General features: G+C 35.1%; 1 protein-coding gene across 2 annotated transcripts; it reads right to left on the bottom strand.

Moving 5' to 3' along the window:
- Positions 1-57981: 57981 nt before the first annotated feature.
- Positions 57982-131552, bottom strand: LOC149539963 (ATP-dependent zinc metalloprotease FTSH 3, mitochondrial-like). 2 transcript variants are annotated; one of them, XM_089801182.1, is made up of 9 exons: positions 131248-131552; positions 120629-120706; positions 120012-120264; positions 119449-119520; positions 91133-91266; positions 63193-63678; positions 60608-61375; positions 59254-59481; positions 57982-59087 (listed from the first exon to the last, which is right to left on the bottom strand). In XM_089801182.1, exons 2-9 carry the CDS (start codon positions 120695-120697, stop codon positions 58620-58622), a joined length of 2478 nt encoding a protein of 825 aa, XP_089657308.1. In that variant the 5' UTR covers positions 120698-120706; positions 131248-131552; the 3' UTR covers positions 57982-58619. The 2 variants fall into 2 exon arrangements, with proteins under 2 accessions (XP_089657308.1, XP_089657309.1); XM_089801183.1 differs by having other exon boundaries at positions 63193-63675.
- Between the last annotated feature and the right edge of the window lie 12627 nt (positions 131553-144179).

The following is a 144179-nucleotide window of genomic DNA, read 5'->3' as shown; positions in this document are numbered from 1 at the left end:
TGTCCCAAAATGGCCAGATTCATGTAAATGTATTTGATGGCAAAGAAAATAGAAGAATATGTGGCCCCTGAAGATGTAACAGAACCTACTATTGGGACCTCTTCCATAAACTTTCTAGAATATTAATCTAATGGTGAGAAAGTTGAAGATATTAAAATTCATTCTTGCAATTCGAGTACACCAAATTAGAGACAAAGATTAGAAGAGAAGTGGGGAAAAGAAGCAAAGGATAACACCTCTGACTGCTAAGTGAATTCTATCTCATAAGCATACTCCAAAAGAGCCTTCACAAGAAAGAGAAATAGATAAAGTTAAATCCTCTCCCATTGTTGAAGACTCTTTTGATTTTATTGATCATTATAAGAAGACCAAAGTACAAATTTCTCATTTGGACTACCTAAAAACTAACCCACATCAGTTAGAAAGGTTGATTCAATGCTTTGTTAAAGGAAAAGGTTCACCTAGGATTACTATCAACCACAAGTCAGGAATTTCTCTAGAAGAAGAAAATAATTTGAAAGGGCTCATGACTGAGAAAGAATCATTTGTTCCAGCTTCTATGTTAGAGAAACCTGATCCATTCTATGTTTCCCTCTATATAGTTGTATTCAAGTTAAGAAATTATATCATTGATTCTTGTGCATCTGATAATGTTATGCCTTTGAAGGTGGCCCATTCCCTAGGACTCTCTCTAAACAAACCATTACAAAAGGTGTATTCTATGGAGGTGAAACAAGTTTTGCTAAATGGCCAGTTAAAAGACGCACAAGTAGCTCTTGCAGCACATGTAGAAAAGAAGTTCAAATTGAATATCATGGTCATTGATATCCCAACCAATTATGGGATGTTATGAAGAAGAAGTTTTTGCAAAGATCTTGATAGTGAAATCAAGATGGACATATCTCATGCCCTCATCCCGATTGGAGATAAAAAGGTTAAACTCAATCCTGAACCCAAAGCTAGATATACAATCTTGAAATTGGATGATCCAAGGGAAAAAATATTATATGTTAATACTAGACATGGAACATATATTATGAAATCCATTGAAGAAGATGTAAGTGAGTCTCTTATGTCTAATATAACCAATGAATTATGGTCAATAGAGTTTGATGGAAGTTCTTCATCTAGTTCAAGTGTCAGGATAGTGTTGATGTCGCTGAAAGGAGAGAAGTTCCCAAAAGCTTAAAAGTTTGTTTGTGAAACCACTAATAATACCATAGAATATGAAGCTCTTCTACTCAGCCTCGAATATGCAAGAGAAAAAGGGATCAAACAACTCAAGGTATTAGGAGATGCATAACTAGTTGTCGACTAGGTTCAGAGGCAATATCAAACAAAGAATGCAAGACTGAAGGCATATAGAAATAGAGTGTGGGATGAGATTGAGCATTTTGATGTTTTTTTCTTTATCTACTATTCCTCATGAACAGAATTCCAAAGCATATTTTCTTGCAATCTCTACCTATCTCCTTATTCCTCATCCTAAGTTCAACAGACATATCTACACGGTAGAGATGATTCATAGACCCACTGTGTCAAATAATGATTAACACTAGAAAATATTTGATGGTGATGGGAAAATTATTGCATTTCTTGTGGGGCATCCTCCATTTTCAAATTTGAATTTTTAAGGATCGCATAATCATAATGGAACACTAGGAGATAACCCTAAGATTACTCAATTGCAAGGTAATGTTATTCTGAGAGGATTAGTCACCCTTGAGAGTCTTTTTAATAAAGAAGATAATAGGAAAGAGAAAATTGAAGATACTAAATCTTCTAATTCTTTGGGTTATGAGAAGGTAAATATTGGTTTTGAAGAAATTCCAAAGATGGTCCTAATAGGGAAAGATATGTCATCAGAAGAGAAGAAGAATTCATAAATTTGTTGAAGGCTTACCAAGATGTTTTTTCTTGGGCTTATGAATATTTGAAGGAGTTCGTGAATGGAAAATCTAAACATCAGATTCCTTTAAAACCTAGTTCAACTCCCTTCTGGAAAAAACATAGGCAATTCAATCTAAAGGTCACTAATGCTATATTCAAAGAAGTTGATAAAAATACTTAAAGTGAAGATTATCTACCCTATCCACCATTCAACATGGGTAGCCAATATCATCCCAGTTAGGAGGAAGAATGGTGAGATAAGAATATGTGTCAATTTCTAAAATTTGAAACAGGCGTCACTTAAGGATAATTATGGGCTCCCTTTCATGGGTCATATTTTGTAATTGGTATCTAGTTCTAAGCTCATGTCAATGTTAGATGGTTTCTCTAGTTACAAAACATAAAACATCTTTTACCACTCCATGGGGTACATTTTCCTACAATTATATGCCTTTTGGATTGATAAATGTCGGAGCCACTTTTTAATGGATAATAGATTAGTCATTTGTTGATCTCAAGAATAAGATCATTATCATGTACCTTGATGATCTTACATTGTTTTCTAAACATAGAAGAGATCATGTGCATCATTTCGAATCTTATTTGCATCAATGTCAAACCCATGGCATCTCGTTGAATCCTAAAAAGTTTGTATTTGGAGTGACAGAAGGAAAACTACTTGGACACATAGTTTCCAAACAGGGTATTTTGATAGACCCTAAGAGGGTGAAAGCTATCCAATAGTTATCACTCCCCATGAGTAAACTAGGGGTTGAGTCTTTCTTTGGGTGGATAAACTTCATAAGGAGGTTTGTACAAAACTTCTTAGAAATTAAAAAGTCAATTGTGGATATGATGAAAGGGAATACAAATTTTAAATGCACAAAGGAAGGTAAGGCTTCTTTTGAACAAATTAAGGATACAATTGCTAATGCCCCTACTCTTTCGTAACTAGATTTTTCTAAAAAAAATCATTTGTATTACTATGCATCTAAGAAAACTTAATCTGTTATACCTACCCAACCTCACAAAGACAATTCTAAGGCCCTAATAGCATTCATGAGTATCCCTCTTAAGAAACATGAATTAAAATATTCTTTGATCAAGAAGAATGCATATGCTCTAGTCAAAGCAATGAAACAATTTAGGTTTTACATCTTAAACTCTCATTCCAAGGTATTTGTTCCTGATTCGACAGTGAAGACTCTCCTAATGCAACAGGAGATTGGTGTGAACAAAAGGGCCTCTTGGATAGCTAAAGTACAAGAATATAATCTTGATATCAAATCTACAAAGCTTGTTAGAGGAAAAGGTTTGTATAAAGCTATCACAAAAGGATCTTCTAGAGATGAAGAAGAGACAAAGAAAGAAATACCATTAGTTTTATTCACTGGTAATGTTGATGACTAGTTTTCCAATATTGCCTATTTTCTAACATATGGAGAATGCCCATCTCATTTATAACCCAAAGAAAAGAGGACCTTAAAACTAAAATCTATGAAGTACATTATCCAAGGTGACACTTTGTACAAGAAAGGAATAGACAGCACTTTCTTGAGATGTGTAGACTTTGAACAAAGAAAGGAGTTGCTTCAATTATTTCATAATGAAGCATGTGGAGCTCATTACTCGACATCATTAACAGCCTATAAAATTTTGAGAAACTATTTTTATTGGCCCAGAATGTTTAAAGATATAGAAAAATGGGTCAAGAGATGTGAATCTTGTCAATATTTCAAAGGAAGAGTCTAATTAGCAGCACTACCCTTGAAACTAGTAGTGATCAAAGAACCCTTTCGACAGTGGGGTTTGGACATTATTGGTCATATCCATCCTTCATCTATTCTTGGACATACTCACATTTTAATGGCAATCGATTATTTCACCAAGTGGTTAGAGGTCGTTCCAATCAGGCAAACAACTTCAGAAGTAGTGTGTAGTTTCAAGCAAAATATCTTGGTTAGGTTTGGTGTTCCTAACAAAATTGTTACTGATAATGCTAAAAACTTATCCTCTTAGGAGATATCGGCCTTTTTCTATCAATATGGAATAATTCTCTCTCACTCCTCAAATTATTTTTCACAAGGAAATGGTCAAATGGAATCGAGGAATAAAAATATTATGTCCATTGTGCAGAAATCGATAGATGTTAATTAGAGGTCTTGGTACAAACACTTGCATGATGCACTTTGGGCAGATCGTACTACTAAGAAGAGAGCAATAGGGCTATCTCCCATTGAAATCTTATATGGTACTAAAGCAACTTTCCCCCTTCCTCTAGAATTATCTACTTTGAAGTTACAAAGTGCTATTGAAAACCATGAATTCAAAGATGCTCTTCAAAAAAAAATATTATATTTGACCAAATTGGAAGAGGAAAGAGAAGTAGTTGTAGATAGGATATGGGAAGATCAGTCTCAAGTTAAAAAGTTGTTTGATAAGAAAGCTAAACAGAGGGTCTTATAGGAAGGTGATCTTGTCTTACTTTGGGACAAGTGTAGAGAGCCAAAAGTTCTACATGGAAAGTTTGACTCATTATGGAGGCCCATTCTAGATTAAAGAGGATGTGGAAAAAATTCCTTCATCTTATCATATCTTAGTGGTACTTAGTTGCCCTTGCCTTACAATGGGCAACATTTGAAGCATTATCATTAGTACGGTGTGTAGTTTGTGGCCTTGTACATATCTTAGTTAGGAGTTTTTATTGTGCCTTCCTTTCTTTTCTATTTGGTCGTGTTCCCAATTTTGTTGTGGTTAGTCCCTTTTCCCTAGATTTATCTCCTTTTGGGGTGACTCTATAGCCCTTTTGATAAAGCACTGCTATTTCTTGACTCTAGGTTCATTCAACGTCCTTGCACAGTTCTTATCCCCAGATAGAGCCAATTGTTACCTGGATATTTTTTTATGAGAGAGTTAATTAAGTTAATTTTGGGAAGATGGAGAGAGAGAGACTATTTTCTTCTATTCAAATATTTTCTCTCTCCCTATACTTTAACTTCTAGAGGGAAGTGTTAGAAATGCTTTAGAATAACTGAGAGTGGGGGTGAATCAGTTATTCAAGGTCCAAATGTCCTACTCAAACTTATTCACTAAGTGTAGTGAGCCCACTCAACCATTCATTCATCCAAGCTTTAACTTTTCTATTAAGAAAGTTATTGTAAATCAACATGCAAGCATAACACATAAAAGATCAACACATAATAGAGTGATTTATGTGGAAACCTAATTTGGAATAAATCACTAGTAACATGCTACTCAATTCTCACTCTTCTGAAGTGATTCCCTATGAAAGGCCTTCCTTGTTAAAGGCTTACAACACACTATTAAATGGGATCTTTTTAGAGGATTTAACCACCCTGTTAGAAGTGGGTCTGGTTAGAGGACTTTAAAACATTCACTTGGAATGCCACCCTGTTGAAGGATTTACAAATGGCTATTAAACCAACCTAAGTCCATAGGATTTTCATGTCTAATGCAATTGCTAGAGTGTATTAGAAATTCTTTGACCTAATTACAAAGTTCACTTGTAGATCTCATATCACTCTTCAGCTCTTCACATTGCCTAGCCTTCAATCTCTGCAACTCTTGACAGCTTGCCCTCCTTTCAAGCTTTATCTCCTTGATTCTCCATGCTCAATGTACCAGTGCAATCATCTCCTCTTGACCATCATTGAAGTAGAGTTTCTGTGCTATGTTCTTCCTCCTCCTAGATGTCTTCTCCTTGACACCCTTCTAAGCACCTTACAATTTGGCACTCTAGCAACAGCATTTGCTTCTTGGTTTGTGACTCCTTAAATAGAAGTCTTGGAGTTCCTTTCTCATTTTATTCTTTCATCCTTTAATTTCAATTTGTATGGATTAGCTAGGATTCATTTTATCTAACCTATATTTTGTTTCCTCTAGAAACTTCTTGAATAATCCTTTGAATTTGCCCAAAAATGGTTTACACAGAATTCTATGCCACCGGCTCATCATCCTTATCCTCTAACTAGTTCACAAAATTTAAGAAAACAACTTTGTCAGCTCATATTTGGTGAATCTTTGTCATTTAAAATAATACAGCAACTCAGCACTATTGAAATACTAGTGCTCAGCACATACTATGTTACTCGACATCAACTATGTTTTTACTAATGCTCAACACCTAAAGTTCACTCGGCACCAACTAAGATTTTCTAATTCTCGGTACCTATTACTTTTCTTGGCACTTAAACTTCACTTGGTACCTGAAGCTCACTCGACACACACTAGAATTTCCTATTGCTTGACACCTACTGAGAATTTGCTTGGCTTCAACTAGCTTGCTCAGCACCTACTGATGAACTTAGTTTAAGCTTTGCAATCAACCTTGTTATAACTTATACTTCCAATGTTTCTAAGTGTGACCAAACTTTGTATGTTTAAGTATGTTATCAATACATCATTTAACCATTGTCTTAACTGGTCCTTACACTTCATTACAACATCATAACTCAACATTTTCCTTAGGTGCTCTTGTTACATCTTGTTGATTAAACCCTCTTCATCAATCACCTACGTGATAGTACTTGGATCTTATAAGAAAATTTCATTTGTACAAGTAGCAGGTTTGACATCAATGACAAAATAATGATTTGAAACATTATTTTAAGAACAATCTCCCTTTTTCAATCAATCTTCTTCATCAATGATCTTTTCAATCAGATTTCCAACAATATCCCTCTTTGGCATTGATGGAAAACCAAACTAATCAACCATCAAACTAAACTATTCAACCAAATGCTAACTAGATCAGAACAGTAAGTCAAATGCCAAAAATAAAATTGTGTTACCATTAGTTTTCAAATCTCCCTCTTTTGATCTACTATCTTGATTGCTTCATTTCTATTTCCCCCTCTTAGCTATTGTATCCTTTCTTATCTTCTACTATTCTTTCTCTATTCTAATCAGCTTCTTCATCTTCTCCCTCAACTATTGATCATTTCTATTATTTCTCCCTCTTTGTTCATTCTTTATCTTCTCAATCTTCTCAATAGATGTTGATCAGTTTATTTGACATTTCTCCCTCTTTGACAACAATGCCAAAGACATATTATTTCAGCATCTTGTCATGCAAATATAGCTTTTATAAGTTCTTTCAATTTCTCCCTCTATCACCTTGCTTGTGACTTATTTTGGACTTTTAGTACTTCAATAACTTTAGGCATGAATCCTAAAGTAAACATCCTCTACATCAATGTGTAATATCTCAACAATCAGCTCATTTGATGCAAGGGGGTCTTGCCTTTTCTTAAGTAGCCTTAGCTAGGAGTATCAACCCTAACTTACCTCTAAGATACTCAAAAGCATCTTTAGGTAGTGATTTTTTGAAGATTTCATCAATCTATTCCTTTGAGCTTACATATTCTATCTTTACTTGTTTGTCTTCCACCAATTCTCTTACATAGTGATACTTGATTGCAATATGCTTGGTTTTGGCATGCATTACAAGATTTTTTGATATGTTGATAGCACTTGTATTGTCACAATAAAGTATCACAAGCTCATTTACCTCTTTCTTCATACCTTGCAACAAATATTTGATCCATACAATATTGGTGCAATTTATAGTAGTTGCAACATATTAAGCTTCTGCAATAGACTATGAGGTACAACTTTTCTTTTTACTGGTCCATGTAATCAATCTTTTTCCCAAGAAAAGTGCTCCTCCACTTATGCTCTTTCTATCATCAATGTTACCTCCCCAATCTGCATCAGTGTAGGCTCTTAGCTCAAATTTTTCACTTCTCTTGTAATACAAACCATAGTCATTAGTTCCTTTTAGGTACCTCAGTATTCTCTTTACTACCATCAGATGATTTTCTCTTGGATCTAAAAAAATTCATGTCACTATTCCAATAGCTAATGCAATGTCTAGTCTACTACGTACAACATACTTTAGCTTTCCAATTATTGATCTATACATTGTCTAATTCACTTCAACTGACTCAACATTCTTCGATAACTTATGTCTTGTTGCCATTGGTGTTCTAACTAGTTTTGAGTCTTCCAATCCAAATGTTTTGAGTATCTCCTTGATGTATTTTGATTGGGTCACAAATATACCATGCTTCAATTGATGTACTTGTAATCCAAAAAATAACTTAAATTCTTCAAACATTGACATTTCAAACTCATGCTTCATTTAATCAAAAAAATATTTTCATAGAGCATCTTTCCCTCCAAATATTATATCATCAACAAAGATTTTTGATATCAAAATATCTTTACTTTTTTCAGCTTTGATGTATAAGTTGTTGTTTTCATTTGTTCTCTCAAATCCTATCTTCACAAGATATTTGTACAATCTCTCATACCATGCTCTAAGTGCTTGTTTCAAACCATAAAGTGCCTTGTGTAGTTTACAAACCATATTCTTGTTCTTGTCATCAACAAATCCCTTGGGTTGTTCTATGTAGACTTCCTTTTCCAATGTACCATTTGGAAAGGCAAACTTGGCATCCATTTGGTAGACTTTGAAACCTTTGTATGCAACATATGCAAGTAGTTTTCTTACTCCTTCCATTCTTGCAACAAGGGCAAATATTTCCCCATAATCCATTCCTTCTTCTTGTGTGTAGCCTTTGAAAACTAATATAGCTTTGTTTCTTGTTATCTCACCATTCTCATCAAGTTTGTTTCTAAACACCCATTTGGTACAATTACATTCTTATTCGTTGGTCAAAGAACTAGGGTCTAGGTTATGTTCTTATCAATCTGATCTATCTCTTCTTCCGTAGCTTTATACTAGTCATCATCTTGTAGTGCATCTTTTACTATCTTGGGCTCAACCTTGCTTAGCAAACATGATTCATTTCTTAGTCTATTCCTTGTCATTGGTCTAGCATCCTTGTCACCAATGATTTGATCTACAGGGTGATGTCTTCTCACATACTTGGCTAATCTCTTTCATGTATACTATTTACATAATCAGAATGTGCATTTCCTATATTATAAAACTCAACTTCTAAATGCAGCTTGACATTCACTAGCTATGAGTCGACTAATACTGAGATTTGTTGTTGATTCCCAACCTGATTTGCAGCATTGCCTTCAATAGTCATTCCTTCATAGAAGTATACAAAGGATCTATAATCCTCTGATTGTTTGTACTCATTAACTTGAACTTTTGCAAGCTCATCAAAATTTACATTTGCACTCTCCACAATCTTGTTAGTGTTAGTATTCAAACACTTATATGCCTTACTTCTAGTGGAGTATCCAAGGAATATGCCTTTATCACTTTCTGCATCAAACTTTTCATTTCTAGTATCTTTAAGAATGTAACATTTACAACCAAATACTTTGAAGTGTTTTACATTAGGTGACTGACCATACCATAGTTCAAAAGGTGTTGCATTTTTACCTTTCTTGACTTGTACTTTATTCAACGTGTAGATTGTAGTGCTTACAGCTTCTCTCCAGTACTTTAGAGCAACATTTTTCTCCATCATCAAGGTTCTAGCATAGTCTATCACTAATCTATTCCTTCTTTTAGCAATATCATTCTGAGGTGGAGTTCTTGGTGCTGATGTTTGCCTTTTGATACCTTTATCATTGCAGAATACCTCAAATTCTTTTGATGTAAACTCACCTCCTCTATCTAATCTTAGGCACTTTAGACTCTTTCTTGTCTCCTTCTCAACTCTAGCCAAGTACCACTTGAACATTTGAAATGCATCAATTTTTTTCTTTAAAAACATAGCAGTCATCATCCTAGAATAGTCATCCACAAATAGCATTATGTATTTGTCTCCTAGCTAGCTTTGCACTTCTATTGGCCCACATAAGTTTGTATGGACTAGCTCTAGTACTTCTTTAGAAGTATATGTTTTTCTTTTGAAACAAGACTTAGTCATCTTCCCAAGTTGACATTGTTTGCACATTGTAATTTCAGGTTTCTTCAGTTTAGGAAACCCTCTGACTTTCTTCTTTTTGTTGATGCTAATCAGATTGTCAAAGTTAACATGACACAACCTTTTATGCCACAAGAATACATCATCAAATCTAACAACAAGACAAGTTGCATCTTCCATATCTAGATAAAAAAGATTACTCCTAGTTTTTTCACCTTTTCCTATCAAATTTCCATTAGTGTCATAGATCTTGGCAGTTTTGTTTTCAAATTCTACTTTGCAATCTACATTGCCTAACTGTTATACACTCAATAGATTGTTGTTCAATCCTTTAACATAGTATGCATTATCACATGAAATTTTCTCTATGATTTTAATAGAGCCTTTTTCTTTGATTTTAAATGGAGCATCATTTCCAAATCTAACACTATTTCCATCATATTGAGTAAAGGTAATAAACTTACTTTTGTCTCCTATCATGTGATGTGAGCAGCCACTATCTATGATCCACTTGTCATTCTTGTTTACATAGGTTACCAATGCTATTGCTTCATCTTCATCTTTATATGACTCATCCTTCATGGCCGCATAGACTACTTCATCATCATTCTCATCAAAATCTTCTTCAAAATGTAGCATCTTTTTTCTTTATCCTTGTAGTCTCTGCTATCATCTTCTCTCTTGTTCTTGTACTTGTTCCCTTCTTTGTAATTCTTCTTCTATGTACATCTTGCAGCAATATGACCTACTTCATTGCAATTAAAACAAATGATAGGGATCTTACCTTTGAATTTACCTTTACCTCTATGGAATCTCCTAGCCAGTAGTGCTTCCAATTGTTCCACATCTTCCTCATTTGTGTTGTTATCACTGGATGCATGTTTTCCATTTCTTCTCTTCTTACTTGATGTCTCCTCCTCAGTGTCTTTTATTTTTGTCTTGGCCTTGAAAGTAGATTCAAGGTTCTCAGGTCTATAGTTATCAAAGTTGGACAATTCAAATGTAGTAAGTCTTCCCACAATTTCTTCAAAGGTTAGTGTGTTTCCTTGTACACACCTTAGCTCTTGTATGAATAAAACTCTAATAGCATGGATAGGGAGTAGAGTTCTCAAGTATTTTCTATTGACTGTCTCTTCTTCCAATTGACCACCTAGACTTCTTATTGCACTTACCACTTCTTTCATTCTAGCAGCATATTGAGTAGCATTTTCACCTTCTTCTTGTATACACTAATCTAATGTGCTAGAAATACTAATCTAATGAAAGCATTTACACATTAAACTAACATAACATATAAGAGAGACAAAGAGAAGACAAACTCAAATGAGAATGTGAGCCATGGATAGGCTCTCTCAATGAGATTTGTTCTCTTGTTTTTGAGATGTCTCTATGTGTAGATTGGGGATGTATGCTCAAATGCTCAAAGTTGCTTCAATGGTGGAGATGGGTAATGGCAAATTGGTAGCTTTGTGAGCTCTCAATTTGGCATTATAAGGGTAAGATTGATGGCTTTGGTTCTCAAAAGGGCATTATAACTTTAGCTCTAAGATTGTTGATTGAAATGGCTTGGGATGGGATTCAATTTATAGGCTAAGGGTTAGAGGGATGGAGGGCTTAGATGCAAGGATGGATGAAGGCTTAAGGAGGGCTAGGATGCACTCAAAGGAGAGCACATGGATTGTGCTTGTTTAGCACCAATGGGAAGGTGACACTTGTCACAAGGAGGATGAGTGTGAGAGGGTAGGGTAAAGGGTTGGTTAAAGGCATGATGAGTGGGGTTGAGTATGTAAGAGAGATGTAAGAGGAATGAGTGTGGAAGAGGGAAGAGTGTGGAAGATGGATGTAAGAGTCATGAGTGGGCTTGTAAGAGTCTTTTATGGTTTGTAAGAGCACTCATGACTTGGTGGTTGGGATTTTTGAGGGGAGACTTTGGTTTAGATTAGGAAAGTCTTAAACTTGTTTAAGGAATGTGACAACATTAGGGGGTGGATTAGGCTTGGGCTTAGGATTAGATTAGCGATGTTAGAGATGTGCAAGTGGATGGCATTAATGAGGGTGGGTGAGTTAGTGGCTAAGCTAGTTTAGTATGGGTGGATGGGGTGCATTAGGCTAAATGGAGGATTAGGGATAGGTTAGGGGTTTTTGAATTTGAGGATTTTATTTATCAAATAGATTTATTTAATAAATGGGGATTTTTGGAATTAGATAGAAGAATAGGATTTAATTGATAAATAATAGGTTATTTGATTTATCAATTAGGACTATAGATGATTAATTAAATGAAATCAACTAGGGATGGCAAAGGATTAATTAAATAAGAATTTAATTAATGATGCCTTTAGAGATGGCTAAATTAGATTACCAAAGCAGTGTAATCAAATTTAGGTGTCTACACTTCCATTTTCATGTCATCAAACTTTCCTCTGAGGCTTTCTCTCTTTGTACTTTGAATATTTTGATCTCCTTCATAGATATTTGTTAGGCCTTTCCACATTTTGACTGTAGTGTCACAATCTTTGATGTCATCATATTCAGCATAGCTGAGTGTAGAGGCAATCTCTAGCATTGCCTAATTGTGCTCCTTTCTTTTGCTCAAATCATTTGTAGTAAGAGGTCCAACTAGGTTTACATGTTTTCTTCCAATTGAGGTTTGTGCATGGTTACCTATTGATCCAAGGTGTAGTTTCATCAAACTCTCCATGCAGCAAAGTTGTCTTTGTTGAGCTTGGGAACTTCTCTCTTGGACATCTTGATCTTCCCACTTCTAGTACCTTGAAACTAAATCAGCAGATGACTCTGATACCAATTTTTAGAAATAATTTAGAATAACTAAGAGGAGGGGGTGAATTAGTTATTCAAGGTCCAAATGTCCAATTCAAACTTTTTCACTAAGTGCAGTGAGCCCAGTCAACCATCCATTCATTCACCCAAGCTTTAACTTTCCTATTTAGCAAGTTACTATAAATCAACATGCAAGCATGATACATAAAAGATCAACACATAACACGGTAATTTATGTGGAAACTCAATTTGGGAAAAACCATTAGTAACATGCTACTCAATTCTCACTCTTCTGAAGTGATGCCCTATGAAAGGCCTACCATGTTAAAGGCTTACAACACAGTGTTAAATGTGACCTTGTTAGAGGATTTAACTACCCTATTAGAAGTGGGCCTAGTTAGAGGACTTTAGAATATTCACTTGCAATGCCATCATGTTAAAGGATTTATAAATGGCTATTAAAACAACCTAAGTCCATAGGATTTTCATGTCTAATACAATTGCTAGAGAATATTAGAAATTCTTTGACTTGATTACAACATACAACTTAACTTGCGAATCTTAGATCACTTTTCATCTCTTCACATTGCCTGGCCTTCAATCTCTACAACTCTTGACAGCTTGCCCTCCTTTCAAGCTTTGTCTCCTTGAGTCTCCATGCTTAATGTACCAATGTAATCATCTGTTCTTGACCACTCATTGAAGCAAAGTTTCTATACTTTGTTTTTCCTCCTCCTAGATGTCTTCTCCTTGACACCCTTCTAACCACTTTGTAATTTGACACTCTAGTAGTAGTATTTTCTTCTTGATTTGTGATTCCTTAAAAAGAAGTCTTGGAGTTCATTTCCTACTCAATTCTATCATCCTTTTATTTCAATTCATATGGATTAGCTAGGATTCATTGTATCTAACCCATATTTTGTTTCCTTTAGAAACTTCTTGAATAATCCTTTGAATTGGCCCAAAAATGGTTTACACATAATTCTGTGCCACCAACTCATCATCCTTATCCTCCAACTAGTTCATAAAATTCAAGACAATAGCTTTGTCAGCTCAGATTTGGTGAATCTTCATCATTTAAAATAATGTAGCAGCTTAGCCCTATTGAAATACTAGTGCTTGGCACATATTGTGTTACTTGGCATCAACTATGTTTTTACTGATGCTTAGCACCTAAAGTTCACTAGGCACCAACTAAGATTTTTTGATGCTCGGCACCTGTTACTTTGCTTGGCACTTGAACTTCACTTGGCACCTGAAGCTCACTTAGCACACACTAGAATTTCCTATTACTTGGCTCCTATTGAGAATTTTTTCGACTTCAACTAGCTTGCTCAGCACCCACTGATGAGCTTAGTTTAAGCTTTATAGTCAACCTTGTTATAACTTATACTTCCAATGTTTATAAGTGTGACCAACCTTTGTATGTTTAAGTATGTTATCAATACATCATTTAACCATTGTCTTAACTAATCCTTGCACTTCATTACAACATCATAAATCAACATTTCCCTTAGGTTCTCTTGTTACATCTTATTGATTAAATCCTCTTCATCAATCAACTACATGATAGTACTTGGATCTTATCAGCAAATATCATTCCTACAAGTAGCAAGTTTAACATCAATGACAAAATAATGATTGAAAACATTCTTTTAACATCAATCTCTCTTTTCCAATCAATCTTCTTCATCAGTGATCTTTTCAATCATATTTCCAACAGGAAGTTTGGGTTTGAGTTTGGATTGCTTTCTCTCCCTCAAACATTTTCTCTCTCCTCGTACTACCTCTCACTATGTACCAAAACTTCTAGAAAGAAGTATGGGTTTGGGTTTCCTTCTCTCACACAAACTTTCTCTCTCCACATACTCAATCCTTCTCTCTCCACATACTAAAATACTCTCTCACTACATACTCTAACTTTTTATCCTAATCCTACCCTGAACTTTCCAACCCAAACTCTAACTTTTAAACAATCACCAATTGGGAATGAGAAGTAAAAAAAGAAATGGAGAGAGATTGGTAAAAATTAGCCAAAGAATGGTAATAACAATGTGAAGTAGGCATATGAACTATTTGATCAAAAATTTCAAATCAATAAAGCTGCAAGTGCAAGACAACACACATGAACTATTAGCAGGACCACTTTCTTTTCCTTTTGTAACTAGTTTAGTTGATGGAAGCATACACATGGCATAAATATTGCTTAGCACATGAGCAGTAATATGGTGGTTGACTACTCAAAACATGCCACACAAATGGTTCAATTCCAACTGCAAGTAAACCATGTACATGAAAAGGGAGTAGTAGGGGGTGCAAAATTCCTCAAAGCACTTTGTAAAAATGTCTAACTGGACAAAGTGAGATGTTTTAATTTATGTCAAGATGCATAGAATACACATTTTCATGAGAGAAGTGTAGACATTGGGAGAAGTTGTAGGTCAAGTGGAGATTGAAATCATCATTGAATACAATGGACAAGGCATGTGAGTTGTTAAATAAACTATTTCCAAGTCAATAAAGCCACAAAAAAAGTATGTGAGTAGACCAAGGTGAAGAAATTTTGGAGCAAAGGTTGTGTCCCAAGTGTTTGACACAATACAACAATAGTTTGAACAAATTTCTTAACAAGCCGCAAGTGGAGAATGCAGCCAAATATTTGACACAATACACTAAAAGCATTGAAAATTATGGAAGCATCCACCATGGAAAAATTTTGAACCATCAAATGTAGGTAGAAGGAAAAAGAGCTAAGTTCTATCAACATACCATCATGCACATGAACTCAAGAAGTTGCAAGCAGAAGATGCAAAGCGAAATCTGCAGCACATCAACTCCCAGGAAAAGTATGTGACTTCTCCTTTTCATCTCTTAGCAAGAATATGTAACCCACATGCAAGGATCTTCTTTTACTTCTTCAGCCATGACATTTCATAGAACATAAATAGGGCATATTATTATTTTTAATAACTTCCACTCACCTTCCAACTTGCGGTATTTAAGAGAGGATGAGCAAGGCAATTGCAAGGTTTTTGAATCATTATAATGTCCCTTTGATTTGATTAAGAGATACTCCACCTGTGGTTATACTATCTTAAAACCACAATAAGATATTTTTCAAAGCAGTAGTTGTGAAAATATTTAGAAATAAGATATGGGAAGATATCTTAATCTCGGTAGAGAATAATACTTCATGGCAATATACCAAAGCTTCCAAGTGTTTGATGCAATACCCAATGCTAGATTCAAGAAGAGTGCAACTTTTAAGCAATTCTCACTACATCTTAAATATTGAAGCATGAAATTGAAGGAGAACATGCCATGTTTTTTATCAAATACATCATCAAGATGTTATTTTAACACACTCCATAGTTGATAAGTACCCGCACATAATGAAATATTTAGAAGAACCATTGGGAAGTCAATGCTCTTGAAAGGAGAATGTAAAGTAATCTACATCTTCTTAGCCTACAATAGTTCAATGAAAACATCAAAATGCATGGAAATTGTTTGGCATAATGCCTCTATTGTATATGAAATGTGTGCATTTTTTAGAAGAAGTAAATGGACCAAAATGGTATTGATGAAGGTTTTGAAATATCTTGTGAATGCTCTAGATGAATGTTGGAATCTACAAGTAAAATTGAGATTTTGATAAAATTTCACAATTGCCTCAAGGAAATGGAACACAGGGTTTGATACAAGGTAAAGGGAATATTGACTTCACATTCGACATTACACTAGGACAAGGATTTGGTAAGAAATACTATGAGGTACAAATTCCATGGTAAATAGCCTCCTATGATATTAACAAGCCTGCTTCACAGGATATTAGATACAATGATGGGACATATGGAAATTGTAGACTTTTCCAAAATGATGAGCAAAGAAGATAAATCACCCCTGGTGCAACAGACTTTGGAAAGTGGTCTAACCCATGCAGGAGGACACTCACTTGCAGTTCAATGTGTAGATTTAGTTTTGGAATGTATCAAGGTGTATAAATCAAAATTCCAGGGACATCAAGACCTCAAGAGGTAATATCATGGCGAGGCTAGATCCAGTGTCTATCTCCATCACATTCAAATTTCCAGTAAGAGAAGAATTTATAGAAATATCTAAAGAAGGTGCCCAAGGATACTTCCATCAGAATAAGAAAGCATGTCTGAATGTCATTGCTAGGAGTTGGTTGTATCAACCCAGATGAGGATAGTCATAGTTGCCAAGACTGTTACATAGAAATATCTTTAATGAAGATATTTTTGATATGATAATTCTTCTCAATAGAGTGGTGGGAAATCCAATAGATAAAGATTTTTATGATTAGATTTTTGTGCACATCAATACCATCACCACTAGAAAAAAAAATTTATAGATTGGGGAGAAATAATTAGTAATGCCCTTCATCACTAGTAAACCAAATTCAATGTGAGTCAAGGGTTTTACATTTCCTTGTACCTAATGTATGCAATTACTAGTATGAAGTCATGGCCTGGTCTTAATCCTTATGGGGAGTATAACTCAACCACACAAATTTATAATTATTATCCCCAATTGCAATTAAAACAAAGAAATGCACACTTTCATAGGGTGAATGATGCTTTTTCTATACTCACAACTAGGGAGCTACAGGGAGATATAGGACTCTGAATTTCTCCTAAAGCAACCAATCTCGTTAGTAATTATGGTAGCTTCTTCATGCAGTACCCCTAGTTCACTTACATCCACATTGGAGGCTTTCAAGATTGTCCTCTTATCTTGCCTCACTTCGTAGATGATAGGTTGGTACTTTCAGAAGTTCACAGGCAAATTGGTCAAGTAAACAAAAAGTGTAGGAACAAAAGATCAATTCCTTTCCCAATCGGTATTGGGCACTACAGTTTTTTTTCTTCTTCGGATGCTCAAAATATCGAGAGATCCATGGTGAACATAACTTTACACTCTTTCCATAGTTGCTTCCCATTTGATGGCAGCGAGTATGTTAAAAATAACTTGGCATTTGGACCCGACTATCTCCATTTCCCTACAATGGAAGATTATTGGGCGGACTATGAAAATGAATTTTTGGATTTGGAGACAAGGAACACTTATGTTTTGATAACAAGAAAATTTTTGGAAAGTCCGTATAATTGTTGTTCTTGTAATTAGTCATTTCTGTTGTTCTTGTTGCTATGAAATAAAAGAAAGTACACTTTGTGTTCTCTCTTCTACTAAATTTGAATTTTTGAAGTGTTGATTCATAAATCTATGTATTTTCATGGTATGGTGTAAATATTCACAGATTATTGAATTAGCATTGTGTTGATGATAGCTTTCAAGCATAGTTCTTGCTTGTTTTCATCAGTATTCTACATCACTTTGTGGAAGCATTGAATTCATATGATGCATTCGTCATCAATAGTTTCCTTTATACATTCTATGTTGTAATCATCTTTATTGAAAAATCAAAAAATTTATCTTACGAGGGAGTTGCCCCTCTAAATGCAAAGGAAGGTCGGATATCAAGGGTCTATCCAACTACTGGAGAAATTAATTTGCCACACACTCCATTGGGCTGAATCACATATTTTTTAAGTGACAAATCTATTTACCAACACTTCTTCATCACTTTGACTTAACTTCCACTCTACCTATTTGCCTATCTTTTTCTTTTTTTTATCATCCTCTTTGTCTTCTTCTAACTAAGTACATGTACCTATAGATGCTATTTTGTAAATACTTTATAGTACTTGTAGATATTTCCTCTCTAGTTAGATCAATGTTTACACTTAATTATAATATTTCATTCAAATCATATATTGCTTCAATAGGTGTTGATTCTTCTATTGCAGCCTCTTTAGCATAAAAGATTATATTCCAAAGTCTTGAACCATCTTTCTCAACATTGTCATATATTTCAGCCATTATCTTAGATATTATTTTCTTGATTGAAAATTTATTTTCATGTTCTTGTAATAACATTTATGTCTCAATAAAACTTGCATCTGGATTTGTGAGTATCTGTGGCCTTTATCTGCTTTGCTTTTTCAATTCCTTTACATTGTTCCATCTCACTAAGATTTTTTCGTGTAATTATTTTTGGAATACTTCTTAGAGTTGGGTTAGAAATCGTGTGAATTTATGTATTGAAAAAATTAGTGCACCTTCTAGAATCTTATTTTCTTATTTAGTCGATTCCCTATACTTGTACTCTGATATATATCTAATAGTTCTAGATTCTCTTATTACTTTGGCTAAGTTGTCAGTGGTCCTTTCTATTATGGATATTGGTATTTACACTATTGTTTAAGATTCATTCCTCCTTTTTTTCCTTGGCTTAGCTACCCCTGCAGTTTGACTTCTTATACTTCAAGATGCTTGAGTTGTTGTTGAACATATTTTCCTTCTCCATTTTTGTTCAACAACCCATTTCTATTTATTTATCTTGCTCTTTCTTTGCATATCTTAGCATCGTGTCTTTTGATTTCTATTTGTTTCTTGCTTCTACTTTTGATTTCTTCTCTTTAAATGTTACTCTTCTATAGAGTTCTTTATAAGGTCCATACCTTTTAATCTCTTCATCTCTTGGCTCTACTAACAATCATTCTACTACTAGTATTAATTTTCCTTCTAAGACTTTGTAACCAACTGGTGACAACCAATATATTATTGGCTCCATTGTTTTCACTATATACAAATGTATTATAACCATAAAATATAAATCTTTCTTGTATTTGCCCACTAGATGAGGTGGAATTTGATTCCTTAAACTCATCTTCTCTTGAAATTCTTTAAAGTAAAACCACATAAAAGTATTGAATTTTTTACTTCAAAAATGGGGACCCCATTATTTTTCTTGCAACTCAATAACCCAAACCCCTAACCTTTAAAATAAGGTCTATATTGAGGGGTCTCAATAGTAAGGAAATTAGGAAACTAGAGGTGGCATTTAGTTTTTTCCTTTTTTCTAAGTTTTTTTAACAAGCCATGTTTTGCATTCTTCCACACTTGCACAAGTGCACATGTATGCAACATGTATGATGTTAGAAACCAGAGTTGTCATTCCACCAAAAGATCAACCTATTAATTTTCAATACAACCATTAGACTTATAGAACACAAGAGGCAGTTAAGCCATGTCACGAATCCTAAACGGGAAGGTTGGTGGTTAGTCCAATAGTTCCCCCCCCCCAGTGTTACCTAAGGAGATTCAAAAATGTGACCAAGCTCTGATACCACTTGCTACAAGCTAGAGTTTTTGTTTGTAAGAATTTTCCTTAGGGAAAAATCACCCAAGATCAAGGAATTCAAGCACAAGCACAACAGTAGACCAAAAGAGTATGATGAGAATAATGATATAGTATTCAATTCAATGTTTAAGTACAGTAGGAGTGTCTATATATAAAGGCCTCTAGAATGCTTCTAGAATGCCTAGGAATCAGCAACATGATAAATCATACAACTAGGCACATGTCCACTAGGTGTGGGTTATCCTCCATTAAGCACAAGAGTAAATGTGATGATGAGAGGATAAGCCTACAAAGGTGTAGAATGCAAAATTATGTTGTAGACACTAGGTGCTAAAATATGACTGCAAATGACTGTGTTGTCTAGATGACAACTTAATTAATTATGCAAACTCCAATGTTGTAGACACCATGTGCTAAATTAGAGTTTCTTACTCTAGTGTTTTCAATATGACAACTCATAAGAGTACACAAACTCCTAAGTATCTCACCTAAGAAATAATAAAACAATGCATAATAATAAAATAATGCATTGACCTAAGTAAACTTAAGTAAAAAGTAACAAATAAATACTTATTTACACCAACACCACCCCTTAAGTGCAATTTAGGGGAATGCATTTAAGCTTACAAAAGCTAGGATGAAATGCAAGATGGGTCCCGGTTACTAGGCCATGTTAGGTACCCATGTATAAAATTGTAATGCAATCCCTCATAAAGTAGAGAAAGAGGGAAAACCTCATCAAAAAACCCTCCCCAAAAAAAAAAGATGAAAAAAAAAACAAGATGCATGGATGATGGAGTAATCAAGATCCCCTCCCCCCCACATTATGACGTACATCAATTATATACAAAAGAGAAGTATGAGAAGGAGAAAACCCCATAAGAGGAAAAAGTCTTCCCCCTCCCATAAAAAAGAAGAAGAGAGACAAGGTAGTCCCCCTCCCCCCCCCCCCCCCCCCCAATGTGGAGTGTCGATCAATGATAGCTGCTCCAATATAGAAGTTGATCCAAGACTACTGAATAATGTTCCTCCTCTTTGGAAGAAACATTATCATAGGCAAAATGAGATGCTTCCCCAATGTGTAGAAAGAATCCTGATGATCAATGATGCCTATGAAACCTACTCAACTATCCTTGTGTTGATACTGACTGTTACCCCTTCCAATACTGCTGAAAAGAACAATGTCTAATCTAGTAAGGATGAATGTAGAACACATTCCAAAGAACTAATTGTCTCCTCAAATGATAAAGAGACTTCTTGTAACTGTTGTACATAAGAATCCACAATCATATCAACCTATGAAGACTGATAATGTAGAGAATGGATAAGAGGGTCAGAGTGAGCCCTCTTAGTAAATAAAGAAGGATCATCCTCATCAAAGAGAGGATGTATATCATCAATGATGTCTCCTAAATTTGTTATGTATGATTCTAGAAACAAACATAAGATATCTACTATGTAGTCATCCCTTGATGCTAGAGCTAGAAGACTAGGTGTACCCTGCTATGCTGGACCTATCACTGTAGCAATGTACGCATGTGGAATATGCTAATGATGTGACCATGGACTGTAACTATTAATAGGATCCCACATATCTAAATCTATTGAATCATTATCACTAGTGTCACTATCAATTTTCATAATGTATGAAGTGCGGAGAGGATTAGAGGATAAGTTGGGTGAACTTTCCCGAAAGTGTACATTCCTCTTCATAAAAATCTCATGTGTCTCAGGATCCATAAGTCTATATGCCTTAACACCATCTTCATAAGTAGGAGATAATTTCCACAATAAGTCAAATTTTGATAGTGCTATCAAGATTCAACTACGTGATTTTGAGTCAAACTCATTGACCCATATTTCATGGGTAGTGATTCAACATGAATCCATCTCTCATGAGAATAAATAGAAAACTTAGCACTCATTAGATCTAAGGAAAGTATAAGGCCTTGGTGGTGGTGACTTGCATCCCCTGGAAAATATGTTTGCCCATGTTCGACAAGTAAAGACTCTGAAGTGTTTCACAATTGGTTTTTTGTTGCATCGTGCCTCAAAAGGAATCTTCCATCTAAGTCATTATGAGGAGACCTATTATGTATGTGATTGGCACTGCTTATAGCTTTGATTTCAAGATATGGATCGAGAGACTTGACTTGTATCATTTAACTTGTCATTGACTTAAGAGTTTGTAACCTTAGTATTGCAACATCTGTCTTGTGCAAACTGAATGCTGGTAGATTCTGAAGATCAATACCCTTAAGTTTGCAAAATTCTTAAATTCTTATGTTCACATATCTACTTTAATTTTCCATTTGAAGAACTTTGATGGCTTTCCTTGATTTTTGTTCAACATGACTCTTGAAGGCTAGAAATATTCAAGAATTCAATCTTATGATTAAGAAAGTAGACCCATGTGTAGCGTGAAAAGTCATCAATGAAAGTGAGTATGTAGTGACCCTGGCTAACTAATGTCACTACAAAAGTACTTGTTAGTACCATGTGAACCAACTAAAGAATAATTGGTGCTCTTGAAGACTTCCCTTAAGCAAACTTTTCCTCTAGATGTCTATCCATTGAACATGTTGAACACTTACCTTGGAAAAAGTAGATTGTAGGTAGACCTTTGACCATATTGTTTGACCAAAGTTGATGAAGATAAATAAAGGCATGATGTCCATATCACTCATTCCATAATTTGGTTTGTAAATCAGATTGAGTTAGCAAGGCATGTGAAGGAGACTTAAGCACAAAGTAGGAGAAAGAATACAACCTTGTGTTATGATTAACCTTCCCCATTGCAGCCAATGAATCATCTTTGAGAGTGTGCACCACTATTGAATTTGGAAGGAACTCAAATTTATTACCATCTCCATAGTGTGTGATTTGGTAAATTGAGAGGAGATTAGAGCTAAGGTTAGGAACATAGAGAACATCTTTGAATTCTCCATTTTCCATCTCCACATATCCTTTCCCTTCAACTTCCATTTTTGTATTATCTCCTACAAAGATGTGTGGTACCTTAGATTGCTTCAATGAAGAAAATTCTCCTTTTGTAGAACCCATATGATATGATGCACCTGAGTCAAGAATCCATTCTGCTAAAGAACTTGAGTTTGCCATAAGTGCTTGCTCTTTTCCCTTTGAATCCGAAGAGGAAGATCCATTCTCCTTATAAGCATTAGGTAGTGGAACATTGTGTTTCTTTATGATGTTCATTAACTCATCAATATTTTTATGATAATACTCATGTTCATCATGACCCAACTTCTTGCAATAGGCACACTTTTTCTTCTCCTTATTAGTGTCCTCCTTCTTGTTTGAACTCAAGGAAGACTTGCCTTGTTGATTTGATGGTGGTGTTGTCTTTTATGTATCCTCTTGTGTGTTATTTTTCTACTTCTTCTTCTTGACCTTTCCTCTATTTGAAGTTTGAGAACCCTCATTATTAGCCACTAATGCCTTAGACTCCGATTACTCAAGAATCACCATTGATTGCAACTTATTTTATTCATCATCCAATAGCTGAGCATAATGATCAAAAGTGACTTTCTAATAGGCAACCCCTAATGTAGTCTTTGTGGTGTTGCAAGAAGAAACAAATGTGGAGTACTCAGATGGCAACTTATTATGAATGAGATAGATTAACCTATCATCTTTAATAGGACTACCACTATCATCAAGGTTTGTTCTTGATTCATTCACCTTTATGATAAAATCCTATATAAAATCAAATGTCTTAAGATCTGGGGAGACAAGCTCATCTTCTATTTTGTAAACATCCTCCTTGGACACTTTACCATAGAGGTTTTTGAGGACATCCCAAGCATCCTTGGATGTCTTGTACTTCTCAAACTGATAGAGGATTTTGTCTTCAACCCCCAAAAAAAATCACCTAGGGCTTTCCTATCTATAGATTCCCAAGCATTAATGTCACTTTTAGATACTTGATCACCTATTGGTTTAGGAAGGGTACCATCAACATATTGAGAAACTTGATTATGCATTAATTCACACCACAATTTAATGGACCATGTAGCATAGTTATGTGGTGTTAATTTTGGAAACTTAAAATTTCCCATGATGCAAGAAATGTAAGAAAATAGCAGGAAAAGAGAAACACAATACCAGAAACCCCCCCCCCCCCCCTCTTTTCACTCAATCAAGAAACCCCCCTCCAAAAAAAAGATGTTTTTGGTACTTTATACTTAGTGTGTTTACAATGTCCACTTTCCAATTTTAGCCTTAGTGGACTTCTACTTTTTTTATTTACAACCTTTTTATAGAGTTCAAAACTGGAACATTACAATGTATCTCAGATATACAACAATTCTGTAGTTATATTAAAGCATTACAATGTAGAAAAGGCCCTAATTCTGAAAGTGATATTTTTGTCCACACAACCTTATAATCTAATTGCAGATATGGAAAGTACACAAAAAAATTACACACTTTCAAAAAAATAGATCCTAATTTCGAGTCTAAATGAGCCCGTATGAAGCAATTAAAGTTGCAAAATGTAGGATTGGATAGGTACAATTGCTAAAAGATGCAATTTCTGACAAATCTATGCACCAAAACTAGAAAATAAATGCACCACTAAAAAGTTTTTAAAATTCCAGCCAAAATCAAAAATAATTACACCTAATTTGGTGTTTGGATGATTGAGTTATGAGCTCCCAAAGTCAGACTATCAAATCAAAAATGAATCTAGAGAAGGGTCTGATCAAAAAAAGATGAGGTTAAATTTGACATCTAAACAATCGTGATAGCAATTCTATTTGGCCTCTGAATGATGATTAGATGATTATCAATTTTAAGAAAGTGAACCATTGACATCAGCAAAAAAATTGCCTCCTAGGGTGATGTGGCAGTACAGAACTAGTTGTGTTTGTACAGATTGACACATGGCATACAAATTTCATGTGTTGGTAGTTGACTGGATCAGTCTTGCCACATGGTGTCTTCCTACATGGTAAGATTGAAGGAAGTTGTGTGTCTTGTACAAAGGTCTACATATCAATCCTCATTATCTGTCCCCCAGATGACTAGGATTTGTTGACTATGTAGTGAGCTAGTGCTTATATGGTAGATGTTTTGGTTGACATGTGTCCCCATTCTATCTATCAATGCATGTGTGGAGGTTGAGACACGTGGGTGGCTAGTGATAGTGCCACATAGCACAGACCTCACATAGGTTGAGAGTAGGTCATTAGAGACATAAATGTTGTCGAGAAGGATTTTTGCGATGACTGAAATGGTTATTGCAACAGCGGGGTGTGATTCACGGTGCCTAGGAAATGGGGATTAATCCCACATGTATGTGGTGGGAGCACTATGCTAATTTTAAAAGAGAAAGCCCACGGTAGTTAAACAAAAAAGTTGCCAAGGGTTTGGGTTAACCAAATGCTAGCTAGGCTAGATTTAATTGTAGGAAATTATGGAATATTCTCACCGATTCTGGATTAATATTATGTGTAGGCTCAAGGTGTCATTGCTCAGTTCCTGCAAAAAAAATTCTCTATAGATCGAACTAGCCTAAAAAATTCAAAAAAAATTTGAAAATAGAAAAATAATGCTAATAAATTGTAGAGAAAATTAAAATAACATATCTAAAAATAAAATTATAGATCTAAATAATGATCATACTAGATTTCCAAATCAGGCCTTTAGGTGTCAGTTTGCACAAAAATGTTGCCTCAAAATCAACTTTGGCCCAATATAGAAAAATTTATAGTCAATTTTTACCAAATCGACATTTTGAACACAATGTCGAGGTCTATTTTGACTCTAGATATTCCCAATATCTACAGATACTCCAAATCTGGGTCGAGGTGCTAAAGCGAGAATGGTCTCAAATGGCTATGTGAAGAGAATCTCCCTCAGCTCTGATACCATATAAGAATTTTCCTTAGGAAAAAATCACCCAAGATCAAGGAACTCAAGCAGAGGCACAATAGTAGACCAATAGAGTATGATCAAAATAATGATATAGTATTCAATTCAATGTTTAAGTACACTAGGAGTGCCTATATATAAAGGCCTCTAGAATACTTCTAGAATGCCTAGAAATTAGCAATATGATAAGTCATACAAACAAGCACATGTCCACTAGGTGTGGGTTATCCTCCATTAAGCATAGGAATAAGTGTGATGATGAGAGGATAAGCCTACAAAGGTGTAGCACATAAAATTATGTTGTAGACACCATGTGCTAAAATATGAGTGTGAATAATTGTGTTGTCTACATAACAACTTAGTTAATTATGTAAACTCCAGTGTTGTAGACACCATGTGTTGAATTAGAGTTGCTTATTTTAGTGTTGTCAACACGACAACTTATAAGAGTACGCAAACTCCTAAGTGTCTCACCTAAGAAATAATAAAATAATGCATAATAATAAAATAATGCATTGACCTAAGTAAACTTAAGTAAAGTGTAATAAGTAAATACTTATTTACACCAACATCATTGCACCAAAAGATTGACCCATTAATGCTTGATACAACCACTAGATTTATAGAGCACAGAAGGTGGTTAAGACATGTCAAGAATTCTAAAGGGGAAGCATGGTGATTAGTCCAACATATGATTCCCCCATTCTAATAATCATGTCCACACACCCCATAGAGGTGTACACTTATACACCTACATAAGTTTGCAAGTTGACCAACATTCATGGGCTTGGGTTCCTATAAATAGAGTAGAAGGGGAGGAAATACCTCATTTGCACCCACGGAGCTTCTAGTTACACATGTCTATACCTCCTAACCTCTACAATATGTATAGTTCTTTTTTTTTGTGAGCTTCTCATTAAAGGGCAAGTGCATCACTTGCACATATTGTTCACATGTAGAGGTGTGCAATGTGCACACCCTCCATACATAAAATAGCCTCCCACTTATACCCCATTCACATAAGGCCAATGCATATTGTGTGGGTTGTGCACTTGTGTAGTGTGCATAGCTCCCACTTTCCCATTCCCATGATTTCTTCATTTAGCACATGTTGTACAAGTTGTACGCCTACATAGGTGCACACCTGCATAATGTGTGCACTTGTGCAATGTGTATAGGTAGTAATGAAGGGTGCTCTCCTTAATACCACAAACACACAATATAAATAGAATAAGAAATTTGATAGAACAAAATATGGGCTTCTTATTATCTCTACACATGTGGGATTACAAAATTTAGAATTACAATATGAAAACTCACATAGGAGCTTTCCTTACAATAGTATATAAGAAAGATTTACAGCTATCTATTGAAGTTGATGAAAGATCAACCCCATGGCTCCCAAGAATTATCTACATATAAACACCTATCACAAAAAGAGAGAAGAAAAAGTTGTGAAGGCTAGAATTCCCAAATGCATAGATAAGACATTCTTAATGAGAAAAAAGAGAGATTTATATTATCAAAAGTAAATGAATCAATTACAAAGAGAGATCAATCCTTATAAAAGGAGATCAAATACCTAACAAGTAAAACCTAGGTTGTATGATAATAATTAATAAACTAATTAATTATTAGATTCCTAAAGTTTAGCTTAAGTAAACTAGAGATAACAAGTGACTTAATCATTAAATAAAAATAATTTAATTAATAAGAAAATACTTTATTACTCTAATACCCCCTTAAGATAAACTTATGGAGCAGCTCAAAACCTAGAAACTACCACTAAAAGTAAATTTGGGTCTTGGCAACAAGTCCTAGTCAGATACCCAAGCACAACCAAATCTCTCAAAATAGGAGAAATAGAGAAAACCACATGGGAAAAACTCTACTCCAAAAAGATATGGAAATAATGTTGAAAAGAACTAGTGATGGACTAAAGAAGCCTCCAAACTAAGGAATGTCCCAAAAGATAGGAACAAAAAATGATCATGAAGAACACCACTGAAGCATAAAGCTGCAAATACTACCAACCTATTGATTTGAAGAACCTGCATTGTATAGAACATGACTAGGTAAAGAAGACTAAGTCTCAAGAGTTGATCAATCAAAGATGGAAGGTATCTTCATGGCCTCCAAAAAAAGGAATGAAAAAATATCTATATGGTAAATGGTCCATCTCACTAAAATTCATAGGTATCCAACTGCTACAATCGCCTAATACATAGGATCAAATACTAAGAACATAGCTCACTCCATCGAACCAAGAAAGAAATAGAACCAACATACCCCCCCTATAATGCTAAGAGGTAAGACATGAACACTAGAACTAAATACAATATCTCCTATAGAAAGAAGAACTAGGAACATCAACAGTGCAAAATAAGTACAAACACCTATAATGGCACATGTCATTGACACATCATGAGGCTAATGTCATGGAGGAAACACTCACTTCACAAAGGAAGATGGTGAATATGACCAACATGAAACCCCCCAAGGCACTTTATAATGTAGTTTGAGTACAACAAAACATAAAGATGTGCAAGATCCTAAAATGCAATAGAGTGGCACTTTATCTCAGTGCATTTGTAAAAATACTACAAAAGGATGTCAAAAAAGATCAAAAGAGACATAAGGTTGATAAAAAAGATAGTACAACCCATGAAAAATCATCTAAAGCAACAAAATCAATCCTTGAACTTGAAACAACCAAGATATCCACTAGAGTGCAAAAACGAAAAAACATGAATGGGATTTGCTTGGAGAAAAATTTGGAAAATAGAATGTCTCAAGATGTGTCTTTTGAAGTGAAAAATAGAACCTCTAAATTTGACTGCTTAAATAGACAATCAAACAATGTCAAAAGTCAAATAAACTACACAATCATGATAGGCTTGGAATCAGACTTTCGATGATATCTCCTTTGCAAAAAATGGAGTCTGGATGAGCAAGTTACAACCAAAAATCCACATGCAAATCAAAAAAGAACGAGAAGGGCAAAAAAAAAAACTACCTCAAGATCTATGCCAAAATGCCTAAGGAAGTGTGCCCATCAATACCAAAAATTACCTCAGAATTTGTGGCAAACACTTTAATTTTTGTACCAAACTATTTCAATTTACGTGCAAAAATCTTGAATTTTGCACCAATAAATCTCAATTTGTGAACTAAAAAATCTCAATTTGTGTACCAAAAAATCTTGATTTTTGCAAAAAATTGATTTGTATGTCCAAAAAAATCTTGATTTTCATGCCAAAAAATCTTGACTTTCATGCCAAAAATATAAAATCACCTCCTTGAGAAATGTGCCCAAATTGAAGCAATTTTTTGTCTCAAATTGTAGCGATGTCCAAATTGGATAAGTTTTATATGAAAATAGGGATTTTTTATCACTCTAAGCTCAATGATGATATCTATTTGGGCTCAAAGTGACCAGATAATTAGTGATGCCCCAGATTCAATACTAAAAAACTCTAAAAAATGACACCTTATGGAAGAAAAAAGAAAAAAAATATAGATCTAAAAGTCAAGCCAAACTTCTCATAAATAGATTAGGGGCATGAAGATCTAGAGCTTTGATACCATTTTGAATTTGATGAAAGATCTATTAATCTCATATTGGTTTTGACTAGTGAGTGTCTATACACTTAAGTCATTTACTTAGTTCCTGTTGAATAAGTAACATATGTCAAGCACAATATATAAGTTAAAACATGTCGAGTAAATAGTGAGTGTTGAGTCACTCATATGCCAAGTCACTCAAGTGTCAAGAAAATAGTATGTACCAAGTGATTTAGGAGTTAGTAAGCAATGCATGTCAAGTCATTCACATGTCGAGTGACAGCATTGAAGTTACAGTAAGTGTCGAGCACCAGGGACTTTAGATGTCGAGTAACACATTTTTATCATAGTTGTTAATATTGGCATTATGTAAACCATTTTTGGGCCAACTTAAGGATTGAATTACAATATTTTGGTGATAAGGATGGAATCCCTATTTATTACATGCACCCAATCAGGTAAAGGGAAGGTTTATGCAGCAAAATGGATGAATCATTGTTGTTGATTCATACCTAACCCTAAGTCACCTAGATCTTTTTAAGGACAAACCTTAAACTTTATATGTGCGAGAGGGGGAATGAATAAATGATCAAGGAGAGTTTTGTATGATAAAACTAGTACATTCATGGTGACAAAGGTATTATGATCTGAATCAAATTGCAAAATTAGAAATAGGAGAATAGAGGAAGGAAATAGTAAATAGCAGAGAGACATACAATCAAGAAGGATCAAGTACACAGCAAGATAAAGGTGATATGTCATCAAACATCAGATTGCTAATCATAGGATCATTGTTGAGACATTCTAACAAGTGAATCAATTAAATCTCTTAACAGAGTAGTCCTAACAGGCTATATTGAAATCCTCTGACAATATGTTTACTTAATTGTGAGTTGGAGTCCTTTAACCAAGCACACTTCTAACAGGGTGTTGAAATCCTTTATCAAGGTAAAACCTAACATTCTATGTAAGCCTTTAATAGGGTAGACCTTCACAAGGTAGATCAATTTTCATAATCAAACATTGTAACCTTCATTGGATACACTTTATTACTATAGTAGTGAAGATTTTTGGGTGCCATCCCCACCCTAGTTTTACCTTCTCATTGGAGGGTTTCTAGGTAATCATATCTTATGTCATGTATGTGTGAATGATTACTTGTTTGCATACTTTAGATGTATATGATTTACATGGTATTTCAATTTACTTACTAAATATATGAGATGGATGTGTGGTGAATATTTTATGGGTAAAAGTTTAAAGCATTGATTCACCCCCCCTCCCCGCTCAGAAGTTTACCTTTCCTATTGTAATTCCAACAATTGGTATCAAAACCTAGTTCTCTGAAAATGAATAGTTAAGCTTTGCATCTTTGAGGAAAGATCTTAGAAATGGAAGTTTACAAGTTGGGAAAGATCACTGAGAACCAAGATATTGAAATACAACTAATTCTACATCAATTGAATGAAGCAAGAGAAGATCTAAAGAAATCATTGAAAATAAGGAAGGAAATTACTATTGAGGAGAATGACATGCATGACTAAGAGATGGACAATACTAAGCTATTTACAAATGGTAATTCCAATGAATTTGATGTAGTAGTTACAGATCTAATGGAAAAGAATAGAACACTAGCTGAAGAGATTAGAAATCTAAAGATAGAGCAAGAATCATAAGCCATATTACTATGTGAGGTGATCGAACAAAAAAAGAAAGCTAAGGAAGACAAATTCATGGCTGAAGATGAAAAAAGTGTTTTGACCAGTAGACTAGAAGGAAATCATCAAAAGTAAATAGAATTGCTCACATGAAATTGGAAACAATGAATCAAGTCATGATTGCAAATAATGAAATAAATAGTAAAGACATTGAGATAACAACACTAAAGTTGTAGAATGAACAGTTCAGCAATGATCTAAAAAGGGGAAAGGAGTTTGCTAAAAGTTTTAATAAACCAAATAAAGCTATCAAATACTTTGAACAATTGATGAGATCTCCTAGATCTAACAATGATACATCTACACTAGGATACACAAGTACTGAAGAATGAGAATCATCTAAAAGTGCTAAAGAAAGAAGTAAAAAGGTAAGAACTCAAAACCTACTTGTCATAATTGTGGTAAGAAAGGACATACTACTATTGTGTGCAGGAGTAAGACTACAAATCAAAATGTTAAGCAGAAGAGCATGGATCACTTCCATAAGTGCAACAAATAATGTCATCAAGCATATGAATGAAGACCATACACACTCAAATATTTGAAGGATAGTGTTATAACTATCAAAAGTATGGACATGGAGCTTTTGAGTATAGATCCAAACCAAACAAGCAGACAAATGTAAAGAACAATGGAAACTTTTATAATTAGGATTATAATACCGAGTATAGTTGTCACTACTATCAAGAGTATGAACATGTTCCTAAGAACTATATTAGAACACACTTCAAAAGTGACTACAAAAGGTGGTTGAGCCAAACCACATGTTTTAGCTATTTGAAGATTGGTCACACTAGTCGATATTGTCCAACAAGGTCAAAGTCACCAAGTTGTGAGTTCAAAAAAGGAAAAGGCAAGGCAGATATTGAATATGTCAAAGATGAGATGAACAATGAATGGAAGAGAAAGGAGGATTGCAATACATCAGGTGCAGATGGGATCACTTCACCTAATGGGTCAGGTGATCACACCTCATTAAACTAAGCAATCAAGAGGTATGTGGGACTGATATTTAAAAGTTATACCATACATTAGTTCCAAAGGATTTAGTTCTAAAAATATTACATATGCATGAATTAATATGCAAAGTGTTATTAGAAATCAAAAAAAATATTTAAAGATTTGTTAGCTTTTTCATGTTACTATTGAGTATGAAGAGTTTCTTATGGTTGTTGAGTGAAATGTTAGTGGATGTCGAGCTAATGAAATTTTTCAGTTGAGGTTGAGCTCATAATTGTTACTAAGCAAATGGAAAGACATGTGAATGTTGAGTGAGCCAAAAATCATTTGATGTCGAGCTTGCAGCTATGTAAGAACTTAAAATTAATTACAGTGTTTTAAGGGCTATTTGATTGATTTCTGCTCATTTAACATCATTTGAAATCAAGAAAGAAGACAAAGAGCTCAAGGTTATATGGAGAACTTCATCTAAGTGTTTGCAAGAGATTTGAGCATCTATTCAACACCATTTCATTAGATTTGTAAGGTATTTATCGTGTGTCGAACTACGCAGTTTCAAATTTTGCAAACCCTAGATATATACAATGGCATCTAGTTCTTCAAGAGGGAAAGGTGTAGAAGGAAAAGAGGTTTTAAATGTTTAGTTAATTAGCATTGAGATTAAATAAGCTATTTTCAAGACCATTCTAGATATAGCATATAAGCAGGATCCCTCCAGTGCATTTTCTATGATACCGCCATGATTCTTGATGATATAAGATGTTACGAATTGTTATAATTGAAAGATTTCAAGCATAGGTGACATGGAAATTAGAGAAGCATATGGAAGACTATGTGAAAATGGAGCATTGAAAGAAGAATACAATATTATCAAGAAGAAAGGGTTAACCTGTGCCCTAGATTTTCCAAATGTCTTCAAAACTAAGTGGATTAAGATTGCCTTAAGAAAAATTCATGACAACTTAGTATGGTTAGAGACTGTGCTGGTTAAAATTGCAAAGAAATTTTTTCATAGGGTAACAAGGTATCCAACCCTAGACCAGCCCAAGACTATGAGAAGTGAGTCAAAGGAGGTCATTGAAAAGAACACAGGAATTGTATGGAACAAAAGGGAAATGATAATTGACACAATCACAAATCCCCTAATAGAATTTTCAATGAGAGTAATACCTCACAAGTTTTGTCATTCAAGAAAATTAAATGGTGTACCTTGCATTGTAGTGGACATGGGCTACAAAATTGTGAAGAAAGATCATACTTATGATCTTGTCGAGTTACAATTGCAGCAATTGATTGAGAACCTAAGAGCAATAAGGAAAGCAAAGAGTGCTTAGTGTAAATTTGGATCTATTTTGGCATGTATTTTCTTCTATGTACAAAACACATTTCCTACAGTTGGTAAGGTTGCATGGAAGATAAATAGATCATTTGCAGTATAGGCAGGAGAGTTCATTAAACAATTAGGTAATAACTTTGAGTCAGTACTGACTAGTTATTTTAAAGATTTCAAACAATCTATGAACAAGAGATTAAGGATACTAATCTCACTAGTGGAGAAACATTGTGACATTTTTTCTTCCTAGTTGATAATGATCATGCATATGTTCAAGCAACAATTCCTAGAGTGAGATGGCTAAGGTCATTAGGTTATGAGATAAATGTTGATGAGGCCTCTATAGCAATCACAACATTACTTGCAGAAGAAGACGACAAAGAAGCAAAAGCCTTTGGAAAGTATGAATTGGCCAAATCAAAGATTACTATGGAATTGAAGATTTCTTCTATGATCAAGAAGAAGAAAAAATTGGTAAATAAATTACAAGAAAAATTTGGTGAAGGAGTCGAGGAAGATGAAGAAGAAGACATATAGGTTCAAGCACCATTGGCTCTTACACAAGGTCAAGGAGAGGATCAACAAGAAGAGGAAAAAGAAACTATAGAAGGTGTCGAGGGAGCAGAAGCTAAGGAAGCACCTACTCCTACTAACAAGAAGAAAAGAAAGGTAGAGACACCTACAGTGATAAAACCAAAGAAGTTTATAAAATCTAGTCAATCCAAACCAACAGCACCTACCACAAGGGCTAGTACATGAGTCACTACAAAGAAGGCTAAAGAGGTAGTGAAACCTAAAGAGTGGGAAGGTGGAGCACAAAAAATAATAAGAATAAATTATGTTTCTTAGGCTGAATTTGATGAGGAGAAGATTGAATTTGATGAAACCAACCAATTTCAAGTGGTGACTCACAGTCCTTCCTTAGATCTAGATAATTTATGTGAGAACATTAGAAACAATGTGTATTTGTCAAGTTTCTCACACATTGAATTTGATAACCTTAAAAATATTGAGAAGAATCAAGTAGTGGAGGCAATATATGTCATAATAGCTACTTTTGAGAAAGCTCCTCAAGAAATCTCCAACTCCATACCTAAGATTTTATATGATAGAGTTGAGAAAAAATGGCACTATTGTTTAGACACAGAGAAGCAAATTAAGGAGATAGCCCTCACTCAAGTTATGCCAAAGCTCAACAAGGCTAAAATGTCTAAAGCCATTAAGAAATATGTTGTGAGATTTGTACCTAAGTATAGATCATTTAGCATATTACAGAACAACATAGAGGATGTTGTAAAGAAGTCCAAATGAATGTGGAAGATTACATATGGACTAGCCATAGCCAAAGATGATGAACGAGAACCTATTGAGGTAGAAGATGATGAAGAGGATAGCAATGAAGAAGGCATAGTTGAGGGAGGAACTGATTTGAATATTGATGATCAGGCAATAGCTAAGGTAGAGCAACAAATAGAACAGTGTATAAGATACACAAATATAGAGTATTAGCCCTCTACAAATAATAAGTGCAAGTACTAATATTATTATAGTAAAGGATGTATGTGATCCTACTGATCAAAACATCAATCCCCTAATAGAGGAAGATTTGAAAAGGATACTTATCTAATCTACACTATAGGCCAAATCATGAAACAATTTTGTATTGGTAAGTATAGATAAAATTTAGAAGTCAGAGACTATGATTGCAAGGGAGGAAGTGAAAACAAAAGAAATGCCTACAATCACTCCTCTAGTATCAAGTGTACAACTTTCACAACCCTTAGTTGTATATCAAAGGAAGGAGATAGCAGGATGCACTGTCAATACACCCATGGAAAGAACTCCAGTCTTAGAAAATGTTCAAGAACCTAAAAAAGACAAAGTTGAAATAGTTGGAGAAGATAAGGTGGAAATACTAGTCAATGATGGACACCAAGTCAAATAGGTCAAGTAGATGTACCTACACCTCCAACACAAGTTCAAGGTGAAATTGAAATCAAAGAGGCAAAAAAGGACAAGCCTGAAGAGAAAAATTTGATACCCAATCTAATGGAGCTAGAAGTAATTCAAGCACTAGTAACATTAGCAAAATTAGGAACTCCTTCCAATCAAACTCTTCAGAGGTCGAGCATAGATTCAACACCATTGTAATTCTCAGAGTTGAGTCCTAGCTCATCTAAGGAAAAAGAGGTAATAACTTATGGAGATGTTAGCCTAGTTAAGAAAATTTTTTTCCTATGTTTGATTATGTAGCAATAACAATTGAGCAGATGGGTATACTACAAGAGGCCCTCACAAGAAAGAAACATCAAGAACTGCTCAGAAGGGAGCATAGGTAGAAGCAAGCTTTGATTGAGATCAAAGACATCTTCTTAGATGCATTTAGTTTTCCTACTCCGAATGAAACAAAGCCAATCATTGAACAATTGAACAACATAGTAGAAAAAGTAAGTGATACAAACCTAGATACTAATGTCAAATTATTAGAATGGTCTGAGAAAAAGTTTCGAATCAAAGTGAATGAGAGAATATCTAGTGATATTGTACTAACACAAGTTGCATTGGCAACTAAGATAGATATTGTAAAGAAGGTACTAGAGAGCATTTTCTCTTTGTACACCAAATTGTGTAATCCTACACTCTTCACACAAGAGATAAGGAATCACATCTTGAGCTTGGAAAGTCAAATGTAGTTATTCGGTGCTAAATTGCCCATGACTCCAGCTCAAAGTAAGAAACACTTTAGGACCCTTTTGCAAACCCAAAGTCAATTAGTATCATTACAAGAAGAAGAAGCCAACATAAGGGCTAAACTATTAGCATTCAGTCTACATTGACTCCTCACATGGTGATTCTACACAAGGAGCTAGGCTATGCAGAAACACTTATGAAGAAAAACCCTAATCTTTCTACGTTAGATGGCTATACACCTTACTGCCAAGTTGGTCATCCAAATTAAGTCTTTGGAGATAACATGTGATAATTGGGATGTAGCTGTTAAAATTATACTTGAGGTCCATAAATCCTTTTTGGACAAATACACTATTAGTGTATAACCCATTGACATCTGCATCAAGAAGGGGGAGTAAGAGCTATGGAGGAGCAAGAATGGGGGAGTAAGAGAAAGTGGGAGAGCAAACAAGCAGTAAATAGAGAAAATAGAGAAAGAGTATCAGTTGAGGCAATCTACTCAATAGGAGAAAGATTTTGATACAATGTATAGTACAGAACAGATCAAACAACTCAAGGGGAGTTATGAGATTTTGAGGTATAAGTCATGTTGCAAATTTTTGATATTTTAAAATTTTGTATAGAAATTGAATAGTCATTTATGTTATTCTCATAGGAATAAGAGTATTAATGTATTACCAAGTGTTTTTGACACTCATGACAAAGGGGGAGATTGTTAATCTCATATTGGTTTTGACTAGTGAGTGTCTATACACTTAAGTCATTTACTTAGTTCATGTTGAACAAGTAACATATACCAAGCACAACATATAAGTTAGAACATGTCAAGTAAATAGTGAGTGTCGAGTCACTCACAAGCCATGTCACTCAAGTGTCAAGCAAACAATATGTACCGAGTGATTTAGGAGATGACCAAGTAGCGCATGCTAAGTCATTCAGATGCTGAGTGACAACATTGAGTTCAAAGTAACTGTTGAGCACTAGGGACTTCAGAAGTTGAGTAACACATTTTTTTCATATTTGTTTATATTAGCACAAACTACTATGTAAACCTTTTTTAGGAAGACTTAAGGATTGAATTATGACATTTTGATAATAAGGATGAATCTTAATTGGGAATCCCTATGTATTACATGCACCCAATCAGGTAAAGGGAAGATTTAAGCAATGAAATGGATGAATCATAGTCATTGATTCATACCTAACCCTAAGTCGCCTAGGTCTTCTTTAGAAGGACAAACCCTAAACTTCATATGTGCAAGAGAGGGAATGGATGAATGATCAAGGAGAGTTTTGTATGAGCAAAAACTAGGACATTCATGGTGAAAAAGGTATTATGATCTAAATTGAATTGCAAAATCAAAAATAGGAAAACAAAGAAAGGAAATAATGAACAGCAAAGAGACATCTGATCAAGAAGGATCAAGTACATAGCAGGCCGATAGAAGTGATTTTTCATCAAGCATCAAAGTGCTAATTACAGGATCATTGCTGAGACATTCTAACAGGTGAATCAGTTAAATCTCTTAATAGAGTAATCCTAATCAATTGTATTGAAATCCTCTAACAATGTGCTTACTTAATTGTGAGTTGAAGTCCTTTAACCAGGCACACTTCTAACAGGGTGGTAAAATCCTTTAATAGGGTAAGACCTAACAATCTTTGTAAGCCTTTAACAGGGTAGACCTTTCACAAGGTAGATAATGTTTCATGATCAAACATTGTAACCTTCACTGGATACACTTTATTACTGTAGTAGTGAAGATTTGTGTGTGTCATACCCACCCCAATTTTATCTTCTCATTAGAGGGTTTTTGGGTAAACATATCTTGTGTAATGTATGTGTGAATGCTTACTTATTTTACATACTCTAGATGTATATTCTTTACATGGTATTTTAGTTTACTTATTGAATATATAGATGGATGTGTGGTGAATATTTTATGGGTAAAAGTTTAAAGCACTGATTCACACCCCCCCCCCCAATCTGAAGTTTACTTTTCCTATCGTAATTCCAATAAGATCAACCCCACAACTGAAGCTATGGAAGCTAGAATTTCAAGATCCATGATGAGACATTCTTGATGAGAAAAAAGAGAGATGTCTATTAACAAAAGTGAATGAATAAATTACAAAGAAAGATCAATCCTTATAAAAGGAGATCAAAACCCTAACCAGTAAAACCTAGGTTACATGATAATAATTAATAAAATAATTAATTATTATATGCCTAAATACCTAGGTTGCATGATAATAATTAATAAAATAATTAATTATTATATGCCTAAAGTTTAACTTAAGTAAACTAGAGATAATAAGTCACTTAATAATTAAAATCAATTAATAAGAAAAATACTTTATTACTATAATGCTATCACCCAAAACTACCCTCGAGAACCTATGGGCCTTCCTTATATAGGCAATTTTTACCACCTATGAAGGTTCTAAACACTAATCTCTAACTCTTGAGGTCAACCAACCTCATATTGTATTATTTTATTACACTTTATTATATAGAATTGGCTCAAGATAATTTACAAATTACATTTTCAAATGGCCCACTTTTTGAGACCATAACTAAAAAATTGTTGACTTGGTGGACTATTAGAAACCCTTTTCAGAAATGGCAGCTAAATTGATACAAAAAAAATTGTGTCCATCAATTCAGGTTTTATCTTATTTCAAATTCATTTAGGCCTTCATTGCTAAGCCTAAAGTTTGGATAGGCAAAATTCATACCAAAATTCTATAATAATAGCATACATATAATATAGAAATGAAACTCATTTGGTATGCTAATATATCTAAGGTGAACCTCCACATATGAAATTAGAACAATTTGAGCTCATAAGATCAACTTACTAAAATGAACAAGCTTCCACAAATAGCAACTCTGCATTGGAATAGCCCTTATTGAAAACACAAAACTGGAAATAGAAATATTATTGGGTGATGCAAGATTTACCTTACACCTAGCATGCTCATGTATCACACACACAGTAATTTGATAAGTGACATGTTGTGTCTCATGTAGTTAGAGGATAGCTATAATCATCAACTAAAAGTACATAATATGATATCATCATGAAAATAACTATAACCACTAATAGAAAGCATATAAAGGATCATCATCATGAAAGTAATAATAAACCTTAACTAAACTAAAATATCTCAACTAAGAAATGGATCATTATATATATATATATATATATATATATATATATATATATATATATATATATATCCAAACATAAAGTGGTGTCATTCAGCTCTATCCTCAAGTACCATTGTGTTAGGATTAAACGTCAAATAGAAATAAAAATTACATACAAATTTAAACAATATCAGAAAATGATAAATCACACATAAAAGAACACAAGACACCAAGATTTAACGTGGTTCACCCAATCCCTAGGTTATGTCCACCAAACAGCAAGTCCAATATTATTACAATCTAGTGACTACAAACTGATTACAATCCATAATCCCCTACAGCTCAATACCACCGCAAGAACCAATTTTTGCATCACTCACTATAAAATAATCCCTAACTGTAAGCCCTTTTATATAAGCATTTTTACCGCTTTAGGGTTACTACATGTCAGTCATAAATTGATGAATATTAGCCCAAACTTTAGTGGTGAATCCATGAATAGTACCAAAAAAAATTTAAAAAAATTATGAAGTATGTACAATACTTCCTTGATCAGTCACCATAAACTAATAATCTCCCACTTGGGGACTAATTAGACTCCACATTAGACAACAATCTCCCACTTGGAGACTGATCTTGTAGCAATACTACTACCATATGGGGCTCCCACTGGATCAAACCACCCTGGACTCTATTGTTCTAGTATTCTTGTTTAGCCTAGAAGACCAACCGAAGCTAAAGAGGAATTTAGCTTCTCCCTTGTCACTACCTTTGTAAACATATCTATTGGATTGTCATATGTATGTATCTTATCTAGCTTTAACTGTCCATCATCCAAAATTGACCAAATGAAATGGTATCGCAATTGAATGTGTTGTCTTTGAATGCAGAGTGGAATTCTTTGCAAGATGGATGGCACTTTGACTATTTGTAAATGAATAATTATCCCTTTGAGGGTGTCCCAATTCTTTCAAGAAGAACTGAAGCCATATCATCTCCTTGGCTACCTCTGTAGCAGCAACATACTATGCCTCTGTAGTGGATAAAGCATTAACCTTCTGTAACCTAGAAACCCATCTCATAGTTGCCCCACCAATAGTAAATACATACCTATAGTACTCTGCCTAGTATTAATATCCCCTACCAAATCTAAGTCAACATAGCCCTATAAGTCAGTAGTAGAGCCCCCAAAGTGTAAACACTTACTAGATGCTCCTCTCAAATATCTGAGAATCCATTTTACTACATTCCAATGCTCAATTCTTGGATGACTCGTATATCTGCTAACGACTCCCACTACATGTGCAATATCTAGCCTTGTACATACCATAGCATGCATCAAGATTCCTATAGCTGAAGCATAAGGTACCTTGGACATCTCATCCTCCTCTTCTTGTGTCTTAGGACACATCTCCTTAGTCAACTTCAAATGACTAGGTAAAGGTGTACTGACAGCTTTAGCATTCTCCATAGAGAAATGTTGCAACACCTTCTCAACATAATCAGTTATCCTCTATACAAAAGTCTCACAATTGAGTGGGAGCGATGGAAAATGAGGATAAGTTAAGGGTTGATAGGTTTAATGGGCAGAACTTTCAGTTATGGAAGATGCAAATGGAAGACTATCTTTATCAGAAGGATTTATGAAAGTCATTGGAAGGCAAAACCAAGAATCAAGGATCTATGTCAAACGACGACTGGGATCTTTTGGATAGAAAGGAACTTGGAAGTATTTGATTATGCCTAGCACCATCGGTGGCATTTAAAATTACAAAAGTGAAGATAACAACAGAGTTGATGCAAACTCTAGCAAAACTATATGAAAAGCCCTCCACTTCAAACAAGGTCTTTCTCATGAAGTGTTTATCTAATATGAAAATGGCAGAAAGTGGATCTATTGTAGATAATTTAAATGAGGTTAATAGTATTACTAGTCAGTTATCTTCTATAGGTATCAATTTTGATGAAGAAATTAGGGCTTTATTGATTTTGCATTCTTTGCCTAAAAGCTGGAATGGCTTGGTAATGGCTATGAGTAATTATGTTCTTGGATCTAGTACCCTAAAATATGATGATGTGATCAGTGTTATTTTGAGTGAGGAAACTCGTAGGAAATCCTCATGTGGATCTACATCAAGAAGTGTTTTGAACGCACAAAGTTGAGGCAAAAAAACTAAGAGAGGAAGTAATTCTGAAAATCATGGGAAATCAAGAGGAAATTCAAAAGGAAGGAGGTCTCAATCAAGAGGACCAAACGACTGCTAGTACTGTGGGAAACTAGGGCATAAAAAGAAAGATTGTTGGAATTGAAAAAAAAAATGGAGATAAACCAGATGGAGACAAGGAGGCAAATGTGGTAAGTAACAAATCTGAAGAGGATGCTTTGCTTTTGTCTTTAGAAAGTGTTGATAATTCATGGGTTTTAGATTATGGTGCTTCATTTCATGCTACACCTCATAGAGGTTATTTTTTGGATTATGTCCAAGGGGATTTTGGGCTTGTTCAATTGAGGGATAATGAACCTTATCAGATTGTTGGAAAGGGAGAAGTTAAGATTAAGTTGTAGAAAGGAAATCATTGGCTACTACATGAGGTAAGACATGTTCCAAGGCTAAGTAGGACTTTAATTCTAGTAGGGCAACTTGGTGTTGAGGTTTGTGTAGTTACTTTTAATGATTAAAATTGGAAGGTTTCAAAAGGTTCCCTTGTAGTAGCAAAAGGTGTGAAAGTAGGGATTGTTTCATAGTGCATGATGCAAAAATTAGTTCTTGAAGCGGTATTGAACTGTAAGGAATTACGGATTGTAATCAGGTTGTAATCACTGGATTGTAATAATATTGCACTTGTTTTTTGGTGGACAACGCCCAAGGATTGGATGAATCATGTTAAATCTTGGTGTCTTGTGTTCTTTTCTGTGTGATCTATTATTTTTTGATATTGTTTATATTTTTATGTAATTGTTATTTCTGCCTAAGGTTTAATCCTAACACATTGAACAAACCAACTCACATCAAAAAAGTAGCCAAAAAGAGTTTGGCAATATTAAGTGAAAATAAAAATATGGGTGGGCACTACAACATTATTAAAACATATTAAATTTCAATTACCAAAATGCATTAGAGATAAGTTATTATTTTATCAATTTATATCATTTAATTAGCTTCAATTAAGTCAATTTTAATCATCTTTATCAAAGCTGATAGTTGATGTGAGTAATTTCTTTCAACAATAGTTTCAAATTTTTGAAAAATAAATAAAGGACTCATCAATAACAATCTTTAAATCATTTACTCAGTAGACAAGTTTTAGTAGCAAAACCAAGTGTGGCTCCTTTATTAGATTTAATCTTTACATATCAATCATTTACTCGTCTTTTTGAATCAAGTTACATGATATTATACCTAAGTTTATTAATGTTAATGTGTTGATACTTCCTCTCATCAAATATATATCAATTATCCCAAACCATTGCTAATGTTTTATGTCCCCAAATTCTTTTGTGAATATCATTGTTAAATCAATCACAATACTAAAAAGGGTGTTTGGTTGAAACATCTTATCCAAGACTTTTTTTCATTCCAACACCATAATTTTGGAGGGTGTCTAAGGTAAAGAAAATAAATTTGTATCATCCACTTAAAAATATTCACTAATTATTTACCTTCTCATTTCACCAATGTTGTGGATCCTATAACCCGTAAGGAAATAATGACTAATCATGTGTATTGTAAGTCTAGTAATGCTTTGAAATTTACTCATAAAACTAGACCTTGGCTTGAACTTTTATTTACCTTTGATTCCAAGATAATTATTAAGGCACCCAATAGGTCCCTTTACATTATTGTCAAAATTATAGGAAATCTCTCACATGAGAGTTTTCCATTGATTCAACATGCCTGGTTCTAATTATTTCAAGTAGTATAGGGCCTAAGACTAAAAACTAAACTAACATCAAGTTTGAACAAATGACACAAAAGGAAACAGAAAAAGTAAATTCAGACAACTAACTAATAAAAAGAAATAATAACTAAACCTAGAACTAGCAACCAAAAAACTAGTAAACTAGACACTATATAGGAGGAAAGGGAATCCCTTTCTATTCTTCATTAAGCACCTTTATCTTGTCTAGAAACGATGCCTTCTTTCCAGGATTTGTAGTACCAACATCGGAAGAAGTTGTACCACCTTTAAGATTGACCTATAATCTTCTATCTCTCTTTTTATGATTTTTCCTTTTTTCATCCATCTCTGACTATGATGAGTTGAGAGATTGGGGGGTCTTTTCTATCATATCCTTTTTGTAGGTAACAAGGTACTAGAATTGTCTATTAATCTAGGACTAATTAGCCTTAGATATAAAGCACAAATAATTTTAGTTTTCTTCTCCTTTTTGAGAATCTAGTTCTTAAGGTCTTTGATATGCTCCTCCATGATCTCCCACTTATAAAGATTCTGGGTGGAATCATTGTTAGAATCTGAAAAGATTATTAACCCAGAAAACTAGTGCAAAGAGTAAATATCTAAACTATGAATGCAAATGATACAAAATCAAAATAGCATCATAGAGTTAGTCTCCAAGAGAGTAAAGCAAATGCTGGAAGCAAAATAACATTAAAAGGATGCAAAAACAATAGATCCAAATACAAGCCAGGTAGCATGCTTATATAGGCTAGGAAGAGGGAGGAGGTGGCAACACCAACCAATAAGGAGCAACCATCTATCGGACTAAAGATAGCAAAGTATCTTCCCAAGATAGCTAATTGATGCTCACATGTAGGAAGGTGACACCTCACAACCATTCACCTAATAAGACATGCTTTATTAACCTAAGCGAGATTATTAAAAGTGTAGGAAAAACCTAGCAAAATAGGAAAAATAAAAAACTACACTAACACCCCCCCATAAGCAAAGCTTAGGTGGATGTAGAAATGGGTCCCGGCAAGTCAAGCCTAATGAGGTACCCATGTACATAAAATTCCCCCAAAAGAGAGAGAAAAGAGACCCCCCAAAGAAAATTAGGGCTCCAAGTGAGAGGAAGAGGCCCCCCCAAAAGATGAAGCATCCCACACCCCCAGCAAAGCTTGAAAATTTTGTCCGGTAGATCCACTTACATCGAACAAGTTTTCTTCCCTTAGGAAAATGGACAACATCCCAAGTGTGGTTCCTCATCAAGGAACTATACTCTTCTTGCATAGTTGTATCCCACTCAGAAATACCAGAAGCCTTATGAAAGGACTGTGGATTTGAGGTAGTAGCAATGAAGATATGTAGAGCATCCTGGAATTGTGAACGAGTCTGCTTGGTGTCTGATGGATCCCCAACCCAATCACTTGCAAATTGCAAGGTCTGTCTAGCCCAAAGTGGACCAAAAGATGGAGAATCTAGAGGAGAATCATCAACCTGTAAATGATGACTAGGAGAGGAAGGAGGTGAGTCCTCTAAATCACTCTCTGCATCAAAAGTGGAGGTAGAAGACTGCTCAAGTGAATCTGACCCATCAGAAGATCTATCATGTATTCCAAGTGACTCCAATGTCAAAGTAGAAGGCAACCCTGTGACCATGCTCTGCTGGTTAAGCTGATGCAAGTAGTGGAAGTTAAGATGGCCAAACCACTCATGCCATAATCTGCTCACATCATTAAAGTGAGTGAGTGAAACAGTCAAAGGAGGATCAGGAACAAAGTGAGAAAACATATAGAGTCGTGACTGATGATCTGCTCTCCCAACTGCAACTGTAGAATCATTGTGCAACTCACATATCTCCACTGAACTAGGAGCGAAATCAACCCACTTGCCTAAACCTGTGTGAGTGATCTGGTGTACCGATTGGAGATTAGTTGACAATGAGGGTACATAAGGAACATCATGGAATGTACCATCCCTCACATCAACAGACCCTCTCCCACACACCTCAACAAGAGTGTTATCACCCATCAAAATAGAAGGCATAGTACACGGCTCCAAGGATGCAATTTCTTCCTTAGATGAATCCATTTGGTGTGAAGCACCCGAATCAAGAACCCAAGTGGATGGTGAGGAAGCAACTGCAAAAAGGGCCTTGCCCTTTCCTTTCCCCTTGCTGTTTTCTTTTTCCTTGTTAGACCCTTCATTAGAACTTTGTTTGATAGACTCAGGAACACTGATATTATTCTTCTCAAGAATGTATGTCAAGTGATCAAGTTGTTTCTGCAAACATTTATGTTCATCATGACTAGGTCTTTTACAATAAGCACATTTGACCTTTTCTTTCTTAGGCTTATTGCCCTTAGAAGATGGTGTATCAATAGTTTCTTTTGAAGAAATTGGCATCTGATCCTTCTTCTCCTCGCTATTCTTTTGTTTCTTGTCCTTACTATTGTTATTACTACTTTGTCCTTGTTGTTCTTTTGTGCCTTGGTTAGCAGCCAAGGCATGTGACTTAGAGGACGTAAGAATGCCCATCTGGATTAGCTTGTCCTATTCTCGAGTGAGATTGACAGCAAAATCATCTAAAGATGGCATGGTGAATTGAGTACCAAGTGCACCCTTAGTAGCATAGAAGGTAGAGACAAACACAGAATATTCTGAACTTAGCTTAGAGAGAATACTAAGAATCAGTTGTTCATCTTTCTTTTCAATTCCACATTGTTTTAATTGCAGCCTTAGTGATTTCAATTTGGTGAAGAAATCTTGGATTGTGTTGAAATTTCCTGGACTCAAACTAATTAATTCATTTTCCAACATATGACCCCTCATTGAATCTTATGTGCCAAATAGTGTTTCTAGCTTTGTCCATACTTCATTTGGTGTATCCAAAGACTCAATGTGAAATAGCAAGTTAGGAGAAACAGACAAACACAATGTTCCAAATGTCTCATCACATTTATTAAACCACTTAGGCTTATCTTCATCTTTAGCAGGTTCAGTTTCAAGTCCCATAGTTATCCTATTTAATCTAGCTTTCCTTAAGTGAATTGTCATGCGTGATTTCCACTCAAAGTAATTGTATGGAGTTAGGATGGGCATATTTTTTTGATCCATGATGAAGAAATATAGAGAAGAAATGCTAGAAAGAAGAGAACCCAGCCACGACAATGCCCCCCCCCCCCCCTCTTTACTCAATCAAAGAACAACCCCCCCCCCCCCAAAAAAAATGATTTGGCACTTTATTTTAGTGTGTTTACAACTACCACTAGAAAGAAATACTTATTGGTCTTGATTTCAATTCATTACAAACCCTCATGAAGAGCATACGCTAAAAGCGAAACTTGGGCACAGTAATCAAAGAAACAAATAGCACCACTGCGATCTACTCGAAAAATCATGCACTTTCAAAAAAAGAATCGCCTCGATACGAGGTCGTATGAGAAAGTTATGATCCTTTGAAGTTTCCAAAACGAGAACTGTGCACAGTCACGGCTGAGAATCTGCAATTTCTGAAGAATTCATGCATGAAAATCAAAAAACAACTCCGCTAGTGGATAGAGCACAAAAAAATAGCCAAGTTCATAACAAGAATCATCAAAATCGGAGTCCATATGAGCAAGAACGAGACATTTGAAAACTGCGTTCAAATCTGCGACTGCCCATGGAGAGGGGTATGGCTATAGCTTTGCATGCTCGATTCTGCAAAATATACAGCTTGCATGCAAAATCTAAAAGATACCCAGATGGTTTTTCGACGCTGCGAACAAAACCCAAAAAGAATTTTTCTTGCTGATGTACAGAAGATGCTGCTATAGTGTAAATTAGATGCCTTTAACAGTAAAAAAATGGCTCCAAAAATCAAAAAACGACCCCAGCAACCAAAATATGACATGCAAATGTTGGATCAGCTTCCTAAGTCCATCAATGGTATGCTGGAACCTACAATACTGATTGAAAACTCCAAATGTGCAAGTTGGTTGTCAATTTTGAGATTGAAACCCCAAAGAAAAACTATTTTTGTCAAAACTTTTCTGATTCTCGGAATCATCCAAAGATGCAAAAGAAGAGCATACTTCATTTTTTAAAAAATTGCAATAAAGTTTATTTGCCCTCCTCGAATCTCTCAAATAAGGAAACTAAAATCTACTCTTGCACATAGAAAAGCTCTGATACCATGTTAGAATCTGAAAAGATTAATAACCCAGAAAACTAGTGCAAAGAGTAAATATCTAAACTATGAATGCAAATGATACAAAATCAAAATAGCATCATAGAGTTAGTCTCCAAGAGAGTAATGCAAATGCTGGAAGCAAAATAACATTAAGAGGATGCAAAAACAATAGATCCAAATACAAGCCAGCTAGCATGCTTATATAGGCTAGGAAGAGGGAGGAGGTGGCAACACCAACCAATAAGGAGCAACCATCTATCGGACTAAAGATAGCAAAGTATATCTCCAAGATAGCTAATTGATGTTCACATGTAGGAAGGTGACACCTCACAACCATTCACCTAATAAGACATGCTTTATTAACCTAAGCGAGATTATTAAAAGTGTAGGAAAAACCTAGCAAAATAGGAAAAATAAAAAACTACACTAACAATCATCACCACATTACACCTACTCTAATCTCCCTTCTCTTGAGTCTAATTATCCACTTTATTCTCTTCCTAATCCATGACCTCCAACCTATTAATCCTTTTCCTTGTAATTTGAATTTGTAGAATGAGTTATTTGGAAGTGGAATTGTTCCCATTGTAGAACACATAAGTTTTATCCACCTTACATCCAATAGTGTCTAGGTCATGGTGATCATCAAAGGCAACATTTTTAACCTCGTGAGGGGTAAAATTCTTTGAGAGAAAGTTACTAGTAGTCTAACTAAGTGACAATAGAGGAGGAGGGATATAAGGATTGGGAAGGGAAATCAACAATAAAATTCTTATGTGTAAGAGGGAGAAAAATATTTAACAACAAAACTACATTTATTTAGGTTGTACTAATCTTTGAGATTTAGATTTAGCCTTCTTAAGAGGGTTGACTTTTATAAAACCAAGAGAGTGAAAAGTTTTGCCCAGCCAATGGACTAGAGTGAATTTTGGCTTCCTAATACCTATGACATGGCACAAGATAGGGATATCTTAGAAAGTAATTGTTAGCCCCAACTGATCATGTTGGTAATGTATGTGAAAGTCATATCATTTGTTACATTTTCAATGATGTCAAGCCTTAATTGGTTAGATATTATGGTAATTCAAAAGAGTGCCAAGAGGATTTGATTGATGAATAGGATTTGAAGAAAGTAAAATGATAATGTAAGTAATGATAAGTGTATGATAATTCAATGGGAAATTGAAAGAGTTAGACTCTGGCTGTATAATGTTGGTTTGATTGTTTTACATAATTTGATTGAGTATTTAGATCATGTATAAGCAAGACAATTTGATCGGTGAATGAAGAGCCACAATATTAATTGAGAAAGTACAATTATCACCAAGAACCTAATGAGAAAGTGGTGAATGTGTAGTGTTAACTGAAAAAATTATAGTTTTAACTGAGTCTAGAGTTGACCGAGCAAGATGTAATGTTAACCAAGCATTAAAACGAAGAACAAGTTTAGAAAAGATTAAATCTAAGGTTGATATTTGATGAAAATAAAGATTGTTCAAGAGGTTTTGAAGATAAGCAAGAAGTTAGTTATGAGATCAATGGATGGAGATCAAAGAATATATGATGAAGGAGATTTAACAATTTGAATTGAAGCACAAAGTTGGAGGTGGAACTATAGCTCCTGAGTGTCTAGATTCAATGAATCTAAACTTGATGAAAATCTCACGATTATGATCAAGAGGAAAAACTTAGAGGATTATAGAGGAATGGAAACAAATTTTTATTTAAGGGATGAGCAAGATGTTCATTTTTTTTTATCAAGTTAAAGAAGAAAGAGATAGCAGAAGGAGAACCAAGTAGGACAACATTGTGAATATCAAGAAAAGGAAGTCCTATTTAGATGTGTGAATTATGTGAATCAGCCAAAAAGGGATCAGAGTATTAAAAGAGGAAAGATATTGATTGACATAGAGATATGAACAAGCAAGGTAGTGCTAAAGCCTAATATATCATGTTATTGTTACTTTATAATCATTGTATCAGAAAATCTCTTAACTAAGTCAACCTAATAGTCATTTGAAATCCTATATGGTGACATTTTGTTGAATGTGTTATAAGTCCTTTAGAGTAGGCCACTCTTTAGAAATTTTCAAGGATTGAATAATGTCGAGATGATCTTTGATGAAAATCCTCTAACAAGGTCACATTAACTGTGTATGTAACCTTTAACAAGGTTTGCTCATAATAGAGCTCACTTTAGAAGAGTGAGATTCATGGGTTGTCAGTTCCCAAGATGGTTTTGTTAGCATGAATGTTGATCGTATTCATTTGGGGGAGTATCCTAAGCACTGCTAGAGATTGACATGTTGCATTCATGATTGTGTTTGTCATTGATTTCAACATGGTATTGTTTCTATAATTACTGACAGAGTAGAAAATAAAGAATGAGGTCGTATGAACTGTGTATTAACTATGAGGTCAAGTGCGGTTGAAAATATATTCTACAATATGTCCTAATGATGTGGACAAGTGTGTGTGCAGAAAGTCAAAGACCTGTGAAAGTTATTTGTGATTTACATAAGATAATGTGTAGACAGAGTACCTGAGAAGCGGTTTATGGTGATCAGATTGTACCTCCTAATAGTGACAGAATCATGATGAGGGAAGCTAGACAGTGACAATAGACAACCAGATGATGATACCAATGAGTGCATGAGGTTCAAGGTTGCATGTGTGAAAATTTGTAATTACTATGAGCCAACATTATTTTGTAATTGCAAAAAGATCTAATGAATTTTATTATCTTAATGAGGCTCTATTATAATTAATTGAAAAATCCTCAAATCTGACTCAAAGAATTATTTTGAGGACATGGTATAAAGAAAGGTTATTTTCCTTGTGATGAAATATATATTTTGTGTAAGGTTGAATTGTGCAATTGATATACGAAGTGGTAAATGTGAGTAAGCGATCAAAGGATCAATGTGATGCAAATTTAAAGATCTGGTATTGAGATCTAAGAAGTAATTGGTGTGGTATTGGCACAATAAGAGGACAGAGCAAGAGTTTGAGTCATAGAGATCAATTGAATTTATATTATTCTAAAAGGAATAATATAGAGGCCAGTTGGACAAGGAGTTCAGTATTCTTACCCCCGAAGTTGTTTGGGCAATGGCTTTCGATTGATGTACACTTTTCTTCTCTTGACTTGTTTTGATGATTCTCCTTTCTCGATTGTAGAGTACTCAGTGTAACCTAAGCCATTTGTATCTCTCAATCACCTCTATTCTCTAAGTTATTCATTTAGTAATTTGACACTTTCTTGTGATTTCTTCATTATCTAAATGGGTTCTTTCTCATATTTCAATTCACTCCTCAGTCTTTCATTTTTTATCCATATTTCTACAATTTCTTCCATCTTCCTGTTAATTTCATGGTTTACACTGAGTAATTTATTTTTCATATCATAGTTCTTTTGTGTCTCTTGACTTCTCCTATCATTTGTCTTTCATCTTCATATTTTCTCTTTTGTTCCATTACTTCACACATCCTAGTAGACTGCAACTCTTGTTCCATTCTCAGTGATTTAATCTTCTTGGTAAGACTAGTTTTTCTCCAATAGATCAGCTATGGAAGCATTAGATTCATTAGACATATTTCCATCAAATAATTCTTCAATAAATTTCTCATGATAGTTTGTCTCATTTGTTTGTTGGGAAATTTCTTTCCTCCTATTCAAGGATCACTTCATGTTGTTCTTTAGCTCATTCATTTGACTCACTGTATATGGTTTTCAATAGTCCTATCCAGTATGTACTTCTCCATGACTCTAATATTTTACTCTTAGACAATAAAACCTTCAATTAGAGAACTAAGCTCTTATACCAATTGTTGGAATAGACAGGAGAGATAGGATGCTAAGAGAGGGGGTGAATTAGAATCCTCTAAAACTTTTAGCTTTAAACAAATTTAGAACTTTTCTTTTTCTTTATGTGACTTGGTAATAACTAATATTTTATCACAATAGATTATAAATCAAAATAGCATAACTAATTCAACATTCACCAACTAAAACATATAAGCTCGTGAAACATAACACATATCACATTCATTTGGTATTACAGAAACCCTTGGTCAGAGGGAAAATTGTGGTGGGGATGGTGTCCACAAATCCATCACTACTGTAGTAAAAGGATGCCTAGTTAGGGCTACAATATTTAGTCACTTCTAATGACTTACTTGATTAGGAGTATACAATAAGACCTATAAAGCTCTACATTTTAGAAGTATTTTACAACACTCTTCAGGTGTGTCCTCAGTTAAGAGATTTCCATATAAGATTGTTAAGTCTACCTTTTTAAAGGATTTAGAAAATTTTTATAGTGTTAAGAAAGTACAAATGATCTATACAATAGAAACTTACTTTTCTTGATTAGATCCCTCTTATGCTCGCTAGTTATCACCTTCTATGATAGATCTATAATTTCTCTCTATTCTCCTCAATTTGATATCTAACCTTTGTTCTAAATTTTGGTCTTCGTTCTTTTTTTCAATACCTCAAAAACAAAAAACTTCGCTATCGCCTTACCAAAATTTAACAATATCAACAATAACAACAACAAAAATTTTACTTGATGTATCCTTTTATAGATTTCATTTTGTCGTTTCATTTCCAAACCTAACTAAGGTTTTCAAACTTTCCAGAATTGTTCTTTGATCACAATCAATAGTTAGAATTGTATATTGTTTCATTTTCCTTTAATTCTTTATTATCATTGATCATTTCATTCTTGAAATTAGCAACAATCAATTCACATTCTTTGAGAAAATCCTTTCAAATCTTTACATCAATTAGTGCAAATTGTTTCTCCTCCTTGGTGTGATCGTGTTGCATAAACTTTTCTACCAATTCATACTTTGATCTAGCCTATGTAACACTCAATAAATACAATATTCTAACATATTATTGCTCAATGTGTCATTTGCTTGGTGTCATGTATGTAGATCGATAGTCTCTAATACCTCGGTATATTCTAACTCATTTTCTCAGTATAAGTAGAATCACTCAGTGAATACTTGAGCTTGGGCGTAATAGTAAGACTCATTCATCTCCTCATTCATTGCTCGGGAAATATGGTAGCTTGGTTTCTATGCACACTTCTGACACTAATTGGAAATATGATTACTTTTAGGAGTAACAGCTACAATATTGCTAAAAAAAATTAATAAGCTTTTGATTGGAAGTTCCCAACCCATGAAAGATTTTTATCTATGTTATCTTGGAAGGACTAGGTCATTTTAGGATTTACTTAACCTCTTCTAGATCCATTTGAACACCATCTTTGAAAATGACAAAGCCGAGAAAAGTCAAACTGTTTTGCATGAATCAATGCTTATTCAAATTTGCATAGGCTTTTATTTCCTCAATACACCTAAGATGATCCTTAAGTGTTGTAAATATTCTTCTTTGATTTTGCTAAAACTAAGATATCATCAAAATAAAATCCAAAAAACTTACCAATGTAAGGCCATAGTACAATATTCATCAACCGCATGAATGTACTAGGTACATAGAAATTCCAAATGGCATAACCATCCATTCATAATAAACATCCCTAGCCATAAAAGTGTCCTTCCACTAATCTCCTTCACAAATATGAATATGGTGATATCTAGTTCACATAGCAATCTTGTTGAAGCACTTGGCCCCTACTAGTTCATCCAACATGGCCTCTACATGAGGAATAGGAAATAGGTACTTAATGGTAATCTTATTAATTTCTCTACTATTGGCGCAGATCCTCCATGTGTCCTTTGGAGTCACAATGTACTGCACGAGGTCTCATTCTATCTCTAATCAAGCCACCTTTGGATTTATCTGATAAGTCACTTGATTAGGCAGAGTTTCTCTAGCAACTAGATCACTACGGTATTGAATATCCCTTTTTGGTGGTAGAATATTAGGTAACTATTCAAGCACAACATCATCAAACAACTCTAGTATCTTTATTGCATCATGTGGTACTAAGTTTTCTTGTTCTCCTCTTTTTACTACCAATGCATAATAGTAGCTTGTTTATTTTTATCTCCATCATGTTTGATCTTCCTGTCATATTGCCATGGCATTCCCAACAATATATGACAAGCATTAATAGGAATAGCATCACACCATATCTCATCCTTATAGAATTTTCATATGGTAAACCTAACTAGACATATTTTATTAGTAGTGATTCATTTCCTTTTTTAAACCATGCAAAATGGTAAGGATGAGGATGCTTCTTCTCACATTGTAAATACAGTTTCTCTACCATTTTTCTTGAAACCATATTCTCACAACTACCCCCATCAATAATAACTTGGCATACCTTTCGACATGAGGTGCATCTAGCTCTAAAGATATTGGTTCAAAGACATCAATCCTCAAAATTCTTTATGGGAACTTCCTCCTTATATGGGATGATCATCGATTTGTTCATCATATGAGTCATTCTCACATCTAGTGAAACTTCTTTCTCTACCCCTTCTATTGTGATTTTTGACTCAACCAAATTCACTCTAGGTTGTCCTCAATTTCTTTCTGGCATGTTATAGTTTGAGCATTCAAAGGCTTTGTGTCCTCCAAACCTAAAAGAAGTAAAAGGCCTTTAGTTTTGCCAGCATCTTATGCTTCAATAACGTCATCCCCTCTTAAACCCCCTTCCTCTTTCTTGACTCAGAGGATCTTCTTTAGTGTCTACATTATTTTCAAATCCATAGGAGGACTCTCCTTGATAATAATTTTAACCTCCTCAAAATGGAGTTGGGGTACACCTTCTACCTCCTTTGTTCCTCTAATGTATTACCTTTTTTTCTCCATTCTTTAGAGAAAACTGGTAGGCTTCCTCCATATTGTTAACACAATGCATGCTCAACTCATCCTAAATAGAAAATTTTGGGTTATTCATATATCAAGTAGCCATCTACTCATAATTTTCTTGATGCTCTATACACATGAATAACTTGTAGAATTCATTTGTGTAATCTCGCACAAAAGACAAGTTCTACTTCAAATTTTGGAACCTACGAAAGAGGATTTGTGAATAATCTATGAGTAAGATATTTTCTCTTAACTTTTTCTCCATCTTGCTCCATGCCTTGATCTTTTCCCACCTTTTTCTCGTTTATTCCTTTTGGAGATGATTGCATCATATCATTGCATGTCATTTTTAATTTTTTACATGCAAACTTCATCTTCTTTTTCTCTGTTATAGGCTTCCATTCAAAAGTAATTCTCATCTCATTTAGCTAGTCTATCAATTTGTCTAGCTTAAGACTACCGACATAGACTGAAACATCAATCTTAATACCTTCATTTTTCCCTTCTAAGGCCTTGAGAATTCTCTCTTCAAAGCTCACTTCTTCCAACTATTCATTTTCTTTAATTTGATCAGCACCTCTTGGTCTTGGCCCTTCATTAGATTCGTTCCCTCCTTGTATTCCTTGATTTTCTAATTGTTTTGTAAGTACTTCAACTTGCATTCGTAGATTTTGCATCATTTTTGCATTTGGGTAACACCTCCTTGTCCTCTTATTCTTCCTCTCCCAGCCATCTTTTTTCTCTAATAATAAATGATGCAACACACAATATATTTTCACATTAATACATTATTAAGAATTGAATTAGATGAAATACACATTTTTGAAATCCAAAAAAAATCCAAATTTTCTTTTTTTTGGCAAATTTTTAGAATTATTGAATTTTCCATTTTTGGGTAAACTCACAAAGCTAGAAATTTTTCATAAAGCTACCCTCTACCAAGATAACAATAACTGCTAAGTAATCTTCAAAATTAGAAACATAATTTCAAAATTATTACAAACACAAGTTGTTAAAAATGCAGAAAGAAAACTAACCGCTAATTTTGAAGGTCTAGATGTGTTTTCTAGATCTCAAAAAAATGTATAAATAAACACCAATAGAGTTGGCTAAGTTGAAAATCCACATAACTCCTAGTAAAGCCCCTATAAAATTTCAAGAAAACTCATATGTGAGTCAAATTCATTTGCCTTTGTCACCAAAAAGTATAGGACCTCAAGAAAATATTTCACATTGATTTCAAACATGGTGACTAAGAGATATTAGGTAAATTACTAATTCTATATTTCTTGATGGATTAGTAACTCAATCAAACAAGTAAGACTTGAAGATTCCTAAAAGATTTATCTTAAGATTACTACTTTTCATAATAGTATATATTGTGCCCATTCCACCAATGATAACTATCCATCTCTGGTCTTTGGTGCCCAATTGAGATGATTTTTTAATTATGAACACAATCTTTGACCTCGTGGCCTTTTAGCTATCAAAAAAAAATTAGTATATATTGTTGTATTTTATTTCTGAATTCTTTTTCCAAATCGAACTCTATTATCTGATGGATCCTCCAAATGAATGGATTTTCCTTTTTATGTGCTCGATAGAGGGTTGAATAGTCATGACCCTCATTTGCATCCACCTCTTTTCAACGAATGCAACTCTTTTCATGTGGATTGATGCTTGAGACTTATTGTTGCCCCTTAACTAATTATAATTGTACTCTTTTTATGGATTCATTGGAGCTTCTTTAGAGGTAGTTATTTATATTAAAATATTGAATCAGATCTTTTCATGGGATATTTATGACAATCTAACAATATGATCATAATATTTTTATTTCTTTACCAAAAAGAGTTGAGCATATCCTTATCATTATATCACAATGGCAAGAAAAGGAGGTTAAGTAACTATTATGTTAGAAGATACATTGCAAGTATGGTGAGATTAAATTACCCTATACAATTTTTACTCATTTATTTAGCATTCATTTATACATTTTAAAAACCATTCAAAGTCCAAAATTGATTACATATTTTATTGATTCTCTACACTCATTGGAGCTTCTTTAAAAGTAGTGATTCATATTTAAATGTTGCATTAGATCATTTATGGTGGGTGTGTGACAATATAACAATGTGATCATAAATTACTATTTTTTATAGAATAATTATTTGATGGTATTATTTCTTAAACATTATAATATAATGACAAAAAAAGAAGGTTAGCAACTATAATTTTAGAGTATACATAGCAACTATGGTGAAGTTGATTTACCCAATATCTTTCTTAGTCATTTGACTAACCTTTATTTATAAAGTTCAAAAAATATTCAAAATCTAAAATTGGTTAAATCTTTTATCAATCTTTATTTGCACTTAAACATTTCATGTGCACAAGGTAATATTACAGTCAATAATATTGTTGTTGAGCATTTGTTTGTATTAATGTTCCAAATCACATTAGATAATACATCATCAGAATAAGAAATGAACATAAATAAAAAGCATGTATATCTATAAGAGAACTCAACTTTACATAGAGATATTGTGCAAACAATGATGACAAAAGCACGCACGTGTAAGAATAATTATGTGAATGCAAAATTGACAAAAGACCCCAGAAGAATATTTCCTAAAGCTATGTGCTCGGTTTCCAAATGCCCCTTCTAACTTGCGGTAGGGGTCTAATACTTGAATGCCCTAGCTCTGCGCATATCAAAATCTTATGTGAAATTTTCAAATCACTCCCAATTTTTTGTAGCAGCTTACTTGTTGAATCGTCTATTTATAACTACGGTTTCAAATCCACATTATCAATATGATGCTACATCAGCATGTTTTATGCCAAGTTGTCCAAAACAGCCCAAACCAAAAGTGAAACCAATTGTCATGCAAAATGAGTACCCAAACTTGCACAACTGATGTGGCATCACATCATTGGTTACTTTTTACAACTAAGAGTACATTTCATTCTATTTTGGGTAGTCCCTATTTCGAGTAGTCATCATTGTACTAACAACTTTAAAGTCACAAGTATTAGTGCACTATTGTCAAATTTATTTATTTTTAAAGACATTAAATCAATAAATATGGATATTAGATTAAAGTGTAGGTATAAGTTGACTCCTATCACAACCATTAGAAATGCCCTCTGACTTGTTTGTACCTACCTTCCCCAAAGTTAAACCCACAACATACTGCACCATTTGCTGCGTAGACAGTGCCAAATGTGCAGCCGTTACTAAGCAAAACCATGCGATTCTTGTTTATTCCGAGTTACCACCCAAAAATAAGGAAGATAGGTAACTCCAGTAATGCCAACATCAGCTTACCATTCCTAAGCAGACCCATGCGATCCTTTGCTTATTTTGAGCTATCTCCCAAAAATGAGGAGGATACGTAACTCCAGTAATGCAACCTTCTTAACTCGGTCCCTGGCAAGAATCCACAACCTTAAGTTTTATTTCTATTTTCATCTATATTTATTTTCTTTATTATTTTATACTCGTGATTTTAATTGTAATTTATTTGTAACGTTCTCTGATTACTATTGCCCAGGGATATATAATTAAGACAAAGGTGTACATCACTGAAATATAGTTATTCACTCAATCGGCAGAGCTGGAGAATTTGATGGTCTGCTACAGATAGCTCTCATAAATCGTTTATGAAATGCACAAGTCAACATAAGATTGTTAGGGCCCATTTGGTCTAATATTCTCTTGACATCTCCAGCCACGACTAATTTGAAAAATGCGCTCAAATTAGCGTTCCTATTCTGAAATTTGATATGGAATTTATTCTAGAGAACAGAATCATATTACCTACACATACTTCACTCCAAACTAATAGCTTGTACACTGAATAAATCTGATTCCCAAAAAAAATGTTAAAAATTCAACTACATGAAAAAAAACATGCAGACCATGTCTTGTAGGCCATGCCCAAATATCTATGCATAAATGTTAAGGAACAGAAAAAAATAATCTTTATCCATACATCATTAATGACCAATGGATGATGTTCACAAGCGGAACTGAATATTGTCTGCATTGAACAGGTGTCAATATGTTCAATAGTTGGCATGGAATCCATGCTATCTCTAGCAGGAAAAGCCAAATCCCTATGCAACAATAAGGAATGTGAAATAACTGTTTATAACAATACAATTTTTTCAGCACGGAGTCAGGTTCCTTGGGAAACATGAAAACTGCTACATATTCATATTCTAAGCTGAATATGATGCTAATGAAAATACATGTTGACTAAACGATGAAAATATTTACGTAATTATCAATACAATATTACTTTCCCTCAAAATGAGTGAAGCAATCGATATGCACTCTTAAAGATCAGCTATAACCATCTCAGAATAATGAGATATGCGCAATGAATGCCAGCTAGGGTAGTGCTCATTTTTCACTTATAAAATCCAATTTTTTTAACCCTTTGGCTAGATATCTCTTGAATTGTTTTTGTCCTCATTTCAACCATCTCATGATAACAACTTATTTCCAATATATGTCAGCAGACTATCTTTAAATAATTTAGCCATATCATTCTGTGCTCTGTAGCAGAAAGAGTGCCAGCTGAACAAAATGTAGCCATGTAAGATACACGTAGGGAACACCCTCGCCTGAGGCAATTTCCAGCTTTCTATGTCAGGGCTGCTGTATCATCTGCTAAAGGAACATTTTCCTCTTTATCATCTTCTTCTCCCTCCCCAACACCTTTACTCTCAAAGCCCTTTTTGAAACGGTCATAATTGGTTGGCTCACTGGACTTGAATGGTCTCTCTCCAAGCAGTTGAACTAAGTCTTCTTGATATAATACCTCTTTCTCAAGCAGCAATTTTGCCATCTGTTCCACATTTTCCTTGTTCTTTTCGATTAGCTCCAAAGTCCTACTATATGCTTTATTTACCAGGTCTCTGACTTCATTATCAATTACTTCAGCAGTTTCATTACTATAAGGCTTTGTCATTTCAAAAGAATCCTTATTTTGAGGAAATGACAGAAGCCCAATTTTCTCACTAAACCCATACAGGGCAACTTGTGCATATGTCATCTTTGTTACCTTCTCCAGATCATTTTGAGCTCCAGTTGAAATTTTTCCCAACAAAACCTGGAAAATCCACTCACAGTCAAACGATAGCAGATAGAAGCAATTCTATATAGCAAGGATATTGCTAGGCACGAGTATAAGTACTAAAACATGAGTGATGCCATGTTAAAATTTAAAGAAAAAAAAGATATATTATATAAGCAATAAAATGTTGACTGGGATCTACCTGTTCAGCAGCACGACCTCCAAGAGTCATGCAAGTCATGTCAAAAAGCTGTTCCTTCGTCATTAAAAGATTTTCATTTGGCAAATACTGAGCAAACCCCAATGCTGCAGTACCTCGAGGTACAATCGTTACTTTGAGTAGTGGCTCAGCATACTCCAAGAACCATCCAACTACTGCATGACCTGATTCATGATATGCAACAGTTCTCCTTTCTTCCTTGCTAATTACCTAGAGCATGGCAGAATAAACTCTTCAAAATTCAAATTGATCTAAATTGAAGACTATATATGCTTCTTTCCAAATTTAATCTTCATAATCATAAAGCTGCTAATGTAAGACATGCAGGGTCAATTTTGAAAGATCCTTTGGATATAAACAAGAAAAAATTGAGAAGAAATTCATGGTTAAAAGAAAGAGGGATTTTAGAGCAAGCTAAATGAGCATTTGAATATTCCAAAAATTGAAATAAACTAAGATATGTGTACTACATATTCAGGGATGTAGCGCAAGCGATTTTCTTTGAATCTAAATTTCCTCATGTTACTTTTATCCACGCTCTAAGAACTCCTAGGCATATTTTCATTTCACTTCATGTTTTTCTTGCCAAGTAGTAAAATTTTGAGCAACAGGAAAAAGTTATTTCCTTAACTTGGAAGGTACAATGAGACGAGACTTGCAAGAAGAGAATAACTAAGATAAGAACTTTTTAACCTGGAAAAAGCCAAAGAGAGTGTTTCTATTTAGTGTTTACAATGAAACTTGAAACCATTTCTAGAAAGTGTGTCCCCTCCTATTAACTAGCACAGATCCAGAAAAATTCAAGACCAACGTTTCTACTCTGAGACTCATCCTCAGTTTTTTCTCTTGTTGTGGCTTTATTGCACACTTTCAATTCTCGAGTCTTCAAAGCCTTGTCACCAGTATGACAGCTAGTTATACTAACGCTTCATCCCCTGCTTGAGACTGATATGAAAGTTGATGTATTGAATGATACCTCTGGCCTCCCTCTGAATACAAATTTTAACTGAAACAAAAAATTATTAAGTGCGAAATTCAAATGTTTCATAGTAAAAGCAATCAAACTTCAAACAGGTAATAGGTCTGTATGACTTCCCTGCAGTTGTAGTGAACTAATGGTTATTAAGGCTTATACAAGGGAAATGTAACAGTAAGTTGAATCGTCATTTAATCATCTGTATTCTCAATATTAGAATCTATAATCTGCTAAATCTAAATAAGTAATCCAATTTCTTAAAGAAAACTTCTGAAGTCAAAACAAAGAAATATTTGTAGCATAACAAGCTCTGGAATTAAGCACAAATATTAAAAATAAAGGAAAGAAACAAGATAAAACCTTATTTTTCTTCTCCAAACCACCAATGATTCTATCAATGGCTGCCTCAAAGTGTGACATACTAATCTCCGACTTCTCATTCCTCACAGCTATAAGAGCTGCTTCATTGCAAACATTTGCTATATCTGCTCCTGCAAATCCTGGCGTAAGTGCAGCGAGCCGCTGAGAGTAATACTTTGGCTTATGGTCAAGCTTAAGTTTCTTTAGATAAATTAGAAAAATCTGCTCCCGACCATTTAGATCAGGTCTATCAATAGCAATTTGACGATCAAAGCGACCAGGCCTGAGAAGGGCTTTATCTAGGATGTCAGGTCTGTTGGTGCCTGCGAGTACAACAACACCAGATGTTGTTCCAAATCCATCCATCTCCACAAGCAACTGGTTAAGGGTACTTTCTCTTTCATCATTTGCACCTGCTAAACCACCACGTCCTCTTGCTCGACCAATTGCATCAATCTCATCAATAAATACAATACTTGGTGCAGATTGCCTGGCTTCAGCAAACAAACTCCTAACTCTAGAAGGTCCAACACCAACAAACATCTCCATGAAATCTGAGCCACATATTGAAAGAAATGGGACCCCTGCTTCACCTGCAGTTGCTTTAGCTAAAAGTGTTTTGCCTGTACCAGGAGGACCCACTAAAAGAGCACCTTTTGGAATTTTTGCTCCAAGCTCTTGGTATTTTTTAGGATTTTTCAAAAAATGCACAAACTCCATAATCTCCTGCTTTGCTTCATCACAGCCAGCCACATCTTTGAATAATATCTGTACCACAACTGGTTCATCAACTACAAACACATCTAATATATCAAAAAAAATCAAATAAATATATCAATAGATGCACACAAAAAAAATTGACAGAAATAAATATACTCCAACATGAGAGAGTGAACAATTGTTCTGTGATGGACCATCATCAAGTTCACATTTCCTTCAATTTAAATTGAAAGTAAAGGTTGCTAATGTATCTATACATATTAAAATGATAGACAAGGGTGTTAATTTCAGTCGTTATGAGTTTGAATGATAAATTAGAAGCCTTAACCAAAAACTACCCAGCAAAATCACTGTCTGGTAAAGGATTTCATTGTTTAAGCTAAGCTAACAGTTCTGGTACATGTATGTATGTATATATGCATACATACAAGCATGATTAGTGAGTTTGAGATTGGACCAGAGGGCGCATGTATCCATGAGCTGCCTTGCACTACACAATAAATATCAAGCTTTGGACCTCTATCTTTTCAGATTTAAAAGATATTCCACATTTTTTGTCTTTTTCACATACCATGATGGTTTGGGTTTACACAGGCTTCATCTTGGCACTCTCTGGCCCTGAATGAGATGTCCAGGACAGGCCCACGCTAAACCCCAGGCTATCCAACCCCAGGACTGGGACCCAATACATATTTCCGAGGTATGGTAACCTTACAAGGAGCGCACAGTAGATTAGTGTCTAAGAAACTAATAGGATGAGTAATATAATCGTTGGAGAATGCTATGCCACTCTCAATGTTTCCCTTCTGCAAAGAAGGCAACTTTTCTTGACATTGCAGATCTGCTTGTCAAGTTGCTTGAATGACCAGTAGATGCTCAATGAACTATTTAAAGACCCACCATCAATCTGTTTTGTGCCCATGAAATTATACCCTTTAATGAGCAGACCCAGCTAGTTCATCCATTAATCCCTCAAATGGATAATGGGAGCTCAAGGAAGCATATGAGGTTCTTTTCCAGAACACTGTATTTTAAAAGTTAAATCCTAGCAAATCTTTTTCAATATTATATTGTTATGTTTGCATATATCTAAATATATAGCTACGTTTCCTCAGTTTAACATGAAAATTGGTAAACAAGAAAAGGAAAAATACCGTTTTGTAGAAAATGGAAAAAACACTATTTTTCAAATGTTTCAAGTTGGGAAACTATTGAAAGAAATGACATAAGTTGTCTGCTGGAGAACATTGGTTACTAAAATCATCCTTGTGCTCAAATCTAATACCCAATGGATCAAAAGATGTTGGACTGTTTAGAAATCAAGAGGATCTTTCAAATTTCAGATTCAATGCTAGCTAGTCATTAGTCCGAACCTAGATGTGAAAGCCAGATTGAGAAAATCCAGATAGCGTGTGCAATTTGTCACAAACAAGAGGCGTTTTATTATGTTTTTGGTATTGCAGCCTAGCGTAGTGTTCAGGCTTGTATCAGACCGAATATGCTTCCATCTTTGCCAATCCCAACTCTTTAAAAGAAAAAACTTGTAAGAACACATTGATGGTCTAGAAACATGATATTGTTTTCCATTCTTTCCTTGAGCTATGCATGTGCAGCATTATTTCTGGTAGTCCTTTTAACAGACCAGAAGACTTGAAAGGTATAGAGCAGACCAACTGTGAAAATTGCAGCACAAAGCAAAGATGTGACAAACCGTGCTTTGCCTTTATGGAGTGAGCAACTAATTATGCCATCTAAATTGCCCACTTTTAGTTCTTGCTATTAACATTTATTGCTTTACAATGTAAAATTAAGATACATCATTTCAAAAGTAATGGATATCAGACTCTAGAAATACAAAGTCAAACCTTATCCTTCGCATTCTTATCGAGCTTTGTGACATTAGCCTTGCCAATATTAAAGATTCCACGAGCACCCTTGCCTCCACCTCCTCCTACGCCAAAACCTCCTTGCATTCTTCGCCCAAAGTAAAAAAGTGATCCAAGAATCAATGCTGTAGGTGCAAATCTTAATAGCTCTTGGTACCAAACCATTTCTGAAACATATGTTACAGGAATATAATCATGAGGATCAGTGCCTAATTTTTCTTGTGCATCTTCCAACTTCTCCTCAAAGGATTCAACACTACCAATATTAAAATAGTACTTATATTGGCCACCAACACCAGAGGTCGTTCGGTGAGGATGTATATCACCATCCTGGCTGTCACTTTGCGTAGCAGTATCAACTGAATTTCGGACATAAACCTTTGCAACAGACTTGTTTGAAACTACAATATGATCCACAAGCCCAGGTTCCAGAAGCTTATTTTTGAATTCTTGAAAGCTTATCTGCTGCATTCATGGTACAAACAATAGAAATTCTAGGCATTAGTAATGGAGTTTGAAAATTAATTAGAAATATTTCCTGGTCAATTTACAACATTTAGTATAAGGAAGGTCACAGGGACCTCAAAGAAGTTATATATCCAGCAATATAATCCCAAAATCCGTAAAAAAAAAGTATCAACTTTCCTAATAATTAACAATTATTTAATTGCTCTTTCTCAGCATATGTTGCTCTATCCACTTCTTATTTCAATATTGAAAAAAAGACAAGTATTTATGTTCATAAGAAATGCATGGACAGTCAGAGAGATATAAGAAAACAATAAGTCCAAAAAAGTTGGATAATGTCTAGTATAGTGGTAAAGACAATTGTATATGCATGTTTTTTGTGGTAAATAAATTGAGTGGATACGTCATATTTTTATTAATATTGGAACAAATTTTGCACAACATAATCCAAAAAAGGGAATTTCAGTATTTTTCGTAAAAGGGTAACAATTCTAAACCATCGGACTAGCCACCTACAGAGGTTTACAAATTAAATCATTAAAAAGAAAGAGATCCAGCTACAAGATAAAATTTTGAGAAGTCAATTGGAAATCTTCCTTCATCTACATAATAAGAACATCAACAAAGTTAAGATGTGTAACCAAAAAAAGATTGATTCCCTTGCACGTGAAAGTCAAAAAAAGTTTCTTCTGCTGTAGTGCCTGCCCTAGTTTGCATTTCTGTTATCATTGCCGAACTCTTTTAGGCCAGTTTTATGCTTGATTATTAGTAGTATTGTTTTAAGATTATCAGATATTGTTTTACATTCAGTTGATTATATGATGAGATTACTTGGTACTCTACATGATGATTATTACAGTGTTTTCAGTTATTGATGATGATTAGTTAGATGGATTATCATGTGTTCTCTTATGGATACTTACCCCTAGCTGCATGTGTATGGTGTGCGTGTATGTTTTATTTATGTATGGCGTTTCTAATGTGGTTAAGGAAAGGAGTCATAGTCACCTGCTAATCAAGATCTACACAATGCACCACTTCCTGCCATTGCCTGTTTAGTTTAGAATATTGTGTGTGTACATGTGTGGATTTTCATGCAAGTTGCAGGTGCCGAGTGTCGACTTCCCTATATTGTCAAGATGAGCGTACCCTATTGCATTATCTCAATGGTAAGAGAGGGGAGATAAATTCTTAAGTCCAAATCCTAAACCTTTAAGCCATTTGTCCTAGAAAATTAGGACAAGTATCTAAGTTGTCTACCCTCCGAATGCGTCATATGACGTTGATTCGTGATTATAACCCTTTAGTTTGATTTTGTATGTGTTTTGCTATGATGAGTTTCTGTATTTTGTTTTATGAGTCTTTGGTGATTTTTCTATTAATTAAGTCAAATTAAATAATTTAATTAATAATTTAATTTAATGAAAAAATATTATGGAATTTTTAATATTTAATTAATTAAAAAATTAATTAAATAAAAAGAACTAAATTTAAAGATGAAAGTTATAAGAATAATTTTAGAATGTGATAATATTTATTTTATTTAATAATAATATATTTAGAGTTCATTTTTAAATAAATGCTAAATAATATTATTATTTAAGTTCATAAAACATTTTATCAATTAAATTTCAAAAATAAATTAAAATGTGAAAAAGAGATTAATTTATTAAAAGTTTGTAGATTGCATGATGTATGCATGAGATGAAAATATAAGAAATTAATTAAAAAGATAAAACAAGTGAATTTAATAAAAATATTTTAATTGCATAAAGTGTGTGCATGAGATTAAATTTAATAAATTAATTAAAAGAGAAGTCAGGTAAAAAATAAATAAAGTTATTTTATAATTTAATAAACATGCATGGAAAAGATAAAGAAAAGTGATTAGGGAGTTGAAGTCTAGTGAACAAGGAGTTCTCTCAGGTGAACGTATAATTAGTGCCCCGATTTTAGGAGAGAACTCCATATCACAACTTGGGGGTTCATTTTCGAGGGATCGCAAATTTTGAAAAAAGAATTTTCGGAAAGGAGAAGGTTATGAGAGGAGGAAATTCTCTACAAACTTCTTGGGCGTAGCAATTAGCATCAGTGACCAAGTAGACACTTGTGTTTATTCGCTCAATTTATTATGCTCTTCTTTTCCTGTCTTCGTCGTGACTGTGGATTGATTGTCTGTGTTTTACTGTGACAAATCTTCCAATATTTTATTTTGGAATTTCTTATATGCATGTTGTTTTCGTCTGTATATGAGAAAATTAAAACATCAGAGCAATCCTCCATCTGTAGAATTAAGATTGAGAAATTAAATCTAGGTGGGGTTTTGAAAGAAAAGAAAATTTTGAATCAAAAATTCGATTGGAATTTAGAGTATCTTCCCTATCAGACTATGATTGCAGATGTTCAAAAAAATATATATAGTTATTTAAAAGTGTGTATACAAATATATATTGTTTGAAATTAATTTTATAAAATTTAATTTAATTTTAATTTTAAAAAAAAAAATATATATATATATATATATATATATATATAATTTATTACGGTTAATTTTATGAAATTTAAAAAAATTAATTAAAAAATATATAAATAAAATATGATTTTGGGAGGCAAGGGCCACCACCCCCCACCCCCGTTTTTCTTACTCTGTGGCGTATTGTGCCTACGTGCGCACACTGAGTATTGCACACGACAATAGCATTAACTGCTACTAGCGGCAACAGCCCAGCCTGCAGCCACATGGCCTTGATAAAGCCGGCGAGCTTTTAAAAAGGACGTAGTGTTTTTTTTTTTTTTTTTGAAATTTGTTTTTAATTAATTAATAACAGTATCAAGTTTAATTTATTATTAAGTTTAAATTATATTTAATTTAAATATTATTTAATAAGTTTATTTATAAATTTTATTATTATTTATTAATTTAATAAATATAGTTAATTCAAACAGCTATTAATTAATGTAATATAGTTATATAAATTATTAATTAATTTAATTAAATTTGATTTAATTAAGTTTTATTAATAATGAAAGTTATTAAATGAAGTTGTAGATTTATTAATAAATAACGATATTGATTTTAATTACATTTATAATTATTAATTTATAACTTAAATAAATAAATGTTTTCCCTTTGGGATAATTGATCTAAAACATAACAGGATAATTCTATATTTGGTTCAAATAAATAGATGGCTTAACATATAGGGTGAACTGAGAATCTTTTACTTGAAACGTACGTTGAAAACGTAAAGATTGAAATCTTACATTTAACTCGTCAATATGTTTTCAAAACAAACCAAACTATTAGACTACTCTGTTTCTGTATGATTGTTTGTGTTTGGGGTTTTGGGGGTTGACCTAGCTTTGACCAATCTTAGGATGTTCCAGAGGCTTGGGGGTTATGTGATTGTGATATTATGATGTTTGATTTCAATCTTTTAAACCCAACCATGGTAATGTGTTTGGTATGCTCTATGATGTGTGATGATCTATTGATTGTTATTGCTTTCCAGTGTTCTTGTGTGACGCTAAGGTGAATGTATGATCTACTTGACTTAACCATTTTGGGTTTTCAATCAGTTATATTTGAATTGCTTTCCGGTCGCTTTGATAGGACTAAGGTGTTTGTTTGCTTTGTTCTTGGTGATGTCATGTTGTGACATGTTTGACTTAACCATTATGAATTTTAGATCAGTATTATTTTTGGGATGCTTTACAGTTGCTCGTAGAGAACTGATGTGATTATTATGATTATCTTTTGATACTTTCCAGTCACTTGTATAGGGCTGAGGTGATTTTATATGATTCTTTGATTTATACTTTTATGAGCCTAGGGTAGGTTATCTACTTGTAATGTCAGGAAGTGGCTTGCAATGGAGGTCGAGACCCTAAGTGGTTCCCAAGGTAACCCATTGTAAGTTGTTTAATAAGTGAAAACACTACACCAAATAGGAATAAAATCAACCTAATAAGAGTCTTTGTATGTTCTCGCCCATGCCTCAAGTGCTAGTACAGACTAGGATGGGAGTAGAAAGAATGCTTGGTTGCGACCTTGCATCCGTAGTATGCCTTGTCAGTACGAGAGGATACTAGTGGCCGCATAAGGATCACTAGGGGGCTGGGGTCTTAAAAAACTGCCAAAGTAACTCTAGCGTGATTCGTGCAATGACACTTGGCCGATTACATAGTAGGTTTCCTACATGTCTTTGGGTGCCTCTGGGAATTAGATGTCAATCTATTATAGAACCTTTGAGTTAAATTACTTTTAGGGATTCCCAGACTTAGAGAGTACTTTTGATATGTGGTTTGATATCCTATTTGGGACTTGAGACTATATCCTTAGTGCGGTGGGAGTGGGCCATTTAGATTCCACGCAGTCGGGTGGTAGTGTTTTTTTACTCTTACCATTGAGATCTTTCCATTGCTACCGTGGCTGGAGCTTTCTTTTCTGCATTTCCTTTCATTCTATCTATGTATCATTATGGTGGATGGTTATATTTTATGATGGATGTTTATATCTTTTATGATGAATGGATATATCATGTATGGTGGATGGTTTCATTTGTTTTATTGTACTTTGTATCATGGATCTGAGGAGGATGATGTATTTCTATTTCTACATATGTATATTCTTTTAGCCTTTCATACCCTGTGACATGTACAATGGATGATTGAGCATTCCGAATTTCATTTGCCAAGAGGCATTCAGAACAAATGTATATTGTTTAAATGGGCATTGGACTTTTTAACTATTCTTTCATATGGACATGGTAGTTGTTAGATTTAGTATTAATTAAAATTAAATGTGACTCAACGTCATGGGATCCTTAAGGAATGTAACCTGTTATGTATGCTTATAGATGATTGTATGTTATTGCTTCTGCTACTATGTGTTTGATGTGTATGTTTTATCTTTCTTGTTTTTAAAAAAAATGTTTGGCAAACTTGTAAAATTTTAGGTTATCTCTTTTGGATCCCTTGGCAGGGCATTACATCTGCTAATTCAATATTTGCACCAGGTTCTTGACCCTGAACCAATGCTCCCTGTGCTACAACATGAAGCCTATCTAGCACAAATGATAGTATTTTTACTTCTTACCATTTCATGGACTGCCGGGACAGAGCCAAGATTAGACTGATACCATCCATAAAAGTTCAAGACTAACTAAACCGATAGTTGAGAATCTTATAATGAGAATTTTGTTTTAATTGTCATGACCAATGCAGGAAGGATTTGTTGAAGGCAAGAAAAATCCAGTAGCGTCATCATTGCCTAATAAACCATCCACCAAATCAAGAGTCAACGGAAAGGCCAAATTCATCATCATGGACATGTCAAATGCATTCAACCAAGAGTGTCAGTACTTCTCAGAACTGATGAATAGTTTTAGCTCTGACAAGTAGAGCATGTTGTTTTTCTTAAACCCTCCAGATCACATGCTGCATAGCACTATCATTATTGTTTGACAAATTTGGCTAGAGTGAAAAGTGTGTTCCAAGTATCACACTGTTTTGTCTAACAAGTGTTAATCAGCATTGTGAGAAATCCCACTGTAACCTCCTCTTTGTCAGTCCTACAGCTGTTCAAAGGAAATAGTTTTGTTTTGTCAATGTTGAGCTTCCCCTATTGCAAATTCAACAAACTTGAGCTACAGAGCCCATTGTGTGGGTGGACAGTGGACACCATACAAACCCTCCATCCTCAAGATTGGCCGTTTCTCTACAGAACAGAAAAAATATAGGACGATTAAGATTGGTTTGAACATGATTGTGAACTACACTTTTGGACATTTTGTATGCTGCTCAAAACTCGTTTTTCAGTATTATTTACACAAGTGGAGGTTGATTTAGAAATGTTTGAGCCCATTCCAATATCAGAAAACATAACTCCCATGACTTGTACTATAGAAGAATGCCAGGGTATTAGGGTGAGGAGAAAGGTTAGGAAGCAGGCAATATTCCCCGTGCTTGTGAATCATCAAATAGAAATTAATGGCTCCCAAGTTCTGAACAAAAGAACAATACTTAATTGGACTCGATAAAGAGCCTGGAATACCAGGCACAAGTTGTTCGTCCTTCTCTTCCTCAAGCCACTGTGGCATTGATAAATACTGTCAAATTCTCTGTTTATAGACTTTGCATTGTTGAATGAAGATAAAAGATCATAACATCAGAAAAACTGGCTAATAAAATGCAATCAGGTGGACTGAAAACATTATCTGTGCAGAAAGAAATAATGCTATGCACTTGCAATTGCAAAGCAGCAGCATCCCTCCAATCATTCACATTGTCCGCGAGGTACACCATGAACAATGTATTAATTAATCATTGACAATAGCAAAAGTACTGAGAGGGAAACTATGGAAGGATTCGATATTATTGAATCATTGATTATAATTTATAGCAAAGGCAAGGAAGCCCTTTAACCACAAAGTAGAAGTTCCAACAATGTTTGGTGAAGACCAGCCCTAGCCAGACAATATGCTAGGAAAAATGGAAATGCTAGGTCAAAACCCCTCTTTTTTACTTTTACAACTTGTGCAACAAAAATAGCAATTCTAAAACTGCATTTTAGCATCTCAGATGGAGTGAAGTGTTTACGTCTTCTTGATGGACAACCCACCCATGACCCATATTGCCTCTATTTTCCAACACCCAAATTGTGAAATTCTGCATTAAAGCTGATGTCCATTGTCTATAATGTGTTCTTTTCAAAAGCTCTTATGATGACTAACAATGTGGTTAAATTCTCTAGGCATCAAATCCAAGACCTGTCATTGTTCAAAAAAAATGATATACAATTAAATTTTGAAAACTCTAAAATTTCAAGGGAAACCATCTTAAACATGTCTTAAGTACCATCTTGAGCTGTGTGGTCAGTTTTCAAGATAAACTCATCATTTTTTAGATTTTAATACTTACATTTTTGTGAGCATATATTCAGGAAATATTAAAACCTCATTGTTGATGCCCCATAATAAATAGTTTTTAACGAGTTACAATCACCTCCTCCCCTGTGATTTCTGGTCTTCCTCCACAGTCAAAAGCCATGAGAAAATCTCCAAATTAAAACCTCATTCTTGATGCCCCATAATGAATAAGTTTTAATGGGTTACGATTGCCTCTTTCCCTGTGATTTCTGGTCTTCCTCCACAGTCAAAAGCTGTGAGAAAATCTCAAAAAGAGGGAAACAGAAGTGAATAAATTAAATTAAAATTAATAAATTCACTTCTAAATTTGAAATTAAGTCATAAATGATTTATCATTTACTAAGTTTACTTGGGAATTCCCAAAGTAGGGTTATTAATGTTGCAAAAATATAATAAATCGAAGTGGGCAAATATGAAAACCGATAAGATGCATTGGATGCCTCTCATAAAAATGTTTAAAGCGAGCTAGTTGGCTAGAGAGGTAAATTCTTATCTTCAGCGAGTAGAATTACCCTCTTCAAATTAATTCTCCAAGCTATCCTAGTGAAACTCTTATACCCAAAAAACTGAAATACAATGAACCGGATGACTTTAGACCAATAGCTTTATGTAACACAATTTACAAAATTCTATTGAAAGCATTAGCATTAAGACTCAAATACGTTCTTCCTAAACTTATCTCCTATGGAATAGACTGGTTTTGTCCCCAGTATATCCATTCTAGATGGCATTATTATTATACAAGAAACTATCCATTCAGCTACTTCAAATAGGGAAGAATGCATGCTTATGAAGCTAGACATCCAAAGAGCATATGATATGGTGGAGTGGAGATTCCCATGCAAGACCTTAGAAGCTTTTGGCTTTAGTCACCAATGGATAAGCCTCATATTTAAATGCATATCAACAAAAAAAATCTCACTCCTCATCAATGGTACACCAAAAAGATTTTTCAACATATCTAGAGGAATCAGACAAGGAGACCCCATATCGTCTTTCCTTTTTATTCTTATGGCTGAATCATTTGGAAGAGCAATAAAAAAAGCCCAGGCAAAAGGAAAGATCAAAGGGATAACTGTGGCAGAAAATCAAATGAATATTACTCATCAACAATTTGTAGATGATACAATCCTACCTGGAGAAAGCTCAATAACAAAAGCACTAAACTTCAAACAAATTGCACAAGAATATATGTTAGCGTCAGGGCAAAAGATGAATGCTGAGAAATCAGAAATCTTCTTTCTAAATACACCACTTGAAAAGGAAAACGCTATCTGCAAAATTATGGGTTTCAGGAAGGGCTCCTTCCCATGCAAATATCTAGGAATACACCTAAAAAAACAGGTCAAAAATACCATAACATGGAAATCCTATCTTAGAAAGAATTGATAAACACACAAAAAACTAGAAAGGGAAATGGTTAACCAAGGCAAATAGAACCACAAAAAATTGAAGTCGTCCTATCCACCATACCCACGTATCAAATGTCATGTCTCCCCTTACCTAAAGGAGTAAACAAAAAATTAGAAAGCAAACTTAGAAACTTCTTTTGGAAGGGAACAAAAGAAAGAAAGATGTTGGCACTAATTAAAGGGGAAAATATTTACAAACCCAAAGAGTTAGGAGGATTAGGAATCAAGAACTTTAATTGGCAAAATGAAGCATTAGGAGCAAAACTAGTTTAATGTTTGTACAAAGAAAGGGATAGCAAGTGGGCAAAAATTTTGTATCACAAATATATGAATGAGGCAAATCCAACCTCTCCATTAAGAACAAGGAATCCCCCTAAAGGGTCCAATTCTTGGAATTTTATGCCACATTGTCGATCCATCATTGATAAATATGTAACTTGGGATATAAGGAAAGGGAAAAAAGCTCTATTCTAGGAGGATTCCTAGGATGGATTTCCCCCTCCAAATAAACACATTAGTTAACTTATGGGAAAAATAACTACAAACAAGTCAAAATGGAATGGGGAGGAAATATGGATGTGGAAATTTTTAGAAGAAACAGTACTATCCACTGAAGAAAAAGAAAACTTCATGAATGTCCTTAGTCAACGGCAAGCCAACCATAAGGATAGAGAAGATAAACTTATATGGGGGGCATCAAAGGACAAGTAGTACCGTGTAAAGAAAGGATACGACTACATAATCAATTTGCAAAGATGGGAGAAAATTAACATTCCTATCAAACTATGTTGGGATTCAGCTTGTCTACCAAAGGCTGGGATTTTTCTATATGCAACCTATCAAAGAAGAATTTTAATAGCGGACATTCAATAAGATGAGATTCAAGGATCCATCAAGCTGTACATTGTGTAAAGAAAACTCAGAAACAACAGAACATATACTATTTAAATGTCCATTTGCAAGAAAATGTTGGTATTGGCTCTGTCAAAAATAAAATTAGGCCCCCCACCCTTCTCTAAAAAACTCGATAGTCACTTGAATGGCTGGCCAAATGGTGGTAGCACCAAAATATACAAAAAATTATGAACATTTTGCCTTCTATGCTTTATGTGGGAAATTTGGAAGGAAAGAAATACACGTTTATTCAACATGGAATTAAACATTCCATCCTTCCTCAATAAAGTAGAAGCATGCGTAGTAGAAGTTACGAGTAACAATCTAAGAATATTAGTAAAAGAAGGGTCTTTCTTGGAGTTGGATGTAGAGATGCGGAAAAACTAGACCAATCTTATAAATCCTCCACTTGTATGTCCTCAGAAAAACCAACTACCACAAAAGGAATGTAGATGGGAATTGCCACCACTTGGGTGGACAAAATTAAACTTTGATGGGGCATCCAAAGGAAATCTGGGAAAGGCTGCAATAAGATATATTATTCGGTCAAAATCAAGAGAGTGGGTAGCAAAGCGAACTAAGCTGTTAGTAATCAACTAACAACATAGTTGAACTAGAAGCACTAAGGGAAGGACTCAATCTAAGTCTAAAATTGGGCATAAAAAAATTAAATATCGAAGGGGACTCTCAGATTATTCTGAATGCTATTAGAAAACAGAAAACACCAAATTAAATCATTAATTCAAAGCTTGACTTTGTTCTCAATCTGGTGGATAAGTTCTAAGTAACTGGGATTCAATATACATATCGAGAGGAGAATAAGGAAGCAGATCTTCTAGCAAACAAAGGAGTGAATGGAGAAGACAAAATACTACAAGCATCAGAGACCTTACCTTGACCCTAGAAATTCTTATTTATATTCCTAAATCACCTATTACCCATTAGCCTAAGATCACCTTATGTGTTATTACTTTTTAAGCTTGTCCCTTACATTTTAAACCTTGACTAAGACTTATTCTCTAAAGCTTTTGATCCTAGAAACTCAAGCTGTGGAATGATCTAGGCTAATATTGATCGACATCAGCACTAAGCATACTATACTCACTTATCCTATAAACAGAGAAAATTGAGAATCGGTCTTTGATATTAACTTAGACATATGACAAACAAAAAATGGATGATTACTTAGACGATCATTCACAATCACTTGATGAGCTAGCTTCATTTTTTACTCAAACTCTAGACATCCTTCTAAAGTTTGTTTATCATTGCAAGACATGCCCTCAAAAAGCATTTACGCTCATCATCCAAAACCTTCTAGAGCTCTCGCAAAGGCAAAAGTTCTGTAAAACACGACCTATTTATTTCTTCATTATAACTCAAATATCACCTTGGCTCTGCTTTCTACCAAAGTGCTCTATGCTAATTGTGCTACATAGCCCTAAGATGGAATCTGTCATTACTTTGTTCCATGCTCTAGAGGTTAGAACTATGGCATTCAGGGGCCCTGTCAAACCGAAGTGTTAAAAATAGGCTCCTTAACCCTGTAGATGACATGTCTAGGGTGGCAATCAATAGGATTCTCGAGAAGAAAATCTTCAACTATGATTGTATATGGCTGACAAATAGTTCAAATCTAGGCTCATTCGTAGCTTATCTAGCTAGGGCTCGAGTGGGCAATTGGGAGATTATTTGCCTCTATTATAACATTTTTAACCCTATCTGGCTAGAAGGTTTGAAGCACGTGTTCCATAGTATCAATAGGGAATTGGAAATCCCATATGCAAAAGTATACATGTCCAACCCGCCAAGGAGTCTGGCCGAGGCGGACATCATCAAATGCCCTATTTTATTCATTAGGGACTTCAATCTATTCAAAAGGGAGTGGCCTAAAATGGAGATTAGCATTACTTTTTTGCTTAGGTGGACAAGTATTGTCATGGATCAAAATCAGGATTGGTTGTTAAATTACCTTCGAGCTTATGTTTCTTCTATCAAACCTAGGTGGAATTTTCTGATTTAAGCAACCTGGACTTCTTTCTCCCAAATCTGTACAAATCAAGCAAGGGAAAAACAACATTTGTCTTAGCTTCGGATTCTATGGTTACTGATCTAGAGGAGGTGGATGATCTTATCATGATATATTAGAAGAGGAGAAACTTGAGCTAGCTGGTCTGGAAAAATTTGTGCGGAGTTTCCTATTTTCTCTTAAGCTCTTCCATTTTCACATATTATGCCTGGTGATCTTGGGGTTTTTTGAGTATTAGGTCATTTTGGTTATATTTGTTATGATCTTCTTCCACTGGGATAAAAGGCACATAACTGTGCCATTTTTGTATTATAAATCTCCAGTTAGGGGCTCGAACGTACTTCTATCCATCAGAGATTAGTGGGTACGTAGCTTAATATGTTCTTCATATGGTTTTTTGGGTGATCGACTCCCTGCTTAGATTGCTCGGATGTAACTATTATGAATATCAATGAAAAACATATCTAAATCTTAGTTCCAAAGCATGCAATTTTTAATCCGTTGTAGTATTATTTTCAATCTCAAGCTGATACAGAATCCTTTATAGCACACTATCTATAATGGGAGACTAGAACTAATTCTCTCTATGGTATTAGAGATCTCTCTTAGCAGGAATTTTTATTTTCATTCAAAAATATTATTAAATTCAGATTCAAGAGGGATATCTACCTTGTAACTATGGGATTTGAAGATGACGAAGATTTCAAAATGCAACTTCAGAAGGTAATATATGTATCAATTAAATACTTAGTTGCCAATTCGTGAAACGAATCCAATTTGAGCACGTGAATTGGATTCGTGGATTCAGGATTTTTTTTTCCAATTATGATTCGTGGAGGATTCATGTGTGTGTATATATATACACAAACAAAAATAAGAGAAATATGCATAATTCTTTAACTAAATCATTTCATAGTATGAATCTATGATTCTAGTATGGATCTACGAATCTAGTATACTTGATAATTGATTTATTTTCACAATTATAAAGAAGATCAACACATTCACATTGAATTACTGAATTACAACATGAAATTATAATACTTGAGGATCCTCAAGCTATGGCTTGGATCCTTGAGGATCTGAGCATGATCCTTGAATCTACTTGTGGATTCTGAAGCTATGGCTTGGATCTTTGAGGATCTAGGCAGGATCCTTGATTCTACCTGTGGATCTGTCAAGATTTGCAGGCTGCGAATCCTTACAGATCCACATGCAGAATCAAGGATCCTACACAAATCCGGATCTGGCCTGTTTAGCACGAATCGGGCAACTAAGATTAAATACACATTATATTGAGGAGTATATAACAAGTTGTTGACGAAAACAGGGACAAAAAGTAATAGTTAAGCTCCCCAACAAATCTTAACCCTTTAATAAATAAAAGTGATTTCCTAGCATTCTTCAAAGCTCGAATATGCTCACTGTTCTAAAAACTAGGAGTAAGTTCGTTCAAATAGAATTAAATTACTTATTGAATTAGAAGACAAAAAGGGTACTCTTGGTTAAACTGTTATTTTATAACTACAAAAATTTTTTGAAAATTGATTCTAACAATATAGTTGAGCTGAAAATGTTATGCAAAAATTCGAAGGAAAGCAAGGAAACACTTAAAGAAAGACCATTTCGGAATCTCACTTTTTCCAAGAGCCAAGGAATTTAATTAAGGACCTAAAAGCATTAATAGGAAGGAATGCCTTCCTATACTTCAAAATTTTGATAAAGGATTATTACAAAAATCAAACAAATTATACTAGGGTATATGCCCATTTTAAATTTGTAATTTATAAGACTAAGGTCCCAGGCAAGACTAGAGGTTCTCTTCTCTGTTCTTTCCTACTAGTGCTCGCTTGAACTGAGATTGATGTAAGAATTATTTATAGTATTAATATTATTCGGCTTCAACCTTTTACCAATCCAAAAACAAAAATTGTTATACTCTCACTAACTATCACAGAACCTTAAAGAATTCTTTGCCACAGTTGGCTGAAACTTGAAATAATGGAACAACACAAATTAAAATCTCTCTGAGAAGTGGCAGATATCTCTGCTTCTCACAAGAGCTTTTGTAAAATGAGAAAACTTAGGTTTTCTGGCAAGAAAATCAAGCCGAGATTGCCAATAAGTTGGTCACTTCTGTGTTATAAATTACAAAACTTCTCACAATAACTTAAACTACTACTCGCAGGCGACACCAATAAAACTAAGAAGCATAGGGACTTGCCCATTCATTGTTTATTTTGCAATTTTGAGAGTTTTAAGGAGAAGAGAAGGGTTTTGATGGAGAGAAATAGTCTTAAGCACCCTTGTAGATTGATTGCAAGTGGATCTGAAGTGGACTGCTAGGGCTAGACCCCTCCCACTCCGAGAGTTTCTTTACTAGAGCTAGTGGGAAGGGGAAGAGGAAGATGTGGATTAGTTTCATATTGTACTTGACATTATTTTTGCTTATGTTTTTACAAAGACAATTTGCTATTTTTAGTTTGCTTCAAAGTTCAGAGTCTCTAACTACGGTTGCAAGCCATCAACATACCACATGAGGATGCGATTTTGTTATATATATATATATATATATATATATAGTAGCTTTTCTAGTTTGTTTATTCATTTACTGACTCATTAGATGCATCTCCTTATTGAACTTTGCAAAAAAAAAAATGCATTTCTAATTAAATTTAAGCTATTTTTTAAATTTCCGATATTTTCCCGAGAAGTTGTCGATTTACCTCTGATGTTTACCTAGAACTTTTCTTTTGTCTTGTTGATAAGTGGTAGCGAATGAGATTTTGAACTATGAGTGTAAGTATCTATTAATAGCTCAATGTAAGATCTGCAATCCTAGTTGACTATAGGAGGAGGGGCATCATGAACATAAGCATCCCAAAGTTTGCATTGAGATTTTCAAGAAACAAATTAATCCTCTCCTTAAGACTGCTCCCTTATGCTTTGTCTATTTGGGAAAGTATAAAAGAGGTTAAACATCTTCTCCAGAAAAAAATATTGATTATCAAAATTGGCAAATGGTATAGATGTTAGTAAAAGCTCTTGAAATGTTGTCACTCCTAAAAAACATTCATAATTAGGGCTTGTAAAAAGAAATTTTCATGGGTTGAAGAAACACCCCCTGTAGGACACTCAAATGGTGTAGTGAGGAAGGGTGATCCCTCTGTTTCATCGAAAGGCAATGAAAAATTCCTTATTGCTAGCAATGGAGTTGGCAAACCATGATAGGACCTCCACCATTCAAAATTTCAACACCTTGAACAAAGGCAAGGCATTCATTTAGTGGTACCATCATAAAGGGAACAGTCTATGCCATTGCTATCCTTGTTTGCAACTCACCACTAATTTCTAGGATTGTTAACAATGTTCCAGGTTCTATTTGTTAATATGATCTTCAAGCTATTGCAGATCTGATCTGCCTATGCCCCTAAGAAAATTAGAGTATCCACATAAGGACATCATAAGAAAAAGAACAAAAACACCCTTGCTTCCTCTCCTTGGGATTCCCCATTGAAATTTAGAAAATTTTTACTTACCAGTTTGAGTTTGATTTGAAATATGGGTTTGAAGAACCGGTTCGTAGGTACGGCAAAATTTTGGAAAGAGTTTTGAGTTTGTTTCGGTGGGTTTGTACAAAAAATGTAAAAATTATGTGTGTGTGTGTGTGTGTGTGAAGGCTAGAAGCATAAGTTCAAATTAGATTGTCACATAGTATCATAAAATCATATGATTTAATCATTTAAACACCATAAACTTTAGACTTGTAGTTGTAATCATATCATCATTACACACATTCCAATTGATTGGCATATCTTAGGCCTTGCTAGACAAGTTGAATACAAACAATAGAGCTCCTTTGTAACAACCCCAACTGGTTATAACTTCGTGAAACACCAAATCCTTCTCAAATTCAATTGTTTGACATTTTGTCAAACACTTTGCAAGCAAGCTCTGATACCAATGTAATATCCCTTGCCCAAACTAATTGATTTTAGCTCAAAGATTATTGTCAAACACTTGTATGTTGCTTTTCTCTTTTTTTATTTTTTTGTGTTTCAAATTGGTTGATATAGTTTGAATGATGCTAAGGAATTTAGAATGTTCACAAATGATATTACAATACCTCTTACAATGAACTAACATGCAAGTGCAATTCTTAGTATTTTCAATGCATATACATGGAAACTAGATATGGAATGCATACCTACAGCCAACTGACATTTTGACAAACAATTGACATACAACTATTATGCTGATCATATATGCTATTAGATGGACATTTCGTCAAACAAATGGTATGCAACAATTATCTCCTTTATTGAATTTATTCCTATGTGCAATGTTGCTATGAATTTGCCAAGACAAATGAGCTTACAATAATGACTCCAGCAATGCCAAATCTGATTCTGAGTTATCACTTACAACAGCAAAATTATATGCCTAAAATTACAATGCTAACTACTAATAGTTGCAAGAGAAACCTAATAATAGTGATGCCCAAGGATGGAGATGAAAGTTACAATCTGAATCAAGCATAAATACTGTAGCGCAGTACTGTTCACATGTACTATAGCAGCAATTAAAAAAAAATGATTACTAATGGCTCCCAAAGATGAATCTTTAGGTCTGCACTCGATAGTCCTTCAATATTCTTCAAATCCTTCAGTTATTCCTTAACTTTAAGCACAAATAGAACTCCAGAATGAAGTTCTACTGAGTGCCAAATTCAATAGATATTTCGCCACCTCAAATGGTTGCAATACTGAAGAATAAACACTCTCCAGTGGCTAACTGAAATCAAAAACCCTTAGTTTCTTCTCCCAAGTTCATATCAAACGCAATTAACAATAATTGGATGCCTAACAATGAAGCTCTAGCCTCTATTTATTCTTTTCCTTCACCCTTCTAGAAGAAAATAAAATATTATTTAATTGCACTCTCTAGAAGCTTCCCCCTTTCAAATACAATAATTAGTTGTGCTTCTAGAAAATGCACTCTAGAAGCTTCCCCCTTTCCAATACAATAATTAGTTGTGCTTCTAGAAAATTAAATTAATTAAATATAAAGTCATCTTTAGATTTATTTATTTATTGCCTTTAATTTTTTTTATTTATCCTTATTTCTCCACTTAGCCTTTGGAGAACGAAAAGCTAAGAACTCCATTGAGGGTCTAAAAGATGGGGGATATTACATCCTTTGTCGAAAGCCCTGCTTATTACAATAGGCATACAACAAGAGCTTGGAAAGAAGTGTATCATGGAATTAAAGAAGCAAAGTTACACCTGTAACATTATTCTATTTGTCAATGATGGATTTATTTTGTTCATGTCTACCACTAGAGAAGCTCATCGTCTCCACATTCATGATCTAGTCTAGTCCATTTTGTGCAATTAAACATACTCTATGTCAAAGATGCAACCTGGGATGCCTACATATAACATCTTGCAGGAAAATCAAGGAGTTGTGATGCACCAAATATTTTTGAGCCCTAGGTGAATTTTGGATGAATTGGACCTGAATTTGGCACTGGTTCGAACCAATATGTGGTTCGGAGGGCAAAGTGACAAACCCCAATAACTAAGAGATTCAATAACTGTCATGTTTATAAATGCCAATGGCACTAAAATTAGAGTTTATGTGATGAAAACAAAACCACCCAGAAGGTGCCTCTCCAATGCACCAATAAGCCCCTTCCTAGCATTCGGCAATGTCAGAAATACAATGAGTGAAAGTATAGATTTTTCTGTTGTAAATGGGCTCATTAGTAAATTCATCTGTTTAATGTCCAGGCCCTCCAAATCTGTACGATAGGATTATTGATGCTTGCCCATCCAAAATGCAAGGTAAAATCAAATTTTGCCCTTACACCTATGGATTTTTATTTTGGTTTTTGATAAAGTGAACATTGTGAAGTATTGAAATACTATTTTCTATAATTATTTCTAGACTTGGGGCCAACACTTGCTCAATCTCAAAACATGGAATCACACTTTTATTCCTCCCAAATTGTTCACTATTACCAATTATGTCAATGTTAGTACACCTTGTTGGGCTAATCGCCAACGTTCCCCTTCGAGATTCGTGACATGGCTTAACCACCTCCTGTGTTCTATAAGTCTAGTGGTTGTATCGAGCATTGATAGGTCGATCTTTTGGTGCAACGGCAACTCTAGCTTGTAACAAGTGGTATCAGAGCTTGGACACAGGTTCGAATCTCCTCAAGTAATGCTGAGAGGGGGATTGTTGGACTAACTGCTAACGTTCCCCTTCAAGATTCGTGACATAGCTTAATTGCCTCCTATGTTCTATAAGCCTAGTGGTTGTATCAGGCATTGATAGGTTGATCTTTTGGTGCAATAGTAACACACCTTTCAACTCTTCCACTTTAATTCTACTCCAATTCACATTTTGAGACAACTAGCAATTTGTTGGGTAAATTCTTGGCAATAGACACTTAACACTAGTAGAAAAGAAAAAAAAGATAACAGCCCAAGTAAAATGTCCTAAGGAACTACCCTCACCTAAACACAACATTTGATCTAAGAAAGCCTTAAGCTAAAAAAGTATAAGGATGTTAAATGGTAAAACCCTATGAAGGTTGGGTTAAGCTGATCTTCAAGAGCGTATCCAAACATAACCTAGGATTATCTAGAGAAAACTTTATTCAAAATGCGGGAGGAACAATCATTAGATTTGGCTCTAAATGAACTGGCTCAGCTTCAAACACGTAACTAAAATGGAAGCTATGATCTCAGACATTAGATTGGCATTGAATCTAAAAGTCAACAACTCAAGAAAGAATGAGACTCAATTCCCAATTGTCATAGAAGAACATTTACAGTCAATTGCCAATTCCCAATTGGACGTTAAAAAGAATGCGATTGGATGTCATGCCTCTCATCAATATGCAAGATGTGAAGTTTTTTAGTGTCAGAGAAAATGGGAATAAAGTTAATTTGATATCTAAACCAGTGAAGCGAATATCTCTAAAAAATTGTGATTAATCCTACACTGAAGTCACTCCCGATTTTTTCCACAAAAAATCTTACAATCAGTCAACACAGTCAACAATTTTTAGGCCCAAAAAATTGTGTTTAATCGTGATAAAATTGCATTTAATCATAACAAATATGTGTGCAAATTTACTGCCAGGAAAACCTAAACGACACCAAATGAAAGTCTTCCTTTTCTATTCCTTTTTTATTTAATGCCATCGCAGGACCTCTGAAAGACAGATCTGTGATTGTCTTGGGACTCTATTGTAGACAAAGATTAAATCACTTGTTTTCAATGGGAGTCGTTGTTTGCCAAGGATTAAATCATTCATTTGCCTTGGGAGCCATAAAGGGATAAAATTGTTTGTTTTCTGTTTACAGAGTCCAGTTGCTTTCAGCTTCTATCAATTTTTTGCCAGGTTGGGAATTAATTTTTCCCAATATTTTTTTTGTTTTTGTTATAGAGTTAATCTATAGTATATATTAGCTTAAACAGCTGTTAGCTGTAAATTTTTATTTCTATTAATATATATTTTTGTATTTGTTTTTGTTATTATATTTTATTATGTTTCATTTATTATGTAAATATTCATCTGCTATGCAGTAAAAACTTATACAATAGTTAATAGTTTTGCAAACATCATGCGGAGTCAGTCATATCATTTATAATTTTACACATCAACATCAGAAATATGTCAATTATGATAAATTGTAAGTTTTGTAGCTATAATTACAGAAAGAAGATTATAACAGTTACTTACATTAGAGCCTTCTACCTATAGGATTTTGGCAAATGCATTTAGCCTCTAGAAGATAACTGCAAGATAAGAGAGGATTGTTAATTGGCCAACTTAAGATCTAATACTTCTCTTGGAGTGGGCCTGAGTTAGCACTCATTATTAAGATAATATCTTATACTTTCTATAATAGTCAACTACTTGTCTGTAGTCCGTCTTTTAGTCTAGATAGGAATGTTTTCTATCCCGTCTCTTTTTTCTTCAATCCAGATAGAAATGTTTCCTATCCTGTCTCTAGTTTTGTTTCTAATTCCGTCTTCAGTCTACGTTGTTTCTTTTAGAAACAATGTCCTTGTAATTCTTTATAAGGAACACATTTGTTCCTCTGTTTATCAATCAATCATCCGGAAATCCGTTAATCTGCCAACTCTTCTTGGATCTTGTAACACTCATAACATTTCAGGAAATCTACAAATCTATATTTTAATTTTGCCAAAACTAGAGGTGTTTAATATCCTATTTTGTGTTAGACCTTTTCTTCAAACCTTTTAAGGATGTGCTTTTAGTAAGCTCTCACGAAATGCAATAAGTAAACTTCAAAAATTTGAATTTTATACTTATAATTTTGCAAATGTGAAAGTCTCTTCTCATGTTTCCTTTAGACCTTGTGTTCTTGGATAAAATTGACTAGTTTATCACTCAGAAGTGCCAATTTGTTTCAATTTAATCAACAGGGCCTAGCACACCATTACCTACTTTTGAGGAACTTAGTTTATCAAATGCCTTTGTACAAAGTCACAAATTATATTGGAATCGACATTTGACAATTTGTCTCCATCTAGTTATCTTTTATGCTATTGTGGTATGTTTTGTGCAAAGAAATCAGCGATATGATGAAATTCTATTCTGTACAATCTACTAGTTAAACTCTATATTTTATTTACGTATTTCTTTATTTATTTTTGTTGTTTTACTCCAAATTTTTACATTTTTTGCAAATCCAATTTTTTCCCAATTTAATCTCAATTTTTCCCCACTTTTTACGAAAATCCTACTCTTTTGGTTTGCAATTTTTTTTCCCAAAACAATTTTTGCTTCTATGATCTCAACACACAACCTCAATCCATATTGTAGTCCTGAACTCAATTTTAGGAACTTCCTAGGTGACAAGAATACTATTGATTTAAGCATAGTGTTGCCTTTCTCCAGCATATCACAAAATGATAAAAAAGTTGTGTAACACAGAGTTGCACCCACCTCCAAACCTCGGAGTACCCGTCCCCAGAACGACCCTGCACTAGGTTCTTGAAGTATCCAAGAACCCACCTCCGCCATTCTACCTCTAGGATGGGTATTAGAATTTCTATTTGAATTTTGATTTATGAATGTTACTATTAGGTATGTACTATGTTACTATGTTGAATGTTCAATTGTTCTAGTTCATGTTGCAATTTTGCTATGCAAGTATTTCAATTTGGAGTGTTAACCTAAAATATCATTTCATAACTAGTGTTTCAAGTTCTGCATGTGTTGTATACAATATCCCTCCCTGTCCCACTGTCCCCTCATCGTTGTTCCCCTATCTGTCATGTCCCCAATTTCTGCCCTTCCTTAGTGACAACATTTCTAGCAAGGTTGGTCTATTATCTGGTTCCCATAGGCCAGCAGAGCATAGAGGGAACCAACCCAAGGGCTTTAAGAGTCATGCATGAGCTTCCCAAGTAGTTTGGAGCAGTAGACAACAGTTTTCTATAATTTAGGAGGGATTCCTAATTTGTAGGGATTGACTAGGAGTGGTCTAGGAGGCATTTTGAGACCTCGGCAAACATTTTGGAGACTTAGAGTGCATCTCCTATTTTTTAGGGGGCATTCCTATTTTTTAGGAGGAACTCCTAGTTTAGTGACAGTTCTCTCAAAGGTGCACACAGCAGGGGAGTCATTGGGATTCAATTTTGGTTGATTGGGGCTATCTCCTACTTTTTAGGAGCATCCCTAGATTTTAGGGATGGACTGCCAGTTGACCCATCTTGTCCAGCATCAGTCACAGACAAGTGACAAGATCAGATTCATGTTTGATTGATCATTTTGGGCCTTTTGGGACCATTTGGAAAATATTTTAATATATTTAAATATTTCCTAAGCTGGTGATTAAATAAATTAAAACAAGGTTAATAATATAACCATTTTGGCTTCAGTTGATTAGGTACACCTATGTGTTATAGCTCGTTGGAAAGGTCTCAAATTATTATACATGATTTTTACTATTTGTAGACTTTTTGGTGCCTTCAGCTATGGAATTTTAATAAAGTAATTTTTTCCTATAGCATGGACGACTTTAATTGAGAAAATGTTATTTTATTATATTTTATTTAAAGGGCAAAGTGTAATTTCCCTTTAGGGTTCGATTTACAGTTGGAAGGAGATATAAGGAGATGGAGACCTAATTTCTTATTATCTTTTGCATATTGAAAAACTTGTTTTTGTGAATTGGCTCTGAGAGAGCAATTCTTCATCTGGGACGCAAACCCTAGGGTCTGGACTGGCTGGGACGTAGCCCTCAGCAGTTATTGGCATTGGATTCTTCAGACAGTGTGCGTTGCTATCAGGGATAGAGTACGCCATTCTTTATTGTGGATTCAGGTTGTAGATTTATGGTTTCAGCGTTGCAGATTGATTCTTTCAGCTGGGATGTGATTCCTTGCAGTCTTAGGGCCGCCATTTGCAGCAGTTTGGCATCATTGTTGGATGTAAGCTCCCTGGGATTGTATTGGATTTATTATTTGGCTTTATAAATCAGAAATCTGCCTGGTACGATTTATAGCAATTCTGATTTGGCTCTATGTTCTTATTTATTTTCAGTCTCCTCTCATGTTTATTGTTCATTATTCATTACTATTGTGAAAACTATCAAAAAACACAAAACAAAAACAAAACCTTCTGCAACTTTTGTCTATTCTCAAAGACCATCAAAGAAATCACGGAAAAATATAGTTTATTAATTTAAAAACTACAACAGATCAGCAAGGGCATCTATCAGGGATCTTTCACTATCATCCAAAAATTGAGGTCCATTGTCCCCCCGTCTCAAAAACTTGTCCCAATGTCCCATCGTCCCCACGTACCCCAGTACTAGTGTTACACTGATAAAAAGCCAACTTCAATTCCTCACTAATTTCTCTGTTATTCGTGCACGAGTTTTCCCTCGACAACTCTTCTCCATGTTCACATTTATAAGACTTACAAAACCTTTCACCTGTAAAAAAATCAAGTTTTAAGAAAACATTCCCAAACTTGAAGTGATCAAAGCATCTCCTTTTCCTCTTCCACCTCTCAATAGCCATGGGGCTCAATAGAATCTACGGCACTCAATTAATACTAGTAGAGATCAAAATTATTCAACTTACTAGAATATTTTTATTACCTTAGCTTCTTCGCTATTTTCAGCTAGCTCTCGGATTCTTTTTATTAAGAGTCATTTAAGCTTTATTTTGTTCAGTTTAAATTTGTCAAAGCTTTCTTCACTTATTTTAGCTAGCTCTTATATTATTTATAATTAATGGTCATTTAGACTTTTATTCAAATTTTATTTTAGTTGTCTATATTTAGACAAGTCTGTTTTTTTCTTAGAAGCTTTTGTAAACTTTATATATTCAATGTACTAGTAATACGATAATATTAGTAATATAGAGTTTCATGGTATCAAAGCATTTTTTCTTGTAATTCACATTTGACAATCATGTGAGAAATAAAACAAAAAATTGTGGGTTTCCATTAAAATTTTATGGAAGTTTGTCTCCACATATTTCGGGGGGGTTTCGCTGTCTTATGTCGAGGGTGTTTTTGTGTCTTTTCCTATGGAAAAATTTGGCGACTCTTAGACTCTTATCCAAGAAACCCTCACATCTATGGGCTCCTTCCTATCGTGGCAGCATTTGTTTCCATTTGTTTTAACTTCACGACCATGGCAAATATTGTTTAGTCTGCAAATTCAAATTTTTCAGTTTTTTTAGCACTGATGTGCCACAATTTCTATCATGGTTTTTTTATGCAGCATGGTGACAAATTTTGTAGTTTTTTTGTGATTGGTTGGGTTTTTTTTCTAAAAATGCAATGGCTCTTTATTTGCACTTTTCCCTACCTCTTGAAAACCCACGATTTTAATCCAATTTTCAATTTTTGAGGCACAGAATCCTAATTCCAAATCTGGATTTGTGATCATTTGTTCTTTGACAGCTAGGGTTTCTTTTTAACCTATAAATTACTCTAGGGTTTTTTGGTTATTTCTTTAACAAAAAAAGAAAAACAAAAAAAAAAAAAAAAACTTAACAACTTTTTGTTTACAAGTTCATCATAGTCCACCTTTTTTGCCCTGATGTTTCAGTGTTCTACCTTTGGAATTGTACCAATTAAAGACCAAGGTCTACGTTGAAATTCTTTATGTCATCTTTGACCAACGTTATGACAGAAGGAAATCAACAGTCCAATGGCCCCAATTACAACATTTAAGAAGCGACGCAAGATGACCATATTCGAATATTGATACCTTGACAAGATTGTTTTGGGTACAGAAACAAGTCCTACCCAAGTTGGATCAGATCAGGACAAATTTGATGAACATAATAGGGAAGCACCCAAAATCATTAACTTTTTGTTACAGCTGCATAGCTGCCTCATCTGCCTTCTAGTAAAAATAGCTAAAGCGATCTAGGAACTCTTGAAGGATTTTCATGAGACACCTCACAAGAACCGAGCTTTCTTTCTAAAGAATATGTTGTTTTCTATCATGATAGATGATAAGATGTCTCTCCGCTCACATCTCAAAAAGATCAAGAAGATCCATGACCGAGTTCACAGATACAATGATCTTTGGTGGCAGTGAGGAAATTAGTTGCTGGAAAGGACAACGTTCAGATTTCACTCAGTCAGAAGGATTTAATGTTTCCCAATGTATACTTTGTCCCAAGCATTAAGCTCAATCTACTATAAGTCAATTAGATTATGCTTCATTCTCCATAACTGGATGTTGTCTTCAGCTTGCACCAGTGCAACATTGTTGATAGGGAGCCTCACATTATAGTTGCAATTTGTATTGAGGATCGCAGGCTTTATCGACTCGTTGATAGAGGTGATTCTCAGGAGAAGGCCTTAGTGAGAAGAACTTCCATCAGCAATCTTTGGCATCAACAGTATGGGCATTTGAATATTCATTACCTCTCTCAATTGGCGAGCGAGAGTCTGGTTGTTGGAATAATTGAGATTCAAACATTAAATCATGGAGTTCGCAAAGCTTGTCAAGCAGGGAAGCAACATTAGACTCTATTTTCAGATTGTGACGCTTGGAGAGCATCTGAGGTCTTGCAATTGGTTCATGGAGATATTTGTTGGCCTGTGAAGACTCCATCAGTTACAGGATGCAAGTATTTTCTGCTATCTCTGAATGATTTCAGCAGGAAAACGGGGGTGTATTTTGTCAGCATAATTAGAATTATAAGTTCAAGCCTTAGTGGAAAAAGAAACAGGTTACAAGATTGTCACTTTTTGGTCCGCCAATGGTGGAGAATTGTGTTCATCTGATTTCTCCAACTTCTATGCATCACAAGGCATTTAGCATCAGCTTACTACACCTTACACCCCACACAAAAAGTCAAGATCCTCACCTCATTGGTTGTTCAGACTCCGATTGGGTGAGTTGAGTTGAAGACAGGTGGAGTCACATGGACCAGCAAGAAGCAGCCTGTAGTAGAGCTCTCCTCCACTGAAGCTAAACATCAAGGTACTGTTAAAGGCAACTTGTGAGGCAGTTTGGGTTTGGCGGATGCTTGTAGACATGCACACACCTCAAGCAGGATCTACTCCCTTGTTTCTTGATAATCAAGAAGTTCTGAAATTAGCCTGAAATCCATTCCATGAGCGGACAAATCAAGTGAGCTTCATTGTCATTTCATCCGCAAGCTTGTTGAAGATGGATCAGTGATTGCAGTATGTCCCCCACAAAGGACCAGACTGCAGATATACTGACCAAGTCTCTTGATCTGGAAAAGTTTATTAGTCTATGGCGCAACTTGGTGTAGTTGATAGGATGACCATTAAGGGAGGGTTTTAGAATATTTTATTTTAGTACCTTATCTTTCTTTGCTATTTTTGCTAGCTTTTAGATTCTTTTTATAATAATGGTCATTTAGGCTATATTTTAATCAGTTTTATTTTAATTGTCTATATTTGAAGACTTTTTTTGATAGGGAAGTTTTTGTGAACCCTATACATGCGGTGCATAGGTAATATGATAATATCAGGTCTTTACAGTTTCAGAACCAAGTTCTTTGTTCAACTTCAACATTCTAGTTCAATAGGGCTACTTCCAATCAATGATGCACACATGTAAGCAAAGCTTTCTTAGAATAGAGCATCTTTTGGTTGATAGCAAGCTCCGCCAATAATGAAGCACATTAAGAAAAAAATTATATAGACAGCCACAGCTGTTTGGGAGGGGCTTTATATCCCTTGACAGTAGTTCTAAATGATTCTCTTTTAAATATGTTGCAAAGCTGTTCTCAGAAAAGCAATCTCCACTTGGATAATTCATGTCTCTCTATCCGTATCTGCACCACAATGGACCTCTCAGCTTCCTTCTTTGTCTTCCATGTTTGTCATGTCAGCTCTTCTATTCCATCTCGGTGTTTAGGTATATTTTCACCTTTTTGCTTACCTACATAGCCAATTTCCCTACAAGTGGCATCTCTACATAAATTAAGAATAGAGATAGCATGTTTCTCAGTCTCCCTTAAACCACTAGCAAAGCTTCTGTGTATCTGAAATCAATAAACTTGGCATCACAAACTTACTAGAATTGATATCCAAAAAGAAGACTCCACCTTCTCCTTCAAGAAAATCTGAAAAGCAATTAGAAAGTGAAGATATGGAGAACTGTCCTACCAAAAAAGTGCACAATAATTTGCTTTGTGCACATGAGGAGATTTGTATCGCCCAACCTAGCAATCATCAACCTCAAGACAGATTTGAAAGAGAAAGTAAATTTGAAGGTAATGGATGACTTGAAGGGCTTTAAAACTATCCTTCATAACACAAATCTTAATATTCAGAAGAAGAATGATGTGGCCCACGAAAAAGCAGCGTTTTTCTTCCTCCGATATCAACAGTAGTGAAATTAGGTAAAAAAACATAAGGCAGGTATGCATATTTGACACCCAGATGGCTATCGATGCGAACATAAATGAACTTTCATTATCCATGTGTACATGCATTATCTTCTAATGGTACACACCATCCAGCATCACCTTCAACACTGGCTCTGCATCCAACCCATGGGATGGGCATAGTTATGGTACATGCACAAATACATAGACATAAGGTAATGATAAGTGCGAACCAATGTTGCATGGACACAGACACCAATACAGATACCATATCGGATATGGATACAGCCATTTTTGAAGACCCCCAATATGGATATGGCTGGATGTGACATTCATAACATTAAACACAACTTCCTAAGTTATCAGAAGGGATTTTCATTGCTTTAAAAGCAAATAGACACATAATTGCTACATACACAATTATAAGTTGATTTCGCGATGTACAATATGCAAAAATACTAGCAGAATTGCATTTGAATATAGCCCACAAAAAAGGGTCAAAAAACATTTCAATGGTGGTCTTCCTCGTTTGGTGTAAGTTTTGCTTATATTGTGAAAAAAAAGAATTGCATAACTGAAGTGGTTTTGGTTCTCTTTAATGTAGTCATACATTGGGATTCTTGTCATCTTGTTTATATGACATAAATAAAGCTTTCTAATTTCATTAAAAAAAATGGTCAGCGAGTACTATATTAAACCAAATTCTTTAACCCATACACTGTGATCCAATATTCTTTACTTCAGAATCAGATGAGAAATGACATTGTATTAACTCAAATTTGCTTGCATCTAAAATAACGTGACATCTAAAATGTAAATGTTAGAGAAACATTGGATGAATGGATAACCCTAAAGCAGATGTCCTGATAAACCAATCCTGTAGGTCACCCTTCACAAAAATTCAAGTAACAAAGCAATTCAAAAATGAAATAGCCTAAAAGCATTTCAATTTTCAACCGATACAATTGGACTATATAAATAAATCATGTGCAGTTTCTTAGAAAACATGCATGAAAGCAATTATTTGCAACAGCCACTAGCTAGTTAAAAAAGCCTACAAACAAAGTCAAAGGTGTGTGACTTATTAAGCATTAAATGAGGACCTAGCAAAAGGCAAATTCATAGATATATGCATAACCTGAAATGCTTTGGCTATGGAAAGGAATTTAAATACACTTTCAAACTCAAATGTATGTCAAATATTACAAGGCATTCAAAAATTTATTTTGAGAAAAAACGTTTTAGCCAAGGCAAGATAACAGAAACAAGAAAATACTATAGCTGCAATGAAAATTCACCTGCTTTTGATCTCGAGGGATCAATGAAAAAGTAGAAAGGGCAAGTCCAATTAATAAAATTGGTGAAAGATTAAACTGAAATTGTTTGGAAAACATATCTTGAAAGCCCCTTTGCTCATTTGAACTTGACTCATCTGCAGACACGAGCAAATAAGGATTATTTTGGATATCAAAATATGAAAACACACAAGTGTATTCTGTGAAAACAACTAAGATCATCAGACTATACTCCCTGTCAAAACCAGAGACAAATTAACCTGCGCTAAAACATTATGATTTTGAAGGAACCCACAGAACAAAGACAAACGATTCAAATAATAAATTTATTACCTGGATAACTTAATTCATGTGGCAAAACGATTTCACATTAAAACCAATTGGACTGAGCATGGATTGGTAAGCCAATCACAGGGTTAAAAGAGCTGATGATAGTATAACAATAAATGGAAAGAAAAAGAACAAAGTAAGCTGAATCAAGAGTAACGTCAGAGAGGTTGTTCACCAAAGAAATTGATATCTACATGGAATAAAATGCATTCCATATTTAGTTGACAATTATTAAAATCCAACCAAATCTCAAAGTACTAAATATATGGGTAGCGAGCAAACATTGAAACCAAGCGATGAATTTACCAGCACAATAGATGCAGGAGCATCTTGGGTTGCACTGCTATCCTCCATGTTCTCAGTTTTTTTTCCTAGTTTTTTCTGGGTTGCAATATCTTGCATTGCCAAGCTTTCAGTAGTTACCAAGCATTGGAGAACCTTTCCCTCATGATTGCATAGAGATTGGATGGATTGAGTTGAAGTTAGAGCCATTTTTACCTTGCTGTTGGAACTGTGTTTTTCTGGTTTCTGGGTGCCTGTTGCGGGCTGTGTAACTAATTATCCTCAATGAATGAGAGGATGCGCATTTCAGGGATTGAAGAGGACCTAGAGTACTTCCCTATGTCAAAGGCACAAGTCCTAATTCCTTATAAGTTGGGAGATATGGCAATTCTCTCGGAGTATCGATTTCTGACAGTTTGCGCGACGGGTTTCTATGCATGACTTTCGGGATGGATGTGCACTTATCCTTGGTGAATCGGCCTTTGCGCCTTTAAGGAGTTGTAGAGGACCTAAAGTACTACCTACAGTTCGAAGCTCAAGTTCTAATTCAATTGGAGCTATGAGATATCGCAATTTTGCTTGTGTATCGATTTCTAGACATTTAATTGTTGTTGCAAGCCGACTAGTGGCCCTTCAAGTATTTAATGTTAGATTTATTTTCATGTTGGGTATTTAATATCTGTTGAGAGCCGACTTGTGGCTTCTCTATGTTCTAGAATGATCTGTAAATCATTTTGACTAGTATAAATAGAGTGCTTAGGCTTAGAGCTAGGGCAGTTTTTAGAGAGGATTGGAGAGCAAAACTGGAAAGTGCGAATTTGAAGCTGGATCTAAGATCATGAATGTATTTTGTATCTGGCCGTAACCCAAAAGGCCTTATAGCTGGGCATGTATGACAATATTTTCATGAATCAATAAAGAATATTGTTCTCTCTCTCTCTATGGTGATGTTCTCTTTTGTGTTTGCTTCCGCTGTGTTAACTCTTGCATGGTGGTTTGGGTAGCTGAGTGTGCCAATTGGCCTTAGTTACTCGCACCTCCCTGCATTAGGTGGTATCTGAGCAAAGTTGTTCCTAAGTGTGCAAGCAGATTGCCGAAGTGTGAGGCAGTTTGTACTAAGACTTTGGATCGTGTAGAACCCTGATTCAGATTTGGTTGTAGGGTTGTAGATCTGCAGATTTGACCTATAATTTGTAGAGGGTTACAATCTTGCAAAAACCTAATTTGTAAAGATGGTTCGTGGCAGAGGAAATGCCGATAATGCTATAATAGATCAATTGAGACAAATTGCAGCCAAATTAGATGCTATGGAGACAGCCCAGAGGAGAGGAGCACATCTTGATGATGCAAGTGATGATGAAGCAGTAGCACCAAACCATAATCCAAAACTTGAAGAAGATCAAGATGAAGCAAGGTTGTTGAGAGTGTTGTCTAGGGAAAATTTGAAGCCTACTGTAGAAGTTGTTCCTTATGATGGAAAATTGAATATCAACACTGTGTTAGATTGGATCTCAAATGGAGAAGTTCTTTGAATGTGAAAACACTCCTAATAATAAGAAGGTGAAAATTGCAGTTACTAGGTTAAAACGTCATACTTCATTATGGTGGGAGCATATCCAAACGGATAGACAAAGGAGAGGAAAGGAGATCAAAACTTGGTTGAAGATGGTGAACAAGGTAAAGAACAAATTCCATTCTGCTAATTAGCAAGTTAGCTTGTTGAGAAAGATGCAAAATTTGAGACAAAAGAACATGACTATGAAAGAATATACCGAAGAATTTTATAGATTGGACATCAAATCTGAACATGTGGATGATGATGAGAAAATTGCAAGGTACATAAATGGATTGAGATTTGGAATTCAAGATGAAATAAGTTTTGTGAAGTTGGAAAGTATGGAAGAAGCATATCAATATGTCTTGAAAGCTGAGGGGATCTTGACAAAGAAGCATGAACAAAGACAAAGAGGTAGAGGTGGTAGATTCCAGAGAGGCTGAGGTAGATCCTATGGAGAAGGTGGCAGATCTGACAATTCTATGCAAGATAAGGGCAAAATCTAAATGGAAGAATGATGACAAAGACAAGACCGAGTAGAAAGGTGGTAGTTCATACCGAGGAGATACTAGATCTTACCGAGGAAAAGGTATTTCTAGTCCTAGAGGTGGTTTCCATGGTAATTATTTCAGATGTGGTAAAGAATGACATAGATCTTTTGAATGTAGATCTTCTGAAAGTGGGCAAAATAATAGAAATGTTGTGATTCAAAAAGGCATTGAGAGTTCACCAAGTAGACCTGAGGCTGGAGAAAATCTGATGGTGAAAATAACCTTATGTAATAAGGAAAGTGATGAGGAACCTATTTTGAGAATAAGTTTTTCAAGACCAGATGTAAGATGGTTGAATAATGTTGCAAGGTGATCATTGATAGTGGAAGTTCAACAAATTTGACATCAGAAGAGCTAGTTACCAAGTTGTAGTTGCAGAGGCTAAAACATCCCAAACCTTATCATTTTCATGGATCAAAGATAAGCATAAGATATTGGTAACCGAGCAATGTATTGTGAAGTTCAAGATTGGACATTACTTTGATGAAGTTTTGTGTGATATTATGCCTATGGATTGTTGTCATATTTTGTTGGATAGACCTTGGCAATATGATAGATATGTTGTACATGATGGAAGATTGAATCATTATACTCTTTAGGTAAATGGGAAGAAACAAATATTCCTGCCTTTGATTGAAAGCCCAAATGAGGTCAGTTGTACTGCAATAAAAGTTTGCATTATTAATAGAAAGCAATTTGAAAAGGAAGTAAAGAATAATCAAGTCTGTTTTGCTATAGTTCCTAGAGGACCGAGTGTTGGTAGTAATGACCGAGTGACAGCAGATAGTGGTCGCTGAGTACCACAAGAAATTGTTGAATTGTTGAATGAGTATAAAGATATTGTTGTTGAAGATATTCTTGATGGTTTACCGCTAGTGAGAAGCATAAGTCATTGTATGGATCTGATTCCTGCAGCTAGTTTGCCGAACAAAGCACTATATAGATTGATACCTACAGAGAATGAAGAACATAATAGGCAAGTGCATGAGTTGCTACAGAAAGGAATTAATCAGAGAAAGTTCGAGTCCATGTGTTGTACGTGTTGTATTAGCATCTAAAAAGAATGGAATGGAGAATGTGTACTGATTCCAAAGCTATTAACAAGATCACAGTGAAATATAAGTTTCCTATGCCGAGGATGGATGACATAATAGATTGTTTGAGTGGAGCAAAGTATTTTACCAAGATTGATTTGATGAGTGGCTATCATCAGATCAGAATCAAAGAAGGTGATGAATGGAAGACTGACAAAAGATGGTTTGTATGAATGGTTGGTTATGCCTTTTGGTTTGACTAATGCACGTAGTACTTTCATGAGGTTGATGAATGAAGTTCTGAAAAGATTCTTAGATAAGTTTGTGATTGTTTATTTGGATGACATTTTGATATTCAGTAAGACTAAGAAGAACATCTTGAGCATATTAGACAAGTATTGCAAAGGTTGAAAGAGGAAAAGTTGCTAATTAATCTGAAAATGTTTTCTTTAATAAAAGAGGAGATTGTATATTTGGGATTTGTTATTTCAGTTGATGGTTTAAAAATGGATCCAGAGAAGGCTAAGGTAATTTTGGAGTGGCCTACACCTGAGGATGTGGGTGAAGTAAGATCATTTCATGGTTTGGCTAATTTCTATAGAAAGTTCATAAGAAATTTCAGTTCTGTTTGTAATGCTATGACTGAGACAATGAGGGGAGATAAAAAGGAATTCAAGTGGACACATGGAGCTCATAAGAGTTTTGAGACTTTGAAACAAAAGGTTTCTAAGTTACCTGTATTGGCTTTGCCTGATTTCAACAAAGTATTTCAAGTTGAATGTGATGCAAGTGGTAATGCAATAGGAGCTATATTAAGTCAAGAAGGTAAGCCTGTTGCTTTCTTTAGTGAAAAGTTGAATGATGCTAAAAGGAAGTATTATGTGTATGATCAAGAATTTTATGTTATTGTTCAAGCATTGAAAAAGTGGAGACATTATTTGATTCTTAAGGAGTTTGTGTTGTATACTGATCATAAAGCTTTACAATACTTGAAAAGTCAACGTAAATTGAATCAGAGACATATGAAGTGGGTTGAGTATTTGCAGAGTTTTACATTTGTGATTAAACATAAGAGTGGAGTTACTAACAGAGTTGTTGATGCATTAAGTAGAAGACGTTCTTTGTTGACTAAAATGAAGGTTGAAGTTCTTGGTTTTGATGAAATGAAAGAGTTGTATGATGTTGATACTAATTTTTTTGAGGCGTGAAGAGAGTGCAAAGCACCAAACCTGATAGATAACATAAGTATGATGAGTATTTCATTCAAGAAGGTATGTTGTTCAAAGGTATTCAGTTGTGTATTCCTAGAAGTTCCATGAGGTTGAATCTGATTAAGGAAAAGCATAGTGGTGAATTGGTTGGACATTTTGGTATTGATAAGACATTGAGTTTGCTAAAGGAGAAGTATTATTAGCCACAAATGTATAAGGATGTTCAGAAATTTGTAAAGATTTGTGGAGTTTGTCAAAATACTGGTTTGTATACACCTATTACTGTTCCTAAGAAACCTTGGAGTGACATCAGTATGGATTTTGTTCTTGGATTACCTAAAACAGTGAAGGGGTATGATTCCATATTTGTTGTTGTGGATAGATTTTCTAAGATGGCTCATTTCATACCATGTAAGAAGACATCATATGCTACGCATGTTGTTGAACTCTTCTTGAAAGAGATTGTGAGATTGCATGGATTACCAAGAAGTATTATTTCTGACAGAGATAGTAAATTTGTTAGTTATTTTTGGAAGACTTTGTAGAAGAAGATGGGTACCGAGTTGAAGTTTAGTTCTACATTTCATCCACAAACAAATGGAGAGACAAAGGTTGTGAATAGAAGCTTGGGTAATTTGCTGAGATGTTTAGTTGGAAATAAGCCAAGTAATTGGGAGATGGTACTGGCACAAGCTGAATTTGCATACAATAATTCTGTGAATAGGGGTACAGGGAAGACATCTTTTGACATTGTTACTGGAATGCAGCCTAGAGGTATATCAGATTTGAGAGATATTGTTGGTGAAAAGAAGAGAAGTGTTGCAGGAGAAGAATTTGTTGATTTTATGAAATCTTTACATAAGGAAGTGAAGTTGAGGTCAAAACAAAGTAATCAAAAGTATAAGGAAAATGCTGATCAGTCTAGAAGACATCATGATTTTCGAGTTGGTAATGAGGTGATGGTTCATCTGAAGAGAGGCAGATTTCCTGTTGGAACATACAGTAAGTTGAAGATGACGAAGTTTGGACCTTGTAAAATCTTGAAGAAGTTTGACAGTGGAAATGCTTATCAAATTGAGTTACTTGATGACATGGATACATCTCCTATATTCAATGTTGCTGATTTATACAAGTATCATGAGTCAGATGATGAAGTTATTGTATCAGAGGATTATCCTAAAAAGCAGATTGAAGAAGTTGAATAGATATTGGATCAGAGAGTTGGTAGGAGCACGAGGAGAAAAGATTATTATGAATATCTGATGAAGTGGAAGAACAGACCTATGGAAGATGCTTCATGGATTTCTCAATCTAAGTTGGATTCAGCTCAGGTTGTGACATCTCAATGATTCAAGAGAATCATTTCTTCCAACCCTGGTTGTCTGATGCAAGAGCATCCTAAATCGCACTGCTATCCTGCATGTTCTCAATTTTTCTTTCCTCGTTTTTCTGAGTTGCAATGTCTTGCATTGCCAAGCTTTCAGTAGTTATCGAGCATTGGAGAACCTTTCCCTCATGATTGCATAGAGATTGGATGAATTGAGTTGAAGTTAGGGCCATTTTTACCTTGCTGCTGGAACTGTGTTTTTCAGGTTTCTAGGTGCCTATTGCGGGCTATGTAACTAATTATCTTTAATGAATGAGAGGATGTGCATCTCAGGGATTGAAGAGGACCTAGAGTACTTCCTTGTGTCAAAGACGCAACTCCTAATTCCATATAAATTGGGAGATATGGCAATTCTTCTAGAGTATCAATTTCTAACAGTTTGCACGACAGGTTTCTATACATGACTTTTGGGATGGATGTGCACTTATCCTTGGTGAATCAGCCTTTGCGCCTTTAAGGGGTTGTAGAGGACCTAAAGTACTACCTACAGTTCAAAGCTCAAGTTCTAATTCAATCGGAGCTATGAGATATCACAATTTTTCTTGGATATAGATTTCTGGACATTTAATTGTTGTTGCAGGCCGATTGTGGCTCTTCAAGTATTTAATGTTAAGTTTATTTTCATGTTGGGTATTTAATATCTATTGAGAGCTGACTTGTGGCTTCTCTATGTTCTAGAATGATCTGTAAGCCATTTTGGCTAGTATAAATACAGTGCTTAGGCTTAGAGCTTGGGCATTTTTTAGAAAGGATTGGAGAGCAGAACTGGAAAGTGCGAATTTGAAGCTAGATCTGAGATCATGAATGTATTTTGTATCTGGCCGTAACCTAGAAGGCCTTACAGCTGGGCATGTCTGATGATATTTTCATGAATCAATAAAGAATATTGTTCTCTCTCTCTCTCTATGGTGTTGTTCTCTTTTGTGTTTGCTTCCGTTGTGTTAACTCTTGCATGGTGGTTTGGGTAGCTGAGTGTGCCAATTGGCCTTAGTTACTCGCACCTCCCTGTGTCAACAATGGACCAAAGCCATAGATAAGATGGTCCCTAAATCAAATTAAATCAATATAGGTTAAACAGAAAATATCAACTAGGATTTGATGTGGCTTCTAAGGTTGTAGTAATTAGGCTATCAACCAAAGTAGAATATTCTACTAATTATATTTGCATAGATTAAAACAATTGCAAGATAAATCTAATAGGAACTACAATGCATATTAGTTGATTTTGCTTCTTTTCCTTGTCCTTTATCTAAAAATAATAATTTATGATTAGAGAAAGTAATTCTCAATTTCCTGTATTCCAAGTGCTCATACAATGAACACAGAATTTAAAGAGACCCTAGATATATTCTACATAACAAACAATGACTCAACTCCAGCAATGAAAAGATGAATTAAATGAACTCAGCTAAACTTTGGGAGGGTAACCTCTAAGAGTGATTCCTAAAATCTCTACATCCCTCGAGGGTGTCAAGCCACTAACTTAAACCCTCAAGTCGAAAGGGCTACAATTAATATAAGTGAGAAGGTTTTGATTGTTAGTGCATTGATAACTAACAGTTCATCAAACAAACCCTAAACAAAGTAACCAAACTTTGTGTTCTAGAGAAGCAAGGTAGAGAGCTGGAGGAGAAAGACATAACGCTCTCAAGTTAGCTATAATATAGAAACGGAAGTGCTCTACAAGCTTCCCAACTATTTCCATGAAGTAGAATAGATAAACAACAATGAATTACTAGTGTAAAATAGAGCATGAAATGTGACTCTTAATGAGTTAAAACAAATAAAACAAACCATGCTCATGATATTATATGGAAGCAAATAAACGGAGCGGTAGTTGTAGGTGACCATGCTCAACATGATAGAATCAAAATGTGATTAAGCTAATACACACACACACACATTTAACATTTAGATAACACAACACTCGTTGAAAGTTTTGCAAATGGGGTTGCAAGCAGAGTGGCCTTAACCATGGAGAAAATTTCATAGTTAGATTTGTGCCATAGATCTAGGTAAATCTGGGCATTTGTATTAGGGATTAAGAGTTTGAGCTTTTGGTGCAACAGCATGCACCCACCAAGTGGTATCAATGCCCTGAGACATAGTTTTGATTCTCCCTTCAATGGGTGTTGAAGGCTCAGTCGATGCTGAGGAAAAGATTGTTGAGTGTTGACTTGGTGGTCATCACCTCCTTGGACCTTCACGCCATAGATCTAGGTAAATCTGGGCATTTGTATCAGGCACTAAGAGCTCAAGCTTTTTGTGCAACGGCAAATGCTTCCAACAAGTTTTGGTGCTAAGTGTTCCATTGCCTAGATGCAATGAGTGCTAAGTCTTCCATTCATTTCCATGAGAGATGGGTTCTTGTGAACCACTACTTGTGAAACATGACTCTACACAGTTGAATCATGATAGCAGTATCACAACAAGGACCCATAAATCAACCACAAAGTTGGATGTCGCAACTAGTTCAAAGATGGAACAAAATTCCCAAGACTACAAATAAAAAGCAAAGCACTATAAAGCCACCGAATGCCCAATCCACAATGCCATTGTGAATGTTTTCCAAAAGAAAGTGTGGCATTCTGGATTGGCCTTCAAAAGCCTAAACAAGGTCCCAAAAAAAATTTAGCATGACTTTATGGGTAATTGTTAAAAGACACCAACATGCCCAGGGAAGAGCGCTAATGAAATGTGCAGGCTAAGACAAAGAGGGTGTTGCTATTAGGACCATAAAGAAACACCAAACATAGTGGCAGACACCCTGTATACAAAAGTTGGGACCTTCCAGGAAGTCAGCGCAAGCTGTATGGCTGGGAAATTACCAAGGTGGAGAGGGTGAAGAGAAAGAGGTGAAGAGATCCTTAGTTAAAGACAGCAATACATAACATATTACAGTGGAAAAAGAAAAACAGACAGACCTTACATGAAGTCACACATTAGGCCATCATCAAATTGAATATGTCATTTCTCTCATTTTCAAGGACTAGTCTCAGGCATAAGGCATGATGTTTAAAAGCATAATTCAATGCATAGGTTCTGTGGGAATTTCTAGCCCTTTGAATTCAAAAACCAAAAATACTTCAATGTGAAGAAAACAACATGGTTCTGAACCACTGAAAAGATTAGACACATACAAATCAATATCAAAGACATAAAATAAAAATTTGTAATTTTTAACAATTTAATAGTTCTCTTCCTCACTCTACATGGTTATTATCTCCCATGGCATAAAGAGCTTCTTCATTAATCTTTGACTAACTCTCATAGGATTCTCAACACTGTTTGAACTTCTAAAAATTATACCCAACAAAAATCACCTTTTCACACATACATAACCACGAGATAGAAGAAAATTCCAAAAAACATTAGGTTGGCCTAATGTAAGAGCCTCCAAGAAACATTTTAAGCTCATCAACCGGAATTTGGGAAATTTTACAGCAAAAGCTCGTTCTCACCTACTTTTCACTATCATATGCAAATGATGGAGTCGCATTTCCTTTGATATTTATCAGGCAAATGGTACTTTGACAACAAGGATGAGTACTTAGTAGAAGAATAAAGGAGTCATTAGTAACTATAGTTTGGATCATTATGTCATAAATCCTATTTTTGGCGGGGTTAGTTTTTAGTCAACAAACTAAACTTTAATACGATTACTCAAAACTTGAGTTGCCAAATGGGGCACAGGTACGGATACAATACACTGGCAAGGCAAAGTTTCAGGAGGCGCATGGTACGTTTGCATACATCAATACAAAAACATATAAAAATCATTAATGATTATACTTATTAAATACAAAATTAGTAATAGTGTATATCATATATATTCTATATTACCCAATTGGCTCATGTATAGACCGATTCTGGATACCAAAATCATCCCAGAATTGAACCTCGGTATTTTCTCGGTAATAGATGTGTTTTTTTTAATTCTGCTTTTGACTGGAACTTGAACCAGTAGGGTCACATTAAGGAGAACTCATCCCTGTGGTGATTACATTGGAAGTACTTGGGCATGATCGCCATTACTAGATTTGTTTAGTGCAGTGGCTTCAATTTTTTCAACCTTATGTTGACTGGAAAACCGCCTTACCCCTCCACTTTTTGTTCTCCTAGACACACAGTTGAAAAATATCTGCACCATTTGGAAAATAGCATGATATATCGCACTACAGGAAGCTGAACAATTCAATCACAGTTGATATCTGCGCTACTACATTCATTATCACGGCACAATATCAACCTCATAATCTCGCCAGCAATCTCAATATTTTCCTCATTATATAGCCACTTAAGTCCAAAAAAGAATAACGTTAAAATAATTGACATTTTTTGGTTTCCATCGTTTTTAAAAGTCGAACTTTTTAGTGACTTTGACTTCCATTTTGTCCATTTTGGCTGCTCATTCTTGGCAGAACTGCGGCAATATTGTTTTTGGCAGAGCTGAAGCAACATCATGTTTGGCCATCGTTTATGGCAGAGCTCAAGCGATATTGTTTTTGGCAGATATCATTGCCGTGGTTTATTGCAGCTCATTTTTGGCTGCTCCATTGTTTGGTTGCTCATGGTTTATTGGAGATTATTTGTGCCCGCTCCATTGTCTTTTCCATTTTTGTGTATATGTGTGATTTTTGAGATAATTTTAAGAAATTATATAATTTCAAATGTTCCATAAAAAAGCCTTTTTTTTTGCTGAGTTTTTGGCGATTCAAAGATTTTTAATTTTTTTGGTTCTGCCAAGATATTGCTGAGACCGAGTTTTTCAATGTTACATCCCCTATTTTGTGATTTTGAAAAAAATAATCTAGCTGTTGATATTTCAAGCTAACTCGAGATGGTTGGTTAAATTAGTTACTCTTTTTTTTTTCCTTATGAATGGGAAAATTGGGTATTTGTTATGCTCATGTGAAATGGAAGGTGTTAGTTAGTCGTTATTCTATTATAAGACTTGGAAATGAATCATCAAATTGGTTATTAGCTATGATAACTAGATTTTTCTTTTGAACGATATATGCTTTTACCAATATAAATTTCTTCTTGCAGGAGTGTGACAAAGTGGGGGTGGGGTGGTGGGGGGGAAGCATTGCCAGAGAGGGAATAGGGCACGAGGGCACCAGCCTACCACTGAGCCAACAGGTATGAATCCTAACCACCATGGCCATGGGAAAATGGGCTAGGCAAGCAAGGGTATACCAAGTGTCCACCATGATCTAACTAGGCCATCAAATTTAAAGACGCGTAGATATATAAATATTCACATGGACATCAAAACAAATTAGAAACAATTGTTACCTTTGAGAAATTGGTTGATCTCAAATCCTTCTTGTAATGTCAAACATGTCTTAGTATAATGGCACCCATGGCATACATTTGTACATGTTGCATACATATATATGTATGAATGTGTATATTCAAATACATGTATATATATGTATATGTATACTTAAAAATACAACGTATGCATAAAAATATGTATATTTAGAATACTACATGTATATGTGTAAGTAACAGATACAAATGTATGTAACTAATATAAGTATCATTATATTAATACATAAGAAGTACTTTATTATTTCCATCTTATGTCAATTAAATTATTTCTTAGAGTCCATTGGTCTCTTATTTTTTGATCTTGCATTTACAATCCAAGATTGTAACTCATAGCCACCTTTCAAGTCACCCAATCACATAACTCTTCTTGGGCGGCATTATAATTTCAAATAAGCATTGCTCAAGAGGACAATAGATACATACTCATCCATTCTGAGTTCTACTTTCTTCTTTTCTTTATGCTCAACAAATATAGCAATGACAATAAAGATTGAGCCATTCAGACTAGCCTCCGACAATTTTTAACCAGTAGTTGAGAATTAGATGCACCTCCTTGCACCAACAACCTGCCAAATAGTATATCTCTCATGCATTTTATTTCATTCCAATCGTATGAATATAAAGCTCTGCAATCGAGGTCACTATGAATGAAAGATTTAAATATACTTGGAACCTTGCCAGTCGGATTAGAATCCATAAATTGATGGTCTCTAAATGTTCTTAAGCTTTACGGTTTGAAAAATTTGATGATCAGAGCCAACCGAATGATTTTGCATGCAGTTGGTATGGTACAGAATTAAATTACATGTCATCTATTGATCTTTTCTTTCAAGAACATAAATAACCTAAGAATGGCCCAAGACTATACACTCTTATACAGGGGTATAATGTGATATGCCTCTGAGATAAGATGTGCCTTTATAGTATGATAATCATTTCATTGTATGTCTTGTTACTCCTTAATATCACTATGAGACCCAAGTTGGGCAAAGAACTTATGATTGTGGTAGACTAAATTATTCGAAGATTATGAATAGTCACACTCAAGATCATCAAGGACGACCAAGCATGGTCGAGATGAAGAGTGTAGGCTGATATCAAAAGATTGTGGAAAATCCTTGGACGTCAATAAGTGAAAATTGGTAAACAAATCAATCATTAAAAGAAATGTAAGAAAATTTGTTAGCCGAGTCAACTCATGGTGGACAATAGGGTATAGTCTTGTTTGTCAAGTCGAGGGGCGGGTGATTGTGTACCAAATGCCCATGTAAATCCCTAGCCAAGGTAGGTTAGTGGCAAATATTGTTGTTGTGATCACTAAAAGTCAGGATAGCTTGTAGTCAAATGGATAGGTTGATGGGAAGGGCTCCACGGTCTAGTCGACTGTATAGTTGACACTCTAACACCAAGATGCTCAGGTGGCAGTACAAGGTGGTGTTCCCATGCAAGGTAGGGCCATTCTCAATTGAGAGAGAAATATATGTTTGGTTCATGGTTGGGAGATTAAGCCTCTAGCAATGCTTCTCCTCTCCACCAAATGCCAAGACTTGCGCAAGATGGATCGAGACTGCATTCTTAGTCATTATGGTTAGCGGATATCTCTTCTCCTTTCATGTTTATTCAAGTTCAATTAATTACGAAGTTATCTGTGTGGTTGCATTTTTTTTCCAATTTTTTAAGTATTGTTCAATTGTATCAAGTAGGAAGTGATCTCTCTCTCTCTCATTATGTGTTGGTTAGTTGTGATGACAGTTTATGTATGCATTAGTTAGATAATGATTTCTCAATTTCATTTGTTTAGTTAAGGCAATACCTAAAAATCAATTAATCTGTTATAACTGTTAATCCCATGCATGTGAATATGTAAACTTGCTAATTTGCATATTAAATGAGATGGTAAATACAGGGGTAGAAAAATTGGTTGTTACATTCAACTATGGCTAGACATGCCTCCTTATTTCTCTAAGCCTCCTTATCCCTCCACTATCCCATGAGCCAACTCCTTATCCCTCCATCGCGTTGGGCCCCAAACACCTTATCTATCCAACTTGCCTATGCAGAACCCAAGAACTCCTTACAACTTCCATGACTTCCAGTCAAACTCCAACTATGCACCTGCCTCTATCAACATCTTCTGTGGTAGTCTCCATCCATCTCCTGCAATCACCATCTATAGGTCAACTTCTCCACGCAGGCAATGAAGGTCAATGTGGCTAGTAATCAGTCAGCTATCATCTGTGTCAGCATGTTTGTGCTCTACCTGCCATCAACAACTATGTATGTGCACCCATCTTCGTTTCTTCGTTCCATGTGATGTGTTGAGACTGGGCAGAGTAATTGAACATAAGACCAGCCTACAAACAGGGTTCACGACTACCATCCTGCTGCAGGGTTCAACCCCAGTAAATATACAGTAATAACTGTTTTATATTTATTTATTAAATGCAGTATTATATTTAATAGTTTTATTACTGACAACATATACAAAATTTATTATATATACAATATTAATAATCTAAGTTACTAGATTTAAACAGGTACAGGGACAGTCTTGGGATATCCATACATAAAGCATAAAAAAAATATAAATACATGCACAATTGTATATATTAAATTCATTTTTAAGCACGCTGATTATTAATAAAAAAAATTTCCTATAACTAATATATATTTATACATTGAGCTTAATAAATTATCAATTTAATATTAATTTATAGGTAATATAATTTAGCATAAATAGAAAATATTTAACAATGTGGCTTTTGAGTCAGCTTGAGTAAGTGGATTATATGATAAAAATGAGGCTTCTTAGTTGAAGTATCAAATATGTTGATTTGAAAGAGGCCCGCCTTGTGTTCTCTTCTGGACTTGGTTCAAGCCAAAAATTCTGAAGCTTGCCAATCGAAGTAATGTATATAACAGATTTAATATACCAATAAATTAAAAATAATAATAAATCATTAATGATGAGTATAAGATTTTTAATTGTAATATAATATTAAATTTAATAAGATTCTAATAAATTAAAAACGTTGGCAAAAAAAAAAATTTAAGTCCATCTAAATAATTTCTTTTGTTTCCCTAGCAAATAATTTCTTCCACTATCAACGATCCTAGTGCCCATCAAATAACTTCCTTCGTGTGTGTATTTTGTATAACATTAAATACGAATTCAATAAAGATAAGAGTTCCAATGATGTTGCCTTGTGGTGCACAAGAGAGAAAAAATCACATAAATCATGTTTACAGGTTAAATGCTCAAGACTCAAATCCAAATCCTCATATTGTCCCCATAATCGATTGGTTCAATAGGTAAACTTAAAAGTATCGATCTAGAAATATGTGTGCCCTCATTGAATCCATAAGTAATTTGAATAAGGATCCAATCCCGAGAGGTTTCATGTCAACCTATATATGAGCTGATTTGGTAGCATATCTCAATACTATGAGCTACAATACTTAATAAATAGTGTATTAGAACGTATATGTATGCTACTTTATACAGGAAAAAGGTACGTTTTTTATCCATGATGAAAACCAAATTGATAAAAAATGTATACTCATAATTAAAGCTTTAGAAATAATATCACACTTGCCCTATTTCTGACTGTTAACGCAAAACAAAAAAATCAAACCATCAAGTTTCTCTGGTTAATTCATTATCCTTTATGAATATATCCAAACAATGTCCACCTTTGTACTCTAACTTCCAATCCTTTCCCTTTGGAATCCCTTTAAGGAAAGAAAAAAAAAGCGTGGTCTCTTCAATGCATGCAACAAGTTGTTTGTGTTTTTGTAATTAGGATAGAGCTTTGAAAAATATCATACACCCCTTGGCTAGGGCTCTGCAATTTCCCTACACTGATTGAGGAAGCCTCACAGGTATGGTATTTCGGGGAGTCATAAAGAAGTTTGCCTCATTTACAAGTAGGTTGAGCCTTAGATTTATTGTTGATGGGAGATGGCCCTACCAAAGTTGTTAACGTTGGTGTGGATTGACCCATTGCTGATGAAAAGATAGAGAAAAGATGTTTCAGGTAGCAGTGGTTGAAGATTTTTGCATCTCCATTGATGCTAGGCTAGAAGTCAATGCTTAAGAAGAAGTTGTGCCCTCAGACGGCAATGGCAAAGGATGGGGTCAAGGCCCTCTCAATTCTTTGATTGTCAAGCCTAATCCTCAAATGTCCAAAGTTATCAATAGCCAAAAAGATAGGTTAAAGAACGTAGTTGTTCCTCTTGCAGCTCGAGATGTTTCTAAATGCCTTCTCGTAAATTTAAGAGTGACTAGATGTTAAATGTTTGGTCTAAGAAAATAGGGTTTCATTATACCTGGAGCAAAATGATACAAAAGGGTTTATTTGTTGTTTTTTTTACAAAACCCAACTATGTCAAAAAGAGGTAGGGAGAAGAAGGTTTTAGAACATTGGTTCTTGTATCTTTAGGGCTTTTTCCTGGTCAATAGTATAAAAAAAATTATTATTTTGTTACTTTAATGGTCATCTTTTCTATATAATGTAATTTAGATAGCTAAGATCAATCCTACAATCTTCTTCAATTTCTTATTAGAAACTTTATATCTTGTACAATTGTAAAGTTCTTTATAATAATAACTTCGATCATTTGTTAATACATCAATTATTTTTACCACTTACTAGCGTAATATGGAAGCTAAGACTTGTTTAAGTTTGTAGCTGTGATAGAGATCTTTATCTCTCATTTTATGATAGAAATATGTTTGTTATGGCCATTATGGTCATCTTCAACTGAAAGAGATATTTGTGATTATATTTATGTTAATATTATGCAAAAAGGCATGTGTCATACATCATGCAAACAGGCATGCGTACAGAAATGTTAAGTGTTGAATTTGTGGAAATATAAAGGGTCTTATTTTTGGGACTCAAAGTCCTTCGAGTGAACGAGGAAGAGTCTTATGCAATCTATTTATATGATTGCTTGGTATATTGTAAATGAATCAAGTGGAAAGCCATGTACTTAAATATTTTTATGATAAATAAAGTGATTTTTTGCTAGTGTGGTTCGGTTTTTCTTTTCAAGTGGAAAGGTTTTCCCACGATAAATCTTTTGTCTTCTGTGCATTTTATTTACTTCTCTAATGTTGTTTATCTAATTTCTGGGTATAAAACTTAACGAGACTTTTTCAAAAAAAAATATAATCTCTTTTTAAAATTACTTGCTCATTAAAAAGATCTTGCTATCTTCTTCAAACCCGAGTGGAGATTTTTTGTGGCCATTGCTTCCGAAAATCATAGCGTTGCAAATCACGAGGGTTTCTTGGAAGCATGTTTTTGCAAGCATGAAATCTTCTTGGCTTTGGTTTTTCTACATTCAGCACCATTGTTTTGGATCTATTAGATTTCCACAATCCATGAAAATGAGTTTTACTTTCTGGATTTGATTGTGTAGAGTTTTTTTACCATCAACGTTTCGGATCATACTACATGATCCATCATCAAGATGCAGGCTGTAGTATGATCCAAAATGTTGATGGTAAAAAAACTCTACACAATCAAATCTAGAAAGTAAAACTCACAATTGTTTTGGCTCAAACAACCCATTTTCTGGTGTCTTTTAACATTCACAACCAAGCATTGTGGTTGTTTATATCTACAAAAGGTCATTTTTGACGCTATTAATCTCCAGCATCCTTTTTTTTTGCAACTCTCATTGTAACCCACGCGACTTCTAGCTCTTGCGTATACAAACGTCGGCCAATTTTTCCAGCTCTCTAATAAAAAATACCTCTCCATGTTGTCATTACTTCCTCTTCCAAAAATTTTGGCCATTATTTTGCTTTTTTGACTTTCCAATCAAGAAATCGGCCATTTTTCTCAGGCATTTGCTTGTATTCTTCATCTGACTACGGTCTCATTCAAAACTCTCTTTGTTTGTGCCAGTTTGAAAAACTAATTGCAGATTATTCGTGGGTTTTCGAGATCTCAACTGAATCATCGTCAAAAAATTTTGGGTGCCTTGATTTGTGTGCCTTGAATTCCATACCAGCCAGAATTTTATTTTGAATTCACATTCTTTTTAGGTTGTTTAGGATCTCTTATGATCTTTGTCAATTTTTTCTAGATCAACCAAAATAGTTCTTGAAATTTGTGTCTATTGTACTTAATTATTTTTCTTAAGTTTGTACCTACATTATCCTCTATTTTGCATTGGGATTCATGTTTCATATTATGTGTTATCGCCTCTTCTTTGATTTTTGTTTTGTGTGTTGGGAAATGTGCAAGATTGTGTCATTGTCCAAATTAATGTTGGAAGGCAATCAAAGATTCAACGGGAAAAATTATAACACCTGCATTCAATGCACAAACAATCTTTGAATATCACCACCTTGAGACAATTGCTTTAGCATAGAGACTCCTACCACTATGTAGGCAGACCAAGATAAAGTTTGATGATAGAAATCGAGAAGTTGTTATGCTTCTCAAACCCTCTATTACAAAGGATCAATTGCCTTGAATTCCTTATGGAAAGTCTACATTAGACATCTGGAAGCATGAGGCATTTGGAAAGAGTCGAGTATTCTTTCTAAAGAACTACTTGTTCTCCAGCATGATGGATTAATGCATGTCCTTACAAAAGCATCTCACAAAGATTCAGGACATTAGAGATGATCTTAAAGCTATTGGTCAAAAAATGGAGGAAGAAAATTTGGTAGTCATCACCTCAAAGTGTCTACCTAATTCTTATGAGCGCTTTATAGCAAGGTCACCGGGAGACGAGGAGACTTGGAGGTCTTTGGTACTAGTATTGGTACCGATACGGCAATTTTTCAAAAATAGGAGACAGGGGTACTTGGAGATGGCAAAAAAAAATTTAATAGTTTAAAGAGTCTGATACAAAATACACAATAGTAATATAGTAAAACTAAAAGACTAAAGTAAATAATTATAGTAATGTCACATTAATATAGAGTCAAATATTTCAAAACTCGTATAATCACATTATTGTATCTCATAGTCATACTTGTGAATGTTAAGAATGCAAATAGGCAAATGTCGGCGACCTAATTTAGTAGGAGTTGCTCAAGTTTGGCAAGGCCTATAGCAATATAAGGCAGGTCACTTCTCATTTTGATTATGTTATAAGGATTTGGCAAAATGTTACTTTTTGATGTTCTTAGTCTCTTTTTAATTGATAGAGTGTAAATAGTTCTCAATACTGATAATGAATTTTGGCATGTTCTTGATATAGATTGGAAAGCCTAATATGCTAATTTCTTCATATATCTATATCTTGAGGGATGTGTTAGCACAACTGGCATTGCTGTCAAAATAGATTAGAATATCAGATACAGTGCAAAAAGTCTGCAGAAATCTTAATCTGAAAGTGCAGATTGGATTGGTGATGGAGAAAAAACACATTCATTTGATACTTAACTGTTTTGCTTATAGTGAGAGATTTTCTTTGATTGATAAAGTTTCAGGGTGACAGGCATAAGTCGATCTGTAGCTGGTTTTTTGTCTTCAAGTAGTGCTCTTCTGTATTGTAGAATCTGAAAATGATAAAGTTTCAGGGTGACAGGCATAAGTTGATCTGTAGCTGGTTTTTTGTTTTCAAATAATGGTCTTCTGTTTTGGTGACAGGCATAAGTTGATCTGTAGCTGGTTTTTTGTTTTCAAATAATGGTCTTCTGTTTTGTAGAATCTGAAAATACTTTATCGTGATCGAAATCTTATTCATAAACCTGCTCTTAATCAGTTTGATATGTATTGTTGTGGCAATAGACCTATTTCTGAAGTTTTGTGTTCAGAATGGCTAGGAATGAATGCATCAGTTTGGTTAAAAATGACACCAAATGAATCCATTAGTCTGCATATACTGGTTGTATTAGATCGGTTTAAATTCTAGCTATACAATTAGAACTGTTACAACTGTCTTTACAATAAGTTGCAATTACTGTTTAATTCTACCATCTCATTCTTCAGCAATGAAAGGTTTGTTTTTGTTTATAATAATATGGTAGAAACTGTCAACCAATTCCTATATGGTTAAAACTAAGAACTGTCCAAACAGTCATTAACCAATTCCGAAGCCGTACAAACAACGGATAAAAAACACTGATCTTAATTTTTCCATTAAACAACATTAAAATGAGGGCTAAAACACATAAAATAATTTGATATTATATTTTACATTTATTTTTTATCAAGAGACTTCGGGAAGACTTCACTTTTTGGATTAGGAGACTCGAAGAATTCAGGAAACTTTGTTATGAAGTCTCCAACCTTTTTTGAGGTCTCCGGAGATGCAAAAAGTCTCCGAGATGCGTCTCCATCTCCGAACCATGTCTTTTACGGGGGGAGACAGGTCTCCCCATAACAATACTTTACAAAGACTCAATATTATTTCTACTTGGTGATCTGAAATTTCTGAAGTTATGCACCAAAATTTTGTAGAGGATCTTTGGAAACAATAGTTTGGTAGCAGTACCACCTCATCCTTCTTAGAGCAAGACTTTTCAACCAAGACCTTTCACAAAGATAAAGGCACATCTCATCAATCTCACTCATCTTAGCAGAAGGGCTTTAATCAGTCTTAAGATGGTTCAAAGAAGAAAAAGGTGTAGTGTAATTGTTGTCAAAAATATGGTCATTTGCTTAAGGATTGTCCCAATTGATTGGCTTCTAAACAGTGGAAGCAGAAAGGCTAGCAGAAAGGCTCTCAGCCTAAACCCAATGTTGTTAAGCACACATAACAAAAAGAGTCTTCCTTTTACACATTCATGGCTAAAAGTCAAAAGACCTGCGAACCATGTGAAATCTTCTGCTTGGTAAATATATTCTAGTGCTTCTCAACATTTCAATCATGTGTGATTGGTTTACAAATTTTTCTCCCTTGACTCAGTTATATTTGGAGGTAAAGAGTATATTGTTGTCAACAAACGTTCAAATACAATTTGGTGGGAGGAATCACATTTTCCTTAATGTATACTATGTTCCTCATATGGAACTAAACCTACTCTCAGTGAGTCAGATCATGCGGCATTCTCCTCAACTTGATGTGGTACTGAATACACACAAGTGTTCGATTGTTGAATGTGCAACACGCACTACTGTAACTATTCGTATTGAGGATCATGATCTGTACAAACTTGTGGATATTGGTGATTCTTTGAGCATTCCTTTACGATTAAATCTAAATCTATCAACAGTCTGGCATCAATGATATGGTCAACTAAATATTCACTATCTTGCTCTGTTTGTTTGGGATGATTTAGTAATTGGCCTACCTGAAATTCAAACTCATAATCAGCGAGTTTATGAAGCTTGTCAAGCTGGAAAGCAGCCCCGAATGTCATTTAAGGATGGTAACTCATAGTGAGCCTCTAAGATACTATGGTTGGTTCACACTGATGTATGTAGTTCAATGAATATTCTTCCTGTTAATAGGTGCAGGTATTACTTGCTTTTTGTTAATGATTTCAGTAGGCAAATGTGGGTATACTTTCTTAAACAGAAATCAGATGTGTTTACAGTATTTTAGAAATTTAAGGCCTTAGTATTAAAAGAGTAAGTTTGTTTTATTATATCTCTTATAGGTCTAATAATTGGGGAGAGTTTTGTTCTATTGCTTTCTTCAATTTTTGTGATACACATGGCATAAAACGTCAATTAACCACACCATACTCCCCTTAAGAAAATGGCGTCATAGAGCGTCGCAACCGCACCATTACAACTAGCAATCGCACCTTAGTGTGCAATAGGTATGCCGTAAAGGTGTGAAATAATTTATATGCACTTTAAATTAAATAATCCTAATTAAATAATGTATCAATTTTAAAATACTTAATTTTGATTTAGAATTGTATTTATGCATAAAATTAATTTTGGTGAGAGTCATTTCATATAATTTAATTTAGAGTTAAAATAGTCTATTGTTATTACCATAAATTTGTATCGATATTAATTTAAAATGTATAATCTAACATAGCTCACAACTACAAATACTTTTGAAAAAATGAGTCTATGTTGCATGGTTTACCGACATATCAACTTAGTGAGGTCCTTAGTGATACATTAATGACAAAAAAAGGATTCCACCAATTATTTCTTTTGGGCAAGAAGTACTGAAACTTTGTAACATGCATTCTACACTATGGAGAGAGTAATGAGACAATTCATATTGTCAACTTTAATATAATAGGTATTGCTTTGACCTAAATTCAAAGTGATGAAATTAAGTGGGAGAAAATTATCTTCCCCACAATGTTTTGCTTTCTACAATCATAGAATATGCACAAGTTGTCTAAACAAATGTTGTCCACTTTCTCTTTGAGTGTGCAAAAAAAAAAGCTTTACAATTAGATATCTATTTTATCACAATATATAATGGAGGGTTTTATTAGATATCTCTCTCCCCTCCTTCGAGCCAAATATTTAATAAATTAATATTGAAAGTTGATAATAAATGTAAATTTTTAAGTATGTATCTCATCATTATTATATTTTTATTTTTATTATAATCTCATTATCATATCATAATATTATAACTAATATTACTTATTATTACATTAACTTCTATAAATATTTCTATTATTATCTTATGATATCTTTATATCTATATATTTTATATGTTTAAAATAAATTAATAACAATACTATCATTAATATTTTTATTATTATAATATTAATATTAAATTTTGTCATATAAACACTATAAATTCAAACTCTAATATTACTAACATAGTATTTATATAATTGTATCAATATTCTCCTATATACTATTAGACATTATTTATAAATTTAAAATTAAAATAAATATATAGTAATTATATTTTTAAAAATTATAATTATAATATTTATTATCTTTATTCTATTAAATAAATAATATATTACAAAAATAAAAAGCATAGTATTTATTATACCAAATTCAGCATAAACTTGTAGATACCAAATTCCCATTCAAAAAACATTGAATTCAGCAGGCAAATCAAAGATACACACACGATCAAAGGCGAAACAATTAGAAAGATCTTTTTACATCCTAGCAATCGAGAGTCTCCATACATTCCCACTCATCTGTGTAGTGGCTGAACAATTTGAGCAATTGTGTTGATTTTTTCCTGGTTTTCTCAGAGCAACCCAACTGAATGACCACCAAAATCTTCTGAAAAGCTCCCGATTGAAGCGCATCCAACATAGCCGAGCCAATTGATGAATTTCGACAAAGTATCCAAAGAATAGAAATTGCAAAATCAATTGCCAAAGTTTGAAACTCTGAGAACCTTCTTCACAACAAGAGGAACAGTCAGGGCATGTTCATATGCAGCAGCTTGGCCTTCAGAGCAAGAACATAGGAGATCCATGGCCACCCACCCTCTTTGGCATATGTTTTTATTTGCTTCTACCAGGCGTTCTAACACAAGAGGGATTGCTTTGCCCTTTACTAGCTTCACACAGACTGTAATGTCCCTTGAGAGGTAGTATATGGTGGTCAGAGTTGCTTTGGTCTCACATTTCTTCACCATCTCTACGAGATCTTTCTCTTCCAGACCATCTGCTGATTTGGGAAGTGTTCTTTGAATGTATGATTGGAATTGACTGTCTCAAGCCATTGCTCGAATTTAGGGAAAAAATGGGGTTGTGGATTGCAATGTGAGGGCAGAAACAGGGGAAATCAAGATTGGAGTTTTGAATGAGAGCGGAAACAGTTGAAATCAAGAATGGAGTTTTCTAAGCACAATCATACATCTTTCCTCCTACTACATTTGAGGTGAGAACAAAATTCTATCATAGAGAACGCGTTACAATTTCATGCTTCAAGTTTCAAAAAACCTCTTCTTCCTCTACTCCTCTCATCGCAGCTTTGCAACAGGGTTCTCATTATGTGATTGAAATCAGCGTTCTTTCCATTCTTTTTCTTTTTCTCCAAATCGTTCAATTCATCCTTGCACAATGAGTTGGGCTATAAGAAAGAGATCTTCTTATGCCATGTTAGAGAGATCAAGCAGCATTGGAGCCAAAGATGTTTTGGGGCTCTGGTTCTTCTTTAACGAGAAGCATCCAGATGTAGCCTCACTAAGAGTGCGAAATCCACAATGTCAATCTGTGCTTCAATCTTTCTCTTCGCGATCTTGCTCTTCATGCTCTCCACATTTGACTCCGGTGGGGTTAATTCTTCACAGCCATCTTTGCCAATGATAGGGCCTCAGATTGAGATCAGCTTCAACGAAAGATGGAGGGTTTTGCAGAGCACTTTGAGAGAAAAAACTGATGCCGAAGAAAGAATGGAGTAGAAGCAGGAGCAAACTTTCTCTTCATGGAATGGGAAACCGACGAAACTCTTCAATGGAAGCTGCTATGACGTGGACATCTCTCACCCGAGCCCAAGACGTGAATAAATTTATACATTTTCATTTATGATGGTTGAACGATTGAGATTTCTTCGATGGTCATCCAACCTTATACTGGATTTCCAACCATTGATTTTCAAAATCAGCTCCTTCACTTCATATTTGGAACACCTACGGCGTAAATATGGCCAAGTCTATGATAGAGCACAAAAATGTTCCTAAGACTACCATGATCTATCTCCTTAATCGGTCTCCCACACATCATTATGGTGAAGACTCTAGAGAAAGCCTGGAATGGATGAAAACCTAGGATCAGTCATTTGAAAGTTTTCGGCTCTTGAGCATATGTTTGGATTCCAAAGGATCAGTGCTCTAAGTTGGATTCCAAAAGTCAACAACTCATGTTTATAGGTGTTATAGCAATAACCAGAACACTCAATAGCTAATTGATGTAGATATTAATTGTCTTATCATTAGTTGAGATGTTGTCTTTGATGAAGAACAAAGACCATATCACTCTTCCTCCTCTAAGCATGAATTCTCAAAATCAAGGACAATTGAGGTTAAACAAGCCATTACAGCCCTAAACAGGGCAAGGACCCTGTACCCGATGGGCTGCCCACAAAGTTTTATAAAAGTAACATAAGGTGGATTGCAAACAAGCTCTGGCAGGTATACAATGAAGCCATTCCCAAAGGTACTCCAGGTAGAGAGATTATCATCAGCCTTATCATGTTAACCCCCAAAGATGGTGATAAAACTCTAATCAAAAACTGGAGACTCATTTGTCTCCTCAATGTCTCCTTTAAGATTTTGGCTCAGGTACTTGCAAAGAGGGTTGAAGATATTCTTCTTAAGATTATTACCCTACTTAGCCTGGTTTTGTTAAAGGAAGGTATATATTAGAAGACTTGCACACATGTTGGGAAGCTATGAGCTAGGCTAAGGATTCTGGTCCGGATGTGAGCGTGCTCCTAATTGACTATGAGCAGGCATATGACAGGATTGAACAGGGCTTTAGATTGATGATGATGGATTGCCTAGGTTATCCTAATTCCTTTCAACGGATGGTTAGAGTGCTCATGACAGATGCCAATGCAAGGGCGGAGGTGAATGGGTGCAAATCAAATGGAATTATTCGTCCAGGTCTATAGGATAGGGATGTCCTCTTGCTCCTAATTTATTTGTAATTGGAGCAGATGCTCTATACCATTTGTTAAGGAACTCTCTCCCCAAGGGTCAGACTGGGACATATTACACTCCTCAATGGAGAGGATCTTACTAATGTTCAATTCACTAATTACACAGCCATAATGGTACAATTCAGTGAACGTATTATTGAGAATTTGATGACAAAATTGGATCCTTTTTGCAAGGCTTCCTTTTGGGAGCAAAATCTCTCCCCAAATCCATAATTTTGGGGTGGAAGGACTACCCCCCAGACTAGTGCAATAAGTATGAACTTGCTTGGAGGGGCCTTAACCTCTAGGTCGGATACTTGGGCATTCCCTTTGTTGTATGTCCAAATCGAAGAGGGTGTGGAATTGGATCAGATGTAAAATTGATAATGATAAAAATTAATTAGGATAGACACACTTGTCCTTAGACGAGAAATACCAAGTTAGTCAAAAAATTCTATCATCAATATCTACTACATTTTTGCTTCGCTTTTCTCCCACTAACAGTTTAATGACCTCCAGAAACAGATTAGAGACTGCTTATGGTAGGATGGTAAAGGATGTAAGGAAAGGCATGCAGTAAGCTGGCAATGGTGCCCCATGAGTTCAAGGAATCTCTCTTGCTGCTAAGTGGATAGCTAGGGCACTTCATGGGAATGAGCCTTAGAAAGTCTTGGTCAAGAACAATATCAATAGGGCTTCCCCAAGCAAAGGTCCGGCATGGAAACCTGTGCAATCTCATTGCTGGTGTTTTCCCAATCAAAGTGACTGGTTCAAATGTTTTCAAAGCCATGTATAAGGGAAGGAATCAGGTGAGGCATCTCATATCCCACAATGGTGTTGTCTCAGAATGCAACAAAGTGTGTGGTGAGAGGTCAATATGGTGGAGCTTAATATATAGGGGGAAGTCCCTTGCATTGTTACAGAGTTGATCAACTAAAAGCTGGGCACTAAAAGGAATCATAAAAATGGAAGATATGATAAGAGATGGTCAGTTAATTAAATGGGAAAAGTCGTGTCAACAAACTGATATTCCACATGGGCAATGGAGGATGCATTCTATTCTCAAGGAATCTTGCCAATCATTTTCCCTCCCAAAACAGTGTGCCTCTAATGAAGATGGTTTCCTATCTTTGGAATGACCAGATGGTGCTGCCCTCTTGAATGTTAAAGCCATAGTTACACCAGCCTGGGGGATGTGGGGATGGAGGGACGGGGGGGACAAGTTTCTGGGACAGGGGGACAAAGGGGCCTCACTTTAGGGACAACAGGGGGACGGTGGCAGGGGACAGGAGGGGTGGGGGGGTTGTATATACTATATACTCTACATGTGGTACTTAAAATGCTAATAATGAAAATATGTATAACAATATAAGACATAAAAGATGTAAAATATAAGACATAAAGATGTAAAATAGTAAATATTAATTTACTAAAATTTAAATTCTTGAGTCTTGAACACTGCATTGAACATTGAACATGAAAGTGGAACATTAAACATTGAACAATAAATATTAAAATTTTAAATACTCAAATGAGAAAATGAAAGACTTCTAACTTCTATTATTTAAATATTAAATAATAATCGTCATAGATATCAAAAGTATTAGTATCTCATCATAGAAATGATTACATTGAGCAACATGATATGATATTCAATACGCCCAATAGAATATTAAAACATGTTTAATTTTTTTAAACAAACTTCAATTTTTTTTGTTGGATAGGGCACACCCAGCTGTCCCCTGGAAAGATCAAGAGACTTGTTCTCATCTACTTGTCCCCTCAAGGGACTTGTTCCCGTCCCCCCCCCTGCAGCGAGACGACAACCCAATGGTGGCATCACTGGGGATGCCAGAACGTCATCCCCCATCCCAGGTGCGTCCCCATCTCGGGTGCATCAAGGAAAAAGGGCGCGGATACGTTCCCATGTTACCATGGTTAAAGCTAAATATCTATACTCCCTCCTAGCTGACAATGAAGATATTTTTTAACATGTTAAAGCTTGTTGGGGGGAAATTCAGACTCTCCCACTTGACGAAAAAAAATTGAATCCTTGTGGAGGAAGATGGTGAAACCTAAAAAAAATGCTTTCTATGGAGGTTGATCCTCCATAGACTTTCTCTTAAGCAGCCCAATGAAAACTTCAATTATTGTACTCTGTGTAGAGTCCCTTAGAGACTGAATCACTTGTTTTTTGACTGTACGTTAACCAAAGAGATGTCAAACTTGCATGGCTTTTATATTAATGGAAATATCAGTATTTTTGAGTTAGTATTTAAAAATGTTCCGAGTCTTAGAAAGATTGCAATATTTTTTTATCTAGTCTTTCAGTTGAAATTCTTTGGATTATTTGGAAATTTGAAATGGCAACATTTTTTACGCCAGGTTTAGAGCTCTTAACGAGTTACAAAGGAGAATCATTTTTCATTACATTGATTTGCAAGTGTCTATTACCATGAAGCTGGAAAAGAAGAAATTTAAGGACTTACTACAAGATGGCACAGTAAGAGTGTCAAGTGGGAGATCTCCCATGGACATATTTGGGTCAGGCATACAGAGGAAAGGACATAGTTTGAAATTTGCATAATTTTATGGCAAAGCTGAACCATCAGAGAGAGGGGCGGGATAGGGCAGCAGAAGCTCCAGCGGCAGCAATATCTGTAGCTGTCATACCACCTGCTCCAGTGCAGGTCCAAGTTGCTGAGAGAGTCTTGCATTCTTACATACAGCAGATACAGGATGATAAAGTGATCAGTTGGATAGGTGGGCAGCTAGGATGGGCAGCATGGGTGGACAGGAGAGGAAAATTAGTGATCTTTTGCTCCGTGTTCTTTTTGTTTATGGTTCATGCCCATTGTACAGCGATGTAACAGCACAGCCCCTGGTTCACAACTTGTATATGTATACATGATGCTCAGCCACAGGAACCTTTTTTTGTATTAGCCATGTCATAAAATGGTCAATTTGATATGAGTATTTTTACGTCACTGATAAGTCGAACTGATATTGCACTTTTAATACCTTAGAGCAATTACCCAAAAAATGCTTTCACAGATAAATCCTCAAACCATCACAGTTCTTTAAGTCAGTTCATTATCCTTAACTATCTCCAATAAAAGTTCACCTTTGGACTCTGACTTCCGTTCCTTTCCCTTTGGAAACTCTTTCTTACTCTTTGGATAGAAATTTTCAAAACCTGATATACATGACAAAAGTAGCCAATCAATGATTTCAGTCATTTCACAAAACCTTACTGTAAACCATTAGGATCATGTCTGTAAAAGAAAATAACAGTGTGGATGCAGAAAAAATCAAGTGCTTTAAATATTTTGGATTACAAAACATAAAGTCTATAAAATATTAAAAAACTTCAAATATAATTTTGGATTCAGGACAGTAAAAGACAAATATTGGACTTAATTGAATTTAGAGAAAGAGTGGGCCAATGTTGAAAAACTCTCCACAAAACAAGTGTTGTATTCATATGGCTGAAAAAAAGTAGGATTATATTCAACTTTGAACTTTCATCCCAGTAGAATAAAGATTTAAACTGTCAACTAGACTGCTTGCATAATAGACTAGACTACATGGACCAGATTGTGAAGCTTAGTCATCATTCATACATGTACGTAAGTTCTGATTATATACAAAACTAAGGCAAACACATTATTAACACAGAATTCTTACTTTTCTTCTTTGGAGCTTCACTACTGAAGAGCCGAACCCCAGATTTCCTTGGCAAGACCTTTGATAAGCAATAATTATGACTTAACATTTCATTTGGCCTTAAGCCATGCAAGTATCTCTTTAGAAATTCCGCTTGAATGGAACTACCTGAACAAACATTGTAGGAAGCAGGTAATGATTTCGAGGAACACAAAACATGGGATACTTCACCAACCAAACCGGGATTTGAAAGATGTGATACATCTGTGTAAACCTGAAATGTCAGCAGAAACAGACAAGGTCAGAATGTATCTTTTGCTAAAGCAAACAAAATTTCTACAAATTATTAGCATTAAGCTATTAGACGAATATGATGAGCATAACAACAGGAAAGTCTTGAGCTCCACCAAAAAATAAAATAATCTTTACTGGAAGTCTGGATGTGCTACATGTGACAATCTTATATTTCACACCAGAAAATAGTTGCTCCGTTGAAAACAAGAAAAAAATATATGAACTTCCTAACTAGAAGAAAATCCCAAGCTAAGAGGGTTAGAATTTCTAATGTTAGTGTAACATATAACTTAACACGTAAGGCACCTTTAAGAAACTCAACAAGAATGGTTTTTGATACATACATTTTGCAAGCATCTGCCTTGACTTCGCTTGTTTTTTGCAAGGCTCTTTCCAATTCTAGCAAGAAGCATCCTTAGTATCTGACACATAATTAGAAATCTAAAATCAACTACAAGTCCTGACAGTAATTAAAAAATTGGTTAACAAAATTAACAAGAATAACCATATTTCAGAAATACAATTCTACTTTCATTTAGAATATACCAACTTGATAATCCACGGCAATCAAAGAACTTGTAGTGACACAAACAAAGACCTGCCTTACTAAACCCAGCTTCACATACTTAATTTGACAATAACAAGCTGCAATTCTGAACTGTGAAAGTATGTTGACAGAGTGATATTCCAATTATTTTCACTGAGAATATATCCAAAGACACTTGCAAGATTTCAAAAATATTTTTTCATCAAAAAGCAAATAATATCTAGAAAAATAACAGAAACCAATATGGTAGCAGGCCATTTCAATTCAGTGAGTTTTAATGAGGAGCACCCATGTGTAACTGAACATGAAAGTTTAAACCAAAACAAGGTAGTCAACTACAAGACTTCAGCCACAATGCATGCCCATGAAAGTAATGTAAGCAAGCTTGGCAATGGAAAACTGTAAATTAGAATAGCAAACCATAAAAATGTCTATGGCCAGAATGCAGGAAGGCGAGAAGAGACCAGGATGGGGATTCGATAGAAAATTGTGAAATGGAAAATAGCCAAATAGCCAAAGCAGTAAAATGATATAATTGCTCAATAAATCATAGCTTAACATCAGCTTTAGGAGAGACAAAAAAGACATCCTACAATAATCTGTTGGCAAAAGTTTAAAACACAACACACATTGCCAAACAGATAGTCAATTGTTTTATGGTTGTCATTATGAGCCATCAGGCATACTAACAAAACATGTGATTTTATTTTATTTTATGCTCACAGACTGGTCGGAAAAAAGAATATTGGGTCAGGAATGCTTTGGTAAGGCCCATACAAAAGATATATAAAATCATAAATAATACATATTTTAGCCTAAAGCGGGTATTAAGTTCAGATAACCACATAAAATGCATATAACAAACAAAACACCCATGCAGAAAACAAAACATGTGATTTTATTTTATTTTATGCTCACAGACTGGTCGGACAAATGAAAATTGGGTCAGGAATGCTTTGGTTAGGCCCATACAAATGATATATAAAATCATAAATAATACATATTTTAGCCTAAAGTGGGTATTAAGTTCAGATAACCACATTAAATGCATATAACAAACAAAACACCCATGCAGAAAACAAAGTCTTCAACCAGAAGGGACAGAAGGGACAGAGAGAAACAAGGAATATAAGAATGCAAAAGTTAATAGAGATCGGACATTATTGCCCAAAAACAAAATTTCTGAGAAGTGTCAAAATGCAGTAATGATTCTCAAGAAGAAACGACACATCTGCAGGTTACAGTGATTGTTGTCTGTTTTATTGATTCTAAACTTTGACCTTTTTGACTTTTTTGAAAAGATTGAAGATCCATTCTAACTCACACAAAGAGATAAACGAGGTTTGAAACCACATGTTTCCAAAACTATTTTCATGCCTGTCATTCCAGTAATTTATAGTATATACACCTGAGAAGATTGGATGCAACTACCAAGGAAGCAACTTGCTGAGATGGAAATAAAGAAGAGTTCTGACAAGATCCACAAGATGGTCCAAATACCCATTCTTAGTCATCGATGCTATGACCGCTAACATATTTATCATCTAAAATGAATGGAAACAAAAAAAACCCAAAAGAGAAATTGCAGTTACGATATTTACCATTGAAAAACCATTAATTTATTGTGGGTACAAAATTGATTTGGCATTTGCAGGTGAAATCACCTATGCACATCCATGGACATGTCCAGATAAATCCATCTTGCCAGTGCATAACCCTATCCAAATCAACAACAAACTAAACCTGAATGCAGGGCTGCAGGAGGGAAACCAGTAAATAAAATCTTATGTTGTAACAGCCATACTTTGTCATTGTACTAAAATCCACACTACATATGTAGTGGTACCCATCACATGGATTGGACCACACCAGTTATAACCAGCCAACGGGATGATGCTCTAGAAAGTTGTGTTTTCTAACCAACCTGATTATGATATTTTTATTACGATAATAGATATTCATCTATTATTAGTTAATGGTAATCTATTTTGTAATCCATTGTAAATATTAGAATGTTTCTAATATTTAGTTAGCTTTAGTTAGCTGTAGCATTTTTAGCTTTCTTTCAGCTAGAATAGAATGTTTTTATTCTTTACAATCGTTTCCTAAGGAAACATCGTTCCATTCTTTTGTATATAATGACCTCTTGGTCTCTGTTAATAACAAGCAAGTATTTTACCAATTACTTCCGTAATATGGTATCAAAGCAAATACTACAAATTACTTGATAATTTTATAATTTCTTTTGAAATAATTTCTATGGTTTTTTCTCAAAAACCTTTCTATGGTTTCCATATTTGAGATAAATCCTTCTATTCAAACGTTGATTCTTGGCTAGGGTTTACGATTTCTATAGACCGCTACACTCAAAACGCGACTGCAACAACACAACTGCAGTTCGCGTCCTTTGCTCGAGATCATCTCAGATCATCTACTCACGGTTTTATCTGGTCGGTTTTGGCCTACCAATCATGATGCCCATCTAAAACACATGTTCCCAGCATCATTTTGGTCCTCAACTCGCGACTAAAATCGTTGGGAGAGCTTGTCTTCCTACAAATCGCGACATCACACCAAACCTCCAATACATCTCACGGCTTCATTTTTTGGTGCTAAAACCCTACAAATCCACAACTCCTGTGACGTTTCAGCAATGCAAAAGGTTCTCTATTAAAAATCGGGCATTTCTTACCAAAAAACACCATTTTTCTGCAGTTTTTTTCCCCCATGGCTGCCGACCAAGGTTTTCTTGAAACACTGATTTTTGAGCTCAAAAAAATATTTGATTCTAGATTCTTGGTGGGTTTTTTGAGAGCTCAACTAGGTTGTCAGATTTCTTTGGGTGCCTCAATTTTCGAGCCAGTGGATCTAGAAACTGACATCTTCTTTCTAGGTTTTTTTAGCTCTCTTCTGGGTCACTCCAAATTTCATTGTTTGCCTCAAAGAAAGTGTCTTCTTTGATTTTCACATTTTTCATTGAAAATCGTGCCATGGCATCTCTAACAAACATTCTGCTCAAGCACAACTCCAAATTCAATGGTCAAAATTATAGCACTTGGAAATAGCGGATCATAGCAATTTTTGAATATCAGAATACCGATCAAATTGTTCTAGGTGTTATAAAGCGTCTGATTGCTCCTGGTACTAATCAGGATACTTGGGATCCAAATAATTGAGAGGCAATGATGCTTCTCAAATTATTTGGGGCTAATGATCAACTCTCTCAGATTCCATCCGGCAAGACAAATGTCGAGATATGGACACATCTCAAAGGTCTTCATCGGACTTCTGACAAAAGCAGAGCTTTCTTTTGAAGAACACTTTGTTTTCTATTATCATGGATGAACGCACCTTGCTCCAGGCACACCTAAATAGGATTTAGGAAATCCATGATCAGTTGCTTGCCATCAGTCGCAAGATGGAGGAAGAGGACACTGTGGTTATCACTCTTCGAAGTTTACCAAAGTCCTACGAGCATTTTAGCGCGACTCTCAATATCATGTCTTTTGGTGTTGATCTAAAGTTCATTGATCTCTGCACACTTCTATTTCAGTGAGATCAGTGGAAACAACAATTCGGTAGCATATCCAGCTCCACCTCCGTAAAGAAAGCCTTTGTTGCTAAATCCTTTCAAAAGGATAAAGGCAAGTTTCAACAGAGATCTCAGCAAAAGTCTTCTGCTCCAGCATCAGATGGCTCCCTGAAAGAGAATATTCAATGCAACCATTGCCACAAGTTTGGGCACATGAAGGTTGCGTGTCGAAAACGCTTAGCTGCACAATCTAAGCAATCAGGTTCGCAGCCCAAAGCGAACAATGTAGAGCATACTGAGCAGACAGAATCTGCCTTGTACGCCTTCATGGCTAAAAGACCTCCAAATCATGTCAAGAAATCTGCCTAGTACATTGATTCAAGTGCCTCCCGTCATTTCACTCACCACAAAGATTAGTTCACTGACTACCAGCCTTATTCAAATTTTGTTTTTTTGGTGGTGGAGAAGAGTACACTATTGTTGGCAAAGGGCAACATTTGGATACTGTCTGCTGGGAAGAATCTCATTTTCCTCGATGTATACTATGTTCCAGGGATGGAATTAAATCTACTCTTAGTCAATAAGTTAGTGTGACATTCTCGACACTTGGATGTCACCTTCAGTTCACATTAGTGTACCATTATTGATCGGGCATCTTAGTCTACTATTGTAGTGGGTCTTGAGGATCATGGTCTTTTCCAACTTACTTATTTTTGTGATTCTCACAACTTAGCTATGGCTGCTTGGTGATCTTTTGTTAGCACACTTTGGCATCAACAATATGGGCACTTAAATGTGCATTATCTATCACAGTTTGCTTGGGATGAGCTTGTTCTTGGATTGCCAAAAATTCAAATTCAACAACTTAGAGTTTGTGATGCATGCCAAGCTAGGAAGCAACATCACAAACCTTTCACTAATGGCGATTCATAGGAAGCTCCTCAAGTACTTCAGCTTGTTCATGCCGATATTTGCGGCCCTATAACACTCCTGTTCTTCGATCCAGGTATTTTTTGTTGTTTGTTGATGATTTCAGTAGAAAAATGTAGGTGTATTTCCTTAAAATCATATGCATTCACTGTATTTCAGAAGTTTAAACGTTTAATTGAAAAGGAGTCTAGGAAATCTATTACTACTCTTAGATTAGACAATGGGGGGGCATTTTGTTCCAATGATTTCTCTAACTTCTTGGATACTCATGTCATCAAATGCTAGTTAACAACACCGCACACACCGCAACAGAACAATGTAGTTGAACATCGGAACAGAACAATCACCGAGATGGCTCGATCCAAGCTCGAACATAGACATGTTCCAAAGAAGTTCGTTCCAAAGAAGTTTTGGGAAGAAGCAGTCAACACTGCAGTTTATCTTTTGAATTGGTCAGCCACAATGGCGATCAAAGGTAAAACTCTAGAAGAGGCCTGATCAGGTCGCAATCCCAAAATCAATAACTTGAAGGTTTTTGGCCCCCTTGTTTTTGTTTGGATCCCTAATGCATCACGCACCAAGTTGGATGCCAAGAGTTAGAAACTCGTGCTTGTTAGATACAATAGTCTTCACAAAGCCTATCACTTGATCGATGTTGAGACATCTTGTCTCGTCTACAATTGTGATGTAGTCTTTGATGAGCAAAGATGACTTTCATGCATGTTTTTGTTGTTCCAAAGCTAGCAATCTAGCCTATGAAGGCTCATGATTTAGGAGTTAGACTTCAATCAGGTCTACCTGATGGGAGGGCTCCAGTAGCTCCTGCAACTCCAGTTATATCGGTGATCCATGTATAGACACCTCCAGCTTCTCCTGCAGGATCACCTCAATTTGTAGATGCTTTGCTTGAGTTTGATCCAAATTCCTCTGATGAGGAACCTGATCACCAAGCATCTCTTGATACTATTGTTGGTCATTCTCCTCTTCGGCCTAAGTGGTGGGCTAAGATACTCACTGATCTTCGTGATCATGAGCTCATTGATGGGAGAACTGCTCAAAAAAAGAGCAAACCTACAGAGTCTGTTAACTTTGCTCTGATGGCCAACATTCACTGTGTGTTTGAACCTCGAACATATTCTGCGGCTACAGGAATTCCAAAGTGGGAACAGGCCATGACATTTGAACACCAGAGTCTGCTGAAGAATAACACCTAAGTCCATTCTGATCTTCCACAAGGGTAGAAACCCATTGGTTACAAATGAGTTCACAAAATCAAATACAAATTGGATGGTACTTGAATAAGTACAAAGCTCGTTTAGCTGTGAATGCTTTTCTTAGCGTCAGAGCATTGATTATAAGGAAACCATTGCTCCTACTACAAAGATGAGCACCATCAGATTAGTCCTAGCCAAGGCAGCTCAGTTTGGTTGGAAAGTCCATCAAATGGGCGTCAAGAGTGCTTTCCAGAATGGTGATCTCCATGAAGAGGTCTACATGACGCAACCTCCTAGTTTCATGGTTGCTAGTAAAGACCATCAAGTTCTCAAATTGGTGAAAGCTCTCTATGGCTTGAAGCAAGCCCCTCTCGCATGGTACATAAAAATTGATAAGTACCTCAGTGATCAAGGCTTCAAGAGGAGTTGTTCAGACACAAATTTGTACATCAACACTACTAATAGTGACATCATCCTTCTGGTTATTTATGTGGATGATTTGATTTTCACATGCAGTTCGGCATCTTTGATTCAGGGAAACAATCAGAATTTATGCTAGTCTTTTGATATGACTGACCTTGGGCTCATACATTATCGCCTAGGCGTTGAGGTTTGGCACCAGTCTTCTGGTATATTCATCTCTCAGTCCAAATATGCCAGGGCTCTGTTAGACAAATTTCGTATGCAAGATTGCAAGCCTGCATCTACACCCATGGAGAAAGATCTCAAGTTATCAGCCAAGTCTAATTCTCCTCTCGTTGATGATACTACATGTAGGCAACTAGTAGGTAGCCTCATCTACCTCTCTGCTACTAGGCCTAACATCAACTTCGCAGTCAGCTACATCTCACGCTTTATGACAACTAAGGTTGATCATTGGATGGTAGCAAAGTGTGTGCTTCGTTATGTGAAGGGCACTTCAGAGTATGAGTTTCTTTACTCTCGAAGTTCTAATCCTAGACTTAGTGGATTCACAAATTCAAATTGGGCAGGCTTTGTTGTCGATAAAAAGTCAACTTCTGGATATGTGTTCAGTTTGGGATCCGGTGTTATTGCACTAACCAACAAGAAGCAACAAGTAGTTTCTCACTCCTCTACAAAGACCAAATACAAAGGAACTATTCAGGCAGGATGTGAAGTTGTTTGGCTTTGTCGGATGCTTGGGGGTATGCAGATGTCACCAAGAGGACCGACTACACTATTTGTTGATAACAAAGGTGTTATCAAGTTAGCCCAAATTCCAATCTTCCATGAATGAACCAAGCATGTAGATGTTCATTGTCACTACCTGTGATAGCTGATTGAAGGTGAGACAATAGATTTGCAGTATGTTCCTACCACAAATCAGATTGCACACATTCTTACCAAGCCTCTTGGTCCTAATAAGTTTGTCAGAATCAGAGGACAGCATGGTGTTGTAGATAGATTAACCATTAAGGGAGGGTATAACGATACTAGATAATTGTCTATTATTATTTAATGGTAATCTATTTTGTAATCTATTGAAAATTTTAGAATGTTTCTAATATTTAGTTAGCTTTACTTAGTTGTAGCTCTTTTAGCTTTCTTTCAGCTTTCTTTCAGCTAGAATAGAATGGTTCTATTCTTTGCAATCATTTCCTAAGGAAACATTGTTCCATTCTTTTGTATATAATGACCTCTCGGTCTCTGTTAATAACAAGCAAGTATTTTACCAATTACTTTCCTAATAGTTATGTCTTTATGTTGCTCTTGATTTTCTTTTTCAAAAGTTGCATCAAGTATTTGAAACAATTTTCAACAAAGCAAGTGCTTCCTAGCCTACCTTTGGCTATAGTTGGTTTCATTCTAAGAATTGTGATATTTGTGTGATTGTGCAGTAGACCTCAAGAGAGACTTTTTTAAGTTTTAAAAAACCTGATTTTAGTGCTCAATGCAAATGCATGAGACAGTTGATCCAGTTGTGGAAGGTTTAAATTATCATGCCATAAGTAGAATCAAAAAAAAAATCCTCCATAAACAAGAGAAGGCAATTCTAAAGATAGCTACCAAAATAATGATGCAACTTACCACACAAATTACATTTTCTTTGAAAATTTAAATTCAACTCTGTGCCCTTGCTCTTTATTTAGAAGGGGAATGGGCCAGCCATGTGATTGCACATTGCCAACTTCAGATACATATAGACCTGTGTTAGCCCACGTATGAACCCTAATTTTAAAACTTTTCAAAATCAATTACCCCCATATGTATACCTGGTTAATGAATACTTTGTCTCTAAATACGCATGTTATTAGTAATCAAGAGCACATATCTTGAACTCTTTCAAACTAGTTCAAACTGGTTCAAATAGGTTCAAACTAGTTCAAGCAAAGTATATGCAGGTACATTTGAGTTCAATACAATCAGATCAGATTCATGGTGACTAAAACCGGTTCAGAATGGTTCACGCGTTGATAAGGCCCAGATTAAAGTTGTGGATGTAAAGAAAAGGAAATTGTTTAATAGGAAACTCTCTTTACAATGAAATCCATCTTATTGAATGATCAAGATAATCAAAGAAGACATCTTCTATTCATTTGTTCTCCCTTCTGATGACCAGTAGCAGTGCTTCAGTTTTCTTGAAAAGTGAGACGCAAGGTCATTTTACATCGGGATTACATTATATCAAAGAGATGAGGGAAAAAGGCTAAATATTTTACAATGGGTCATTTAGACAACATGTAATAACAATCCAAAAAACACCCAAATTGGGAAGCCTATGACTACACACTTATAAAAATCAGGACAGAGATGGTATAGGCTTCTTCATAATCATCAATCCCTGTGATTCAAAGCTAAGTGGTAGGATGAGACAATTTGAAGGGCACATGTAAGTGGACGGCAAGGCTCAAGACCGGATGCATTTAGAAGTTAGCCATGTTGCTAATGAACACCTAATATGATCATGATTGGTTATTTGTCTCCGAAGCCACTCAATTCCTAATGAAAATATAGGGCATAATGACGACAGAAATGATGGTGCTGAAGTTCATTTGCATCTATAAAATGATAAGCCGGGTATATGAGCACTGTGACTATGAAAAGGTCACTGCAGGTATGGGTAAAATGTTTGGCAAATGCAGATGTCGGGTCAACCCGTGAGGTCTCTAGAAAGCTCAAATATCAGCAGACATCTATTGAATCGTTACCATCATTTCTAATGTTCTTGGCCCCATTTGCAGAAGTGAAACCTTCATATGTGCCCAAGTCCGCATGTGTGAACATAGGAATCTGATCAACAGGATCATCAGGCTTCTCAATTGCTTGTTGCAATCGATGCCATCACAACGAATGAAAGAATCTGGGCATACCAATTGTCAAAATGCCATGTTTGTTTGAAGGCGACATTGATATGAATAATGAAGAAGTGATCCTATATACATACAAGACTGCCAATGAAGAGAGCAACTAGAGATTACAAAATCAAACCCAATAAGAAATTTGGAAGTAGTCTCGCAAACCTTATCAATTATCACTTATTTATGGCATCCAAAATCAGATTGGTCGTAGATAGGCAGGATAAACTAATAGTGCTCGCCCTCTAAAAAGGAAATACATCACAAGTGGCAATATGAAGTTTGGGGTTCGAGACTATCAAATGTCTTGCAAATTGAGAACCATGGGTAGAAGTTTGTGTGCCGTTCTTGCTTCCAGATTAAAAGCATTCCTGTTTATAGTATAGTGAATTCACTGGAAATCTCACACCAGGAGCTGTACCCAGGACAATTCAGAGGGAAAATTATCATCATATATCTTACCCACAGTTAGTTGCAGATTGTGTCTTCTTGATTGTGCATTCAAGAGTTAGTTTGTAAAGCTTCTTGTTAAAAGACATATCTGTTCACTACCAAATTGCAATTGATAATTAAGCTTTAAAATTCAGCCATTGCTTAATGGGCCTTCACATGTCTATGAAATTGAAAGCTACCCAAATTGTTCTAGCAATGCAAATTAGGAAAAGAAAAATTGGAACCTTACCTTCAAAAAATAGAGTGGCAAATTTTAAATAGGTTTTTAGGGAGAGCTGCAAGGGGATGGTGTTTGGACGCATTATAGATATTTTCGTTCTTCTGATTGATACCTTCAGAAAATAATTTATGAAAAAATCTTCTAAGATACTGACCGATACAACATGTTGTCAAAAAGAAAAAAATTTGGCATCAGACCAATTTCTCAGCAACAAAGAAAAACAACCAATGGAAAAATTTAATTCAACTCAATATCTGTTTAATCGGTGCATTCCAACTACAGTAAGTGAATAATTAACTGAGTGCACGTCAACCCGTCCTCAAACAAATTAAGTTCTCTATCATGGTAAAGAGGCCACAAAAAAACACTTAGTATGTTCCTAGGCCATCTTTGAAGTGCATGATGAGGACAGAATTATGAAGTTCTACTAGCACTTAAAATCCTTTTCAATATGTCAAGACCTAAAGTTCACGAATCAATTCCCCAAAACAAATAACTACTAACACCATTCTTAAAATTGAGGTTGAAGTCCTAGGCGTTGTGGTGTAACAGAATGTAGAGGGTCCCTCGAGTTTAAACCCTGCTTGCAATTGGGCAACCCCACGGAAACCCTAACAAATTCGGCATGAAAAAACATAGTTATTTGTTTCATCAATAGAATTTAAAGCACAAGGATTACATGATAGAAAATAAAACCCCCAAATCAGCTAGATTCAATTACGCGCATATGATTTCTGTTTCAAACCCTACCTGGTGTGTGTCCCTTGTTGCTCTCCCGCAGTTGGCTTACAATTAAAACCGCAATTATACAATATCAGATAATATTATGTGCAGTTATTCGATAATATCCAGGATCAAGGAATCTGAGGCGTAGAAACACAATGCGTATATGTCACTTTTCTAAATAAACATCGTTCGTCTGCCAGCAGGCGCGCAAGAAATATAAGCCAATATGATGGTTTTGCAGCAGTTATTTGAGCCGCCTTAGAAATTTTCGGATTCATTCATATTGAATATTATGTGAATATCAGATACTCTTATGTGCAGTTAGGCTGGGACAGGGGGGGCTATAGGATCTATTTTTATGGAGCGGGTGGTCCCATGAAACCAAAAAACATTTTGCTACAAGATTAATTGAATCTTTTCTTAAATAATAGCAGTTCCTACTTTTTATAGTGTAAATTTGAGCGGGTGGAAAAGGTGGGGGCCTAGAAATTGCTCCACCCACTTAAGCTTTTTTTTTGCCACTTGTCAATCATATACCAATTTCTATTCATTTTATCAATAATTTGTTTAAATATTTTTTTTATTTAGTAAAAATAATTAATGAGACCACCTAGCTCCATAAATTATGGGGCTTAAACTTTTCAAGAATAACTTCATTACAAAATTTATTTGACCTTTGACTTTAAAATAATCCTAAAACATCTGTAGAACACCCGCTGAATTTTTCTAGGAAGCCCCCCTCCATGGGATCACACCCTTATTCAATACTTTTGCAAAACCAATTAGAATATATATATTTGTGTATATTTTAAAAAAAAAGTTATAAATTTATTTTTTTTAAATGTTATATTATTATATAAATATTTTTGATATTAGAAGAAAACATTAAAAAAAGTGTCTTGTTATGGAAAGTGAAAGTTTGTAGATCAACACTAGCAATACATTAATAAAATATAGACTTGCATTTAGAACCAAAGAGGGAATGTCTGAATGTTTTGGGAGTGATATTGGCGTGAAACAAGGATGTCAGTTATCCCCAACTTTGTTTGGTCTATATATTGATAAACTAGAAGCTTGGCTAGAGGAAATTGATGGGGAAGGGGTTTAGTTAGCTAACTATGTGGTGAAGCTTCTTCTTTATGTGGATAATATAATATTAATATCGAAAACTCCCCAAGGATTAAAAGATCTCTTAAAAGCATTAGAGTACTTATGTCAAAAAGTGGGGATGCAGGTGAACAAGTTCAAGACAAAAAGCATGATTTTCTCTTTGAAAAGAAAGGATGATCATTAAGATTTTCTCTTTGAGGGTAGTCCATTAGAAAAGGTGAAAGAATACAAATACTTAGGGATTGACTTCAGCCACAGACTCAGTTGGGAGACTTGCAGAGCTAAAAGGATACAAGGAGGATGGAAAGTGTTATATATGTTACAAAACAGGTGTAGAAATGTCAAGTTATGGGATTGAATGACCAAGAAAACTCTATTTGGTTTGTTGGTCACTCTAGTTGTTCTTTATGGTTGGGGCAACATGACAAGGTATGGGTGGAGACAACTAGAGAGGATCCAAAAACATCTAATCATTACTAATATCAAAGTCAAGGCCTCTGTTTCTTATGAAATCATGTTAGCAGAAACTAGTATGTATCCATTGGAGGCAGTTGTCATAATTCAGTTAATAAGTTATCTAAAGAAACTTGATAACATGGATAGCCAACGTTGGCCCACAATTGCAATGCAGGAGGACTTGGCTCGTAGAAAGAAGACCTGGATGAAACAAAACATAAAGTGGTTGAGCACATGGAATATCAAGTTACAAGAATGTCCCACCAACAACATGAAAATAAAGAAGTACGTTAGGGGAAAATTTCATATGTCCATGTGTTCTCTCAACATGGGTTGGAAGAAGACACATTATATTAAGGCTTTCAATCTTTCTAAGGAGCATGGAGATCAAGCATATCTAGGGTCAGCTATTAATAATAAGGCTAGGATGTTAGTTGCTCAATTGAGGACTAGATCTCATCACCTCAGATACGAGACCGTTAGATGGGAGAAGCCTGAAGAGGATTGGGGGGAGAGGATTCACTTTCTTACTAGCTCCAAGGCATATAAGGACATTTGAGCCCAATACAAGGCCATCATAAGGAATAACATAAGCTTACACAGTATGTTCAAGGATGATAAGATACGACGAACTGTTGGTTTGATTGCAAAGATCCATAGCAGGAGGTTGGGTCTGGAAAGGAATCTGGACCCTTGATATCTGATGTGTGGTCCCTTAGACTGATGGTCTCATGGACATCATTAAAATCCTTCATTCATTCATTCATTGAAAAATAGTCACATTAAATTTTAATACATTTCCTATTACCATCAACACTAGTTATACTAATCAAACTACTTCTATGGTCTAATCGACATAAACAACCAAAGTAAAATATGCAAGTGCAAATGGTATAAACAAAAATTGAAACAAGGTCATATAGGTCACTATCAACAACATTGCAAGAAAGAAAGGGGATTGTACCTTGAGCCTCCTTCCTCTTGCATGTCTTTTGTTGGCAAGTGAGCATTGGATGAGATTTCAGGTGTTGTCATTGATGGCAACATTTCTCATTGTCATGGTCGTTTGGGTTGACAATCAATTTTAATGAGGTTAAAACATGATAAATGCCTAATTCTAGAGTAGGTTTTAGGATACAGAGCGATAGTTCTGGTCAATGATGACAATAGAGCTATCAAATGTGGCTATGAGTTAGGAATCATGATATTTGGGGTGTACATATGTTTCTAATATGGTTGCTTATGTTTGTGTCGTGATTGGTATATGTTATGATACAGTGAAGTATAACTAACACAGTATAACAGTGGTACAGGACTATTGACATGATCAGACAACTTGGCCTAGCAAATTGAATTGTTTAGTCAGTTTAATTGATTGGCAATGCAAGGATAATATCCAATATATTAATCCTTGGATGTTGTGGTTCTATTTCACTTATTGGAGTTTGTGTTACAAGTTTTGTGAAATGTTTTGTAGGCTAACTAGATAAATTATAGTGAAGGGTATAACAGAAAGTTATGTTTTATATGCAAGCATGGGATGATGATGTTATGATGTTGGTATTATGATGGCAGTATGATATGTGTGAGCCTTGATGTTTGATCATATCAAATGCGAGCTTCGTTAAGGACTAATTAGACATTGTGATGTCATGTATAGTTTTGCTATTTTGTAATACTTTCATTATATGTGGACAATGAATCTAGAAGGTGGATTCAGCCTTCATTCTCAAGCTAGTGTGATCTTCTTTCGTTCTCAATTCCTAACAAGGTCTAAGGCCTCTTAACAAATTCTAGTCCTTTAACACAAATATATGTACTAAATTTTATGTAACAACTCCTAACAAGGTCAAACCTCTTAAGAATGAATTTCATAGTAGTGTTTCATCTTGTGGGTAGCATCCCTATTGGGATTTTCCCTTGGCTAGGGTTTCCTCCATAACAAATCATGGTGTTATGAGTTCTTTCTTGTTATATAGTTTTGTTTCATGTATTGTGATTTGTGGATGCTTATGGTTAAGTTGTAAAGTAATAAATTGGTTAGAAAGTGCTACAACATTGATTCACCCCCCTGCCCCCATTGTTGTTTGATTCTAACTATTGGTATAAGAGCTTGGTTCCTTAGAAGAAGTATTATAGCTCAAGGATGATCTTGATGGATGCAAGAAGCTTACAGAGTAATTTTAAGGCAACACTTAGAGCAATGGAGATAAGGAAAGGTTAAAATGGAGCTTAAAGATGCACAAGATTATATATTAGAAAGCTCAAGGATCATATTGATAGATTAAGAGTAAAAAGGAAGAAACTTGTTGAGAAGATCAATTAGCCTAGGTCAAATAAAGATGAATCGAGTCTAGTTGAGAAACTTTAGAAAGAAAGGGAAGCACCTAGACATGAATTTGAGATTACTACTCTTCAGATAGATAAAGAGATTAAGTTGGGAAAGAATTGAGAGACATGCTTAAATAAAATCTAAAGAAGAAAACAGATGAATGACATTATTTGAGTATTTAGCTTGGGTGAGTGAAATCAGAACTTAAAGATTCAAGATCAAATTAAACTTGAAAAGTACACAATCATTTTTAAGGGTGAACTGGTGGCAACAAAGTTATATCTCTAGTCGAAGCTCTACTCAAGCAGTGATAAACTTGATGAGAAATTACAACAACAAAAACCTAAAGGTAACACGACTGGAATTGGATACCATGATGGTGAAATTTCTAAAGTAGTAGAGGAAGACCAATGCAAGATCCTATTCAAATATCTATCCATATTGAAGAACCTAGAGAGCAAACAGAGAAGATCAAGGGTATATGTTATGCATGCAAAAAGTAAAAGATTGTATAGATAATACCAATACTGATTCATTTAGTGGTTATGATTTCAATTGTTAGATTTATAGGCATAAGTCACAAGAATACAAATATAAATCTAATCAGAGGAAAAATAAGAGATCTAATGCAAGAAGACCTATTAGGAATAACAATGCTATAACTAATTTGCATGTTACAATGCAACAACTTTGGACATATTGTTAGAGATTGCAAATTGCAAGTGAATCATAATGGACCAAAGTACAAAATTTAGTTGTTATATGATCCAAGTGTATTAATCTGTGGCATACAACTAGATAATGCATATTCAATGGATTTGTGAATAATAGAAGAATCCTTGTGCTACAAGGAGCAATTATAATGGAAGAACAAATAATGGGTCAAGCCAAGTAAATTATGAGAACATCAACAAGACATCTGTAAAGGAAAGCAATGATGGAAATGAGAAGGTGTAGAAAAAGAAGATTTAAATGTAACATCAGACAAGGGAGAGTTTGGGTTGAGCACTAAACCCTCTTCATTAGCTTAATTGGATACCATAGGCTTAGGGGAGTAGTTATATTTTTCCCCCATATTTATCAATATAAGCATTGCAAGCTTGAATTAAGATGATTCAAGGTAAAGAGACTTGATATATCTAATTGCAGACCTTGATGTGGCAATTTGAGACATTATTATGAGTTTTCATAGTTATTGTCTTTGTATAAGCTTTCATAGTTATTGTCTTTGTATAAGTTTTTTCTTGGATGTGACGTAGCATGTTAATTGCATATCAGATTGCAAGGATTCAACAAGTAATTTGGACTCACTCTTCATCGTCTATATTGCCAAATATTGTGTAAAGAGAGTTCAAGGAGATTTGAGAAGTTGTGTGAAATATTTCAAAGTCTTTGTGTAAACCCTACTTTGAAGACTTAAGAGTTATTTAAATTAGCTTCCAAGCTTTGTTTGGAGTTGAGTTATTTTGAGTTAAGTAGAAGTATCCAACAATGATACAATGTTAAGAAAAGAGATCATTATCATTTCATGAAACACCCTTTCAAGTCCATAGAAGATGATCCTGGAGGTGGATTCAAACAAACCCTCGATGACATACTTCATGTAGATGATGCAACGACATACATACATTGCGAGTACAAAACCATAGGTAATGCATATATTTTGAAGTGATTTGAAGGATATCTATAATGAGGATAGAACTTGCAAAAATGAATTCAGACATTTGGAAACCCTTAACATCATGGAGGAGATAAATTTTGAGGAATTTGAGGATCTTGAATGGATCAAGATTGTGTTTAGTGGGATTCATGACCAATTCTTTTGGTTAGGAGACCAAAAAGTTAAGATAACCAATGAACTTATTCATTTAGTTACTCAATTTGATAACATTGGAATTGTTCCCACTATGATGAAGTTAGCAAGGAAAAAGGTGGAAAATAAAAACTTTTAAGTGGTATAAGTGAGCAATGACCCTCACAAACATTACACATAGATATAAAATTAATTCCTAAGATTATAGGCTAAAAGATGCACTATAGTAGTAGACATAACTTAATATTTGTTGGTGTCAAAATACATAGCATGCTAAATGGTAATTGAACATGAACACTTTGACATTTGTGAGATCCTTAGACAATAATTATTAGATAATATCGTGAGGATTAAGAATGATAGATCACAAGTCTTTAGATTTGGTTCTTTGAAACTTCGTATGTTTTTCCATATAACCCATAATAATGTTGTGATGTGGAGCCTTATCAAACTTAGAGGTTTATTTGGCATGATTTCTCCCTAGATTATTTCTATGAGGGTCAAGGGGTAACACCCCTAAGATGGGGTCAAAAGGAAAATGCCCTAGGTGGATGACTTATTCTAACCCTAATTTTATAAGCGGTAAAAAGCTTGTATAAAAAGGCTTAGTGTTAGGGATTTCATAATGCATGGTGATAGTGTAGCTTCACGCAGTGGTATTGAGCTATAAGGGATTGCAGAATTTAATCACTAGATAATAATAATATTGCTAGGATTAACCTCAGACAGAAATAATAGTCACATGCAAATATAACCAATATCAGAAAATAGTAGATCGCACGTAAGAGAACACAAGACACCAAGATTTAACATGGTTCACCCAATCCTTGAGCTATGTCCACCAACAACAACTCCAATATTATTATGATCTAGTGATTACAACCTGATTACAATCTGTAATCTCTGACAACTCAATACCACCGCAAGAACCAATTTTCGCATCACACATTATAAAAATCCCCTAACCTTAAGCCTTTTTATACAAGTTTTTTGTCACTTACAAAATTACGGCTAGAATAATAGAAAAATAGTAGCCGATTCCTTTCACAATACAAGGTCATTTTTGGCTTTAGGGGCGTTGCCTTTGAAAACCCTCACAAGGGTGTTGCCCTTCAACCGCACCCTATACTGTAATAGGGAGCGCACCTAGGGCACTGCCCGAGGACCATGTAGGGGTGCTGCCCCTTGACTCCATCTTAAATCCCCATAGAAATAATCAGGAGGGAAACTATGCCATATAAACTTCTGAGTCTTATTAGGCTCCACATCACAACAAATATTGGACTTACTATTAGTGGACGTAGCCCAGGGATTGGGTGAACCAAGTTAAATATTTGTGTCCCGTTTTATCTTTTACATGATCATTTTTTTTTTTATATTGGTTATATTTGCATGTAACTATTATTTTTGTCAAAAGTTTATTCCTAACAAGTGGTATTAGAGCCAAATTGTCATTGTTGTTATTTTTTAGCCAGACCGTTGTCTTTTTTTTTTTTAAGCGATCCTTTGTAGGAAGGTCTCACAATTGAGTGGGAGTCTCACGATTGAGTGGAAAAGATGGTAGACAAGGGTAAGCTAAAGGTTGAGAAGTTTAATGGACATAACTTTTAATTATGGTAAATGCAAATGGAGGACCATCTTTATTAGAAGGATTTATAGAAGCCACCGGAAGGAAAAACCAAGAGACAGGGGACTATGACAAAAGAGGATTGGGAGATTTTAGACAGAAAGGTACTTGGAATTATTCGATTATGCTTAGCACCATCAGTGAGATTTAACATTACAAAAGTAAAGACAATGAAAGAGTTGATGCAAACCCTAGCGAAACTATATGAAAAGCCCTTCGCTTCAAACAAGGTATTTCTTATGAAGCATTTATTTAATATGAAGATGGTAGAAGGTGGATCTATTATAGATTATTTAAATGAGTTTAATACTATTACTAGTTAGTTATCGTCTATGAATATCAATTTTAATGAAGAAATTAGGGATCTCTTGATTTTGTGTTCTTTGCCAGAAAGCTAAAATGACTTGGTAATGGTTGTGAGTATTTTTGGATCTAATAACCTAAAATTTGATGATGTGATTGGTATTATTCTAAGTAAGGAAACTCTTAGGAAAACCTTAGATGGATCTACATTAGGAAGTTCTTTTAACACACAAAGCAAAGGTAGAACAACTGAGAGAGGAAATAATTTTGGAAATCATGGGAAATCAAGAGGAAAGTCGAAGGAGGTGTGTTGTGATTGGAGTGACTAGAGCACGATAACAAGGTTTATGATTTTTTTTTGTAGAAATTTGAGATTACTTCAATCCAAGTTTAGAATTTGTTTGCTAGGCTCTTATGGCCATGAATAGGGTCTCCAGGAGTCTCATTCTTGTTGGAGCCTCCGATTGTGATGGATCTTCTCCCGGGGTGAGTTCACAGGAGAAGAAGCCATGTTATGTTAGTGAGCACTCAAAGTTAAATAAAGTTAATGGCTGCCTTCTATTAGTTAGGATCAGCCTATGTTGGTTATCCCTCCGAAAACAGTAATGGAAGATGTGGACTATTTGGTCACACATGCATTGATATGCAAGTTTCTCGATATCCAGATTTCCATGTCGGCTCTTGAAGCCTGGATTCACCATTCATGGTAGGTGGTAGGTGATATGGATATTATATTAGCTGGTAATAGCTACTTTTTGGGAGCTTTCTCTTGCATGTCAGATCAGAACTGAGTCTTTGAGGGAGGCCCATATTTTTATGACTGTGTAGGTCTTTTTGTCAAACCTTAGCATACGAGGTTCAATTCTGCTAAGGATCTTCCTTCGAGGGTTCCTGTTTGGGTCTACCTATCACGGCTTCCTTTGGAGTTTTGGCATGAGGATATCCTGTGATAGATTACTACTGTGCTTGGGAAGCCAACTACTATAGCACATCAATCACTGGACAAAAAGGTTATCTCTTATGCCCATATTTGTGTTGAAATTAATTTAAAAAATCCTTTTCCAGATTCTTTGGAAATTTGCCTAGGATTTCCTTCTTGGATCCAACAACTAGACTATGAATCTATTCACTTTCATTGCCATATTTGTCATGTGTATGGTCATTTACAACCAATGCCCTCAAGCCTCCTAAGGCAATGGTACCCCTGGCAAGTTCTTTGGCCTAAGGATGGCCAATGATGATAAGGGGAATGGTCAAACTGTTAGTACTGGAAAGGGAATGTTTAGATTGATAGTACTTATAAAGGGAAGGCTCAAATGAACACTTCAAGTCAAGGGCAAGGGCCATCCAGTATTACCAATCCTGATAAGGATGATTTTATCCTAGCTTGAAATCATGCTAAGCAGCAGGCTCAGAAGCAATCTCATCTAGATCGGCAAGTGGACTCAGGGTTCAATCATTTTGAGGTTCTTGATAACATGGTCATAGAAGAAGGCATTCCTGCATAGGCTTAGTGTGGGGCTACTGGCTTAGAGGGGAGGAATTCTATTCTTAGTGGCAACTAGGATGGTGTAGTTTAGTAGAAGCCAAAGACCTCTACTGGCCCTGAGTCTGGTGCCCTTGTGGTTTCTCCTGTTGCATAAGAAAAAGGATGTTCTTCTAGTATATTTGGTTAAAGATGTGTTTGCCATTGGGAAAGGAAAGGGATCTTCTCTTGCTTTGGGCCTGATGCAAAGACCATTTAAGAAAGTCTATTTTGCTACTCCCTCAAGAGTTGGGCGAAAGAAGGATCAGGAAAAAATAAACTTATAGGAGATTTACTGGTAGAGTTTGGAGTTGTCAAGACCTTGGATGAATATTTTCCCCACTCTACTCAATGATTATTCTCTCATGGAATGTGAGGTGGTTGAATAGCATCCTCAAACAAAAAGTTGTTCACAAGCTGGAGGTTGACCTTTCTCCAGATATCCTTTGTATCCAGGAGACCAAGCTTTCAGTGGACTCCATGTTTAGATGTGGTCCTAAAATTCGATTTCTAGGCTAATGTCAGTGTGTTGGTGCTTTGGGGAGCTCTTGTGGTCTTGTCATTTGTTGGGATCCTAGGAAAGTTATGCCACTTTACTGGTTATCTTGCCTCTCAGCTCTCTCAATTGTTGCATCCTCTCTACAAACTAGAGAGATGATTCTTGTTACTACTGTGTATGCTCCTATTCATCTCCTTGGCAAGCTCAAGCTCTGGAAACTCTGCTCTCAGTCTAGAGGAGAAGAGGGGTGGGCTGGCTTGCTTGGGACTTCTTTTGAGCTTCTTCGACAGAATATTGATCTTTTACATCTCCATGATGTTGAAACTCTTAATGGGATCTTTACTTGGAACAATCGAAGGGTTGAAAATTATGCCATCTTAGAACGCTTAGATAGGTTCCTAGTTTCTTGCTTTTGGAATTGTGGCTCTCTTTCTCTCTTTTCTAAAATTCTTGATTGGAGAGGTTTTGACCATTAGCTTATCAAGCTCACAACTATTTATGTTGTTGTCCCCAACAAGCCTCCCTCTAAGTTCCAGCTAATGTGGCTTTGACACTCTTCTCTCCATGATTTAATGGCTCACTGGTGGAGATAGGGAGGCCCTGCCTATGACACTACTATGTTCTTCTTCTCTTAAAAAATTCAATATGTTAAAAGGAAGTTGAAGCATTGGAACAATAATTGTTTTGGTAGTCTCCATATTATGAAGAAGAGGGCTTAGAATCGTCTTGATGTTATTACTAGGTAGATTTGGGATTTGGGTTTTTCTAAAGCTTTTGGCATAGCAGAATCCCAAGCTTATAATGATTTAGCTAAGTGGGATCTTAGAGAAGAAATTTATTGGAAACAGAAGGCTCAAGTTGTCTGGCTTCAAGAAGGGGACAAGAACACCACATTTTTCCATAAATATGTGTAGGCTCGACGTAATAGGAGTTACATTTCTTCTCTTGTTACTTCTGATGGGATGCATTTGACCTCCTCTCAAGCTATATCCAAGGAAGCTATTCAGTTTTACTCTGCTCTTTTTTCAGATGATTCACCTCCAACAGAGATTGAGGAGAATACAATCTTGTCTAATATTCCCCCTGTTGTGACCAGGGTTATGAATGACTCTCTTATGAGGCCAAGTTGTATGTCTAATTTGGAGGGGGTGGTCTTCGGCTTGTGTAAAGGCAAAGCTCTGGAGCTTGATGGCTTCCTAGTTGAATTCTTTCAAGAATTTTGGGATATTATCAATCATGACCTTTTGGATGTGGCTTAAGAGTCCTATTCCAATAAAGAAATTCTCTGGGCCTTGAATGCTACTTTCTTAGTCCTTATTCTAAAGAATAAAGAAGCTAATTGGCTAGACTTCTTTAGGCCCATTGCTCTTTGTAATGTGGTCTATAAAATCATTACTAAGCTCCTAGCAAAGAGGCTTAAAGTTTGGCTTCCCATGGTTATCTCTAAGGAACAAGGGGTTTTGTGGCTGGAAAACAAATCTTGGATGGGGTGGTTATTGCTTCTAAAGCTATTCACTCTATGTGTACTTCCAGGGAATGCACCATGTTCATTAAGCTTGATATGGCTAAGGCTTGCGACAGAGTCAATTGGAGTTTCTTGTGGAAAGTTCTTCTAGCTGTTGGCTTTAGTTAGGAATGGGTTAGATGGGTTCTGAGTTGTGTTACTACTCCTTCCTTCTCGATCCTTCTTAATGGTGAACTGTTGGAGCTTTTTGGGGCATCTAGAGGTCTTCGCCAGGGAGATCCCCTCTCTCTTGATTTTTTTATCATTATAACTGAGGGACTTGGTAAACTTATCAAGTCTTATGTTTCCCAAAATCTGATTCAAGGATGATGATGGGGAAAAGGTTTGCCCACTCTTTCCCACCTCCAGTTTATTGATGATATGGCCCTTGTTGGGAGAGCTCAAATTTAGGAAGCTAAAGCCTTTTGGCTCACCCTAGATACTTATTTGGCTGCCTCTAGCCAGAAAATTAATGACCACAAGTCCTCTATTTTTTTCTTCAACACTCCTGACCCTATCCAGTGAAGGATTGCTAATATCCTGAGATTTCAAATTGAGTCTCTCCCTCTGACTTACATGGGGGTCCCTATTGTGGTGGGAAGACAACCTAGGCTTTCCTGGCAGAGCTTGCTTGACAAACTTCGATAAAAAGTCAATCATTGGGCTCATAGGTGGCTCTCTACTACTGGGAGGGTGACACTCTTACAATATGTGATTCAGGTCCTTCCCATATACAAAAGCATGTTTTAGGCCTCGATGTATTTTCTTAAGGAATTTGATGCTCTCTCTTGCCAATTTCTTTGGAGCAGCAATTTGCAAAATACCAAATGGAGCCTCATCTATTGGGATATCGTTTGCAAGCCAGAAAAGGAAGGAGGCCTCAGCCTTCATTCTGCTATCTTGTGCAGTCAAGCTCTTGCTACCAAGCTCTATTGGTGATGGTGTTCCAGTCAGTCTCAGCTTTGGACCTATATCTCGTCACACAAGTATTTACCTGGTTTTGGACCTTTAGATATATCCAAGTTTTCTCTTGAGGGAAGATGCTCTATGGTGTGGAATACCCTCAAGATTGGTGCTCACCAAGTGAAGAGAAGTCTATTTTGAATCTGTAATAGAGGCACTGAGGCTTTATTTTGGAGTGATTCTTGGAATGGGCTATTGGAAATATAGATGGATTAACTGAGAGGGGGGGTGAATTAGTTACCACAAAAACAAATCCACAAACCTTTTAGATGTCTTATAAAACTAGTTATTGCTGTCACTTGGTAGCTATATAGAAAAATGTTGTAACTCAGTAGATGTACTGTATGTTAACTTATTTATGATATTTAAGCATTCACAGAGATTAAACATGCATGCATAAAAGAAATAACATGAACATAAGAGACACCAGATTTAATGTGGAAACCTAATATGGGAAAAACCACCAAGTAACTAGCTATTGATTTTCACTCCTCTAAAGTGAGCCCTGTTAAGAGCCAACCTCATTAAAGGTTACAAAACACACTGTTAGGTGTGACCTTGTTAGAGGATTTAATCACCCTCCTAGGAGTGGCCTTGCTAGAGGATTTTAAAACAATTCAATAGAACTATCACCATGTTAGAGGATTTACAAAATGGCTATTAAACCAACTCTATTAAGAGATTTAGAAATCACTGCTACAATGGTGAGAAAGTGACAATGAGTGACCTGAATGAGATGTAACTAAATTGTTGATACAGATCTCTGTTCTGCTTCACTAGATCCTCTCTAATCAAATACAACTTTGCTACTCCTCAAGGATATC

The sequence above is a fragment of the Cupressus sempervirens genome, chromosome 9 (assembly GCF_028749045.1).
Source record: "Cupressus sempervirens isolate cs-2001-9-10 chromosome 9, ASM2874904v1, whole genome shotgun sequence".
NCBI lineage: Eukaryota > Viridiplantae > Streptophyta > Pinopsida > Cupressales > Cupressaceae > Cupressus > Cupressus sempervirens.
This window is presented reverse-complemented; position numbering and strand designations above follow the sequence as displayed.

Bases quoted from the DNA above. Each gene is read 5' to 3' on its own strand.
- LOC149539963 (XM_089801182.1), bottom strand. From the start codon at position 120,697: ATGCTTCTTGCTAGAATTGGAAAGAGCCTTGCAAAAAACAAGCGAAGT. The intron at 119,521-120,011 runs GTAAGAATTCTG...CATGTATATCAG, and splicing joins TGAAGCTCCAAAGAAGAAAA to GTTTTGAAAATTTCTATCCA. The intron at 63,679-91,132 runs GTGAATTTTCAT...CCATGAATGCAG, and splicing joins TCCCTCGAGATCAAAAGCAG to CAGATAAGCTTTCAAGAATT.